Source organism: Bubalus bubalis, chromosome 8 (assembly GCF_019923935.1).
Source record: "Bubalus bubalis isolate 160015118507 breed Murrah chromosome 8, NDDB_SH_1, whole genome shotgun sequence".
NCBI classification, from domain to species: domain Eukaryota; kingdom Metazoa; phylum Chordata; class Mammalia; order Artiodactyla; family Bovidae; genus Bubalus; species Bubalus bubalis.
In genome coordinates this window covers 111,753,454-111,895,607 of record NC_059164.1, presented here as the reverse complement: position 1 = coordinate 111,895,607, position 142,154 = coordinate 111,753,454, and the positions used below count along the sequence as shown (strand labels likewise).

General features: G+C 47.7%; 5 protein-coding genes across 10 annotated transcripts in view; 2 read left to right on the top strand and 3 right to left on the bottom strand.

The window, feature by feature from the left end:
• The window catches only part of ZNF212 (zinc finger protein 212), a 17,508-nt gene extending 3,463 nt beyond the window's left edge, over window positions 1-14,045 (bottom strand). Inside the window, exons 1-3 of the mRNA XM_006072220.4 lie at window positions 13,582-14,045; window positions 524-913; window positions 295-421 (exon numbers count right to left, since the gene is read on the bottom strand). Of these exons, the coding sequence (XP_006072282.2) occupies window positions 295-421; window positions 524-913; window positions 13,582-13,605 (541 nt within the window). The 5' untranslated portion in view covers window positions 13,606-14,045. The remainder of the gene's footprint in view (window positions 1-294; window positions 422-523; window positions 914-13,581) is intronic.
• Window positions 14,046-21,735: 7,690 nt separating this feature from the next.
• On the bottom strand, window positions 21,736-47,624 carry ZNF282 (zinc finger protein 282). Of its 2 annotated transcripts, none has more exons than XM_025292072.3 (8): window positions 47,335-47,624; window positions 44,071-44,490; window positions 35,490-35,616; window positions 34,859-34,978; window positions 30,747-30,866; window positions 29,020-29,136; window positions 27,647-27,760; window positions 21,736-24,351 (listed from the first exon to the last, which is right to left on the bottom strand). In XM_025292072.3, exons 1-8 carry the CDS (start codon window positions 47,497-47,499, stop codon window positions 23,489-23,491), a joined length of 2,046 nt encoding a protein of 681 aa, XP_025147857.3. In that variant the 5' UTR covers window positions 47,500-47,624; the 3' UTR covers window positions 21,736-23,488. The 2 variants fall into 2 exon arrangements, with proteins under 2 accessions (XP_025147857.3, XP_025147858.3); XM_025292073.3 differs by having other exon boundaries at window positions 29,020-29,133; window positions 47,335-47,622.
• Window positions 47,625-54,522: 6,898 nt separating this feature from the next.
• ZNF398 (zinc finger protein 398) lies at window positions 54,523-81,434 on the bottom strand. Of its 3 annotated transcripts, none has more exons than XM_025292070.3 (6): window positions 80,976-81,434; window positions 77,429-77,824; window positions 70,752-70,878; window positions 69,640-69,753; window positions 61,808-61,900; window positions 54,523-60,566 (listed from the first exon to the last, which is right to left on the bottom strand). In XM_025292070.3, the coding sequence occupies exons 1-6, from the start codon at window positions 80,997-80,999 to the stop codon at window positions 59,419-59,421; spliced, it is 1,902 nt and encodes a 633-aa protein (XP_025147855.1). In that variant the 5' UTR covers window positions 81,000-81,434; the 3' UTR covers window positions 54,523-59,418. The 3 variants fall into 3 exon arrangements, with proteins under 3 accessions (XP_025147855.1, XP_025147856.1, XP_025147853.1); XM_025292071.3 differs by having other exon boundaries at window positions 56,236-60,566; window positions 61,808-61,921; window positions 77,429-77,785; window positions 80,976-81,432; XM_025292068.3 differs by having other exon boundaries at window positions 56,236-60,566; window positions 61,808-61,921; window positions 80,976-81,427.
• Window positions 81,435-97,386: 15,952 nt separating this feature from the next.
• Window positions 97,387-111,100, top strand: ZNF786 (zinc finger protein 786). 3 transcript variants are annotated; one of them, XM_025291754.3, is made up of 7 exons: window positions 97,412-97,549; window positions 98,954-99,044; window positions 101,894-102,020; window positions 102,103-102,167; window positions 106,206-106,257; window positions 106,543-106,695; window positions 108,820-111,100. In XM_025291754.3, the coding sequence occupies exons 3-7, from the start codon at window positions 101,987-101,989 to the stop codon at window positions 110,652-110,654; spliced, it is 2,139 nt and encodes a 712-aa protein (XP_025147539.2). In that variant the 5' UTR covers window positions 97,412-97,549; window positions 98,954-99,044; window positions 101,894-101,986; the 3' UTR covers window positions 110,655-111,100. The 3 variants fall into 3 exon arrangements, with proteins under 3 accessions (XP_025147538.2, XP_006072278.2, XP_025147539.2); XM_025291753.3 differs by lacking the exon at window positions 98,954-99,044 and having other exon boundaries at window positions 97,387-97,549; XM_006072216.4 differs by lacking the exons at window positions 98,954-99,044; window positions 102,103-102,167; window positions 106,206-106,257 and having other exon boundaries at window positions 97,387-97,549.
• A 14,844-nt stretch (window positions 111,101-125,944) lies between these two features.
• The window catches only part of PDIA4 (protein disulfide isomerase family A member 4), a 17,647-nt gene continuing 1,437 nt past the window's right edge, over window positions 125,945-142,154 (top strand). Inside the window, exons 1-9 of the mRNA XM_006072215.4 lie at window positions 125,945-126,308; window positions 131,563-131,740; window positions 132,677-132,882; window positions 134,888-135,026; window positions 135,459-135,664; window positions 135,772-135,930; window positions 138,552-138,703; window positions 141,039-141,192; window positions 141,392-141,625. Of these exons, the coding sequence (XP_006072277.2) occupies window positions 126,221-126,308; window positions 131,563-131,740; window positions 132,677-132,882; window positions 134,888-135,026; window positions 135,459-135,664; window positions 135,772-135,930; window positions 138,552-138,703; window positions 141,039-141,192; window positions 141,392-141,625 (1,516 nt within the window). The 5' untranslated portion in view covers window positions 125,945-126,220. The remainder of the gene's footprint in view (window positions 126,309-131,562; window positions 131,741-132,676; window positions 132,883-134,887; window positions 135,027-135,458; window positions 135,665-135,771; window positions 135,931-138,551; window positions 138,704-141,038; window positions 141,193-141,391; window positions 141,626-142,154) is intronic.

Genomic DNA, 142,154 nt, shown 5'->3' with positions numbered 1-142,154 from the left:
CCGTCCTAAGTATTAAAACCAGCTTGAGGTATCCTAGCTGTGTTACACTCTAACGCACATGATGACATCTTATCTATTAGTATAAACGCTATCAAGGACTGACTACATGAATACAAAACCTTTCCAAGAGTCTTCCTAAACTGAGGGCCTGGAGATTCCCATTACTCAACCCGGCGGAGGTCAAGAGAGGACCCACAGCCACGAGAATCCCAGGTGTGGCCTGGGTCACAAACGCCTCGGTCAGGAATTGCAGGATGTCTGAGGGCGAGGTCTGGGGAGGAAACCGCTACCTACTCAGAGAGACCAGAGTCTCATAGCTGCTCTTCATCACGTTGGCGTAGAGCTCCTTCTGCCAGTCCTCCAGGTTCTCCCACTCCTGCTCCGAAAAGCAGACGCCATCATTTTCAAGTGACCTGGACACCTGGAACCACAAATGTCACACAGTGAGGGCCTCCAATCAAGGATACAAAGGAAAAGCCGGCCACTGAGAAATCTTCAGACAGCCCCTGAGAATCGGGCTTACCTTGGGAACTTCCCCGTTGCTGCCCGGGGGCAGCCGCAGGACCCAGAAGTTCCTGTTCCTCAGCAGGTTCTCCACGTTCTCCAGCCGCCTCTGCAGCAGCCCGTACTCCTGCAGCAGGGTCCCCAGCACGGCCCACTTGCCCTCCAGCTGGTTCCCGAGCTCCACTGCCGTCTTCTCGCAGTCAGCCAGCTTCTTCTCGGCTATCCCCGTCCGCCCCTCCAGAGTCAGCAGGCGGGCGGCCTGGGACTCCACCTTCTTCTCCACGGCCTGGATGGCGGCCACCACGGTCCACAGCGAGATCTCTGTGGTCTCCAGGTAGGAGCTTTTCTCCGTTGCTTGTGGGGGTGGCGTGGAGGAAGTCAGAGGGCTGGAGCGGTGCTTCCTCCTGTGCTGAAGAACCAGGTGCAGTGTCAGGCGGTCAGCGTCTCTTCCAAACAACAGGTTAAAAACACACAAGGGGTCCAGGAACACTACGGCACCCAGTTTCTACTTTTTTTTTTAGTTTAAAAAGCATGTGCTTTTATATTCTGATACCTCAAATTACACGTATATGCCATAACAAGAAAAAACTGAAAAGGAGAAAGAAAGAAACATGTATGTAAAATATCACCATCCAGAAATAGGCTGTTGAAACTTTGGTATGTTTCCTACAAGGTTTTTTTCCCCCCATCTTCTAACTTATTTTATTTTTCAACAAAACTGCCATCATATTGTAAATGTTTTGTTACCTGCGTTTCAGTATGACTTTCCCGTGTCAGTATTCATGTTTTTAAGCCAATTTTTTTCTATTTTAGAATTTAGATTCTAAATTTAGGATCTAAATTCTAAAATTTTCTATTTTAGATATTTTAGAGTATGTGTGATACTCTGCTATGATAAATGATGTGATTTCCATCCACTCTCACCTCCACATTCCTGCCAGACTTCACAGTGGATCACATCAGCTCTGCAGGTGGCTCCCCACAATCAAGACAAAATTCCTTAGCAGGACCTACAAGACTCACCACATCTACCTTTGCACCTTACCAACCAGAAGAGTGAAAACTGAATCCTTCGGAAACATTTACTTAAATGACCTGAGTCCTCTGGCACTGTCCCTAGGCTTCACATTTTTAGGGTCTGTCCATGACAGCGGCTGAGGCTCAGAATTAATAAAACCAGCACCTGGGAAGTGTTCTGAGCTGTCGTCTTGCCCACACTGTGTTCATGGCAGTCTTAAACCCCCAAAGCTCCATATTCTCTTATATGGCACACACTTTATTCAAGGCTGCTTCTGTAACTATAATGAGGACATGGAGAACAAGACATTGGAAGGAAATACCTTTAGAAGAACTGCCAGGGCCTGAGCTTACGGTCTAGAGAAAGAGGGGATGAGATGAGGCCAACCAGTGGCACAGAACTGAACACTTAAGTTTGGCCGTGACCTACTCCAGGTAACCAACTCAGTTCGTTACTGAGCTATTTAAGTCAAAGGCTTAAATATCCCCCTTAAAAAACATGTAAAGTTTAGTGTAAACGAAAAATACAAATGAAACCAAAAAATTCGATTACTGGATAAATTCATTTCACCACACATTCTGTTTTCAAGTCTCTAGCTTTTTGGCATCTCCTTCCCTTCTGTGGCCCAGCACTGTGTTACTTGCTAGCACTGTTTTCCAAACAGGAAGGTGGGCTGGGATCTAAGCAGAGAAACAACATCCCTCCTCTTCCATGTCGTCAAAGGCTAAGAAGAGCAGGCAAGCCAAGCTTCCTCTTTTATTTAAATTACCTATCATGACAGAAACAATGTGAATGTCCATCAACTGGTAAACGGATAAACAAACCAATGTTGGTCCATCTGTTTGTTATGGGTTGAATTATGTCTCCCCAAGAGGACAGGAGGAAGTCCTAACCCCCGTACCTCACAATGTGATCTGACTTGGAGATAGTCTTCACTGCCTATCAAGTTAACATGAGGTCAGGAGGGTGGGCTCTAATCCAAAGTGACTGGCGTCCTAAGAATGTGGGAGAAACACAGACACGGAGACAAACACACACAGAGGGAAGACACGGTACGAAGGCACACGGGAGCAGGTGATCACGCGGCTCTGGAGGCAGAGGTCGGAGTTACGCTGCCACCAGGCAAGGAAGCACCTGGCGCCACCAGAAGCCAGGGGAGAGCAGGGGTCAGACGCCGCCCCACGGTCCTCGCAAAGAGCCAACCCTGTGGGCCCCTGGATTTCAGACTTCTAGCCTCCAGAGCTGAGAGACAATTTGTTGGTTAGGCCACCTAGCTGGTGGGCCTTTGTTACAGCAGACCTAGGAAAGATACACCTTATATCAGAATGGTTCTGATAGAGAATTCTCTGTCCATAGAATTCTCCAGGCAAGAATACTGGAGTAGGTTGCCATTTCCTTCTCTGCCTTATATCAGAATACTCCTCAGCAATAAAAAGGAACAAATTATTGATACCTGTAACAACATGGATGAATCTCAAAATCACAAATGTGAAAGAAACCAGACACGAAATGCTACATACTGCATTCATTTACATGACATTCAGGAGAAGGCAAAACTATAGACACAAAACAGACCAGTGGTTGCCGGGGCTGGGACTGGAGGAAATTAATTACTTAGGGGGTACTTTTGGGGATGATGATGACAATATTCTATGACTTGGTAATATGATGGCTACACATATTTCCTCCTGGGAAGGAGAGTCATGACCACCCTAGACGGCACATTCAAAAGCAGAGACGTTACTTTGCCAACAAAGGTCCATCTAGTCAAGGCTACGGTTTTTCCAGTGGTCATGTATGGATGTGAGAGTTGGGCTGTGAAGAAAGCTGAGTGCTGAAGAATTGGTGCTTTTGAACTGTGGTGTTAGAGAAGACTCTTGAGTCCCTTGGACTGCAAGGAGATCCAACCAGTCCATTCTAAAGGAGATCAGTCCTGGGTGTTCTTTGGAAGGACGGATGCTAAAGCTGAAACTCCAGTACTTTGGCCACCTCATGCGAAGAGCTGACTCACTGGAGAAGACTCTGATGCTGGGAGGGATTGGGGACAGGGGGAAAAGGGGACGACAGAGGAGGAGATGGCTGGATGGCATCACCGACTCGATGGACGTGGGTTTGGGCGAACTCTGGGAGTTGGTGATGGACAGGGAGGCCTGGCGTGCTGCAATTCATGGGGTCGCAAAGAGTTGGATACGACTGAGCGACTGAACTGAACACATTTTTCAAAACTCACTGAACTACAGTTATGCTTAAGGAATGAATTTTACTGTATGTAAATTACATCTCAGTAAATAGGACGCAGAGTATCAAGGAAGGAGAAAATGTTAGCTATTGTAAAAGATACCATAAACAAAGTCTAGAAACAAACAGGGAGAATATTTGTAAACAGGATATGAATCAGGAAGAAAAGATAAATAACCCAAACATAAAACTGCAGACTATAAAGTATTTGCACAAGTGGAAATGTAGGTGGTCAGTAAGCAAATGAAAAGACAACCACATTAGTGGTCAGGAACACAGATACAACCAAGTGAAATCACTTTGCATCGACCTGGTTGAGAAACATGAAAGAGAGGGAAAGGGAACAACAACCAGAGCCGATTACGAAGTGGTAAATCTGGTACCTTCATAACATTCCTGGAAGCAATGAAAAATACTACAAACTTTGAGGCAAGAAAATATCCAAAAGGTCATTAAAAACCCTTTCACCTAGTGATACCACTAAGGGACTCTTCAAAAATAAACAGACTATTATTCAGTGACATACATATGAAGATGACTGATTACTGGCAACATTCTTTGGAAGAGCCAAAACCTGGAAATAATCTTGATGTCTTTTTTTTTGTCTGCACCAAGTGGCTTACAAAATAGCTCCCTGATCAGGGACTGAACCTGGGCCACAGTAGTGACCAGCTCCCCACATGGCTCAGTGGGTAAAGAATCTACCTGTCAATGCAGGAGATGCAACAAATGCAGGTTCGATCCCTGGGTTGGAAAGATCTCCTGAAAGAGGAACTGGCAACTCATTCCAGTATTCTTTCCTGGAGAATTCCATGAACAGAGGAGCCTGGCGGGCTACAGTCCACAGAGTCGCAGAGTCCAGACATGACTGAAGTGATGAGGGACACGGTGACGGTGCCAAGTCCTAACCGCTGGACCGCAAGGGACTCCCTCTAGATGTCTATTAAGAAGAGGATGGTTAACTAAATTGTGGCACAAAGACGATGTCACACAACTGTTAAAGAGAATGAGTGAGACCCACATGTATGATCTGGAAGAATGTTCATCATACACTGATACAATAAAAGCCAACTCTGAGGGAAATACATTTATTATGACTTCATTTTCCTAAAGAAGAGACAAGATAAATGTTTATGTTTGTTTTAGCACACAGGAAGGTGTGGGAAGATATTCACCAAACTATACTAACACAAGTCAGCCTCAGGATGTGAGAAAGAGGGATTTTAATCTTTGATTATAAACTATTGCTTGTTTGACTTTTTCACTAAACACATGCTGCTGCTAAGTCACGTCAGTCGTGTCCGACTCTGTGCAACCCCATAGACGGCAGCCCACCAGGCTCCCCCGTCCCTGGGATTCTCCAGGCAAGAACACTGGAGTGGGTTGCCATTTCCTTCTCCAATGCATGAAAGTGAAAAGTGAAAGTGAAGTCGCTCAGTCGTGTCCGACTCTTAGCGACCTCATGGAATGCAGCCTACCAGGCTCCTCTGTCCATGAGATTTTCCAGGCAAGAGTACTGGGGTGGGGTGCCATTGCCTTCTCCGCACTAAACACATACTTCTCTATAATTTTTTCCTTAGCTTTCATACATAATACTCCTGAAGGCAATGAGAAATCTTTAAAAGTACACTTACACTCACCACATTTCTGGATTTTCTGGGACAGTCCTGCTTGCAAATTGTATCTTGTTGTCAGATCATGTATCATACACCAGGCCTGCAGCTATGGCCTGCTCTTAGGAAACCTACAAGCTGCTTGAGTAAAACACTAAACCACACTCTAAAGTGATACTTGACAAAGCTGGACTAGATGATATTTAAGGTTGCTTCTAACTCTGAGATAGATGACTTTTTGTATTGAACAGATTAAAAAAAGAATATCTACATAATACATAAAATATATAAAGTAGTGACAATAAATCTCTATGTAACCAGCATTCAGGCAAAAAAGCTATTTAATTTAACACACAGAGAATACCTTGGAGATACTGTGGGTTCAGTTCCAAATCACTACAATAAAGCAGGTATGACAATAAAGCAAATCAAATGAATTTTCTGATTTTCTAGTACATATGAAAAGTTATGTTTACACTATTCTGTAACCTAATGTAATAGCGTTATGTCTAAAAAACAGTATATACCTTAATTAAAAAATACATTATTGATAAAAAATGCTAACCATCATCTGAGCCTCCAGGGAGTTGGAATCTCTTTGCAGTATTAACATCAAAGATCATTGATCACCACAACAAATATAATAACAATGAAAAAGTTCAAAATATTTTGAGAATCACCAAAACGTGACACAGAGATACGAGGTGAGCACATATGCTGGAAAACCGGCAGATGATAGACTTGCTTGATGGTGAGCTGCCAGAAACTTCAACCGCCGAGAAACCCTGTCAAGTGCAGTGAGGCGAAGCACAATGCACCTGTGCGTGTGTGCGTGCGTGTGTGTATCTATACATCACTTTACAGTCCTTTGTGCAACTCTCTGAAGTAACTACTATCCCAAATTCGTTTTTTCACTATTAACTGCCCTTTTTCATTTTTTTTTACATTTGTTTCCAAAAAATACATTCTTTTAATTTTTCGTGTTTTAGGATTTTACATAAACAAGTCACTCTTCTACAACTCCAGGGAACAACTTGGTATTGCCGGTGGCTCTGATTAATTCATTTTCACTGTATAATATTCTGTATAATTATACAGAATAATTTTCACTGTATAATATTCTACCATGTGACTACACCGCAGTTTATTTTTCCATTCCACTACTGATGTTTCCTCATCTTCGTCATTACCAACAGTACTGTGATGAATAGAACTGTACCTGGCTTCTAGTGGACATGGGCAAGTTTCCCAAGGGCATAGTGCTAGGAAGGGAACTGTTGGCTCATAGGGTATATACACATCCTGAACTTAAATAAATAGATAATGTCAAATGGTTTCCAAAGTAGTTGTACCAATTTCACTCCCATCAGAAGTCTGTAAGTATTCTGGCTGTTCTACAATATCATCAACATTTGTTACTGTCAAACTAAAATTTGTGTCCCTCTAGCATTGGAGATGGAGAAGGCAATGGCACCCCACTCCAGTACTCTTGCCTGGAAAATCCCATGGATGGAGGAGCCTGGTAGGCTGCAGTCCATGGGGTCGCTGAGGGTCAGACACAACTGAGCGACTTCACTTTCACTTTTCACTTTCATGCATTGGAGAAGGAAATGGCAACCCACTCCAGTGTTCTTGCCTGGAGAATCCCAGGGACGGGGGAGCCTGGTGGGCTGCCGTCTATGGGGTCACACAGAGTTGGACACGACTGCAGCGACTTAGCGGCAGCAGCAGCAGCAGACTGAAAGTGATAGTTGCTCAGTTGTGTCTGACTCTTTGCAGCCCCATGGACTGTAGCCCCCCGGCTCCTCTGTCGATGGAATTCTCCAGGCAAAAATACTGGAGTGGGAAGCCGTTTCTTTCTCCAGGCTATCTTCAGGACCCAGGGATCGAACCTAGGTCTCTTGCACTGCAGGCAGTTTCTTTACCTTCTGACACACCAGGGAAACCCTTGTGCGTGTCCCTCTATAGATCTGAAATGATATCTCATTATGGTTTTCATCTTCATTTTTGTTATTACTAGCAAGGGACAAGCATCTTTCCTTAATGTTTACTGGCCATTCAAATTTCCCCTTCACTGCTGAAGTCTTTCGTCCATTTATCTTTTGGGTTATCCGACTTCTCTAAGTATTTATGAGGTTGTCTGATACAATTTGTCTGTAAATTCTGTATACTAATCTATCAGTTATATGTATTACAAATCACTTCCCTTATTCATGCCTCATTTTAAAATTCTCTTTACTACTGTTCAATATAAAGTTTTAATGTAGGTGAGTTTTTTATCAGTATTAATTCTCTTGTGGTTTGAACTTTCATGTCAGGCGTACAAAAAACATCTATATCACATAAACACTTGACAGTTTTGACTTTCATATTTAATTATTTATCTCAACTAGAATTGAGACAGTATTTGTGTACAGTGCAAGCCTCAATCTTCATATGGGAAGTCAACAGAGCTAATACTATATACTGAAAAACCCATCATTTACCTGTTATCTCTGTCATAAATCAAGTTTTCATACATGAAATTAGTCTGTTTCTGGCATCTCTCTTCTGTTCTATGGGTCAATTTTCTACTGCTTTACCAAAATTACCATCTTAATGACACAGCTTTTTGATAATTATTGATACCTGGTACAAGTCCCTCTTACTTATTTCACAGGAGTATCTTGATTATTTTTGGCCTGGTGATAGTCTACAAGTTTGAAAGGTTTCACAAAAGTATCTTTAGAGATTTTGTCTGGCACTGCATCAAATTCATAGATAAATCTGAGAAATGACATCTTTAGAATAAAAATGTTTCAATCCACTCACAGTACATACTCCTTTCCTAACGTGTTCTTCATATCTTTTGCTATGTAAACATATTCCATAGGTATCTGTTCCAATCATCAATTGCTATATCATAAATAATTCTAAAACGTAGTGGCTTAAGACAACAACATGTATTTTGCTCACAAATCTGCAACTAGAGGAGGCTCTGTCAGGGACAGTTAGGTCTACCGCACTCCAGGTCAAGTGGAGCACACTATGGGCATGTGCTGGAATCGCCTGAAGAATCCCAAGCCATGTGGAGAGGGATGATCCTGGTGGTAACGGTCATGTTCTGTTCAACAACTCTGCCTAGGGTCCCAGTCTGCAGTCAGCATCAACCTAGAACACACTTGCATTTCTAATAGGGCATTTTTGCCTTCTCTCTTTTTTCTTCATTAATCTCTCTAAACATTGAAATTATATATTGATGGCTATGTGGACGGAGAAGGCGATGGCACCCCACTCCAGTACTCTTGCCTGGAAAATCCCATGGACGGAGGAGCCTGGTGGGCTGCAGTTCATGGGGTCTCGAAGAGTCGGACATGACTGAGGGACTTCACTTTGACTTTTCACTTTCATGTATTGGAGAAGGAAATGGCAACCCACTCCAGTGTTCTTGCCTGGAGAATCCTAGGGACGGGGGAGCCTGGTGGGCTGCCGTCTATGGGGTCGCACAGAGTCAGACACAACTAAAGTGACTTAGCAGCAGCAGTAGCAGCTATGTGGATAAAAAATTATTATCCTCTGTATCCGTGCTGCACAATGTTACTGAAGGAAAGTCACCCAGCTCAAAATAGCCTGGAGTTAAAACTCCCCTCCAGGTATCCCCACCATTCTATGCAAAAAAAGAATTCTCTCACACAAAGAAAAAATGGACATTAAGTTGATTACACCCAGCTCCCAGCATGTCCAGCCTCTGGCCGATCTCCAAAATTCCTTGCCCCAGCCATTTAAGAGATAACTACTCCAAACAACCTTGGAGAAGAACAGGTCCCTTAAGACAGTAGCTTTCCACATACATGTCTATATATACTTACTCTTCTTGGGTAAGTGCAGCAGCTCACTGGTCTGACTGCTGCCCCTCTCGCCTCATTAAAGGTGATCTGTTCCTGTAAAGTGCCAGTCTCATTCTTTTTCCGAATCTTGCTTTCTCTAACTCCCTTACCCTACAATAACAGCCACCAGAAACATGCGGATGCTAAAATTTAATTAAATTAATTAAAAATTGAGTTCTTCAGTTCCTCAGCTATTGAGCTACATTGCAACTGCTTGACAGCCACATGTACTTTGTTCCTACTATACTGAACCGGGCAGAGAATATTTCCATCATCTCAGAAAGCTCTATCGAATGCACTACACCCTTACTAGTTTTTTATTCATAAAATACTAAGGTTGTGTTAAAATTTCTACTATGACAGTGAATTTTCCTTGTAGTTCTATCAATTTTTGTTTAATATATTTTGAGGCTATATAATTAGATGCACATAAGATTAGAAACATTCTATCAGGATGGTAATTAAGTCTTTTACCATAATAAAAGCAGTAGTAGCCCTTTATCTCTAGCGATATTAATACAGTTAAGTCAATTTTCCTTTTTAAACAAATACTGTTTATTTTTTTATTTTATTTCTGGCTGCGCTGGTCTTTGTTGCTGTGCATGGGATTTCTCCGGCTGCGGCAAGTGGAGGCGATTCCTCGTTGCTTCTCCCTGTGGGGGCTTCTCTTGTGGGGCACTGGCTCCAGGAGCTGCAGCACAAGGACTCAATAGCTGTGGCGCATGAGTTTCGCTGCTCCACGGCATGTGGAACCTTCCCGGACTGGGACTGAACCCGTGTCCCCTGCACCGGCAGGTGGATTTTTAACCACTGAACCACCAGGGAAGTCCCTGATTTCCCCATGGTTAGTTTAGCCTGGTACATGTTTTCATATCCTCTTATAGTCAAACGTTTCTATAGCTTTATCTTTTAGTCATTATCTCTTATAAATCATTTGCTAAACTTTAACCCAGATGGGCAGATCAATCTCTGCCTCTTAACTAAAACATTTAGTCCATTTACATTTATTGTAATTGTTGGTCTATTTTTATTTATTTTTACCTTATTTGTGCTATTTATCTCATCCTGTTTCTTGCCTTCTTTTAGATTGATTTGTTTTCTTATTCTATTATTCCCCCTTTTGAATTTAGGTTATATAGCCAATGTCTAGTCTTTTAGCAACCATCCTAGAAACTGCTTACAAAGACTTCAAACATCTGAACTTTGATCATCTCTTCCTAACGTTGGAGAAGGCAATGGCAACCCACTCTAGTACTCTTGCCTGGAAAATTCCATGGACGGAGGAGCCTGGCAGGCTGCAGTCCATGGGGTCGCAAAGAGTTGGACGTGACTGAGCGACTTCACTTTCACTTTTCACTTTCCTGCACTGGAGAAGGAAATGGAAACCCACTCCAGTGTTCTTGCCTGGAGAATCCCAGGGACGGGGGAGCCTGGTGGGCTGCCGTCTATGGGGTCACACAGAGTCGGACACGACTGAAGTGACGCAGCAGCAGCAGCTTCCTAACATTTATATCAATGCTGCCATGTATTTTAATTCTATCTTTGTTTTTAACCCACAAGAGAGTATTACTCTTTTATTCAGACAACAGTTGTTTAGATTTACCCATTTTAATGGATCATCATATTTTATTACATTATCACTTTCCACTTAGGATAATTTTCCTTGTACCTTAAGTACATTCTTTAGAATTTCTTTAATGAGTATACTAGTAACAAATTGTCAGTTGTCTGAAAATATTTTACCATTAAAAAAAAAATACTTCTGAGAAGTATAAATATGGGACTACATAGTTATTTTCTTTTAGCCCTTCCACAATGCCAATTTACTGCTGGTTGGCTTCCAGAGTTGTTGAGATGAACCTCATCAGTCTTAAGAATGGTTCATTTGAAGCCAATCTTTTTAAAGAATTATCTCTGCATTGTATTCTGTACCTTCACCATTATGTGTCTAGGTAGAGATTTCTTTATGTTTATCCTGATTGGGATCTACTGGGCTTCTAAGTGTTTGTATTTGCATCAGTCCTATGATATCCTCGCCCATTAACCACTCATCAAACATGGCCTCCAGTGCAGATTGTGTGTGTTTCCTATTGGAATTCCAATATGTTTTTCTTCTGAAATTGCAACCTCTGAAATCTCTGAATGACTGGTTTTTTGTCCATTCATTTTACTGGCTTTTTCTCAGTTTTTCATTACTTTTTGCATAACTTTTATTGGGAATTCATTTTTTCTTAGATTTTATCTATGAGAATAATTTGAAGTTTGAGTTAAGTGTTGAATACTTCAGAGAAGATTTGAGGTCATATGAATTCAGGCAATAAGCCCACTGGAGAGTCAACATGAATTCTCAAGGGGCACCTTGTACCCATCTCTCAGCACCAAGGTTTGTCATAATTTTCTCTGCAATCACTCCCTAGAGCTAAGAGCTTACTTCCAGTTCACCCTTAAGGTTGCCCTTTGAAGTTTCAATGTTAGGAGACTGGAGTTGAAGGCGTCTGAAACTTCCCATCTAGGCTCTGAGTTTTGTCTATTTTCCAGTGCCCCTTGAGGTTATAAACACTACCAATGAATGTTCAGTAAATGTCCTCAGAGTTGGCTTCAGAGATCCTTCTTATCTCTTAAGAGCTTGCTCTTTCATATGCTCTACTAACTACATTTCAAATATATTTGTTCCCTCTCCCACCTCAGAATTTTTGGTTGTTTTCATCAGGGCACCCTTTGGCCATACTGTCACATAAGAGTTACAGAATCCTTTATCTGAAGGCGAGAAACGAAATACGCTTGAGGACAATTTAAATATGTTCTGCATTGATAGATCCATAAATTAATTAAAGCATACTTGGGAATTTTGGAGGACAAGACTTCCTTTTAACAAGATCTGTTGAAGACATGTAGGAAACTGCACTGAACAGTTAGAAAGAAGTATTTTGGAAGTTAGTAATGTATCCTCCAGCCCAACTTTAGTATTACAACGTGGTCTTGAGGAAAAGGCAGGTCTTTGACTAGATCACCTTAGCTTAAAGGAATCAAATGAGGTAAATACAGTGATATCGTGAACATTTGTGTCTTGTTGTCATAATTCATTGAAAACACACACGTATTAAGTCTCCCAATCCTTCCCCTCTTAGTTCTTAACAACTTCCCACAAGAATCAAATACAAGGCACCCAGCTCATGGTCAAATTTTCACAACAGGATCTCCTTAGCCCTCTCACATGATTCTAAAAGTGTCTCTAGATAAAGAAATGCCACCCTAAATACCAACTGAACTCCACCTGCCCTTTCTACAGCAAATCCTCTTATATCATCAAAGTAACCAACACTTCGTAATAAGAGAATGTCAGAGCTGCCAAGAACCTTGTGTGATGCAAACTCAGTCGCTTCAGTCATGTCCTAGTCTTTGCGACCCTATAGACTACAGCCCGCCAGTATCCTCTGTCCATGGGATTCTCCAGGCAGGAACACTTACTGGGTTGCCAAGGCCTGCTCCAGGGGATCTTCCCGACCCAGAGATCAAACCTGGGTCTCCTGCATTGCAGGCGGATTCTTTATTGTCTGAGCCACCAGATCATCTAGTAACTAGCCAAACACTCAATTTACAGCTAAGGAAACAGAAGCTTAAAGTGAACTCCGTTACCTAAAATCACTAGACTGGATAGCTGAGAGCTGAGTTATGGGCTAAAACCCAGTTTCCCGACTCCGTGCCCAAGCTCCACATCTTGCCATTCTCTGAATGGGGACATGTGGGAGAGGAAACGGAAAGAGATCGACAGCTTCCCACACAAAAAGCCAGCAACTTACACCGTGAGGGTAACACCTGCCCCCCAGGGAGAGAAAGCCCAGCCTTAAATTCAACCAGCGCGGCTGCAACCCAGGGCAGAGTCTGCAGCAGGAGAGAGCACGGCAGAAGGAACCACGGCAACCCCATCAGGCCGAGAACGAGCTGGTCACAGAGAAGCAGAGTCCTGGGGTCCCGGAACACGGGGCAAGTTCGCTGGCAATGACGGGGACCCAGAGTTTCCCATCCGCGCCTCCTCACCAGCCAGGAAACGGGCTCTCTTAGGGCGCGACGGAAACAGGTCGGGACGGTAGCAAATCCAAGAACATGAAACAAGCCTCGGAGAAGTTTCTCGGGAAGACGCCGGGGCTACGGCCGACGCGGAGGGAACCGTCCGGGAGAGGGCAGGGCGCTGGGGTCGTCGGGGGAAGATCAGCGTGGATCCGCGCCAGCCGCTGACTACCGACGCCCAGCCCCGCCGGGGCCGTACCTCGAAGTCCAGCCCCCGGCCGGGGGTTCCGCCACCCTCAATGCGCACCCGGGCCCGCACGAGAAGAACTCTTACCCGAGCAGGTGCCAGCTCCGCCATGGCTGCCACCTGGGGCCCGTCTATACACCTCGGGCTGCGTGCGGGGTTTCCTGGGGGACCCGCCGGCACCTACTGGCAACCGCCCCCAGCGCCGTGTTGATTCAAGGTGCATTGTGGGAGTCCGGCCCTCCCGGGCCAAGACGGGCGCCACCCGCCGATCCTCGCCGCGCGGGGTTTCCCCTGGCGCCTCCGTGCGGCAGGAGGGTGAACAACACCTCGGCATTCAGCCCGTGAGGGACGGAGGACTAGGACTTTCCAAGTCAAGGGCAGGTTGCAAATTTAAGACAACCAGCTTCATTAATGAACTCCAAACAAGCAATTGTCTAAGTTTTTATCGTGATACGTTTACCACTCCTTATCAAACACTTAATTCCATTTAAATTCATCTCTCAGTGGTTTGGAGAGCTTCCCTGGTGGCTCAGACGGTCAAGAATCTGCCTGCAATGCAGGAGACCCAAGTTTGATCCCTAGGTAGGGAAGATCCCCTGGAAAAAGGAACGGCAACCCACTCCAGGATTTCTGCCTGGAGAATCCCATGGACAGAGGAGACTGTTGGGCTACAGTCCATGGGGTCGCAAAGAGTCGGACACGACTGAGTGACTAACACTAACACAACACATAGACCTCTGCTTCTCCAGCACTCTGGCAGGTGCTTTGACGGATTAAAAAACGTATAAAACACATGGGGGAGAATGAAAGAAGTGAAAGTGAAAGGCGCTCGGTCGTGTCCGACTCTTTGCGACCCCATGGACTATACAGTCCATGGAACTCTCCAGGCCAGAATATTGGAGTAGGTAGCGTTTCACCTTCTCCAGGGGATCTTCCCAACCCAGGGATCAAACCCAGGTCTCCCACATGGCAGATGGATTCTTTACAAGCTGAGCCACAAGGGAAACCCATGGCAGAAGAACAGATACATGTATACCCTTGGCTGAGTCCCTTTACCGTCCACCTGAAACTATCACAGTATTATTATTGGCTATGAAAGTGAAAGTGAAGTCTCTCAGTCGTGTCCGGCTCTTTGCGACCTCATAGGCTGTAGCCTACCAGATTCCTCTGTCCATGGAATTTTCCAGGCAAGAATACTGGAGTGGGTTGCCATTTCCTTCTCCAGGAGATCTTCTGACCCAGAGATTGAACCCGGGTCTCCCGCATTGCAGGCAGATGCTTTACCATCTGAGTCACCAGGGAAGTCCATATTGTAGTATATATATTGTTGGCGATACTCCAATATAAAATAAAAAGTTTTTTTAAAATGTAAAACTCAGACATTTCTCTGAGGGAAGAACTTGTAATCTGGTTGGGGAAAAGAGACACGCTTCCAAACGGCAAGCAGTTTTGTTAAAAAATACACCTGTTACTTTGCTTTTTAGAAACCAGAAACACATTTCTCATATCAACAGAGGGTTAGGTGCCCAGACCATCCCACTGAAGCCTATCAGTGATAGTAATCATGCTTTAGAAAATCCAAGAAAGCCCATCCAGCCTACATGCTTCATGTTAAACCACGCATTCTGAGTTTGGGGTTGAAAAGCATGGCTGCTTTACGATTTGAGTGCACGATACACAGCACTAATGCAATGATGATTGTGTGATTCATGCCGCATTGTCTCCATAGAGACAGGCGATGAGTTTCCACTTTGAATGATAGGCATGAAGCACTTTCCCTGAGAACTAAAATCTTAAGATCAACAGAAAAGTATGTTCATGTTACTGGCTCCTTAGCATGAGGGCTTAGTTCAGACTTTACCTCCTCTGAGACATATCCCCTGACCACACTGTCCACAGCCCAACACCCTCCTCTATCCCAACACTCAGTGTTGTTACCTAATAATTTTTCAGGGCATTTGTCACTATCTGAAATAACCTCATTTTCCCATTAGTTTGCATAGTAATTATGCAAACTAATTACTATGCATAATGTAATTATGGATAGTGGATAATCCATAACAGTGGATAAGCCCTCCACTGTTATCCTCCATTTCTTGCACACAGAAATGTTCATAAATATTTTTGGATGATTGGTGAATCAAAAAATAAGGCTAGGAAAAGTCAACTCCAAGAGAAGGCATGATGCCCAGGGCAACCAGATGCACAAGCAATTGAATCATTAATATACCTAAAGAAAAAATGGGATGGGCTGAGAAAATTGGCTGCGATATGTCTCAAACCAACAAAAACTTACTGTCAGACAGAAAAAAAAAGTATCAAGATTGTGAAGGCAGACATATCAGGACATAGAATACCAAGACCATTAAATGATTCAGTTACTGAATTCACGTGTGCACCAGTGAAACTTCTAATGATGTAGGTTCCCGTGTAGCTTCTGGGAAAAAACATGTAGGTCAGGCTGATGCAAATATCCAGACCACCCATGGACATTATTAAACCAACACTCTGGCTTATCCATCCGTTTCTGAGAGTCAGCTGGATTCAGCATCCCAGCCTGAAACTCTAGAAAAATATTCACATCAAATTTCCAGTGTCAAGGGAGGCAGCACCAGGCAGAGGTTTGCAGTCCAATCGGCTAGCAGAGATGGTGTGGCAGTTTAGAAAGTGGGCTGAGGGACTCGCCTGGTGGTCCAGCGGTTAAGAAGACTCCTAGGGACACCGGTTCAATCCCTGGTCTGGGAAGATCCCCCAGGCCACCTAGCAACTAAGCCCACATACCACAACTACTGAGCTTGTGCTCTCTAGAATCTGAGAGCCACAACTAATGAACCCATGTGCTGCAACTCCTGAAGCCCGTGCACCCTAGAGCCCATGAGCCACAAATACTGAGCCTATGCACCCTAGAGCCTGTGCTGTCCAACTAAGAATAGCCCTCGCTGGCCACAATTAAAGAAAGCCCATGTGCAGCAACAAAGGCCCACTGCAGCCAGAAACAATGAAATAAAATAAATAAATCGTAAAAAAAAAAGAAAAAGAAAAAGAAAGAAAAGAAAGTGGGCCAAGGAGTGAGAGCGCCTGGGTCTATAACCCAGCGCTGCCACTTACTAGATGCGGATCTTGGGCAAGTCTTGAACTTCTCATCACCTCCATGACCTCACTATTAGTGAGGAATAATAGTAGCACATACTTCATAGTTATTAAGTGAGTTTGCAGATTAAATGAGTTAGTTGAAATCAAGTGCTTAGAACAGTGCCTGTCCCAGGTTAAGAGCTCAAGAAGCATGCCTCATCCCACTACTCTGTGAAATAAGATACAAGTAAAGGTGCTTGTGTGACAGAATGCCTGCCATAGAGCAAGCACTCAGTGACGAGTAATTTCTCATTTTGGCTTGTTTTCACTTTGGCAAGGTCTCTATGCCTTACCTGCAATGAATTCACCAAGATAAATGTCATCTTGTTGCATCTCTTAGAAGCCACCCATCTTCCTTCCCCAATGACACTCAGCTCTTGACACAGGCCTTTAAATGAACCTCGGTGCCACTCACAATTATTCCCATCGGTGGCAGCAGTGTTAGAGGAATCAAGGAAATTTAGTACTTGGATCCTGTCATCTCTACGTCTGTGGAATATGAATGTAACGAGCAGAGCTGAACGTGACCTTAGATGTTATCTTACTCAAACCGTCATTTTTAGTGAGGGAAAAAAGTATTCTTCGAATCACAAATAATACAAAGTTTAAAGTAATGCTTTAGGGCTTCCTTGGTGACTCAGTGGTAAAGATTTCACCTACAAATGCAGGAGATACGGGTTCGAGCCCTGGTCTGGGAAGATCCCAAACTAAGCCCGTGCACCACAGCTACCGAGCCTGTGTCCTAGAGCCCAGAAGCCACAACTACTGAAGCCTGCGCACCCTAGAGCCCGTGCTCCGCAACAAGAGCTGCTGCTGAATTGCTTCAGTCGTGTCCGACTCTGTGACCCCATAGACGGAAGCCCACCAGGCTCCCCCATCCCTGGGATTCTCCAGGCAAGAACACTGGAGTGGGTTGCCATTTCCTTCTCCAATGCATGCAAGTGAAAAGTGAAAGTGAAGTTGCTCAGTCGTGTCCGACTCTTCGTGACCCCACGGGGTGCAGCCTACCAGGCTCCTCCATCCATGGGATTTTCCAGGCAAGAATACTGGAGTGGGGTGCCATTGCCTTCTCCCCGCAACAAGAGAAACCACTGCAATGAGCAGCCCTCGCACAGCAACGAAGCGCAGCCCCCGCCGGACGCAACTAGAGAAAAGCCCGCGCAGCAATGAAGCGCCAACACAACCAAAAATAAATCTATAAAATTATAAAAATAAAATAATGCTTTAAAATATTTATCTTGTCCCTTAAATTGTCTATCATATGATTTATAGCATACATATCATCATATATATGTACATATGCATATGCCCAAACGTTTTTTTCAACTCAAGAACGTTTATAGACCACAGCTTTGAGACCTGCCTTTGTAGTCTGTTCCCCTTACCACCTTGCAGGTCTCTAGCTGGCAGGGACCATGGCTTTTTTGCTCCTATCCCACCAATAACCCTTTAGGGAGCATGCTCCACGCAGCTTCTGGGTCAGTGAGAATCCCAGAATGAACACTCTTGGGCTCAAGCTGCCACACCCCAACCTCAAGTGTCTGTATTTGTGTAGTGGACGTCTGTCAATCTCGTCGGCCTAGCACGTCTGTTAACCTCGTGGGTCTAGCACATCTCCCTTCCTCTGAGCAGATAGGCACCCCCTCCCCTTTGGGGATGGCTTCTTCTAGGCTCTAGTCATGTAATTCAAAGGGCTGCCACCATCTTGTTTAGTGACAATTCCAGCCAGGTCACAGTGACTGTTTGAGATATATATATATAATAAAAATATTAAAATTTAAACATAAAAATAAATATACATAAATTTTAAATATAAAATTTTATTTTTATAAAAATTTATTTTAAAAATTTTAAATATGTATATAATATAAAGTTTTATTTATTTATTTTTATTTATGTTTGGCGGTGATGGGTCTTCCTCACAGCACGGGTTTCTCTCTAGCCACAGCCATTGGTGGGCTACTCTCTAGTTTCGGCGCCTGGCTTCTCATCTCAGTGGCTTCTCTTGTTGGGGAGCACCAGCTCTAGGGTGCAAAGGCTTCACTAGCTGAGGCACGTGGGCTCAGTGGTTGCGGCTCTGACTCTAAGAGCACAGGCTCAATAGTTGTGGCGCACAGGCTTAGTGGCTCCACAGCATGTGGGACCTTCCCAGACCAGGGATGGAACTCATGCCTCCTGCACTGGCAGGTGGATTCTTTACTAGTGAGCCCCCAAGGAAGCCCCACAGTGACTGTGTGAACGGCAGGCATCTGACTCAAAGCAGCCCAGTCACAGCACCCTCACCTCCCAGCCACAGTAACTGAGCCAGTGGTGGGCCTGTGACTTAAGTTCATCCCTGGAATCCTTTTAATCTGAGCTGAGGAAGCAGGTTAATTTCCTTCCTGGTGAAGTTATAAATGTGAGTCAGGAAGAGTCTTGTCCCCCATTTTTTTGGAGTAAGTTAGCTTGAAAGAACGCTCCCAACACAGAGAAAGGAACAGAGATGAGTCATTTGTGTCCCGGTGGGGGACTGATGCTTCAGTGGCTCCTCTGCGTCTGTGAATAATTCCGGATTCCTCCTGGAAACTTCCCCTTGCTGCTTGGTGGACTGGTCAGGCTCAGATAGGGGAACTGGGTATCTGAGTGACAAGATTTTGATTATTATTGCATATCCTTTTATCCCTTTTGAATTTTGAATGGATCAATGTAAAATCTATTCAAAACTTCATTGATTGATTAAAAACTGGTGCAGAACTCCTTTTAGAGGGAAAACAGTATTTTGTTCACCAAAAGAGTTTTACTGGGCATTTTAACTGTGAAAAAATGGGCTCCCGGGCAGGGCTTGGAAGGCAGAATGTGAACAAAGATAAAACTAAACTGCCCTCCAGAGTAAATTAGGATTTAGGGGTTTCTCTGGGTGTCCTAGGAGTGACGAACCGCAGAAGGGGGAAGGGAGCTAAGGCAGAGATATGTAAATTTGAGACTCTAGAAAACATGCATTAACTAAGGAAAATAAACCTTTCCTCACCCCCAAATCGTTGAGAGGTGGGGCAGGACTGCTGATTTTGACACTCTATGTTACCATTAGAGGATATTGATCCCATTGGGATGCACCCAGGTAACCAGCGCTAGCTTACACTTCTAAAACTGAATATAGATCTTCTAAGACTGGATATAGATCTTTTCTGACTTTTAAATGGGTGTCTTCTCTTGTAATAGGAGATAGTCAGCTGATAGCAATTATAATGCTGAGGGATGATACGGGTTTAAAATAAGTCTAAAGGGGTGTGAGCAGAGGTTCTCAGCCTTCGGCAAATGATGCATCTCACTAGGAGACTTATAGGAGACCTATGGGAATCTCAGTGGATGGTGTGGAGGGACATGAGATTGTCTCATACCCAGGACTCCTCGAGAATTACCATTCTAGAGATGTCCTTCCATGGCGGTTCCCTAAGGAGTCAGTGTTGGAGTAACAGCCATGGCCTTGCCCAAACTGTTAGGGTCCCAGGATGATAAAATGCTGCTACGTTTTCAAATTTTCTTTCCCCCCTCCTTTTTTTCGGGGGGCCATGCTGTGCAGCTTGTGGGATCATAGTTCCCAGACCAGGGACTGAACCCAGGCCCTTGGCAGTGAGAACAGAGTTCTAATTACTGGACCGCCAGAGAATTCCCTACATGTTTTTCTAACAGTAACAATCAGACAGACCAATACTGGAAAACCCAGACACAGGCTGGTTCATCTCGTGCCTGGTGGGAAGTTGATTCATCTCCCCCTCACCCTCTGCCATCACCCGATATTCCCAGACTAGATCTCAACCAGGAATGGTGCCCAGATCCCAGACCATAGGATAACTTTGTTCATCTGTGGCTCTTCATTTTCAGTAGCATCTAGCTTAACCTTGTCATTTCCAGACTTCCTCTCTCAGAAAGCCACTCGCTGCTTTTGAGCCGTGCTAAGGGGCTACAAGTGGGTCTGTGGCACCACGGGTTTCAGGTTGATTGGCAGCCTGCTATGGAAAGGTCTTGGCATTGAAGGCTGGCTGTGGCCTGGCCATGACTCACCTTGCATCTTCATCACCTACAACTTCACACAGCCCAGCTCTGGCCAGGCCAGCCTCTTTCAGCTCCTGTTCCTGCCTCCCCGGCGTGTCCCATCCACATCCCACATCACCTCTCCCTCCTCCCCTGCTCCATTCAGGCCATTCCTTTACACCCCGACTCCTCCAGGTCCAAGAGGACATATAAGCTCTTAGCAGCGGATGCTTCTCAGTGGGAATCTGGTAGGAAAGAGTTTTACTCTTCATAATTTTTTTAAAACCAATTTTTACTGCATGCATTCATTTTTTTTAATTAAAATACTTTTTAATTAACACATCAGCGGAAGGAAAATAAAAATCCACCCCAGAGCAGAACCACCCTGCTTCCGTAGGTGGACTGCTGGGTCCACACCGAGGATCCTCGCTGTCTGGGGGAGGTCCACACTGACTGTCACCCGCTTTGGTCGGCTCCCACGAGGGCTCCCACAGGGCCAGTGCTGGGGGTTGGGTTGACTTGTGGCGTAACCGATGGGGCACTTGGTGCAGTGGGGTCCGCCGGACTAGGACGCAAGAAACCAAACCCAGACTCGGCTCTCTCGCTTTATCATCCGTCACTAAACCTCTTTGGGAATCAGCTCCTTGAAGGTGAAATAAAGGGACAGACTCGAGCTGTGGGCGCAGATGTTTCAAACTCATGTCTCCCATCCAAGTACTAACCAGGCCCGACCCTGCTTAGCTTCCTATATCAGACGAGATCAGGCGCATTCAGGGTGGTATGGCCACAGAAAAACCCATGTCTCAATAGGGGTTTCTCCCCCTTCCTTCACACACTCAGCAGCCAAAAAGCAAAATACGACCCTGTTGGTCTCATTTCCCATGATTTAGGTTATGAAAATGGTGATTTTCTCCACATGCTTTTGAAAAGCAGAATACTGCTGCCTCCCAACCAGAACCACAGACTAGAGGGTTCCCCTCCTGCTCCAACAAAACTCCACTGAGCTTGTCTATATTTAATTTCTCATTTTCTTAAGATGTGCCTCCTTCCGAAAGCAGAATAGAAGAAGAAGAAGAAAAAAAATCCCAGTTAACTGGATTCCAGTTCATTGAGGGTTTACTATAGGAAGCCACGCTGGAGAACCCTCCAGCCTTGTGAACATGCAGTCTGCGATCTGGACACCTTTTATTTAATTTCAGGAACTCCCTTTGCATGGCAAAAAGGGGTCTGAGGAAAGCAGAGCGGCACAGATGAGGGGAGGGGCAGAGGCAGAGCACTCAGGAACTGTGGCCCCCTCCCCCCCGGCTGGGAGAGAAGTGGGATCCAGGGGAGGAGAAGTCATTCTTGACGCAAACAAGGGGCCTGGGGCACGCCACCCCACCCCAGTGCCTGGCCATGCAAGACGCAGAAATGGAGACTGTGGCCCATTAGGACCATGGAAGAGATGCACCGACTGGTGGGGAGTCCCCTGGGGACCACCCCCAACCCCCCCCCCCGACCCCCCGCAAGCGCCTGCAGGGTCTGGAGCCCAGGAGGGTCTGTGTCCGAGTCCACGGGGCATGGCCGGTTAACAGATAGCACCAGTTGGGAGGCTCAGGGCAGGAGAGAGACAGAGGCTCTCAGAGGCTAGCACCTACTGGCCTGGGCCCTCCTGGGGAGACTCATGTCCTGCCTGGCTGCTCTGGCAGCAGGAGCCTTGCCCTCACCCCATAGCCCCAGGAAAGGAGGAAATTGTCAGGACGAGGTCTGAGCCGGGGCACCAGCTGCCTCTGGAGGGCCAGGGGCACCACACTGAGGGGCTGGAGATGGGAGGGACAGGCTGGGGGTCCGAGAAGGGGGGACCTCCCTCCTGCCCAGCGGTGCCCTAACACCGAGAACCTTCCAGAAGCACATTCCTGGGGCATTTTGTAGTCAACCCGTTGCCCATTCCCCACCCCATGACCCCATGAGTGTGCCCCCTGTTGCTTCTGATTTATGTGCGGTGGGTCAGGGGCAGAGAGACCAGGCCACAGAGGTCTCTCCAGTTCCAGAGGTAGGCAGCGCATGTGTGGTGGGGTGGACACTCCGCTGGAGGCCTGGCCCTGGTCCCCCGCCCGCCCCTCTAAACCATCTCAGCTATGTCTCCCCTTCCTCAGCTATCCAGTCGGGAAGCTCCGACCCCACCTACCTCGGAGGGACAGGCTAAGGGTGAAAGTCGATAACGGATAGAAAAACGTGTTTTTTAAAAAAAGTATAAAGCGCTATTCAAACGCGAGGCAGTGTTGTCATCACGGAGATCCACCCCTTAGCACGTCCCTCCTCTTTCGCCTGGACACCTCGGCTTCCTTTTTTGGGGTCACTTTAACCCTTAGGACCCTATTTCTTGATCTTGGCAGGGGACCGAGACTCCCGGGTGGCTTTCCCTGACCACGATCTGAGACCCCAGAGCCCCAGAGGCCGAATGGGCAGGCTAGGTGCCCAAAGGGGTGGTGGGGGTGTGTGCTGGCCTCCTCGCTGCCCTTCCAGGACCGTCCCTGCGGGAGGAAGCCCCTCCGTCCACCCCGTGAGAAGAGCTGGGCTGCCCCTTCAGCCGGACAGGTCTAGGGGACCCCTGCCCCGGCCTCGCCACCCTCAGGGGGACCCCCGCCCGCCCCTCCCACCCTCAGGGGGATACCCCGACTGGAGTGCAATTCCTGTTCCCGATTTCCAGCAGGTGGCGGCTCGAGGGAGGGAAGGCGCCCGGAGAACCAAGGGCGGGATCGTGGTGGTGGGGAACGGGGTGGGGGGAGCCTCAGGACGCGCGCCCCAGGCTCGCCCCGCCATCCCCGCCCCCCCGCCCTGGCCCTGCTCCTGTCGCCGCCGCCGCCAGGCCCTAGTCTCGCTCAGGCGGCGGCTGCAGGGGCCGCGGGGCGCCCAGGCCCGGGCCGCCGCCGGGGCCGCCGCCGCCGCCGGCGCTGTGCACGCGCAGGTGGTCCTTGAGCGACTCCTTGTAGCGGAAGCTTTTGCCGCACTCGCCGCACGTGTAGGGTCGCTCGCCCGTGTGGATGCGCTGGTGCTTGAGCAGGTTCTGCTTGCGGATGAAGCTCTTGCCGCACAGCGCGCACTGGAAGGGCCGCTCGCCCGTGTGCAGCCGCTGGTGGTTCTGCAGGTGCTCCTTGCGGCTGTAGGTCTTCTCGCACTCGGAGCACTTGTAGGGCCGCTCGCCGCGGTGGGTCATCTGGTGGCGGATGAGGCCCGAGTGGCAGTTGAAGCTCTTCTCGCACTCGGCGCACTCGTACGGCCGCTCCTTGGTGTGGCTGCGGTGGTGGATGATCAGGCTCTTGCGCACGCCGAAGCTCTTGCCGCACTCCGGGCACGAGTAGGGCTTGCTGCGCGCCCCGCCGCCGCCGCCGCCGCCGCCGCCGCCGCCGTGCAGTAGGAGACTACGCCGGAGGCCGCCCGGGGAGCAGCAGCTGCCACAGCCCCCGCCCGGACCCCCGCCCGCCGTCCCCGCGCCCCCGCCGCCGCCGCCGCCGCCGCCGCCGCCACCCGAGCCCCCGCCGCCCTCGCCGCCCGCGCCGCGCTCCCCCGGCAGCGCAGGGAAGCCGTCGTCCAGCAGCGCGCCCCCGCCGCGGCTCGGGGGGCCGCCCGCGTCCTCCGGGGGCGCCGGCAGCGGGGGCAGGCTCGGCGGGGCGGGCTGCGGCGGCGGCGGCGGCGGGGCCGGGGCCGGGTTCTTCACCATCAGCAGGCTGTCACCTGCGGGGAGAGACACGAAGAAGCGACATGCTGATATGGCTCGTCCGGGGCGCGGGGGACCCACAACCGTCCCTGCGAGGGGGGCCCCCAGGTCCTTGATTAGGTCCTCTGAGGCCTCCTGAGAATCATGGGCTGGCGGGCCCCTAGCTTCCCCCGAGGACGAGGGGATTAAACACAGCTGCCTGACCCTCGGACCTGCACAGAGCCGGGAGCCGGAGGCACCCGAAGCGGGTAGGTGGGGGTCACGCAGCTAGGTCAGGAAACACCCCCAGATGCTGGGAAGAGCGGCGCTCTGAGAAAGCTCCCTTGAAAGGCAGAACTGCCCGGAAATAGACTTAACTGTATGTTCCATGCTAATTTATCTAAAGAGAATTTCTTGACAAGAGGGAAAGAATTTGCCAGAACCTATCCCAGGTGAACCCACCACACAGGTGGCTCAGGCAGTAAAGAACTTGCCTGCAATGCAGGAGACCCGGGGTTCGATCCCTTGATTGGGAAGATCCCCTGGAGGAGGGCATGGCAACCCACTCCCGTCTTCTTGCCTGGAGAATCCCATGGACAGAGGAGCCTGGCAGGCTACAGTCCATGGGGTGGTGGCAAAGAGTAGGACTCAACTGAGCCACTGAACCACCACCACCATCCCAGGTGAAAAGCCTGTCTAAAGGCCTAGGGGAGTGGAAGGCAGGGAGCTGGGGGCATGCCTCCCACCTCCCATGTGCGGTTGCATCTCCACCTAGCACGCAGCCTTTGGCCTCCTACAGCAGTGGGGTCAACTGGGTTGGTGCGAGTCCCATCTGGCCTCAGACCCCATCTGTGGGGAGCAGACATCATGGTGCTCTGCACTCCCTGCTGTGGAAGTGGCTGCTTGGCCAGCCTCTCCAGGAAGCACCAGTCTTGCTCCTACAATGATGCTCTTTGCTTGCATCCCTGCCTCTCCATAGTCCATGCTCCCACACTACTGTGGGGTCAGAGGGACACAAAGCCCAAAGCGTCAATCAGAGCAGCGACCTCAGGCCCAGGACTCCGACCCCCGAGGAACCACTGGGTTTGATGACCATGTTCAGGAGCCTTCTCCTTCCTTCACCCTCCATCATCACCTCCTGGATCCATCGTTCACAGTCCCTTCTTCCTACAGGAGCCCCAAACTGTGACACGTGTTCCTTACCAGCTGCTCCTAAACAGGCTGGGCTGAGCCCGCCCCCACCCCCCATCTCAGCCCACACTGACGGTAGGTCTGGCTGTGGCCTCTGTCACCGCCGCACTGTGGGCCTTGCTTCTCCCTCTCCGCAATCTGCTCCTCTCATTCCTTCATAGGTGTTATTCCCAAGAGGACCCCCAAGGAAACCTCCATCTTGGGGACTGTTTCCCAGGAAACCCAACCCCAAACAGTCCCAATCCTCCTCTGATCCTTCGTCACGCTCGGTGTGGGCACGTTTTTTGGTGCTCTACCTTCCTGACCCAGCTCAGCTCCTGGGTCCCTCTGCCCCTTCCTCTGTCGGGGTAGCCCAGGGGACCCCAGTGCGGTGACAGCGGTCAAGGAGCTGAAGACTGCTGGAGAAGACCACACGTTCAGACCTGGCCTCCCACCCGGCAGCTCAGTGTGTCCCATTTTCCATGGAGACGATGTCACACCTTCTCCTCCAGCATCTAACGTGACGACTTGATAACTCTGGAAATCCCTGGCCAGTAACTGATTCAGATACAAGCACGTGACCTTGTTCTGGCCGATGAGATGTGTTTGCTGGGAAGGCTTCCTCACTCCCTGGAGAGAGTGTAAGGAAAAAAAGATGATCTTTCCTTCCCCTCTGGGGCTGGAGGTGATGCTTGGAACAGCTGTGGCCATGTTGCTCCATCCACACCAAGGGTGGACGAGCAAGGACTGGAAAGAAACTGGGGCCTTGATAATACAGCTGAATCCTTGAACTAACCAAGACTGAAACCAGACCACCTCTTAATTACGTAAGAGAATAAATGTCTTTATTCTTTGAGTGTGGGTGAGTGGGTTTCTGTCCTCGACTACTGCAATTCTCTTTTTTAGTTTTATTTTTTTGTCTTTATTCTTTAAGGCAGTTTGAATGAGGATTCGAAAGCAGTGAGTATCCTTCCAGACACAATGGCACAGCTTCACCCAACTTAACCCTCCCTTGACTTCATGTGCTCCCCCTATCCAACTACCAGCTCATCTCATTTCTCTGTTCCTTTTTTTTTAGTTAGCTATACTTGCTTTCACTACTTCTTTACCTCCATTCTCTTTCAGACTTTCACAATCAGGCAGCATGTCCCAGCATGCCACTGAAACTTTTGTCAACATTCAGGTCTGCTCGCTCCCAGTCCACTCTCCTTTCCCTGGCTGTTAAGAAGACTCTTGAGAGCTCCTTGAACAGCAAGGAGATCAAACCAGTCCATCCTAATGGAAATCAACCCTGAATATTCATTGGAAGGACTGATGCTGAAGCTGAAGCTCCAATACTTTGGCCACCTGATGCAAAGGGCCGACTCATTGGAAAAGACCCTGATGCTGGGAAAGATTGAAGGTGGGAGGAGAAGGGGACGACAGAGGATGAGATGGTTGGATGGCATCACCGACTCAATGGACGTGAGTTTGAGCAAACTCTGGGAGATGGTGAAGGATGGGGAAGACTGGTGTGCTGCAGTCCATGAGGTAGCAAAGAGCCAGACATGACTTAGCAACTGAACAACAGCAACACAGAAGATGTTATCTCCAAGATAGACATATCTCCAAGAAGATATGTCAAAATCTGCATCCCCCCAGTGGTTCAGAGTGTGACCTTCTTTGGAAACAGGCTCTTTCCAGGGGTAATTAGTTAGGATGAGGTCATACTGGAGGAGGGCAAGCCCCTGATCCAACGTGACTCCTTGACCTTACAAAACACAGACACACAGATGGTGTGAAGACAGAAGATTAGGGTGATACATCCACAGATCAAAAGACAGCAAAGATCACCAACAAACACAGAAGCTAGGAAGAGGCAAGGTGGGGTCCCCCACAGCTTTCAGAGGGAGCAGGGCCATGCCACACCTCTGACTTCAGACTTCAGGCCTCCAGAACTATGAGAATAAATGTCTGCTGCTTCAAGCCACACTGTTCGGTATTTTGTTAAGACAATCCTAGGAAACTAACACCCCTGCATCCTCAAAAGGAAAGGGGTCAATGCTTTGATACAGGCCTTCGAAAGGCTACCACGACAGAGCATCACCCTGTAAGGGGCAGGATGGGTGAGCAGCCATCCCTCTGGACCAAATACCCAGGGGCCCAGCTGGGTGCCCCACTCACCGGGGCCAGAGTCTAACCCGAGCTCCCCGTCCATGGAGTCGCGTGGGCCCCACGGGTACGGCTGCTCCTCCTGCTTTATCCATGACAAGATGTCGTGGGCGGAGATCAGAGACTCTGTTTGGGGAGAGAAGGCAGACAGACTTAGAGCCTGTTCATTTCACTGAGCATCCCACCAAAGGCTCAAACACCACCACACGCAGAGGCCGCTGCTCTGCCCAGAGGGTGTGTGCAGTCTGGGTATCCTGTGCCCCCACCCTCCATGAGGCCTCCCTGAATGGACCTCACTGGTGCTGCTGCACCTGGGCTCAGCCAGGCAGGAGGCCCATCGCTCAGGAGGCCCGTGTGGCGACAGAGCCAGGATTGGGATCCTGGGAGCCCCAGGGCCATCTGTGGCACCAGGCCAGAGGGGAGCCCAGCCTCTGACAGCCCACAGGACAAAGGGAGGAGGGCAAGGCCTTCATGATCAGTGACAGCAGAGGCGGTGGACAAGGGTTATTAATGAGGACTGCAGCAGAACATCCGCCTCCCTTATCAGGCTTTCTCCTCTGTCCTGGAGCCCTTCAGCTCCCCACCCCAAACCGTGTGAAGCTGTAGAGCTGACAGACTATACGGAACCCCAGACTCTATATCGGCCTTTCTGCCTGGTATCCCCAGGGTTCACAACCACCAGAGGAGATGACGCTGGCCTCCTCCACTTTGCAAGTATACATGAACACATGCACATATGCGTGCACACACACGTGTGCACACATAAGCACATATACACACATGCACGTGCGTGCACACACACACACACACGCACGTGCAGCCTGGGTGGGCAGAGCTTCCCTACTGCTCTTTTATGCTTCCTTTTATACCTGGACTACCCTCAGAAATTTTCTGGGAGTCATCTAGCTAGTATTTGCTCAAGGAAAATTCCAGAAAATGTAAATTACTTTCTGTCAGAAATATGCACCTTTAAAAAGCTTTTTAGGGACTTCCCTGGCCGTCCAGTGGTTAAGACTCCGTGCTTCCACTGGGGTGCAGGTTCGATCCCGGGACAGGGAACTAAGATTTCACATGCTGCGTGGCATGGCCAAAAAAAGTACAAAATAAATAAATAAAAAGGCTTGTTGATTATACTTCAGAAATCAGCTATGTCATTTCAGTATCAGTTCACTAACAGGAGAAATTATTGATGTAAGGATTCCTTTAGAGAAATCCTCACTTTTCTAGTAGTTACACACCAAAATGTGTACAAAGTCGTCCTCTGGGGAACACACAGTGGTTCATTCCCTGAGTCTCTCAATGGCCTTTGACCAAAGTGACTCAGTCAGGTTGATTTCCTGGCAGATAGGCACGTCACCCTCCACGTGCGCCGGCGGACCGCTCACCTGAGTTGGGGTCCGTTGGGATGTCCCTCTCTGCCAAGTCCTGCTGGTCCCACACGCACGGGGGCTCCTCCTGTTTGATCCGGGATAGGAGATCCTGCGCGGAGGCCGGCGAGTCTGCTTGAGGGGACAGAGCAGCAAAGGGGTTAGGGGACACGGGCCCTCCCGCCAGGTGCTGCTTTACGTCTCTCGTCTCTCGACAGGTTCTTTTCCCTAAACGTCAGCGGTAATCATTCGGGGTCATTAAAGCCTTAGGTCGGCTTGGCCCCCACTGCTGGTGCTTTTGCTGAGAATAAGTAGAAACTACTTATGAGTGATGACATCACAGGGATGCCGCTGAGAGAGCTTGTCTGTCCTTCAGGAATGTAACCCCTTCCACAGTGAGGGAGGTCTTCCTCCTGCAAGGACCAGCCAGGGAAATGACACTTCCAGGAAGCCTTTGGGTGAAGGACAGGGAGGCCTGGCGTGCTGCAGTCCATGGGGTCGCAAAGAGTTGGACACAACTGAGCGACTGAACAACAAGAAAGCCTTTTATCTTCACCATCTTAGGGGGAATTTTCTAAGATGTAATCTATCTGTTCTTTCCTCTGCAGACTCCATTAAACCTCACTTACCTTTTATTGCCATCTTATCTCAAAGACCCCACTGGAGATAGTAATGTGGCTATATAGGCTTTCGAGGAACGAGCTGGATGAACTGGAAAGCTGTCTTCCTCTGCTGGGGGGCTGTTACCACTCGCCTATGAGTATGAGACTTTGACTAAGGGGATGAGGCTTGTGGAGCTCTAACCCATGGGTAAGTTAAGAGCTTATCTTAACTTATACTATCATCTTAACTTATAGTCACAGGACATTACTGTATCTTGTGATGGGTAATTTTATGTGTCCACTTGTCTAGGCAACAGTACCCAGATAGTGGGCCAAACATTACTCTAGATGCTATTATGTTGTTTTGTTTTGTTTTGAGGAGTTTAACACTTAACCCATAGACTTGGAATAAGGTGGATTGCCTTCCGTTATGTGGGTGGGCCTCTACCACCAGCTGATGGCCAAACAGGAAAGGACTGACTCCCTGAGGAAAGGTGAATCCTACCGGCAGGCTGCCCCTGGTCTCCAGCTGGCAAAAGCCAACTCCTTCAATTCAATCACTCTCTCTCTACACATGTGTGTGCACGCACACACCCTACTCTTCTTTGGAGAACTCTGACTAAGCCACATCTTCTCAAACAGAGCGCTCACGTACACATGTTGGATGGATGCTGTCAAAGAGGAAGTACCCAGACTGCCCATCAGGACGGCGCCTAGGACAGGGGGGCGGCTGGCACAGAGGCAACAGCTGTGTTTGTTTAAAACAAATCAGTTCTTCCCACTTGGGAGCAGGTCTTAGGGACCCACAGATTCCCCACCCACTAAACCTCTAAAATGCCTCACTCTCAGTACTTCAGCAGACACTGTTTTTCGAGGGGAGAAAGGAATAGTTAAAACCTGATGTTACAAAGAAGAGAAAACAGAACAGCTAAGGCTAGAGGTGCTGGCCCCTCATCCCCATCAGGCACCATGTCTGTGCCTCGTGGGAAACCCTGTCTGTCCTATCCATCAATCGTGGACCCACACTCCATCTTCAGCTCAGGCCTCTGGCCGGGCACACCCATCAGAGAATGATGGGCGCCTGTAGACCATGCAGACTCTTCCCTCCGCCACTCAGCCCAGGTGGCCAGGTGGCTCACTCACCGGTTATGGACTCCGTGGGGATGGCTCTCTCCTCCAGGCCCCGCTGAGCCCGGGCGCACAGGGCCTCCTCCCGCTTCACCTGAGAGGACGCATCCGGTGCTGGCCCCAGGGGCTCTGCTCCTGAGGACAGAGGGTCACACGGTCGGTACCGTTTTCAGGAATGATCGTCAGCTCGGGGTCAGGGGCACGGCTGACAGCGCTCACCAGGGAAGAGAGCACAGGGGCCTTGAGTTCCTATGGGCACCTAGGAACCCTGAGGAGCAGAAGCACCTGGGAGCAGGGGGTGATCAACCTCCAGGACAAGGGGGTGGGCCATGCCGCAGAGTAAGGTAAGAGAAGGAAGGCAGAGAGCATGGAGACAGCCCGTGCTGGGTGGGTACTATCAGGATAGGCCACAGGGCTCCCTCCGCATGGGAGACATCTGGCTTCATTCTGCACCCCAGTCAGAAAGATTGGGCCAGACACACACATACACACACCTACACCAGCAGACACAGACACACACCCACACCAACAGACACAGACACACAGATACATAAACACACACAGATAGACACACCAACAGATAGACACATGACACAGATACACAGATAAACACATAGACACACCAACAGACACACAGACATACACACATACACACACATAGACACACCAACAGACACACAGACATACACACATACACACCAACAAACAGACACAGACACAGACATACACATATACACACATAGACACACTCACAGACACATACAGACACACCAACAGACAAACACAGACATACACATATACACACATAGACACACTCACACAGACACACACACACACCAACAGACATGACAGACACACAGATACACAGACACACAGATAGACACACCAACAGACACACAGACACAGATACAAAGACACACAGATACACAGATAAACACACAGACACACCAACAGACAGACACACAGACAGACACACATAGACAATCACAGACACATACACAGACACACTCAGACACACGCACACAGATAGACACACACTGACACACTCACAAATACACACACACAGACACACCAACAGACACAAATAGACACAGACACACAGACATACACATAGACACACACACACCTGCACACAGACACACACTCACACCAACACAGACACACACTCAGACACACACAGACACAGACAGACACACAGACAGACACACAGACATACACACAGACATACACACACAGGTACACACCCACAAGAACACACACAGACACACACACAGAGACACGCACAGACACCCTCACACAGACACATACAGACACACACAGACACACTCACAGACACACACAGACATACTCACAGACACATACACATACACACACACACACAATTAGCAGGAAGTTAGACTGGGCAAAGGGAAGCAGCCCAGCCCCATTCCTGGATGGCTAACGCACAGCATCCTATGCACAAGGGACAATAACGCATCTTCCATGTAGACCCCAAGGTGTGACCACAGGGCATCTTCCTCTTACGAGGTTCTCTGGTGTGACTTACACCACCAGCCCCAGCAGGAGACAGCTCAGGCAGGAGGAAAGAGACGAGATGAGGAAACGGAAGACACGGATCTGGGTTTCAGGTCTGCGTTTCGCCCAGCGGATGAGTCACTTGGCCTCTCTGGCTCTCAGTCTGCTCTGTCCCCCCTTAAATGGACACCGTGGTCTCTGTTCTATGTGACACACGGATAGATGACAACTCAGTGAAACAGCTGAGGTTACACTGCTTTCATGGGAAAGGTCATCACAGCTGCTGACCTCAAACGTGTGGGGTGCTTAAGCCAGGGAAGGAGCCATTTAGACAAAATGCCCAGAATAGGCAGATCCACAGCGACCAGTGACTGGGGGGTATGGAGAACGGGAGTGACTACTTCCGGGTGTGGGGTTCCCTGTGAGGAAATGTTCTGGAATTAGATAGTGCTGATGGCTGCACCAGCCTGTGAACCACTAAATCCTACACTCCAAATGTGAATTTATGGCAATGTGAATTACATGTCAATAAGGATCATCAAAAAAGCAAGAGAGTTCCAAAAAAACATCTTTCTGCTTTATTGACTATGCCAAAGCCTTTGACTGTGTGGATCACAATAAACTGTGGAAAATTCTGAAAGAGATGGGAAGACCAGACCACCTGACCTGCCTCTTGAGAAACCTATATGCAGGTCAGGAAGCAACAGTTAGAACTGGACATGGAACAACAGACTGGTTCCAAATAGGAAAAGGAGTACGTCAAGGCTGTATATTGTCAGCCTGTTTATTTAACTTCTATGCAGAGTACATCATGAAAAACGCTGGGCTGGAGGAAGCACAAGCTGGAATCAAGATTGCTGGGAGAAATATCAATAACCTCAGATATGCAGATGACACCACCCTTATGGCAGAAAGTGAAAAGGAACTAAAGAGCCTCCTGATGAAAGTGAAAGAGGAGAGTGAAAAAGTTGGCTTAAAGCTCAACATTCAGAAAATGAAGATCATGGCATCTGGTCCCATCACTTCATGGCAAATAGATGGGGAAACAGTGGAAACAGTGTCAGACTTTATTTTTCTGGGCTCAAAAATCACTGCAGATGGTGATTACAGCCATGAAATTAAAAGACGCTTACTCCTTGGAAGGAAAGTTATGACCAACCTAGATAGCTTATTAAAAAGCAGAGACATTACTTTGCCAACAAAGGTCTGCCTAGTCAAGGCTATGGTTTTTCCAGTAGTCATGTATGGATGTGAGAGCTGGACTGTGAAGAAAGCTGAGCGCTGAAGAACTGATGCTATTGAACTGTGGTGCTGGAGAAGACTCTTGAGAGTCCCTTGGACTGCAAGGAGATCCAACCAGCCCATTCTAAAGATCGGTCCTGGGTGTTCATTGGAAGGAATGATGCTAAAGCTGAAACTCCAGTACTTTGGCCACCTCATGAAGAGCTGACTCATTGGAAAAGACCCTGATGCTGGGAGGGATTGGGAGCAGGAGGAGAAGGGGACGACAGAGAATGAGATGGCTGGATGGCATCACCGATTTGATGGACATGAGTTTGAGCGAACTCCAGGAGTTGGTGATGGACAGGGAGGCCTGGCGTGCTGCAATTCATGGGGTCGCAGAGTCGGACACGACTGAGCGACTGAACTGAACTGAACTGAAGGAGAGCAAACTGGGAGGGAAGGGGCTGCCTTTGAGCAACCTTCTGGGGAGGTTTCGGTGAATACGCCCTCCACGTGTACGATAGGAGGGGCAGAGGGCCCCGACAGGAAGGCTGCTGTGACGAGGCCGAGAATACGGTTGGAGGACCAGATTTCACCTGGTCCGACACCGTCAGGAGAGCCAAGTCCCCGAGAACCCGCATACCTCCTGTCACTAGGTGTGATGTTCTCAGGGAACTGGTTTCTTAGAATTTAAGATTCCCCTCGGGTGAGGGGACAGCCTTGGAGGGTAAATCTGCCTGTGAGAACAGGCTGAGAATGCTGGAGATGACAGCCGGGCACAAAGCAACCGGCCACGTGCACCACGCGCACCACGCGCACCACTCACACCACGCACAGAACGCACCCTACGTACAGCACGCATACTACGCACCCTATGCATATCACGCACACCACACACCCTACGCACCCATGCACACTACGCACACACGCACACTACGCACACACGCACATTACGCACACCACGCAGCCACACACACTATGCAGCTACGCACACCACACACCCCACATAGCCATGCACACTACATAGCCACGCACACTATGCACCCACGCACACCACACACCCACGCAGAGCCTTCTCCGCCCACTTGCCTGGGCAGGGCCGTTCCCACGTCTAGAGCCCCAGTCAGGCCTGGGAGGCCGCCCCTCCCCATCATCTCCAGTTTACCTGGGCATCTCAAGTGACATGCCTCTAACCCAAAAGACGGACCTCCATGGTGGCCTTTTTGGCCCTGAAACTTCCTGTACCTGACCGCCAAATCTGCAAGGCGGCAGAACCGGCCCCACGAACAACTAAGAGAAGCTGCGCCCCCGCCCCCCGGAACTCATGCTGGGATGGGGGCTTCTCTCCCGCCCCACCCCGACCTGGGGCTCTCTGCAGCTGCCATCACCTGTGTCTGGATCCATGAGGATCTCTCTCTCTTCTGGGTCACGCTGCTCCCACACGCAGGGCTCTTCCCGGGGCTCAGCCTGAGATGGGGCTTCCGGCTTGGACACGGGTCCCTCCGAGTCTGGAGTGAAGTGGAAGGCAAGGAAGGGCTGAGGGACGTTCACCAAAGGGTCTCCATCAACGGCGATGGGGAGCCCTCCCCTCCCCTCCCCTGGCACCCCTCTCGGCAGGTGGCCCGTTATGTCAGGTCATCTCTCAGGAAAGTCTAAGTCAATGGATGCTCCAATTCCTGGTGGAGAACTAGCTGGGTTCTGGAACCCAGAAATAGCAGCAGAGAGACCGGTGGCTTCTCCCGGGCTGCTGGGAGGTAGCGCCTAGGGGATGCTGTTGGGCTGTATTCCAGCATAGTAGCAGCAGAGTGTTCAGTTCTGTAGTAACAGGCCCTGTTCCTGGGTCTTTACTTTCCATACTCTTATCAATTGCTCTAACTTCCTAACAGAGAAGCACATTGTCTCTTGAATTTCCATGAAGTATGAACACGAAACACCTTGCCTAGGGGTGCATCCTGGGTTGAGAAGCATGTCACCCCTCACTCCGGAGATGCTCGCCTGGGGGACGGAAGGCACACTTACCCAGGGACATCAGGGTTTTGTAGTTCTCCTTAACCAGGTTGTTGTAAAGCTCCTTCTGCCATTCGTCCAGGTTCTTCCACTCGTCCTCGGAGAAGTAAACAGCGATGTCCACAAAGGTCACTGGAACCTGGGCCAACAACAGCCTTAGTCTGGTGCTTCCTGCCTGCTGCTCCTCCCCAGCTCCCAGGAGGGGCACTGACCACTCCACCCCAGACTCTGGCCCCAGTCCCCATGGCCCCAACCTGCCCATCCTGCTTGGCCTGTCTCAGTGGAGTCAGTCCACTCTGATTCTCCTGAGCTCCCAATAACAGGATGGTCACCACTGCCTTTTAAAAATGAGGCATTTCAAAGTTATGTGGCAGCCTGGATGGGAGGGGAGTTCGGGAGAGAATGGATGCATGCATATGTATGGCTGAGTCCCTTCCTGTTCACCTGAGACTATTACAACATTGTCAAGCGGCTATATGCCAATACAGAATGAAGTTTAAAAGTTTGAAAAAAAATAATAAAAAACTAAAAATGAGGTACTTAACCACATCCTTTGTAAATTCACTTTAAGGTCAACTGGGTACCCAAAGGTCAAGCTTTTGGTGTTCAGGGTGACAGACATAGGGTAGGTTCTTAGAGTCTCAGGGAATCAAGTACAATAAAATCCTGTTGAGAAGCTGTACTTCTGTCACCTCTAAGTACACAGCTACTTTTTTGTCACTAAAACTTGCTGGTGCTAAGGCTCTTGATCTGCTTTGGGCACCACTATGTCCCAAGCATCTAGAAGCTCATAGTTCAGAGTCAGTAAGCATTTGCTGGATGTGTTGAATGGTCTTTGCCCACAGTAGGAAGGTCCTGCTGGAGCCTGAGTCATCGGTTGTCTAATGTCAGTCACAAGATTCAGGGGCATCTCGTCTGCCCCATAAAGCTGTCATCTCAGGTGGGCGAGGCCTCCTGTGCCCATTGCGGTCACTAACCAGCGTGGCCTCATCTTCACAGAATCGTTCAGGATGGTTTCTGTTCCGTGACTTAAGGATCTGAGCTGCCCTGTGCTGACCACCAGCCTCACCTCCTACTACTTCCTGTTCCTGCTGGGCCAGCCTTTCCCCCTCACCCTGAAACCCAAGCCCTCGGTTCTCCCCAGGCCCTGACTCTTGGTACCATCTTTCTTGGTACCTGACATGTGGCACCTTGGTGTGAATTAGAAAAAGCTGCCCTCTTGGGGTCAGGCCCGCGGGCGCGCTGTCTGGTGAGTGGGCAGTGCCCGTACACAGAGAAGAAGTGCCAGTGCCAGGGTCAGGTGCCACATGGCACCTGCTGCCTATTGCCTGGCGGCACACTCCCATCTGTATAAACAGAACTAGAACTTCAAATCCCCCGGACCTTCCACAGACTTGGGCGAACCCCCAACCTAGGAAACTGAGGCAGACCGCCGTCTTCATTTAAATTCCCTGCCCAAGACAAAGGTCACGAAATTCTGCAGGTGACAACCGCGATACACTCTGACCTCTTGGCTGAGGCTCCAGGCTGCTTCGCAAGCCTCTTGGCCGGCTTGTTTCCACCTCACTGTGTTCCCCAGGAGGCTTCTTTCGAACTCTTCACTCTCCCCAGCCACCCCCAGTCTCCCTTTGATGGCAGCTTGCTGGTCGCAAGCTCCTGGCTCAGCCGTCTCCCAGGCGAGCCGAGTCCCCACACGTGCCCTTCATTTCTCCTCTTCCTCCAGCTTGTGACACAGTCCACACCAGCTTCTCCCTCGGGCATCTTCCATCTCTCCCCACCCTGCTCTCACTTCAGGGCCTCCAGCCCTCCACGCTGCCACCTTGAGTGAGGCTACAAGCCTTCTTCTCCTGAAACGTTCCAGAGACCTCCCTGTCCAGGGGTGAAGACTCCATGCTTCTATTGCAGGGAGAATGGATTCCATCCCTGGTCAGGTAACTATGAATAAGATCCCACATGCCACTTGGCATGGCTCAAAAAAAAAAAAGGAAAGAAACATCCCAGGACGCACGCTCTGTGTTTTCTTCACAATCCACACATTCCTCACTCCCTGAAATCTGCCCCTGAGCCCCATACTGTCTGAAACCACCTTCTGGGAGGTTGTCAGTTTCCCGCCGATAACCCTTGACCCCTCAGTCCTCACAGAGGCCAGAGCACCTTCCTGAAATCTCCTGCTTGGTTCCCACAGCCACAGAGCCCGGCTCTCATCTTCCTTACAGCTCCTCCTTCTTCCCTCCGAGATCAAGGTCCGGCCCTCACTCTTCCCTGTTTCCTTTCCCCTTGGCAATTTCCTTTTTTTTTTTTTTTTTTTTGCTTTTGTCTTTTACAAGTTCTGTGGGTACCTCTTTGTAGATGACACTCTTCAACATTCCCTTCAGAGTTCACATTTCAGCGGCCTTCTGACTGGCTTCATTTATTCATCTTTTAAGGACCTCACACAAAATGTATTCAAAACCAAGTTGGTGGAATTCTCTGGAGATACGGTGAATAAGCGTCCACCTACCAATGCGGGAGACGTGGGTTCGATCCCAGGTCCGGGAAGAGTCCACGTGCCGCGGAGGAACTAAGCTCGTGTGCCACATCTACTGGGCCCGCATGCCTACATACCAGGCTCCACAGCAACAGGAGCCACCACAGCGAGAAGCCTGCGCACCACAGCGAAGAGCAGCCCCTGCTCACCACAACTAGGGAAAGCTCGTGTGCAGCAGCAAAGACCCAGTGCAACCAAAAAAAAAAATCTGTTGCCTTTTCCAACACACCAACTCCTCTGCCTCCCTTCACCAGTCAAAATTCTAGGACCATAGTCTCCCAGGTGGAAAAAGATATCACTGCAAAAACTTCACTGTGCTAGGATGTGGCAGAAGTCTGAAACATGGTCCAAGACTACGGGCAGCATACAGTTTAGCCAGACAGAAAAGACTATCCATGAATTATCACAAATAATTACACAATTACTAGAACCCACAAGGCACAGAGGAGCTGAGAGACAACGGCCTTCCTTGGATCTGACAAAGAGAATGTATCTAACAAGGCCAAGAGTCTACAAGGAATGAAAACTATGGCCCACAATATTAACAGTCTCATGGTGCCTTATGGTTGTGGATATTTTAAAATACATCCACAAATTCTTTGTCCCTTCAAGAAATAGAGCCTAATTCTCCTTCCATTGAGTGTGAGCAAGACTGAGTGACTTGCTTCTAATAAAAAAAGAAGTGATGGTGTACAACTTCTGCTGTTTGGTTGTTCAATCCCTAAGTCATGTTCAACTCTTTGCAGCCCCATGGACTGCAGCACACCAGGCTCCTCTGTCCTTCACTATCTCCTGGAGTTTGCTTATATTCATGTTCATTGAGTTGGTGATGATATCTAGCCATCTCATCCTTTGCCGCCCTTTTCTCCTCCTGCCCTCAATCTTTTGAGGGCCCAGCATCTTTTCCAATGAGTCAGCTCTTCAGATCAGGTGGCCAAAGTATTAGAGCTTCAGCATCAGTTCTTCCAATGAACATTTAGAATTGATTTCCTTTAGGATTGATTGGTTTGATTTTCTTGCAGTCCAGGGGACTCTCAAGAGTCTTCTCCAACACCACAATTTGAAAGCATCAATTGTTCACTGTTCAGCCTTCTTTATGGTCCAATTCTCACTTCCGTACATGACTACTGGAAAAGCCATAGCTTTGACTCTACGGACCTTTGTTAGCAAAGTGATATCTCTGCTTTTTAACGCACTATCGAGGTTTGTCATAGCTTTCCTTCCAAGTAGCAAGCGTCTTAGTGGAGGTGATGGAATTCCAGTTCAGCTATTTAATATCCTAAAGGATGATGCTATTAGTGTGCTGCACTCAGTATGTCAACAAATTTGTAAAACAACTTCTGAGGTTGGGTCATAAAAGTTGCTACAGCTTCCATCCTGGTCTCTCTTTCTGGATCCTTCACTCTGGGGGAAGACAGCTGCCATGTTATAAGGATTCTTAAGCAGCCTTACGGAACAGGTTCAAGCAGTGAGGAACTAGCTGAGGCTTCCTGCCAGGAAGGAAGGAGCAACTGGAAGCCAATCCTCCAGCCTCAGTTGAGCCTTCAGATGACTGTAGCCCCGGTCAACAGCTTGACTATAACTTCATGAGACTCTGAGCCAGAACCACTCAGGCAAGCTGCTCCTGAGTTCTGTAAGATGGAAACTGTAAGATGATAAAAAATAATTTTTTTAGGCTGCTAAGTGTTGGGGTATTTGTTACACAGCAATGGATAACTAATACAATGAGCTACCCGGTGTTGTCACAGTGGTCCTCGCAGCTCCACAAATCAAGCGTATTATCATCTTCATGTTACAGACGAGAACACTGAAGCTCAGAGGGACCCGCTGAGAATTCACTTGCTGGATGACTTATTTAAAGGTCACTTCTTTCCTAAGAGGAATTGAGGAAGCCCGGAGACAACAAAAAACATACTTGACCTGTGGTAGGAAAACTGATATGTGGTAAAGCCAAGATTCAAACCCAAGCTTTCTGCTTCCGGACCCCACAAGTAAGCCATGTTCCGTGAGGTACAAATCAAGACCCCGACACGTGGTTCAACGCACAGAATGCACAGCGGGGCCAGGACTCGGCACTGAGTTAAAGTGCAGAACACAGACAAGAGCAAAGGGCAGCGTGTGGGGAGATGGACACAGCAACACGGTATATACGCCAAACTCTACGCAGAACAGCCCCGCGGGCTGCAGCGGCAGAGGGCGGCTTAGGGAGGAACCGCTGTTAGGACTCAGCTCTGCGAGGCCTCGATGGATCACCGTCCAGCACCTCCTCTGGCCAAGCCACTGGCTTGACTGCCAGAACCAAAGATAAAAAAGGGCCAGGCCCTCACGTGGAAGCCTGAGCCCTCCAGCTGCAGAGTCACTCGGCACACATGTTTTGCTACAAGCAGGTCCTGTCGCAGGCACTGGGATGCTGCAGTGAACCACACGGAGGAAAGCCAACCAAGAGACACAGAGAAAGTATTTCAGATACCTGAATGCTTAATTGCTTGGAGGAAATGAGAGCAGGGACCAAGGAAAGAGTGTGTTGGGCTGGGTGGCCAAGAAGGGGACACTGATCCAGTGACAGCTAGCAGACCCCTGATGGGAGAGACCTGGGGTGGAGGGCGGCTTCAGTGAAGGAAAGTCCCTGCCAGGGGGACCCTTGGTACGCTGGCATCAAGGAGTGGGCAAGAGGGGGTGAAGGGAGATAAGGTCAGAAGGGTGGGTTTGAGGGAGGGGACCACTGACAAAATGGGGGTTTTTAAACTGAATCCTGGGGAGCCATTTGAGGGCTTTAAACAGAGGTGATATGACTGATATATTTTTCAAAAGGATCAGTCTGGTTGCTCTGTTGAAAATAGATGGTCTGGGGTGGGGGCCAAGGATGGAGACAAGGGGACCAGCGAGGAGGCCACAGCAGAAATCAGACAGGAGGCAGCGGTGGTTACAATTAGACGAAGGTGGGAACAGTGGAGGCAGCGGGGGGTAGGAGGGGGGCTGTGTGTATATTCTGAAGAAAAATCAGATAGTATTTACTAATATAATGGAAATCAGGTGTGAGAACGAGAGGAGGCGAGGATGACCCCGAGGCTTGCGGCCTGAGCAGCTGAAGGATGAGGATGACTTTGAGGAGAACAGGGTTCAGGCAGAAATCAGTTCAGTTTAAGTAAGTAAGTAAAAGTCGCTCAGTTGTGTCTGACTCTTTGTGACCCCATGAACGGGGAATTCTTTAGGCCAGAATGCTGGAGTGGGTAGCCTTTCCCTTCTCCAGGGGATCTTCCCAACCCAGGGATTGAACCCAAGTCTCCTGAACCCAGGTCTCCTGCATTGCAGGCGGATTCTTTACCAGCTGAGCCACGAGGGAAGCCCAAGAATACTGGAGTGGGTAGCCAATCCCTTCTCAAGGGGATCTTCCCGACCTAGGAATCGAACCGGGGTCTCCTGCATTGCAGGCGGATTCTTTACCAAGTGAGCTATCAGGGAAGCCCCAGTTTGGTTTGAGTTAAATCTAAGATATTTACTGACAGCCTGATGGAGATGCTGAATTAGCAGGCAGGAATGCGAGTCTGGCATTCGAGAAGGAAGTCTAGGCAGGATACAGAGAGCAAGAGTGGGAGGGAAAGACTGCACTCGGGAGTTCACGGCACACAGACTGTATCTATAGCGCTGAGCCTGGGTGAAATCACGAGGGAGGCAGGAGAGACCGCAGGCAGGTCAGGAGGAGCCCGGGCCCACTCCAAACGTAAGAAAAGGAGAGGAAATGGCAAAGAAGACTGAGAAGCGGAGCTGGTGCTGTAGGGAAAGAACCAAGGTGGGGAGGGGTGTCCGGAAGCCAAAGGGTGTTTCTAGGAAGGGTGGTCTCCTGCATGAAACGCTGCTGAGAGGGCAGGAAGACGAAGACTGGGACTTTAACACTGTGGTTCTAATGATCCTTGGCTCTATGCTCATGAACACCATTAGAGCTCTGGCAAGGCCAACAGGATGACGAGGTGGTGGCAAGAACCTCAGCTACATGAGTTCAGGGAGAATCATCTAATCCCCAGTTTACTGGAAGACTGAGAAGAGAGGAACACAATAAATGAGAGCAGGGAGGATGCAGCAGCAGAGTCCAGACAGTGAGGAAGTCCACAGGTCAGATGGCCTAGTACTACAAGGGAATATGGGAGAGACAAAGGAGGCACTTACAGGGGGGAAAAACTTAGAGACATAGCAATCACAGTGTGTAGACTTATTTAAGTTCACATTTGGGCAGCTCAGTTGGTAAAAAACTAGCCTGCAATGCTGGACACCCAGGTTCCATCCCCGGATAAGGAAGATCCCCTGCAGAAGGAAATGGCAACCCACTCCAGTATTCTTGTCTGGGAAATCCCATGGACAGAGGAGTCTGGCGGGCTACAGTCCATGGGGGTTGCAAGAGTCGGACACGCCTTAGCTACTTAGACTAGACTATAGAACAAAATATTTTTGGAAGAAAATCGGAACACTGATTGGATATTTGAGTAGGCTGAAGTCTTTGTTGTGGTAGCCACAGTATTGAGATTTTTACTTTAAAAAGAGAGTCCTTACCTTTTAGAGCTACACTTTGAAATATTTACAATTAAAGCGACTGCTGGGGACTTCCTTGGCAGTCCAGGGGTTAGGACTCAGCCTTCCAATGCAGGGAGCTTGGGTTCAATCCCTGGTTGGGGAAATAAGATCCCACATGCCTCACGATGGGCTTCCCTTGGTAAAGAAACTGCCTGCAATGCAGGAGACCTGGGTTTGATCCCTGGTTGGGAAGATCCCCTGGAGAACAGATAGGCTACCCCCTCCAGTATTCTTGGGCTTCTCTTGTGGCTCCGCTGGTAAAGAATCTGCCTGCAATGAAGGAGACCTGGGTTCAATCCCTGGGTTAGGAAGATCCCCTGGAGAAGGGAACAGCTACCTGCTCCAGTATTCTGGCCTGGAGAATTCCATGGACTGTATAGTCCATGGGGTCACAAAGAGCTGACACTTTGACGTTGGACACTTTCATGCGTCACAATATGGCCATGCATCACAATATGGCCAACAAAACCGAAATTGCTGTCTGAGATGTTTTTCAAGATAAAATGGGAGGGAGACATGGGTAGGGAGTGAGATGAAAGAAGAGTGTCCAAGAGCTGGTAACCACTGAAGCTGGACGATGCGTTCATGAGGGTTCATTTCGCAATTCTATCTACTTTTATATAGGTTTGAATTCTCTATAATAAAAAGGGAAGGAGAGAAAATGGAGGGAAAGAACTGGTGACAGCAAATGCAGACTGCTCTAAAGCAGAGCAGAGAGATGAAGTCGCAGTGGCGGGAGATGCTGGTCTAGGGAGCTGTTTTACTCCAGAGATGGGCGGCAGTGCAGAATGTCTACAGGCTGGTGGGGACGACGAGCCAGTGGAGGGGGAGGAGGTGACAGTGCAGGGGGCGAAGGGGAGAGAGGCTGCGTGACTCCTGGCGCAGGTGAAGGGGTGGAGCCCACAGAAAGGCAGAGTACACATGGCTGGACGTGGAAGTCTCCGTAGGGGGACCCCGTCTTCTCAGTGGACTAGAGAGCAGCCCGTTGACCGAGAGTGCAGGGTTGATGGGCCAGGAGAAGGTGGGAGGGAAAATAGAACAGGAAACGGAGCGTGAATTCTGATCGTGAGATAGGCCCGCTGATGATGGTCATGACTCTATCGACTCTGCTCAGAGTGGTTTCGGGTCTTCTCCAGCTGCGTGCAGAGGAGCCAGCACAGACAACAGCCAACAACAAACAGTCTTTGAAGGTGTCAAGGCGAAAACCCAGGCGGGAAAAGCTTTAGGAATTTGCAGACACCCAGACCCCTCGGGAGGGACTGGGAGCAGAGAGGGCAAAAGGCTCACAGAGAGAACCCGCGGGCTCTGTGGGGAATGGGTGGAGGCCAGCCTCCCTGCAGAAGAACATTCCAGACGAGGTTGTTTAAGTGGAGGCCGGCTTTGAGAGGACACCGACATTGGGCAACCAGGCGTCAGAGACGTTTGTGAGAAGGCCTGACGAAATGAAATCAAGGTGCTGGTCCTCACCGTCCTCCCTGCCCCTTGGGGACCACCGCTTACCTTGGGGACCTCGCCCTTGCTGCCCGGGGGCAGCCGCAGGACCCAGAAGTTCCTGTTCCTCAGCAGGTTCTCCATGTTCTCCAGCCGCCTCTGCAGGAGCCCGTACTCCTGCAGCAGGGTCCCCAGCACGGCCCACTTGCCCTCCATGTGGTTCCCGAACTCCACGGCCGTCTTCTCGCAGTCGGCCAGCTTCTTCTCGGCCGTCCCCGTCCGGCCCTCCAGGTTGAGCAGCTGGCTGGCCTGGGCGTCCACCTTCCTCTCCACGGCCTGGATGGCGGCCACCACGGTCCAGAGCGAGATCTCCGCCGTGGGCAGCTGGGGCTCTCGCATCATGCGGTCGGGAAAGACGGGGGCCCGATCTGGGAAGGGCGGGAACTGGAAAGGCATCGGTCGCCGGGCATCCATGTCCCATTCCTGAGCCTGCGGGCAGAGGAGGGGAAGTGACGGCCGGCATGAGACCCCGTGTGAGGAGCGAGGGTGGCCTGAGAGCAGGGGACAACGCGTCAAATGCTGCAGATCCCCGTTCTCCTGCCAAGCCCCTGCCTCTCTGGCTACGGCGTGTTCACTAATGTCCGCAGCAGTTAGTGGGCACCCACCCACCGGACCTTCCCATTTCCGGCCTGCGGGAGTCAGGCTGACCCATGGCAGGTCAAGGTTGTGGACCCTGTCCTAAACTGTCACAGGCCACCTCTCTTTGATGAGACCAGCTGCTTTCTTCATGGGCTAGACTTAATGATGAACTCCGCAGAGCTTGCCCAGCGTTTGCTGCTTCAAAGCAAAAATGTTCACATCAGTCACGCGCCCCTAATCGTCCCAGCAATCTCTAAGCAGGTTAGGGCAAGAACGATTATCCTAGAGCTCTGCTTTAAAGATGATGAAGTAGAAGCCCAGAGAAGTGCCTTTCCAGAGCATGGCTCTGCACCGCCTACTGCAGCAGTTCTAGGTGCTGCAGGTTGACAAAAACACAGTTCAGATAATGGGGCTGGGGGCGCGGGAGACACTGGGAGCCCGAGCCAGAGAACAGGCGAGCAGCCTTGTCTCCTCACACAACTATGTATTCATATTTCCCAAAGTGGGTGTGCCTGAAAATGTCATTCCCTGAGGAGGGGGGAGGGGGGAGCATCTCTAAGAGGAAGAGAGGATCCCCCCACCCCTCCTGCTTCCCTGGGGGAGGGGTACCCAATGGCCCTGGTCCTCCAGTACCCCCAGCTTTGGGTCCTCACCCAGAAAGGCAAAGTCCCCAGGATGCAAGTTAAGAGTTGATCCCTATGACCAAGAGAGGGGTGGTCACCGTGTACTGTTGACCCGGGGACTGGCCCCATACCCCACCAGCACCCGGGGCTTGCTGGACAGCAGAGCTGAAATGGTCTCTCCTTGCCATGTGACAGGGGAAGGGTCACGTTCTGTTCTCTCTGTTGCTGCTGAAGGGGCCCTCAGGATGGGTGAAGTGGAGACCAGTTACTCAGAGGTGAGCTGGGCAGGTCAGGACAGACACGCTCACCGCCCTCTCAGACTCAGAGTGGCTGTGGCAGCCACAGAGGAAGATCACACAGGTTCCAGGGAGCGACTCCTGACATGGGAGAAAAGGCAGCAGGGCCTGGGTGAGAGGTCCTAGCATCTCCAGCAAAGCCATGCCCTCGGCACACAGAGGTGTCATTCCAGCTTGGCCCACCGAACGGGTCAAGGGCTGACGGGTGGAAGTTCAGAACGTCACCGGGCCCAGTTTACTTTTCACAGGTGTTGGGGGAGAAAAATTTTCCTTCTACCCTTCTAGGTTCTTCCCTGGTCTCACAGTCAAATTGCCATAAGACAGATCAACATGAGAAAAACAAATTTAGTAAGATGTATACCTCCTGCATTGGAGAAGGAAATGGCAACCCACTCCAGTATTCTTGCCTGGGAAATCCCATAGAGGAGCCTGGCAGGCTACAGTCCACGGGGGTCGAAAAGAGTCGGACACGACTGAGCGACTAAACAAACAAACATACCTCCTGTAAACATGGGCAAGACCCAGAAAACTGAGTGATCTGCCAAAATGACCCAAACCACTGTATGAAGTACCATCTACAGCTAAGGACAAAGGATGATGTTAGGGGCAGGGGAGTTAGTTATGGGGGTGACCAGGGAAAGGACAGGATGCAAGGGCACAGGTTAATGCAGATATAAGTCACTGCCTTCTCCTCTGATAAAGAGGTTTTAGCGATTGAGTCATGCCCTCTTCCTGGTACAGCGATGGAGGTTTCTCTTCTACAAAGGGAACTCCTACTTGGTTTTCAGAGCGTCTCCTGTGCCTGCAGCTCCTCTAAAATAACCATCTTAAAATAATCCTGGTGCCAAGGAGGCAGATTTTGGGGCAGCAGATTCTGCTCCCCTAAACAGGTTTGGAGATGTAAGGCTGAAACATGGTCAGACAGGACACAGCAACTCCTGGCCAACGTGTCAGAACCTGGCTGGCTGAGAACCAGGCCAGGGACAGAGGGGGGCTTGGCGGAGTCCAGCCGAGGTCAGCTCCCACCCTCTGCCCCTGGCAAAGCCATCGAGGCCTGTCTCCACCTCACACACAGCCCTGGAGCTCTGGCTTCCCAATTCGTCTGCACCCTGAGCTCCTTACGGACTGGTGCCCACTCTCAACCCCAGAGACTCCAATTTCACCGGTCTGGAGGAGGCTTGGGCGTCAGGAGTCTTGAAAGGTGCTCAGGTGCTTCTAACAGTGCGGCCAAGTTTGCCCACCGCTGGCAAGAGGGCAAAAGCACCTCTCACCCGCCCCTTCCTCGATCACAGCCGGTGCCAGGGGGAAACGGTGAATCGCTGTTACACTTGGGGAGAGATGATGGCCGTACAACATTTAAACACACCTTTCTGTCTGAGTTGGCCGCAGCGGTAAAATCTGACCAGGGACCCCGCGCGCCCACGTCCCCGGCCCGGCGCGAGGCGGCCGGTCAGCCCCTAGGCGAGCCCGGGCCGGGGTGGGGGACGCGGTCACGGCAGGGACCGCGCGTTCCGGGCCCTCCCCCCGCAAATCCCCGGCCCCGCGGGGGCCTCCCCGGGGCGCCAGCTCCCGGCCCGGCCGGCACGCGGCCTCGGGGGCCCGCCGCTCCGGGGTGCGGGCGGGGGCCTGCGAGGGCGCCGGGCCCGGCCTGCCTCGCGAGCCCCCGTCCCCCCGACCCCACCCCCGCCCGCGGCCGGGGGCCCCCCGCCGCCCCGGCCCCGCGCCCCGCCCCCACGGCAGGCGGGCGGCCATGGCGCCGGCGGGGGTGCACCCACCTGCATGGGCGGCATTCCCTCGGCCATTTCCCCGCGCAGCGCCGGCTCCTGATGGCAGACCTCCTCCGGGGGCAGGGCCTGCGCCCAGCTCCAGCTCCCGCTGTCCAGCCCCAGGCCCTGGATGCCCAGCTGCTGAGGCTGCGGCCGTGTTGACACAAACTGCATCCTGGGAGCGCTGTTCCCCCGCTCGGGCCGGCCAGGGAGAAGAAGAACGTTTTCCAGGCGCCTTCCCCCTCGCCGGGGCCGGACAGCTCCATCTACAGCCCGTAGGAGCAAACAGTCCCCTTCGGCGGCGCTCCCCGCCCCTCCGCCGCCCGCGCCGCCAGCCAATGGCCTCCGAGCTCCTGCCCGCCTGCGGGGACCGACGGGGGCCGCTCCGAGGCCCGGAGCCACCGCCGCTCCGAGGTGGCCCTACAGCCCCGTGGGCCCCTCGGTGCGGGTGGCCTGCCCCAAAGTCCCCAACCGCGCAGGGTCCTGAGCCCGGGACGGGATTTCTGTCCGTTCGGCTAATATCTATTGGGCATCCCAAAGGACCTGACCCTTCTGGAAAATGTTGCAGTTATCTTCAGCCACCTTTGTTCTGGCCTTGCCTGTTGCCTCACTCCTTTGCAGGCTTCACCTCCCCCACTGTCCCTCTTCTCGATCCAGATTTACCTGGATCAACTCCGGGCGTTTGCCTGGATGCCAGAGAAGTGACCTGGGTTGGGTTAGAAGAGGGCCAGACCCTTCCAGCCAGGAAAGGAGCCCTGGGTTTTAACAGCAGCCTCCTCGAGCACCTTTAAATGCAGGTCAACGGCAGTTTGGAACACCAGGCCAAGTCAGAGGAGGATGGGGGAAGAGGACAAGATAGGCTGATGGAGAAAGCGTGGGAAGGGGAAACTCATTCACTCATTCCACAACTATTTACTGAGCACCCACTAGTGTCAGGGCTTTCCTGGTGGCTCAGATGGTAAAGAATCCACCTGCAACACAGGAGACCTGGGTTCGATCCTTGGGTCGGGAAGATCCCTTGGAGAAGAGAACAGTTACCCACTCCAGTGTTATTGGCTGAAGGATTCCGTGGACAGAGGAGCCTGGTGGGCTACAGTCCATGAGGTCACAAAGAGTCAAATATGACTGAAGCAACTAGCATGCACATGTACCTGAGTTTAAATTCCAAAATCACCACTCACTAGCTGTAACTGAGCAATTTCACCTCTCTGAGCTTCACTTGGTCTCCTCGTATATAAATGAAGAAACTAATGAGGCATTCCACAGTTATAAAATCAAATGAGATGACAACAGTACTTATAGGCACTCAACAAAGGTATTTACTTCTAAAGGTAAGTCCTTGTAATTATCCTCAAAATAGTGTCTACACTGTTTTCCTAAATGACTGGTCCCCGTCTTGTTAAGACGGAGATCTCCAAAGCTTACTGTTGCCCTGTGTAGAGGCAGACCTGGCCAGAGAACCACCACAAACTAGTACTCTTTTCTTCCACTGCACTTAGTAAAGGGCATTATTGGCCCAAAGGAGGCATGTGCTTAGAGCACCATATTAAGAAGGACAGTTATCAAGTACTTTCTCTGTTGTGCATGCGTCCAGGATACAGACTGAGCATCTCACGGACTTACTATTATCTCAAGGAGCTTACAGGTTAGCAAAGGCTATGTTCCCAGAAGTCAGTGATTTCCTTCCCTCTGTTCCCTGGCCATGGGCTGCCCCTGATTGGAAATATCATGTCACTATTTTTAGGGGAACCAGACAAGTAGAGTCTAAAGAGCTCCAGGTGAATTCATTTCCGCCCATGAGACACATTTCAGAGCATATATTCTGATCTATATACATCATCAGCATCTTCCCTCATTCCTAGAGGTGGAAGAGAGGCTAGGTTAGTCCCAAGGGTTTAAGCTGTCTTTCCAGTATTAAGTAGGTAAAATTACTTCCCTTCTTAAGCATTAAACTAATTATAATAACTGCTTCTCTTTTTACACAATAAGGTACCGTATAGTACTTCCACTTTACATTTCTCCTTCACGGAGGATGAATTTTGCACATTGCAGCCAGCCATCACCCTTTCACCCCTGGCAGCCCGAGTTCAGTTCACTGTCATGAGATATGAGCAAAGCTACTCAACTCAAACAGAATTTAAATGCACGGGCTTTTTATAGCTCCCAACCCTAGCAACCACGGATCACAAAAGCCAGTAGTGGATACAGCATATGGGTGGTGAATGGTGGGGTGGGGGGAATGGAGGGAAAACAAGAAGGGCAGGAGGAGAGGGCTGCTATAGCAACACAGGTTCATGGACTCATGGACTCCAGTGACCAAAAGGCTGAAGGGGCTGAGAGATCCCACCCAGCGTGCGTGGGAGAGAGCCTCGCTGGGAGAGGTGGCCAGTCCTCAGACTTGTCTCTGTGACTCACTGAGTAACTACGAGGCAGTTATCTAACTTACCGAGGAGCAGAACGAGCAACTGGATGGAGTGGATTATAGATGTCAAGCGTCACTGTTAATAAACATTTGAAGGGGGAGGACCTGGGGCTAGGACTTCAGTCTCTCAACGGGCTGCTTTTCATCTCCTCACCCAGGAATTAGATAGCATATGCTCTGGACCGGGTATTGGAAGTGATAACGTGCTGAGCTAAAGGGTATCAGAGAGGACAAAGGAGAGGGAATTCAAAAATGCCAGAATATCTGTGTGTCGTGATAGCTAATTTTATGTGTCAGCTTGACTGAACCAAGGGATGACCACGTAGCTGGTAAAACATTATTTCTGGGTGGGTCTGTGGGTCTAATTTCTAGAAGAAATTAGCATTGAATCCGAGACTGATCAAAGACGTTGTCCTCACCAATGTGAGTGGACACCATCCAATCCGTTGAGGGCCTGAAGAGAACAAAAGGGCAAAAGGAGAGCAAATTTGCTCTTTCTTTGCACTAGGACAGCCACCTTCTTCTGCCCCTGAAAATTGGTGCTCCTGGTTCTTGGGACTTTGAACTCAGAATGAATGGACACCACTGGTTTCCTGGTTTTCCAGTTTGCAGATGGCAGGTGATGGGACTTCGTAGCCTCCATAATTGCATAAGTTAATTTCTATGATAAATCTCCCCTTAAATATCTCTCTGTATCCTGTGGGCTCTGTCTCTCTAGAGAACCCTAATACATGTGTCTACCACTCCAACTCTTGGTGCTTCCTGTATACTCCGTGTCCTTGCAACAACCACAAGCTTTGAGGAAGAAAACCTCTATCTTCCCTCTTAGCTAAGTGAAGAGGGTAACCAGATTTGCCCTTTTATCTCCATGTCGCTCCTTGCTTAATTTAACAAGCAGGCTTAAGGACTAAGCGTAATCCTCAAGTTCCCCTCTCCCACTGATGCTTCCATGGTTACAACTTCTTATCTTCACTTTTAGACACTCCAGGCCAACCTCCAAGGAAGGATAACACCTTAGATTTCAAAGCCATTGACATCCTAAGTATAACTAAAAATCAGAGACAAGACTTTATGAAGGGGAGGGTTGCTGGGGGTAAGATGATGAAGCTCTAGATGACTTAGAAGAGGCAGAAAATGTTAATGTGGATCCCAGTCAAATATTTTGCATTTTACAGTTTTAAGGTCCATTTGCTCTTGCTAATGAGTTTTCAGTGCCCTTGCCTTTTTCAGATCCACCTTTTGCCAACATTTTAATTCAAACTTTAGATGTCCAAACACACACACACACAATTTTTCTCTCTCTCCCTCTCTTTTTCAGTAACGTTCTGTTTTATACCTATGCCAAGTTTGGAGAAAATACGACTTTTTCCCTCTTGAGTTCATTTTCAGCCTATTGGAAATAGGCATTCCATCGCTTTCTTTGTGAGCCTTGACACAGGAGATGAGTTCACAGGAGTTCCCTGGCTTCTCTTCAGTTCATACTGACTCTGTGGTACTCTCCTCAATACGTGACTGCTTGGTGACTAAGCCAACTACTCAACAGTCCTAACACACAGGCACCAGGGCATAGAAACCCTTTATGCAGAAGATGTGCTTCAGGCTGGCGATGACTGCGCTATGTTTTCTTGAATCTTCCCAGCGGGCAGCCCTTCAACACATAAGTGTGGATTGATTATTTAAAATGTCCAGAATTCATTTAAAATGAAGTCTAGTGTTCATCCAGAATAATACCAATTTTTCTAAATGGGCTTCCCTGGTGGCTCAGATGGTAAAGAATCTGCCTGTAATGCGGGAGACCCAGCTTTGATCCTTGGGTTGGGAAGATCCCCTGGAGAAGGGAATGGCAATCCACTCCAGTATTCTTGCCTGGAGAATCCCATAGACAGAGGAGCCTGGCGGGCTACAGTCCATGGGCTCACAAAGAGTTGGACATGGCTGAGCGACTAATACTTTCTAAATGCAACAAGTAAGGTATTAAAATGTGTATTAAGTCTGAGCTGGTAATAACATTACCCCCAGTCCCTTTTGGTTCTTTAGCAAAGTTTTCTCACACAGAGGTGCTGGCCTCACCTTGATGAAGGTGAGAGAGAACCATGATGCAGATGCTGGCACCGTCCCCATCTGTGCCCATCCAGCCTCCTGTCTGTGTTTTTGATACTGGGTCTCTGGACAGAGCTTGCAGTGGGCACAGCTGAAGTGAATGCTGCCTCTGGAGGGCCTCACTTGACTATTGAGATCTGTCAGCACTTTTCTAACAACCTTTCCTATAGCCTTGTTTCCTTCTGAGTCCTGCCTGTAGAATCAAATCATGACTTTCTATTGTGGATTCAAAGATTCTTTATTCATCTTCAGTCCACAGCTCCCTGTTTTAGGAAAGCAGGTTAACTGGTCATTTCCAGTCCTGTAATTCACTTTTCCTTTCTATGATCTTCTAAACTTGCAGGCACAGTAGAATTACGTAACCTGTGGGCATGCTCAGTTGCTCAGTCATGTCTGACTCTGCGATCCTATGGACTGTAGTCCATGCACCAGGCTCCTCCATGAATGGGATTTCCCAGGCAACAATACTGAAGTGGATTGCCATTTCCTCCGCCAGGGGATCTTTCTGTCCTAGCGATCAAATCCGCACCTCCTGAGTCTCCTGCATTGACAGACAGATTCTTTGCCACTGAGCCATCTGGAAAGATGTAGAATCACTTGGGAGAACTTTAAAAACAAAGCATCCAGGCCCCCCTACCACAATCCCAGATTAATTCAATCATGCCAAGGTGAGCCCCATATTTTTTTTTTAGTTCCCCACATTATTCTAATATTCTTCCAAGAACAAAGCAGCATAAAAAGAAAGCTCCCTGCTGGTCCTCAGATCCTTGTCTCAGCCCCACAAGATCTCCCTGGGGACATAAGCATCCCAAATTATTACTTACTACTAATAAAATATTATTGACATAACTATTCTTTTGCTTTTGTCCTGCTGTTTACTCTTTGAGGTTGGCTTGCAGATATTATTTTTCTTACATAATTTTTAAAAACTATAATTGGAAAGCCAAGAACTGGTTTGATGTACACAGCTTCACATACATCCTTAATTTTGAATTCTGTTTAACCACTTCCAGGTGGCACAAATGGTAAAGAACCCGCTCACCAATGCAGGAGATGTAAGAGATGTGGGTTCGATCCCTGGGTCGGGAAGATCCCCTGGAGGAGGGCATGGCAACCCACTCCAGTATTCTTTGCCTGGAGAACCCCATGGATAGAGGAGCCTGGTGGGCTACAGTCCATAGGGTCGCAAAGAGTTGGACATGACTGAAGTGACTTAGCGTGCACGCACACACACACACACACTCTCCAGTAATATGCCTGCCTTTCCAGTTTTATCATTCCACATATACGTAAAACTGGTTATCTTGCCTGAGTTGCTGGTAGAAGTCAACACACTACATAGGTCACGTTATATATGTCAATCTGATATTTTTTGCACCCAAACTCTGTTTTCAGTCTCTGCCCGCAAGTACTTCTGCTCTCTCACTGCTTCCCAAATTGCAGTCTCAAGCTAGCTTCCCCCCAGCAAAGGCAAGCAAACTGGAAGTGAAGCAACAACCACTGCCCATTCTTGAATGAAGAGAAGCATCATTTAAGGAACACCCAGGAAACTGTTTGACTGATCAACAAGTAATTCTGTACTTCCTATATGGACACTTCCTTTTTAGGCCTGCAGTATGTTTCAAAGCACTTTTAAAGACCTTCCTTCATTTGAGCCTCACAACACCTTGGGTTAACTTGGTAAAGCATGTACTATCCTCATACTACAAATGAGAAAACCAAACCAAGATAAAAACTCTGGCCTCCCTGACTTGCTTCCAGTACCTCATTCATTAGCATAATCCTTATTCTTACAAAAACTTTAGAAATGCTATATACAAAATGTTTCTTATGACACAAAATTTACAGGAAAAAGTAACCACTGAATGACCCCAGCACCCTAGAACAATCATTATTTTGTTTTCCTATGCTTAAAAATGCAAACACATACTGTGTATTTAAAATGAATTCTTATAGTTTTGCTAGAATTTTGTCCATCTGTGTGGCTTTGGAATAATCATACTATGGTTAGAATGAGACACTTTAATCTGTAATAATGCATACCTCTCCAAGGTGTTCATTCTGCTGTGTGCATCACTCGATAGGGCAGAATTTGGGGAGAAACCAGGCAACGAAAACAGTCCTAGTTAGTAAAACCTTAAATTCTATGATTGTAGAGTTGGAATTCAATTATTGTAGTTATATTACCACCTTGTTCAATCTGCCCATTAGAATTAGGATAGTATAATCTACACAATTGAAGTGGCTTGCGTTGTACCAAGTAGGTAGAAAATGTTAATCTCAACCAGAATCCCTACTCTTCCGAGCTTCCTGGGTGGCTCAGTGGTAAAGAATCTGCCTGCCAATGCAGGAGGTGTGAAGTTCCCCTGGAAAAGGGAATGGCAGCCCACTCCAGTATCCTTGCCTGGAGAATTCCATGGACAGAGAAGCCTGGAGGGCTTCATGGGGTCACATAGAGTCAGACACAACTGAGCGACTAAATAACAACAGGTGGTCTTCCTACTGCACAGTCATATTAATCCATCAAGGATCCACGTTCCTGACAGCATGCGGCACCAGGAGGGGGACACAAGACGTGGCCCCAGTTCTTGGGTAGCTTCATTTTTAGATCAGCTGCAGGATTTCTCAGTAAATGCTGGCTTTGCTAATAGCAGACACAAAGCCACATAGCCCAATGAGGTTGTATCAGATATTTTATTTGAAATGTAACCTGGCAATTTTACGAACATTGCAGGATGGTGCTTTTGAGTCCTGATTTGACTGTATCTCTCTGCATTCTTCAGTGGGGGTTGGTCTTAAGGGGCAGAGTAATTTTTTGTTTTCAAGAGGCAATGTGACAAAAGTCATTGTGTATGTGTGTAGAGATGGAATTATGGCCTGAGTCACCTATTTGAAAAGGAAGTGGAGCCTGGCTGGGAAGGCAGAATAAGACCTCAGAAGGTAACAAATTACTTCTTTTGCAAGATACAGCAACAGCTTCCTCCAGGTCCTTTCTGTACTGGCCATGAGCTCTGGTCTGCACTGTACTGCCGAAGCAGAAGTCTTTCAAGGAAGCCCGACACAGGGGAAGCAGAGTCTTTCCTCTCCAGGCAGTACTAGAAACGCCCCACCATCTGCCCATTCCCAAGAGTCTACCAACCCCAGATCCCGTGGAGGGACCTAGGACCCTCCCTCTCGACATGGCTGACTAAGCCAAGATGAGCACCTGACCCAAGGGCAGGGAGTCCAAGGGCGGGCTGGAGACTTCTGTGGCTTGGTATAGAAAGAGGAAGGGAAGCCCCCGGGGCAGTGGTAAAGAATCCGCCTGCCCATGCAGGAGATGCAAGAGATGGGGGTTCGATCCTTGGGGTTGAGAAGATCACCTGGAGTAGGAAATGGCAATCCGCTCTAATATTCTTGCCTGGAGAACCCCACGGACAGAGGAGCTTGGTGGGCTACAGTCCGTGGGGTTGCAAAGAGTCAGATGCAGCTGAGCACACACACAGACATAGCAAGAGAAGGGCCCGATTCCACACCTTAGAATCTGAACCAGCTGGTGTCACGGCATACACAAACTTAAAGGAGTAATGAGATACAGAATAGGTAAAAGAACAGGCTAAATGGAAGCAATAGATGGGAGGCAGGAGCTAAGTCATCAAGTGGCCACGCGCTTCTGCAGCATGGCCTCAGTTCCCTCTCCAGCTGGCCTGCACCTTTCCTGACCACTGCCGATCTGACACCTCTGTGTGCCAGGCTCTGTGCCAAGTACTTTCACAGTTTTCCCCCAAACCCTGACACGTCCAAGACCTAGCATCATTCTATGTTACAGATAGGAAAACTAGACTCACGATGATTAAATTGTTATGTCACTTCTTATGATGTCAGGACTCGCTAGGTCTGGACCAAACCCATGCCCTACACCACTAAGCTGCACTAACCCACAAGACATGTCTTTTCGAGGCCCGAGCACTCCCTGCCCCCATCTCCCGCCCATGTGCCCCACCTGGAGGATCTTCCGCTTATAAGAGTCTGACACTTCCCAAGTCAAAGAATGTCCTCTGTGTAAAACCCTGTGAGAAGACTGCTTCCTTTGTAGGGTGAAGAAAGCAGGGTCAAAGGTTTCCGTCAAGAGCAGAGAACACGGCGCTGATGGTAAGAGTTCCTGGTCTGGGAGAGCATTCTGGGAGAATCTCACTTTTCCTCCCTGCTTCTCAGTGGTCCTCAGGCAGCTGAGGAGGATGCTTTTTATTGTCTAAGAAGCTACAGTGTGGGATGTAGGGCAGGGGTGGGGAGCCAGTGTGTTCTGCTCCTCCTCCAAAGGACATATGAATGGAAATGTGGGTTCTCCATCCCATTTGGAATGCACAAATATAAAGGGACTCGGATTCTCTCTTATCAACCAGACTTTCTAAGACTGAGACAGTAAACATTTATTACTCCCGGATAAGCTCTCGAGTCTGGTTCTGGCTGAGATAGCCATGGATACCCAAATACTTAAAAATGCTCCACAAAGAAGCCCAGCAGAGTCCCCCAATGGGAAGGCTGCAGGCTATTATTAATGGTGAGGGAAGTTCTGTAAAGCACTGCTAGGAAGCTATGTAAAGCAGCCAGAACCCGGCCAGGGCATTCTAGTAACAAACACCCAGCAAGAAAGATCAGAGTCATCTTCTTTCACTTTCCAGACGATCAACTCCATTTAGGTTCACATCGGGGGCGGAACCAGAGGTTCATCTTACGGTGATAAAGAAAATCTAGTAAGGAAGCAAAGCGTGAATCTGGTTACAGTCAACAGCTGGGTCCACCCCGCGGAGATGGTGCCTGTTGATGTATGACAGTACACGCTTCCCGGCCAGAGGGCAGACTGATGGAGCGCACGTTTCTCAGTCTTCCTTCCTACTGAGTCCAGTTGGGATGACCAATCCTCAGATTCTGTTAAGGGTATGGTTTGTCTCGGAAGCCCCTGCTGAGCCAAGTTTCTCCACACACTGGAACCTCTCTGTTGGACTTAACTTTTCCAATGGTCTTTTTTTTTTTTTTTTTTTTTTTTTCACGTATCCACTTTTGCATCTCAAGCAAACAAATTCTAATTTAGACCCGGACTGGATTTCTACGTGGTGAGAAGACTGTGGAGGGAAAGGAGACCAGAAGGTACAGTGGCTGCACCCTGGTCTGTTTGATGGTTGACAACTGGATAACCTCCACTTCTATCTTTCTGGCTTGACCCTGCCATTCCCTTTCACTCAGCTTCATGGCTCTTGCCTCGTGGGTATGTGAATTCTTCACTTCTTGCCAAACTGTGGCTAGAGTTCCTTGCAACAGGGACTGTGGGACCTCTCTGCAGTATTTCAATCCCCAGGTCTCTTTCATTAATAAGCTCTGTGTCCTCAGGAAACCTTAGAGTAAAAGGATTCTCCAGGTCATTTCATCCATCAACACATCTAGTGCAGGGAGGGGTGCCTTCTCCAGCAAACCCTGGAGAACGTGCAAGTCCGTTTCTTCAGAAGGGAGCTCACCACGGGGGGACAGCATCATGACTCTTCTTCTTTCTCGTTAGGGACACGCAAACCAGAACTGATCTCAGTCTTGGGTTCCTGGTGGGGAGGTGGTTACCTGTGAAGCTGGAACTCAGACTCTGAGATCCCCAGGACTCCCCCGTTTCCATGGTAGTGGATCCAGATTCTAGCTAGAAAACTCTTCAATTCAGCATGTCAAGGTTCTGTTCATCATCTCTCGTGGTGTGTTCCATACCCTTGCCTTCAGACTGTAAGTTATGACAGGGGACTAGGTCTCACACACATTTCTTAGGGCTCCTGTGATGCGTGGTGTTGTGAATGTCACACAGCAGATATTTTATACATGTGATTATCCAGAGAGCAGCATGTTCAGGAAGCACCCTCTCGGGAGCAAAGCTGGGCTGACACTTTTTTCTAGTGCAGTCACACATAACGAGGCAGGGTGAAGTGTGCGCTGGGTGACGACAGGGCAAACGGGTCCTTCCCTTATCATTTCGTCAAGAGAGTGTCTTGCCTAAATACTCACAGACCTCGTCCCAATCACCATAGGGAGGTTCCGGGGAAACAGGAGAGCACCAGAGGTACAAACAACTTTTCTGCCCAGGACTTGGGGCTTCTGCGCGCTTGTCTTCTATCCCAGTCTCCAACCGAGTCAACAAATCAAACTGATTTCAGGCAAGTTTCAGCAAGAACATCTCTGCCTTGATTTTGCTGTCTTGTTTTGCTTTCCTTGGATAACAACCAGAGATAGAGATAGGATTTTGGCAGAAGGAATGTACAATATATATATTTTTTAATCCTAAAGGTTCACTTTTTTCCTTTCACCAGCCTCGCATTGCAGATGAAAATGTGAGATTTGTAAAGGAAAGTGGCCAGACTGCAAAGTCGCTTAGGAACGGGACCAGGCTCAGATGCTTCCTGGTGACTGACCGACCCTTACAAAGGTACACATGGTGGCAAATCTCCCCAGAAACGAAGCCGGCGCAAGAGGCTGCCCTTGCCCCGTCTGATGCTTAGCTCTCGGGGGTCTATGAAACCCCTCAATCTGTCCATCACCGGGGGCGGGGGGGTTGAGCCGGCTCAAGGAAGCTGCATTGTAAACATCATCTCACTACTGAGGAAGCAAAAGCTGAGAGGCCTTGGGTACTTTCCAGGACTCTGTAATGCTTCTAGAAGGTGCTGTAGCCTTTTCCGTTGATGATTGTCAGAATATCAGACACCAGGAATGGAAAAGCCAGCCTACTGGCTTGGAAATGATAGGAAGAATATGGCATATAGTGGCTCTCGGGAACATGGTTCAGGCACAAACTCTAGGCTGTTCTGTCACTTCTCTGGGATCTCTAGCTTTTAAAGCTGGGGCTGCATATCCTGCCTCCAAGTTCTTAACTATGACCTTGGCAAAGCTTTCTAGTAGCTTAAATGGCAGTAAAAGCCTGGATGCTTCAAATTAAGCTAATGAAAGAATTGTTCTCCTTAAGAAGCTTTTAACATCAAGATTTTTGCTCACTCAATATTAAACAAAATATATTAGAAGGATTACTCTGGGAGACCTAGGAAGGCAGTCTTGAGTCATCATTTCGGGCGGGGCAGGACACTGGAGCTCTGCTAGGGCAGCAAGAGCAGGGGGAGGGCTTGGGTACTGGCTTCCAGCAGCCATCACACGACCAAGGAAGTGAGCAAGTGAGCAAACATTCTCTGCCTCACGGTGGGCTTCAGGGCTTGGAGGCTCTTCCATGCACCTGACTCTACATAGAGCTCAACCACTCTCAACTTATTAACCTGTGATGGATCATCAGAGGCTGAACCTTGCTTTCCAACATCTGCGACATTCTGCTAACTTCTGCTTCCGTCATATTTTTTTTGAAAAGATGGGGCAGCTGGGCTTTCTTCCAGGTCTTCCTGGGTTTCGCAACTCTGGTGCTCTTGTGAAGTTCCGAAACTCACACACGGCTCTAGTCAAGTGTTCAGGACCCCACATTCCTCGACGTGCCAAGCAGTCCTTACCGTGGGGTGGGGGGTGGCGGGGATTTCCTCTTTCCCCTACCCTGCCCACACAGAAAACCCTGAAAGGAGACAGCTTTACAAAACCGCGCCCCCACTGCCTTCCCCATACCACTGATTGGCCTCCAGACCTTCGGGGTTCACGCCCAGGCCCGAGGCTTCCAGCCCGGGTAGGAGGGGCCCAGGGGGGTCCGGCGGCGGTCCAGAGGGGTCCCGGTCCCCACCGCAGCCGCCCCCGTGGCCTGCGCGCAGGTGGTCTTTGAGCGTCTGCTTGTAGCGGAAGCTGCGGCCGCACTGGGCGCAAGGGTAGGGCCGCTCGCCCGTGTGGATGCGCTGGTGTTTCATCAGGTGGTGCTTGCGGATGAAGCTCTTGCCGCAGTGCGTGCAGCTGAAGGGCCGCTCGCCCGTGTGCAGCCGCCGGTGGTTGAGCAGGTGCTCCTTGCGCATGAAGCTCTTGCTGCAGTCGGTGCAGGGGTAGGGCCGCTCGCCCGTGTGGATCATCTGGTGGCGGATGAGGGCCGAGTGGCCGTTGAAGTCAATGCCACACTGCGGGCAGGAGAAGGGCCGCTCCTGAGCGTGGCCGCGCTGGTGCAGCAGCAGGCTAATCTTCAGGCTGAAGCTGCGGCCGCACTGCGCGCAGCGGAAAGGCCGCTCGCTGGCGTGTGCTCGCCGGTGGCTGGCCAGGCGCGCCTGGTCAGCGAAGCGCTTGGGGCAGTCGGGGCAGGGGAAGGGGCGCTCGGCGCTGTTGTGGACCCGAAGGTGGTAGGTGAGTCGGGACGGGTGCGTGAAGGTCCTGGCGCAGTGCGGGCAGGTGGGGGGCGTCTCGCGGGCGGGGGCTGGGGGGCCGCCGTCAGCCGGCGGGGGCAAGTGCTTGGGGCACTGGGCGCAGGGGGCGGCGTGCTCGCCCGGGGGGCCGCACTGGTGGGTCAAGAGGAGGTCCTGGCTGAGGCTCTTGCCGCAGTGGTGGCAGGAGAACACCGGCTCCCCGGCTGGGGGCGGCAGCGGGTAGGTGCCCAGCTGCGTGAAGGTCACTTGTCCCTCCGAGGCCTCAGCCAGGTCAGCGGCTGGACGACCAAACGGCGCCAGGGGTGCAGACTGCGGGCTCTTGAAGGCCATGTCTGGGAACGGCTCCTTAGCTGCGGCTGCTGGTGAAGAGAAGGCGACGGGCACCTCGGGGCACAGGGAGGCTCTGGTGAGGCCTTCGGCCTTGATGACCAGCTCTTCGTCTGCAAGAAAGGACTCAGGGTCACCCCCGGCCACCCCCCGGGCTCCCCGCAGCTCTCCTGGGTCCCTGCCTGGCACAAAGCAGGAAGTCAGCAGAGGGCTGAGACAACCACCAGGGTGTCTGCAGGGCTCGCAGTCCATCACTGGATAGTTTGCTACCTAGCCTCTGCGGTGCTTCCGTTTGGACAGGAAGGGCCCTGGCATCCGTCTTTCCAGCGACTTTCACTGTTTCATTCCTGGCATGCATACTCTGAGGTGTTCTCTGTTGCCTGTTGTCATCAGGCCTAAAATCATCTGTTTTATCTAATCCTGTTCCTCCTTACTCTGTCAGATGAACCCCTCAATATAGTTCTCTGTCCTTTTGTCTTTTGGAAAATACAGTACACATTTCTGCTCCTGTATCTTTGCTCACCCTGCCCTCCCTTTTGTAGAATGCACCCCTCTCTTCCCAGCTTCCTGGGTTACATCCAAGCACTTGATACCGGTTTTCTAAGGCCAGTTCCAGCTTCACGTCCTTCTCAGGCTTTATCTAAATACCTAAAGGATAACTGATGGAATGTCCTCCAGACTCCTTATTTCTTGTGTATAAAGTTAAGTCATCCATCCCACTCACCCTTGATGTTTAATAATAGGCATGCCTAGTACTGAAATGTGTCCCTCCAACAAAACTTCTGGAAGAGCAGAAACTCTTTTTCTCTTTTAATTTTTATTTTCCAGGGTCTAAGCACAGAGCACAAAAGATAAATAGGTTGCATTCAGTTGCATGAACCATTGTGTCTCCTCTGACCTTGAGATTCTCTTCTGTTCAGATGGCAAAATACAGATGGCGCTAAGTGTCTTAGAAGACAGGTGCTTTCTCCTGTCATGATTTTGTCCTTAGGGAGAGCTCCTCACTAACACCCTCATTGGTGCCTTGGCTTGTCTCCCCCACACCCATCCCACTTTGGGCCTTTCTACACGATCCTCCAATGTTCTTCTGCCCTTCTCTCCCCTCATACTTTTCATCCGTGTGCACTTCTTTTCCTTCCTCTGACAGTTCTAATTTGTCTTCACATTTAAGAGTGTGTTTTCTCACTTAAAATTTATCTTAGTTGGATTTTAGTTTCATTTCTTACTTGAACAAGCCTCCCCCCGCCCACTTTTCTCATTCCTCACCCACTTCCTTGCCTCCACAACCCCACTTCCTCTGCAGTTTCTACTCAGTGGTCTGACATACTCTGAGCCTGGGTGGCTCAGTACTCACCAGCATAGGTACTTTTGCACATGTCACTCTCCTTGGGCTCCTGCGGGGCACCAACCTGGGTCTCTTCCTCTTGTTTAATCCAAGACAGAATATCTGATGTCGAAATGCCAGGCTCTGTTTGCAGGGGCCGGGGGGGTGGGGGGGGGGGGGGGGGGGGAGGGAGCGGGGAGCGGTGTGGTGGGAAGAGAAATGTCCTCAGGGCTTGACTCAGAAAGTGGAAATAATCATGCTGGTGTGCTGAATAGTACATTTTGCCCCAATATTTATCTCTAATTAACTATAACAACAAAACAAAATCAGGCTTAAAAAAACAAAAACACATATAACATCCAGAGAACCAGTTCAAAATGAAACCAAATATATGAATCTTTCCATGATAGACTCACCTTGATTCACTATTTTTGGTGGTGAAAAGTGAAAGTGATAGTCGCTCAGTCGTGTCATACTCTTTGCGACCCCATGGACTGTAGCCCGCCAGGCTCCTCTGTCCATGGGATTCTCCAGGCAGGAATACTGGAGTGGGTTGCCATGCCCTTCTCCATGGGACCTTCCCGACCCTTCAAAACAAATCAAAATTTTTATTTTGGAGATCCTGCAATCACCTAGAAGCATGAGTACCTTTCATTTCATCAGCACACTTACTTTCAGAGTGTTTTCATATTTTTCTCTCACAGCATTTTTATGAGATAAGGAAGCAGGGGATCTCCTCTCCATTTAAGTTAGAGGGGGCCCACGGAGGTTAAGTAAATTTCCAGTAAGGAAACATTTACAGTAAAACACTATATTATCAAAGGTTTACTTTAAAATACAGAAACAACAACCACCACCACCAAACAAACAAGACTGACCAAAAACTTTTTAAGAATGTTAATTTAAAAACAAATATATTATCAGAATTACAAAATCAGGTTTAAGCACAGATCTGATTGCTCAGAAACATTTTTCAGGTTCCCAATGCCACATTCTTTTCAAGACAACATATTACTTTTGCTTATTAATGACACAGGTTTTTGTTTCCTAAACCCTGAGAGTAGGAAGAATAGTATTTGCAAGTTCCTCAGGCCTTGGGGATTCTTTTGGAAAATAAAAAAGAACAGCCTCTAAAGATTTTGCACATAACATGCCTCATTTGTTCAGCACAGAAACAGCTGTGCTTGCTATTCCAGCCAAGGTCTATATAGCCTTTTTTGGCCTAAAAGAACAAGCTGGCACATTGACAGGGTCCAGAGAGTAAATTCAAGCTCTCTATATTATTTATCAAAAAAGCCTTGTATACAGGTTATGGTTTTATTCCTAGTGAATGAACAGAACTCACTGTTATTGCTCAATGCCTTTTAAATTTTAGAGACTGCTGGGATCTAAAGGTATACACAAAGCAGAAATAAGAGTTGGACAAGGCCCAACAGACTGTCAGGTTATGTAGACAGACAGGAGAATACAGGGTTCTGTACACATTGTGGGCTGCCTTTCCAACTTCCTACTTTGAGCTACAAGGCTGAAGTGTACTAACTACAGTCCAACCTTATCTTCCTCCAAGTCTTTATAAATATTATACATATGTTTATATATATTATAAGCATATATATATAATATATATGTTAACTGCGTCATTCATCAGTCTTCTAAATAACGAGTTAGTGCTCTAGAACCTCCAAATGTGATTCAAGTTGTTTTGACTATTTTTTCTCTAGTTTATCATTATGAACTCATAGAACGTTACATATTTGGTGAGTTTCAATCAATTGCAGTCATTATTCTTTTCTGAAACCATTTTTAAAATTGAGTATGATTAATTTACAATGTTGTGTTAGTTTCAGGTATACAGCAAAGTGATTCAGTTATACACACATATATATATATGTATTTTTTGTCAGATTCTTTTCCATTATTGGTTAATATAAGATACTGAATATAGTTTCCTGCATTATACAGTGGGTCCTTGTTGTTTATCTATTTTATATATAGTAGTATGTATATGTTAATCCCAACTCCTGATTTATTTCCTTCTCCCCACCCCCCACTAATTCCTTTGGTAACCTTAAATTTGTTTTCTGTGTCTGTGAATCTGTTTCTGTTCCAGAAGTAAGTTCAAGTAATTATTCTTTTTGATGCTCAAATTGTCCCTTTTTGGCTAGGGAGAGCCCCTTCAGATCAGTTCTATGTCTTTTCACATCATCAAATATCTAGTTTTGTCCATTTCTGGTATAACAAACTAGACCAGATTCATCTGGTATGTTTTCTGCTCCAAGCACACAATCAATAATCTGAGAAATGGAATTTAGAGACCATAATCTAGATGATAAGGACACAAATTGTTAATAGGTTGTCACTGCTTCTAGGTCTTTTCAATAGACAGAGCTATAAAATACCATTTAGAAAAACAAAATATAATGAATGTACATTAATATTTATGCCCATATTTAAAACTACAGTGTTTAACTGCTTTAACACTTGTGTCTGTTCTCTCTTATCCTGAGAATCTTGGTTCCTAATAACAGTGCACAATGTTTGCTTTATCTGAATGTACATTTCAAAACTATACCAGTATTATTAACAAAAATATGGACTCAAGATGTTCTGTGGTATACAGTTTAGCTTTTTCAGCATGTGTTTGATTTTATATCTTATTTTTCTATGTAAAATATTTACAAGGCTCCAAAATCAAAAGTATAAAATACATTCAAAGAGATCCAGCTTCCATCTCTAGTCTCTTTCCTTGTGTAGGTAGCCATCCTCCTTGGCTTTTGTTTTAATCTTCCATACATCTTCATTTTTTCCCTCTTTAAGAGGCATACTACACCAACTGTCCTGGACCTTCATTTTTTACTTCACAATGTATTCTGGGATGCGTGTCTGCAGTATTATACAGAGACCCTCCTCATTCCTTTCTGTAGCTGCACCACTGTGCGTTCAGCATCTCCCCCGGATGGGCATGTGGATTCTTTCCAGTCGTTTGTTACAGTATTAGTCATCAGCCAACCATAAAAGCTGAGGAGGACTGAAACACCAAGGCAGTTCTCTAGAAATGGAGTGGCTATTGTTCCCGTCACTGGTTCAGCGTGCCTTCACTGAACCTGGGGAACCTCGGGAAAGTAACCCAGGGTCTTCTTGAATACTGATGCTAAAGTGAGTTCCTCCTGTCATTCAACTAACTAGATTAGTGCAACGAAGTAAATGTTTATTTTATTAAATAACTGGGTCTTAGCACTGCTGTCCCTGGGTGCAGGGAATATGGCTGTGTCTACTACACTCGATGGGAGTGGTGGGAGTGCAAGACTGAGCACCTTTAGAAGTGAGATGAAAGGAGCAGGAGAACTGGAGTGGTCAGGGGGCCTCGTGCAGTCACCTGCCTGGTGACAGAAGGGCGACTGCTGGCCCAGTCACAAGGGGACCTGGAGTACACCCTCACAGGCCTGGGGGACCCAAACAGTGGACACTTAAAGAGACACAGAAGAGTCAAATCACTGGTTCATGCAAGCAGCAGGCTTTGGGGAAGGCTAGAGAAGAGAGAAACTGAAAATACTGATCAGGTAAGAGGGAAATCAAGAAATGCTGAGGTTTTAGGTTCGAGAGGTGGTTAAAATAGAAAGGCAGATCACAAGAAAATATAAAATTAATGTCTACACTGGTTGAATGTTATCATGTGCGCTTTAAGCAGGTAGGGCCCAAGCTGTCTGAGAAGGAGCTGGAGCCTTGACGTTCTGGGACGTGTACAAAGGTGTTATGAACTGAGTGAGTTAGAACTGATGCTGAGCTATGAATTCTTAAGCAGACAATGAAAGTGCCTGGTACATGAAACTACCGTTGGTAAAGATACAAAACTCTTTTTGCGACTTTCGTGAAGCAGATCTGGAACTGTAACACAGCAGGTGACTATGTTGTGTATTTGTGTATTAAGCTAAGTTTTATTTCCAGGGTAATTCTTGTCTGCATGTAGGCTAAACAAAAATAAAGAGTTTACCATATCGGGATGTCTTAGTCACTGGTTTTCTTTAGGAAAAGATGGTCTTGCTGGACAAGAGTGACCAGTGACAAAGGAGATAAGGGCCATGGACCCTAATCAATAAGCAAAGAAGTCTCCTCAGGACCACAAGTTTGGGAATGAATTTACTTTACTTTTCTAGAATGTTGGCTCAGGTCCATGGCTTCCAAACTAGAAGGCGGGCTAGATAATGGGCTTTTGATTGTTATTCTGTTTGAACTTCTTAGTTAAGGCTTTTCTCCAAAGAATTCTAAAATACTGGAGTTCAATATTACAACTATCAGTGACCAAATAATGGCCACACACACACACAGAGCTGGTCTGCATTTTGGCCCTAGTAATGAAGAAGAATTTCAGAAAATCTCAGGTTTATATTTTTCTGCATTCTCTCATTCATTACTATTTTCTACTAATTGGAAGCAATTTTATCTAAGATATGAGGCACCAATGACTGCTCCCTGGAAGGAATAATAATTTCTTCATCAGATTCAGATAATGGTGACTAAGACAGAATATAAAATGAATTCCAAGATATTTGGACATAAAAAGGAGGGGGTGCCACACGGTATCCTTACTATCCCCAAATCTATTCTACCTGTATATATTTTTACTTAATTATAATGCACCGTTCTTTCTAAAGCTCTAAAACAGAGTAAGATAATAAATTATGGGCTTATAAGAAATAAAGATAAAATCCAAACATATTTTAGAAAATTGTTTCTAAAAATACATCAATATTTTAATATAAACATACTACTAACAAATTACAAAGTATGTTACAGTTAATTTTGAAGGGCCTCCCTGGTGGATCAGTGGTAAAGAATCCAGCTACCAATGAAGGAGAAAAGAAATAGGTTCGATCCTTGATCTGGGAGAATCCCACATGCTGAAGAGCAACTAATCCTCTGTGCCACAACTACTGATCCTGTGCTCTAGAGCCCGGGAGCTGCCATTACTGAAGCCCGAGTGCCCTAGAGCCTGTGCTCTGCAACCAGAGAAGCCACGGCAATAAGAAACCCTCAAACCACAGCTAGAGAGCAACCCTCGTTGGCTGCAACTAGAGAAGAGCTGGCACAGCAACAAAGACCCAGCACAGCCAAAAATCTATAGATAAATAAAATTAAAAAAAATTTTTTTAACTTTAAAAAGATGATCATGTTAAAGAAGAGGACAGCTGCTTGCTCAATAATGAGAAATTTTTCTTCTTTTCTTTTCCTATTAGAACAAGATGGGGAAAATGATATAAACAGAGTGAAGAATAATCAATGAAAAAAATATTTGATTAGTCCTGTTTCTGAAGTGGCCCAGCATTAGTATCCACCTGGCATCCACGCGGACAGTCTGTTAGGCACCTTGACGACCAGACACTTAACACTATTCTCCACTGAAAGGAATCAGGACGTTTTTAATGTGTTAGGAGAAGGAAAATCTAAAGTAGCCCCATGTCAACACAGCAGGCCTGAGACTGCCTGTCCTTGGAAGGCCTGCTCCCAAGGTTGGCCCTTGGCTGACCAGTAGTTCCATGTACTGATCTCAAGCTCTCCTCAATGTTAAGAGTGCCTCGCTGGGTCTCAGCTGTTTCTACATTGTGGTTTATGCTGAAGATCCACTCCCCTTTTGGGAGTCTGGAATCTTGGTACATGCCAGACAGAGGGGACCTACGGGACCAGCCTTGGGTGCTTAGTCTCTGGAGAGCCTCTCTGGGAGACGACACTCCATGTGTGTTGCCACAACTTGTTGTTGGAGAAATTAAGTGTGGTCTATGAGGCTCTACTGAAAGGAGACCCTGAAGCTGGCCCCCAGTTCCCTCCAGACTGCATCCTGAGCACCTTTGATCTTTGCTGATTTTGCTTTGCGTCCTTTTGCTGTAATAAACCTCAGCCGTAAGCATGGCTATATGCTGGGGCCTGTGTTCTCCCAGCGAATTACTTGAGTGTAGAAGTCTTGGAAACTCTAACACAGTCTGGAACTTTTTTTTTTTTTTATGAAAACAAGTACTGAGGCAGTACTGAAAGGACACAGGAGATGGTTTAAAAGTCAGTTGTTGACAATTTGAGCAACCAAAAGAAAACAATTGAATTAAATGAATAAAAAGTCATGAAAATATAATTAAACCTAAAAGGGGGAAAATATTAAGGGTTCTAAAGGTTAGACATGCATGATTTTTTTTAATGCTATATATTAATCAGTCTAAATTCTATGACTCCTATCTTTAAGTTCAGGTAAAAAACTAGGCTGGTAATTACCAATGCAAACTAAAATTCTAAAGACTAAAACCAGAGTATTAAATAAATTCAATGCTTACACTGTTAATTTTAAATAAAAGTATATTAAAGCATAAAAGGTGACGACCCACAAATGGAGTCTTGAAAACCAAGGTAAAAACAAATTGACAAAAAGGCAGCTAAATGAAACTTTCAGGTATCATCACAAAACCAAATTACTTACACCATTTCCATTCATCCCCAAACAATAAAATGACATACTCATTTTCTCTCACTGAGGCCTATGTCAGGTATTTTTCTGCAATCAAATAACCCATCTTTACTTGTGATATGATTTTAGACTCATTATTTATATCCAAGGTATAGAGATTAATAAAATTCAACCTGTTACACTGCCTAAATATAATCACCTACACATTCTTAAAAACAATGTGTGGCAGACATACATTCCTCAAAATTCAGAGAAAGTTCACTTGAGATTTGAGAATTTCATTGTATATAAAATGTGTATCACAAAATATATAAACAAATATTGAACTCTGCTGTTACTGCTAAGTCGCTTCGGTCGTGTCCGACTCTGTGCGACCCCATAGACGGCAGCCCACCAGGCTCTCCCGTCTCTGGGATTCTCCAGGCATGAACACTGGAGTGGGTTGCCATTTCCTTCTCTAACGCATGAAAGTGAAAAAATAAAGTGAAGTCGCTCAGTCGTGTCCGACTCCTAGCGACCCCACGGACTGCAGCCCACTAGGCCCCTCCATCCATGGGATTTTCCAGGCAAGAGTACTGGAGTGGGGTGCCATTGCCTTCTCCATTGAACTCTAGGTTAATGATATCCATGCTGAACTAGTTTGGAGGAAATGTCTTGCTATCTGCACTGATTTTGAAATACACAGAAAATAGGATGTGTTGATGGATGGCAGAGGGATGCAGAGATGGACACACATGTAATAAGGAAGCAGAATAAAATGTCAGTGATAGAATCTAAGTGCTTGGTCTCTCGGTGTTCGTTGCAAAGTCATTTCAACTTTTCTGACTGAAAATTTTCATAGTAAAATGCTAGAAAAAAATACCAGTGCATGGAATAGGGGTGGGTTGTCAGAGATATTCATCTCACAGAGATGTCTGGAGGATGAAATTTCTATCTAGCAAACAAAATCTATGTGAAATTTTTCTGGTAACAGGTGGGACTTGAGAGAAATAACAACTGGGCTTGGGCTAGCAGTCTTCCCCCCATAATATCAAATAGCTGCCAACCAAAAAAAAAAAAAAGAACACTAGGGAGAGTTAATTAGTGATAACTGGCTCCCAAACTGGGCAAAATCCACTTCACCCAGGTGGACATCATCAGGTCTGCCCTTTTTGTGCATTCCTGAGGGACCATGCAGACTCCCAGCCCCTCAACACTTCTGAACAGCTGGACACATGCTCCCTCAATACTCTCAGGCATGTGCTACTGACGGGTGAAGGTTTTGGACAAGGTGATTTCCAGGGCCTGCTGACCCATTCACAGTCTCCTTGCTTTAGGACCAAGAGCCTCCAGAAGCCCCTGCTTACCTTTGCTCCGAGCTATCACCTCTGACCAGGAAAGGGAGACAAAGGGTGGATATCTCTCCTCCACTCACCTTCGCTGGGATCCGTGGGAATCCCACTCTCCTCTGGCCCAGTCTGGTCCTCTGTATTGCGGTCTCCTTCTGGCTGAATCTGAGATAATACATCGGGTTGATTCATGGCATAATCTACGAGAGGAAAATGGGAAAGAGGGTATGACAAGTGATCAGTGAGGATGACAACTAATGGCCATCGAAGCTGAACGGAAGGCTGTGAGGCCCACAGTCCCAGGGAATTTCTTTGAGTCTAGCACATGGGTCCCCAAGGCCTGGTCTGGTACATCTGTGGCCTGTTAGGAACCGGGCCGCACAGCAGGAGGTGAGCAGCCGGTGAGCCAGTGAGGTTTCATCTGCTGCTCCCCATCACTCATATTATCACCTGAAACATGAGCCCCAACCCCATCCGTGTAAAAATTGTCTCCTTCCACGAAACCGGTTCCTGTTGTCAAAAAGATTGGGGACAGCTGGTCTAGACTGCTCTCCCCATCCATTCACCTCCAACCATGGATGGTGTCTATTGGGAAACCAGTGGGAGGAGAGGTGATGTGTGGGAAAGGCTTGTGTGCTCCTTGAGCACCGACTGCTGCCTCCACGAAGTGAGAGTACATGCGCCTCAGCGAGCAGAGGCGAGGCCCGTGGACTGCCACCTCCACGGACTAAGAGTGCATGTGCCTCAGCGAGGAGAGGAGAGGCCCACCAACTGCCGCCTCCATGAAGTAAGAGCAAGGGCGCTTCAGCGAGGAGAGGCGAGGCCCACCGACTGCCGCCTCCATGGACTAAGAGTGCATGTGCCTCAGTGAGGAGAGGCGAGGCCCATGGACTGCCGCCTCCATGGAGTAAGAGCGAGGGCGCCTCAGCGAGGAGAGGTGAGGCCATAAATAGGAAGGACACCATGGAGATCACTGCAGCTGGCACACCCACAACCTTGAACTTCACCCTCTGTCCCCTGACTTGGCAGAAGGAAAAACTGTGACTTCCTATTTAGCAAGGGTGAATTGGACATCTTTGGCTTGGAACCAGAAATGTATGAGGACAGAGGGAAATGAGGACACTGGAGGAAAAGGGATTGCTCTGAGACTGCTCGGAGATGCTGTCCCCTCATTCAAACCGTGCCAACTTAGCCTCACCCATGGAGATGAGAGACTCATAGTTTCCCTTCATGATATTCTTGTAAAGTTCCTTTTGCCATTCTTCTAATTTTTCCCATTCTGGAGTGGAAAAGTAGATGGAGATATCATCGAATGTCACAGGCACCTGCAATTATGACACACTGGGGTTAGTTCCTCTCACTGCATTCAATCACTCGACTACAAACACATCTCTACTATATGCCTGCGTGCATGCTGAATGGTTTCAGTCGTGCCCGACTCTGTGCAACCCTAGGGCTGTAGCCAGGCAGCCAGGCTCCTCTGTCCGTGGGATTCTCCAGGCAAGAATACTGGAGTGGGTTGCCATTTCCTTCTCCAACTATATATATATGTCTACTAGTTACAAAAAACCTATGTGAGATGCCAAAAGGATACAGGCAAGACTTAAGACACAGATCTAACTTCCAAGCGTTGATGATGTTTTCACTGTGACAAACTTTAAGGCTGTGAGTTTTAGTCATCAATAGAGAGAGGTACAAATGCAAAGCAGTATTTAATTCACAGAACAGAGCCTATAGTGAATATCCATGAAGTACGAGGCTTATCTTAAGCAGCAAGATTATAAATATACAGTTTCAGTCTAAAAGAAGTATACGACTATATTTAGCTTAATGACCTGGACAACAGATTTTGGAAACAGCTATAAAGAGGCTGGACTAAGTCTAGAAAAGGTGGGACTTTGGTCAGTCCTAATAGGTAGGTTATAAACAGGCCTAATGGGAATGGGAAAAACACTTAAGCATGGAAAATTAGACAATGCATTCAGAGAACAATTATGGATTCTGCCTAGCTGGAGTCAAGTTGCATGAAGGGAATGGTCATAAGGAACCCCACCTTCCAGCATAATGCTGTCTAAAGCTAGGAGCTTATCCGTAGGCAAATGCACATGTCTTTCTGTAGAGAAATCCGAGAGGGGCTGGGGTATTAAGGTGCCAGGTGTGGGCACTGTCACCTAGTGTAAAGTTTCTCTACTTCTGCCGTCATCGTAACAGCTCATTCTTCCTTCGCCCACTTGAGAGCTTTCCAGTTTTCTTCTTAAATATGAGTTAACTTTTAAGTACCAGTGGCCACTGAGAAATCCTACAGCATGACCAAGAAAGACTAAAATGAAAAGAGGGGGAGGATGAGTGCGGAAAAAATAGAAATACCTAGGCAACAGAATCTTTATAAAAACCTTACTAGTAATACCATAAGGATTTGAGAGAGATTAAATCCATAAAATAAAAACAGGATGCTATGGAAAAAGGAAAGAGAATGAGAAAGACTCCTGGTAATTTCATACATATATGTGTGTGTGTGTGTGTGTATTTTTTTTCTCCCCAAATTAAAAAATTCAATAAAAAGATACTCATCTTCATAAACTTCACATATCCTTTAAAATACAAAGGTCTATACAATTCTGTGAGGCAATTACATTTCCTAATTGCTCCATCTGTGTCCTCAACCATAAATTTTGTTCCTTAGGAGCTACTAGCATCATAAACTACTCATTCACACCCTTCTCAGCATCTAGAATCAAGCTGAGGGCAAATGTAGATGAACTCAATAGTCAGGTTTTATCTAACCTCACTACATAAAAGATTTGTGAAGATTTACAACAGAAACACATATGATAAAACAATGACCAAAATGAAGGATCAGGATGGGTTTCTGGTTCAAGATGGTGAACTTAACACACAGGTACTTCCTTTCCCACCCAAGTTCCATTGAAATGACAGTTAAATCAGACCAGGAGGGACTAAATATTAGAAACAGTACCAAGAATGAGAAGGAGAGGGTGTGCCCCAATCAGAATTTCTGACGAGCTTCTCACTGAGACCTAGAGGACGCGCCAGTGCTGGGGCCTGGGTACAAGGAAACGGCGTCTCTGACAACACACAGGGAAGGACTGCAGCGAGGAATGCAGAGAACTGCAAGCTCAAAGCTGGCAGAGACACTGAGTAGGAGTAACAGTGGTTAGAAACTGCAGTCTGAAGATCTATCTTTGGAACAGCAGGGCCCCCTCTCTTGTCCTCATCAGCTCTGGTAAAGAAGCATTTACCCCAAAGCTGAAACCCAGACTTCATCTCTAAAGAAATCTAAAAACCTGTCTGGAGACAGTACCCATACTGTCCCATCCACTCCCGGTGTGGGGCTGACATCTCAGAGTCCTGCCTCACTCCTGGCCTCTTGGTGACCCCCGCACTGCCTGTTTGCTCCTTGCATGGCACCCTAAAGCAAAGCCCACCTATATGGGGCATCTAAGGAGAGAGCCTCTCGTGAAAAGGAAAGATCCTTTGCTTAAAAAGACTGACACGGTGGTAGAGAAAAATGCAAGCTTCCACTAATTATCCTATTAATCAAATCCTTCGCTTATAAATATGAACAAACAACCAAGGATTACGCAATATTAAAAAAGTAAAACTGGGACTTCCCTGGTGGTCCAGGGGCCGAGACTCCACGCTCCCAAATGCAGGGGGCCTGGGTTCGATCCCTGGTCTGGGAACTAGATCCCACATGCCACAACTAAGAGTGTGAGCCGCCAACTAGGACTCAGTGTAGCTAAATTAAAAAAAAAAAAAAGTAAAACTGGACTTCCCTGGTGGTACAGTGTTAAGAATCCACCTGCCAAAGCAAGGGCCGTGGGTTCAATCCCTGGTCTGGGAAGATTCCACATGTTGTGCAGCGATGAGCCCGTGTGCCGCAGCTGCTGTAGCCTGCACACACTGGGGCCCACAAGGCACAACTACTGAGCGCCTGTGTCACAACTACTGAAGCCCACATGCCCTCGAGCCAGCAAGTCACAACTACCAAGCCCACATGCAGCAACTGCTGAAGTCCATGTGCCTAGAGCCTGTGCTCTAGAGTGCAGCCAAGAAATAAATGAATGAATGAATGAAGAAAATTAACAGCATCGAGATGAACATACACTACAAAAAAATCCCAGATTAAAAAAATATATTTTAAAAAGCTCTAACACATATTCCCAGAGACATTCAAGTAGATATTGCATCCGTTAGAAAAATTCAGGCTGCTTTTAAAAAGGAGAAAATAAATATTCTTTACAATTAAATATGTAATGGTTAAAAGTCAGAAAGGCTGGAAAGAAAACTAACAGAACTCCAGTTTAAAAGGTGAAAAATATGAAGGAAAAGTTAAAGAGACGAAGACAAGAATCCATCATCTGTCAAACAGTAATTCCACAAAGAGAACAGAAAAACAAATGTGGACGGGGGAAACAAAAGATTGTAAAAATAGAATCACAGAAGAAAATTTCGCAGAGTGAAAAATCAGTCTTCTGATTGTGAAAGGTGACACCAAGTGCCCAACATAAATTTTAAAAGACCTACACCCAAGACATAACAAGTACAAACAGAAGATAAAAGCTTCCAGAGAGAGAAAAAAAAATATTTCTTACAAACGAGAATTGATTTGTTATTAAACTTTTCACCAATGGCATTTGATGTAATGAAAAAACGGACTGGTGCCTTTAAAACTGTGAGAGAAGTAGAATATTACTCAGCCTTAAAAAGATAATTCTGACACCTGCCCGGAAATGGATTACTCTTGAAGGTGTCATGCCCAGGAAAATACTCCCTCACAAGCAAACAGATACAGTATGAGCCCACCTAGATGAGGACCTGGAGCAGACAGATTCACAGAGACAGAAAGCAGGACGGGGGTCACCAGGGGCTAGGGGAGGGGGTCCTGGAAGGATCTATAGGTACATCACTAAAGCTTTGCAAAATGAAGACGTTCTGAAGACGGATGCTGGTGATAGCTGCGTAACAAGGGAAATGTACTTAATGCCACTGAACTGTCTGCTTAAAATGGTTAAAATGGTAAATGTTTTTTATTTTACCCCCCTCCCCTAAAATGGTCAATTTTATGTCACACATATTTTACCACAATTCAAAAAATGAAAATTAAGAAATGATTTTTGAGGGAGAATTATTTTGAACTTGACATTCAAAAATAAGGGCAGAGTACGAGGATTTTCAGCAAATCAAGGACATGCAAGTGTCCCTATGGCCCATATTTCAATCTAGTAAATCTTCTATATATTTTAATTTCATGAAGTAATCTTTGAGAGGAATCACATTATTTTATATACAAATTGGAAGTTTAAGAAGGACAGTTTAAATGTTATCCATTTACCCATGTAAGACAGTAAGTAACTTTAACTTACCTTCTCTGCTATTCTTATGGCCCAACACCAAGTTTAAATTACTCCAAAGAACTTCAGGAAGCACTCAGGTACACACACAACATACAGAGGGGAAGGTTCTCTCTCAGATGCTGACTCTGACCTTCCCGGCCACCTGCTCACCTGTTCCTTGACAGAGTCTCCATCTCCTCTGTTTGCCCCCCACCCCACGCTCAGTCTTCTATCCCCGACTCTGCCCTGCAGCAGCTCCTGCAAGGTCCCCGGTGAAGTTGTGTCGTCAAACTACATTCACCACCCTCATCTTTCTAGACCTCTCAGCAACATATCAGCCCACACGACCACTGTCCCTTGACCCTGTGACCCACACACTCACTGGCCGCCACTCCCGCCCCTGGTGCTTGGTCCTTGGACTCGTTTCTCCTGCCTCTCCACCTTCTCTCCCGAGGTCATCGCTTCTGCCTTCATGACTTGCAATACAATCTGCACGTCAATGATTTCCAAATATTTCTCACCTTTGAGCTTCAGAGACTGCTTAGCATCATTCCTGAACATATCCCAGGCATATCAAACCTAACGCCGCCAAAGGGGCACTAATTCCTTCCCCACCTCTGTAAACGCCAACACCATCCCCCCAGACCTCCACGTCAAAACCCGGTGAGTCTGTGGTTCAGAGCGCCTGCTCTGACGCCAACTGTGTCACAAACGAACGCCACCGTTTATATTCACTGACTGCATGAGCTCGGGCAAGTTAGGCTTCTTATGAAAGCAACCAAAGCACTTACAACGGTAAGTGCTCAGAGATTATCATGCAGTAAATTTACAATTAGTATTGTTCTTAATTCGGCACTCCCTAATTCCCATCAGTAAATCTTACTGTCAATTTTACCATCAAAACGTCCCGAATCTGCCGCTTGTCTCCCCCTGCACTGCCGTTACCCTCAGTCAAGCCGCTCTTGGCCCTCCTGCCCTGACGGCTGCCTTAGGGTTTTTCTCCCTGCTTCTGTTCTTACCCCCGTGAGCCATTTCCCAGGTAGCGGCCAAAGAGATTCTTTCAGAATATAAACCAGATACAACTCCTCCGCTTAAAACCTTCCAACCTTCTCATTCTAATTCAGATAAAGACCACATTCCTCACCTTGGTCTCCAGGGCCCTACATTGGTGGTTTACAACCAGAGTCGCATGCTAGAATCGTTTATGGAGTTTTAAGATCAATGGTTAGGCCCCATCCTGAACCTGCTAAGTTAGAACATCTAGCCATGATGCCCATCAGAATTTTCAAAGTCTCCCAGATGACTCCTGTAGAACCAGGGCTGAAAAGCCCTGCCCTAACGAGTCACCCCCCATCTCTGGACATGCTCTACTTGTTCACGGCACACCAGCCAGCTGGCCTTTTTCCTTCCTCTTGGCGATCCAAGTTTGTTTGTGCCTTTGGGACTTTGCACTAGGTATTCTTTCTGCCTGGAAGGTTCCTGCTCAGACCTTCTCCCAGTAGGGTCCTTCCTGTCACTTACTCTTAGCCTAAATACTTTACCAGACCTTCTCTGACATCCAATCTAAAAAAGAAATCACCAGATAACACTTTTATTTTTACTGAGGCACTTAAATGGATTTATTTTGTTTGTTTGTACCGTCTTTCCCCCTAAAATTTAAGCTCCAGGGGAGCTTGTGTGAATTGTTCACTGCTGTGCCTTCAGGAACTAGATACCAAGCAAACAGTACGTGTTCAAGACATACTTGTTGAATGAATGAATAAATTAACAGGCATGTTTGGAAACTGGCTGCCTCTGTCTTCCAGAGCTCAAGAATGGCGTTTATTTCCTGTTGTTTTATGGGCTATTCCCTCCGGAGAGGCTGGGGCCAAGCACTAGAGCGCACCTTGTAAAGAGTGAAGGACAGGCCCCCCGTGGATCCCAGCCCCACAGACAACCCCCCATCCTCACACCAACCATTTGACTCTACATCTCATTCCTCTGTCCTCTTTTTTTTTTTTTAACCAGGATTCCCAACAAATTCAAATTGACTGATTTCAATGATATTTAATTTTGTTTCCAATCAAGATTGCAGCAGACAGGTTAATACAGAAAAAAACTGACTTGGGGATAATGGGTAGGAGAAAGAAAAAAAAAACCATCTGCCGGATAGCCAGCTTTGGGCTAAGAAGAGTCTTCCAGTCTGAAGTCTGACATTTCCCATGACCAGAACATGTAAATTGAACATGGAATGCTTCCCAGATGGACAGACACAGAGCCACTTCTGGTTCCTCCAGCCTCACTGATTGACCAAGACCACCCGTTACTAACAGTCTAAGGACGAGGGGATGACAGAGGACGAGACAGGTGGATGGCATCACGGACTCAATGGACGTGAGTTTGAGCAAGCTCCGGGAGATGGTGAAGGAAGCCTGGCGTGCTGCAGTCCATGGGGTCACAAAGAGTCGGACATGACCGAGCGACTGAACAACAGCAAGGACAAGGGGTTGCACTCCCCACGTCCAAGTGCAAGGCCTACCTTTGGAATGTCTCCTTTGATACCCGGGGGCAGCCGCAGGATCCAGAAGTTCCTGTTCCTCAGCAGGTTCTCCAAGTTCTCCAGCCGCCTCTGCAGCAGCCCGTACTCCTGCAGCAGGGTCCCCAGCACAGCCCACTTGCCCTCCAGCTGGTTTCCGAGATCCGCCACTGTCTTCTCACAGCTGGCCAGCTTCTTCTCTGCCGTCCCCGTCCGGCCCTCCAGGTGCAGCAGTCGCCGGCTGTGGACTTCCACCTTTCTCTCAATGGCCTGCACGGCCGCCACCACCGTCCACAGGGAGATGGCCGCGGTCTGCAAGTGAGCTTCGTTTGCCGCTGGGGCTGTGGGGAGAGGGAGCGCCTGCAGGGAGGTAAGGCATTCGGAATCCCATTCGGAAGTCTGTGCGCAGTGGGGAGATGGGAGGAGACACTGAGTGTTAGAAGGGGCCCTAATCCAAAGCAAAATCAGATAAGCGCTGCTTCCGTGGCCAGTTGCGATTACTCTAAGTACAGTTTTAGTACTGCCTGCTTAAGCCTCATCTTTGTGGAGCTCAGTGGCACCAAAAGGCAAGAGAACTCAGGGGTGGATGAGCTAAGACAGTGACCAGGTGAAACTGGATCAAGCAGTGGCCTGGGGCATTCCCTGGGGTGGAAGGCCCTGAGCCAGCCCCGTAGGGGCCAGGCTGCGGTGGCATCCTCTGCCTCTGCAAAAGCTCGAAGCGCACCAGGATCTCTCCAGGTTTCACCGAGCTCCATGCCCTCTGATAAACCCCTTCTTTACTGACTTAATTAAGCTCCTGCCCGTCCACCACCTAGCTGACAACCACAGCCACACCATGAAATAGTAGTTGAATAAGCTACGAATGTTGCGTGTGGAGAAAACACAGTGGCTCTTTTCTAATACTTGCAGGTTATAAAACCGAAGGCAGAACAGACTTGTTTAATCTGATCCACTCTGTGTTACTCCAGAGGGCAGACAGAACTAGAACCAACATAGAATTTTAGGGAAGGGAAACTGGTCTGTATAAATGAGTATGGAACTAGGTCTTTCCAAGAAAATAACAGGCTCCCCCCTCCCCTGTTCACTGAGCATACTTTGAAACATCAGTGTTTTTTTTAAAAAAAATGAAATTCCTACAACAGAGGAGGTTGGACGAGGATATCTCTGCAAAGCCTTCTGGCTATGAATTTGATAACCTGCTCTCTGGCCACAACCTCTGATCTCTCTGGCTCCCATGACCTTACTCTTCTTTCACCTGCTCTGCGATCCCATTGAACCCTTGACCCTTCCATTTGCTTCTGGTTTACCAGCCTGCTCCAAGCTTTGCTTTCTTCCTTGGCTAATCATTTCAGCTGACTTCAACCCTTCACTTCTCTGTCTTTCTGCCTCAGTGGCTCGGCTAACTTCCGGCTTTGAATCAATTGTTCTTATTCTCTGTTCCTGGAAGGAGGCTGGGAAGCCCAAGGAAATGAAGTCGCATAACAGGGTAAACTGGTGTCGCCACACACCCCTGGTCTCTAAGCTCAGCAGGGACACCACCCTGCCTGGTTCTTCCCCCCTCCACCATACTGGCCACTACAAGCCCCTGGCCCTCTTCAACTTGGTGTAAAGTGCTTCTCAAACTAATGAGCACATCTGGAGATCCCCTTAAAATGCAGACTCTGACTCAGTAGGTCTGGGAGGAAAACTGACAGTCTGCATTTAAACAAGCTCCCAGGTGATGCCAAAACTGCTGGTTCAGGGATCCTGTTTGCTGCAGGCCCCTGCCTCTCAGGAGATGACATGACCTCCTACTTTGAGAATTAAGAGTAATTAGATCCTGGAGAGTGGGAATGGGGGGAGTCTCTCTCAACTTTCTCTTCTTTTTCTTCACACTCCTCACTTCAAATTCATCAGTAGCTTAGTATATATGCTTTCTTCTTTCCTTCCCTCAGGAAAAAGATTCATCCTTCTCAAACCCTTGTGCTCTGAATGCCACCTCCTTCCACATTTTAAAATACACTGATCTTATCTCTTTTTTACAGTCAATATTTCAATCCCTCCTGAGTCTTCTCCATGGGACAGACCTGCACTGTTCAATATGGTAGCCACGTGTGGCTACTGAAAACCCGAAATGCCCTCATTTCAATTGAGATGTGCGCTGAGTATAAAATACACACCAGGTTTCGAAGACGTAGTATGAGGAGGCAAATGTAAAACTTCATCGATAATTTCTTAATACTTATTACACACTAAAATATTTTGTATGCACGGGGCTAAATAAAACATATCATGAAAGTTCATTTCATCTGTTTCTCTTTACTTCTAAAAAATGTGACCACTGGGAATTCCCAGCCGGCCTAGTGGTTTGAACTCTGCAGCTTTCACTGCAGAGGGTCTGGCAATAAATAAATAAATAAATTTAAATAATAAAGTGTGACTACTAGAAAACTTAAGGTTATCTATATGGCTTCCATTATATTTCTATTGGACAGGGCTGGCATAGACACACGATCGTCTCTACCATATTGGAAAAACAAGATCCGAAAGGGAAAAAATAGGTCCCCTCTGCTCCGTCCCCAGCCCCATTGCTGCTGCTCCCCTTTTCCTCCTCTCATTTTGCAACTCAGTAGGCCAGTCTGGCTCCTGAGCCATTACAATGGCTGAACTTGGGGTGCGCAGAGGCTTCTTAGCTGGCAAATCCTGGGCCTCCCTATCCGGTCCTGGTATTGACGCGTCCCTGGCTGGTTCTCACGAGGCTCTTGTGTGCAGGGACGGTCTTGGCCAGCTCGGTTGGCTTAGCCACGGATAGAGCCGGCTTGGCCCCGCGGCCGGCCTGCGGTAAACATCCGCTGGATGAATAAACACGCAGAAGGTAATCCCGCGCTCGGAAACCAGCACTCGGCAATCCCGACAGAGGGCCTCCTGTGTGTCTGGCATCCCCCGACACGCGCTGGGCACTGGGGATCACTGCGCTCCCGCGGTCCTTCAACACACCTAACTGTTGCCGTCACCCCGCATTTGTGGCTGCACGAGGCTCGGGGTGGGGGTGTGGGGGTCGGGGGCTGCAGCGAGGGTGACTCTTGTGGGGTCCGCTCCCAGGGCTGGAGAACAGCTGATGAAAACATCAAATCAAGCCACCATCCTCCCCTGCCCCCGTGTCCTGCAGCGGGGCTACTAGCGGGGCTGGCACCAGGAGGGGGGACTGTCTCTGAACTCATTCCTCCCATTGGGGTAAGAGGCTGTCTCTGCTGCAAACCTCCAAACGGGATGGGGAGCCGGGGACTCGCACGGAGGTGCGGAGACCGCAGGAAGCGGAGAGCTAGCGGTCCCAGACCCGTGCCCGGCGTTGGGGTCTCCCCCGCTCCCGGGCCCTCCCCTGCCGGCGGGACCCCGAGAGAGGCGTCTTCTGCTCAGTCGTCGGGGCTGCGCCCAACTCCGGGGCCCTGCGCCTGACAGGAGGCCGGCTCCCCGCCCTCCCCCCGCCTTCCCTCGGGTCCGGGTCTCAGAGCCCGAGGCGCCCCGACCCTCCCGGGCTCGCTGCGCTCAGCGCGGGGCGGGCCGCCCTTACCGGAGCAGGGGCCGCCTCGGCCATGGCTCCTACGCTGTCCGGCCCGGAGCCGGAGTCGCCGCCGCCGCCCCACGCAGGCCGGCCCCCCGGCCTCTCCGCAGGCGGCGCGCGCCCGGCCCTGCCTTCCCCGGCCCGGGCTCTCGCTAGCCCGTCGGGCCCGGCCTGCTCGGGACGCGGGGACGCGGTGGAGACGCGGGCGGCCGTGCGGCGGAGCTCGGGTGGCGGGCGGGTTCGGCCCCACTCGCTCGGCCCGCGGCGACCCCTCAGCTGGCGCTTTGTGGGCACCGAGCGCACCCCGGGGACCGCTCGGGCCTAGACGCGCCGCCCACCAGCCGCGGCAGCGCGCCCCCTGCCGGCCCCGGCGGCCACTTGTGCCCCACCGGGCTTCTGCTCGGCGTCGCTCGGCTCCGCTATGGAGCCCAGGTGGTCCCGATTTCTCACGAGTCCTCGGGAGTGCGCCACAGATGGGTACTCGGGGCCCAGCCACAAACCCGGGCTCGTTCTGGGAAGTGATTTTCTTCCTAGACCCCAATCAGCGGGTCTCGCCTGAGGGGAGGCGCCAGGGGGAGGGCCGCCGGTTGCAGGAAGGTGGAAATGGGCGGAGTGCCAGGGCTAAGTGCTGGACCGGGGCGACCGGAGCCAGTGGGTTAGAATGAGGGACAAGATACAAAGATCTGTGATGAAAACCAAGTTCATCATTGGCAGAAACTGCAGATGTGGCTCCCAAGTGGAAGCGGTTCCCATCCCACGTGGACGGTGTCAAGAGCAAAACGTACTCGGCAGTGGTCTTTACATCTCGGATGACGGGAGTTGCGGTTTGCTGGGTCTGTGCTAACCGACAGCGAAGAACTAAGTGTTATCTACGAAGGTTGTGGATTTCAGGCTGACAGAGCGTGTGTTACAGTTAAAACAAAAACAAAAACAAAAAACACACCATAAAACACATAACTCTGTTTCCAGCCCAGTCCTCCTTCAAACAGGCTGAACCTGACTGGAGTCCTCCTGAATCTGTATTTCAGTAAACGATTCAAGTCAATGCCCCTAACAGGCAAAGTAGATGCAAATCACCTCTAAAAGTATGAGAAGGGTCCTGTTGGGGCACCTACTGTTGAGCCTACAAAGCTATTTTTAGACTAGCTATACCTGCAGTGTGTCCTTTGAGGTCTACCGCAAAGGAAAACATATTTTGGTCAGATGACTAATGACAGTTAAAAGTTGCTATTCTCTGAATCAGAATATCACCATGACAGAATGAACTTGAGAGAGAAAAAAAAAAGGGGGGGAGGGAAATCTGAATTTTCTTGATAAGGAAATTCATTTATTATTTAAAATGTAGTACTTAAAATTTTCGGAGAAGGCAATGGCAACCCACTCCAGTACTGTTGCCTGGAAAATCCCATGGATGGAGGAGCCTGGTGGGCTGCAGTCCATGGGGTCTAAGAGTCGGGCACGACGGAGCGACTTTGCTTTCACTTTTCACTTTCATGCCTTGGAGAAGGAAATGGCAACCCACTCCAGTGTTCTTGCCTGGAGAATCCCAGGGACGGGGGAGCCTAGTGGGCTGCCGTCTATGAGGTTGCGCAGAGTCAGACACGACTGAAGCGATTTAGCAGCAGCAGCACTTAAAATTTTGATGCTGGGAAAGATTGAAGGCAAAAGGAGATGGGGGCAGCAGAGGATGGGATGGTTAGATAGCATCACTGACTCGATGGACATGAATTTGAGCAAACTCTGGGAGATAGTGGAGGACAGAGGACCCTGGCCTGCTGCAGTCCTTGGAGTTGCAAAGAGTCAGACACGACTCAATAACTGAACAACAACAGAAAAGCTAAAATTTAAAGTTTAATTTACAAGGCAAGAATGGCAATTACCAGCCTGTCAACTGCTGGGCACAGAAACAATTGTATTACTAAATACAACATTTTCAGCTGAACTTCTCTGGGCATAAGGCTAGTTCTGACAGCATAATATGGTAACATTACCATTAAATGTTCTTTCCTCTTGTGTTGTTATTGCTCAGTTGCAGCTCTTTGTGACCCCATGGACTACAGCATGCCAGGCTTCTCTGTCTTTCATTATTGCCCTGAGTTTGTTCAAATTCATGTGCATTGAGTCGGTGATGCTATTTAACCATTTCATCCTCTGTCTCCCCCTCTTCCTCTTGCCCTCAATCTTTCCCAGGATCAGGATCTTTTTCAATGAGTCAGCTCTTCTCATCAGGTGGCCAAAGTATTGGAGCTTCAGCTTCAGCCTCAGTCCTTCCAATGAATATTCAGGGTTGACTTCCTTTAGGATTCACTGGCTTGATCTCCTTGTTGTCCAAGGGGCTCTCAAGAGTCTTCTCCACCACCCAGTTTGAAAGCATTAATTTATAGGTTATGGTGTAACTCTTTTTCTTTATGGTCCACTTCTCACATATGGATAACTATGTATGTAGCCATCCATACATAACTACTGGAAAAACAATAGCTTTGACTAGATGGATGTTTGTCAGCAAAGCAATATCTCTGCTTTTTAATACACTATCTAAGTTTGTCATACCTGTTCTTCCAAGGAGCAAGTGTCTTTTAATTTCATGGCTGTAGTCACCATCTGCATTGGTTTTGGAGCCCAAGAAAATGAAATCTAACACTGTTTCCACATTTTCCCCATCTATTTGCCATAAACTGATAGGACCAGATGCCATGTTCTTAGTTTTTTGACTGTTGAGTTTTAAGCCAGCTTTTTCACTCTCCTCTTTCACCTTCATCAAGAGGCTCTTTAGTTCTTCTTCACTTTCTGCCTTAGAGTAGTATCACCTGCATATCTGAGGTTATTGATATTTCTCCTGGAAATCTTGATTCCAGCTTGTGCTTCTTCCAGCCCAGTGTTTCTCATGATGTACTCTGCATATAAGTTAAAGAAGCAAGGTGACAATATACAGCCTTGATGTACCCCTTTCCCAATTTGGAACCAGTCTGTTGTTCCATGTAAGGTTCTAACTGTTGCTTCTTGACCTGCATACAGGTTTCTCAGTAAGCATTTAATGTAATCTGGTATTCCCATCTCATTAAGAATGTTCCACAGTTTGTTGTGATCCATACAGTCAAAGGTTTTAGCATAGTCAGTGAAGCAGAAGTAGACGTTTTTTGGAATTCCTTTGCTTTTTCTATGATCCAGAATATGTTGGCAATTTGACCTCTGGTTCCTCTATCTTTTCTAAATCCAGATTGTACATCTGGAAATTATCAGTTCACACACTGCTGAAGCCTAGCTTGAAGGATTTTGAGCATAATCTTGCTGGCATGTGAAATGAGTCGACTGTACGGTAATTTGAACATTTTTTGGCATTACCTTTCTTTGGGATTGGAATGAAAACTGGCCTTTTCCAGTCCTATGGCCACTGCTGAGTTTTCCAAATTTGCTAGCATAATGAGTGCAGCACTTTAACAGAATCATCTTTTAAGATTTGAAATAGCTCACCTGGAATTTCATCACCTGCACTAGCTTTGATGCTTCCTAGGGCCCACTTGACTTCACACTCCAGGATGTCTGGCTCTAGGTGAGTGACCACAAATAAGAGCTTATTAAGGTAACGACTTTTCTTTTTTTAATTCTTGGCCTTCAAAATTTGGGGGGATGATGATGACATTTCACTGAAGTAATTTTAATGACTGAGGTTTTACAAACTGTTTCAAGAAAATGCATATTTTCAGAAGCAAATTCAAGATGGTCATACTCATATTTTTTATTTCTAAACCCTAATGACAGAGGATGAGATGGTTGGATGGCATCACGGACTCAATGGACATGGGTTTGGGTGGACTCCAGGAGTTGGTGATGGACAGGGAGGCCTGGTGTGCTGCAGTTCATGGGGTCGCAAAGAGTCAGACACGACTGAGTGACTGAACTGAACTGAATGTTTTGGGGCTTCCCTTGTGCCTCAGCTGGTAAAGAATCCACCTGCAATGCAGGAGACCTGGGTTCAATCCCTGGGTTGGCAAGATCCCCTGGAGAAGGGAAAGGCTACCCACTTTAGTATTCTGGCCTGGAGAATTCCCAGTCCATGTGTTCACAACGAGGCGAACACAACTGACTGACTTTCACTTCACTAATAGTTTCATCTGTTCTTGCTGCTACACATAATCACTGGAGAAAAATTGTTCTTAAAGCTGGGATCTAGAAATGGGACAGTGGAACAATTTAACTGGTTTTCAAGTTAAGAAAATAATTGAAGTGTCCATATGTATCTTGGCTTTCTTTGTATGCACATCAATTTTAGCATCTTCCCTGGAATAGAATCAAAGGGAAATTTTTTCAGCAGTGGCGCTGTAGGGCATGCTTGCACTCTCAGGGCAGGCTTGCACTCTCAAGTTTATTCAGCAAGAATCAACAAACAAAGTGCTTTCCATGCAAACCACCACTGGTTATTAGTAAGTGTTGCTGCATTAGTTATGTTCTCTGGAAAATACAAAATTAAGGCCTTCTGTATTCCATGAGCCTTTGAAGGATGTAATAGCTGTTGTTGTATCTTGTTTAAGTATCTTGCATATGGACATGACAATTTCAAAAATTGTTGTGTGACATATCATTTGTCATTGGCTGAATGGAAATTTTGAAGTGGTCTATGATCTTTCTACAATATGTCTACAAAATCACTTAAGCCAGTTATTTTCTATTACATCTTCTTAAGGCATAACCATTTTCAGATATAGAACTGAAAAGCGTAAACAAATTATGGTACGCTTGTCCTCATTGGCTTTCACTGTATTTGTTTCTTAGTCGATACTTTTACGCATTTCTCTTTACAAGTTTTACATTCCATGAACAGTTCTCAAAGTCCAGTTCACTATGTGTGTGAGACCTGGGAATCTTTCATCAAATAAGGAAAGAGGTGACACAGTTGAAGTAATCCTTAATCCTCTATGTTGTCAAACCTTAAAAAAAAATTAAGGTTGATTCTTCATGTCCAGAAATACATACTGTGGTAGCATAGTTCGTAATTTCAATAACCTTTTGGGGCACAACAAAGTATAAATCAGGAAAAAGATTTTTGGAATGCTTCTAAGATGAATCAATATTTAGAATGTATAGCTTGGGCTAATCTCAAAAATCCTTTCTCTTCAATTGCTGAAAACTGGTTATCAGTCTACAGTAATTATTTCTACAAGCTTTAAAAAATATTACCCTTCACAGATCCCAGGTTATGAGCCACTGTCTTATTAAAAGGATTCTTGTAAAGTCCATTGTTTAGAGAGAAGAATGTATACTGAGTGTCTCATTTTATCTAAACTCTCCCCTTTTTCCCCTGCTGTCTCTATATTTTTAATCACATCTCAATCAAAGATGATTCATCATGTCTTGTACATGACTCTTTTGTCCTTGTGAAATTTTGATGTAGCCATGTTCACATTCTGCATTTAATTTTACCCTCCTAATATATGAAATTTCTGGTTTTAGAAAAGGCAGAGGAACCAGAGATCAAATTGCCAACATCTGCTGGATCATGGAAAAAGCAAGAGAGTTCCAGAAAAACATCTATTTCTGCTTTATTGACTATGCCAAAGCCTTTGACTATGTGGATCACAATAAACTGTGGGAAATTCTGAAAGAGATGGGAATACCAGACCACCTGACCTACCTCTTGAGAAATCTGTATGCAGGTCAGGAAGCAACAGTTAGAACTGGACATGGAACAACAGACTGGTTCCAAATAGGAAAAGGAGTATGTCAAGGCTGTATATTGTCACCTTGCTTATTTAACTTATATGCAGAGTACATCATGAGAAGCGCTGGACTGGAAGAAACACAAGCTGGAATCAAGATTGCCGGGAGACATATCAATATCCTCAGATATGCAGGTGACACCACCCTTATGGCAGAAAGTGAAGAGGAACTCAAAAGCCTCTTGATGAAAGTGAAAGAGGAGAGTGAAAAAGTTGGCTTAAAGCTCAACATTCAGAAAACGAAGATCATGGCATCCAGTCCCATCACTTCATGGGAAATAGATGGAGAAACAGTGGAAACAGTGTCAGACTTTATTTTTTTGGGCTCCAAAATCACTGCAGATGGTGACTGCAGCCATGAAATTAAAAGATGCTTACTCCTTGGAAGGAAAGTTATGACCAACCTAGATAGCATATTCAAAAGCAGAGACATTACTTTGCCAACAAAGGTCCGTCTAGTCAAGGCTATGGTTTTTCCTGTGGTCATGTATGGATGTGAGAGTTGGACTGTGAAGAAGGCTGAGCGCTGAAGAATTGATGCTTTTGAACTGTGGTGTTGGAGAAGACTCTTGAGAGTCCCTTGGACTGCAAGGAGATCCAACCAGTCCATTCTGAAGGAGATCAGCCCTGGGATTTCCTTGGAAGGAGTGATGCTAAAGCTTAAACTCCAGTACTTTGGCCACCTCATGAGAAGAGTTGACTCATTGGAAAAGACTCTGATGCTGGGAGGGATTGGGGGCAGGAGGAGAAGGGGACGACAGAGGATGAGATGGCTGGATGGCATCACTGACTCGATGGACCTGAGTTTGAATGAACTCCAGGAGTTGGTGATGGACAAGGAGGCCTGGCGTGCTGCGATTCATGGGGTTGCAAAGAGTCAGACGTGACTGAGTGACTGAATTGAACTGAACTGAATATATGAAAAATTACCAAATAGGGCTTTTTCTTTTTAAAGAGCCACAGACTAAATGGAATTAAATTAATTAAAATTTTTAATTAAATAATTAAACATTAGTTTCTAAAGATTACTTTGTGTTATGAATGCAATTTCACCAAATAATTCTACAGTAATTAGAACTGTGATATTATCTAATCTTTACTATTTTGCCCTGTGGTCATATTTATATTTTTCTGAACACCTGTAGGCTCATAAAGGATATAATAATTTATCCGGCTAACATTCTTTCAGTATTCATATTAACTGGTAATATGTTTATATTAAAGTTTTCATTTATTACATACACTCAACACATACCTATCATAACTGTCAGTAATTATTATAGCATTTTACTTTGGCAATATTAAACATACATTCATTGTATACTTCAACTGACTGTTAGAATTTCAACATCTAAAGCAGATCAACAGAGTTGCCACCTCAAGTTAAAACTAGAATTTAGAATACTTAAGTTTGAAAGTAGATATTCATTTACTAACAATGAATGACATACCCTGTTGATGTTGCTGAAGATTGGTGCACTGATGGGATGCGATGGAAGTCTATCCACAGTACAGTCTTTCTCATTTACAGGTTTAAGGATGCCAGAAATGGTATTGCGCAAGCATTCACCTATTTCACTTTGCAGCAGCCAAGGCTGAAGCCACAGCTAAACAGCAAAATGTGGCCAAACACTGACCTTGAAGCCAAAGAGAAAATAGTGCCCTCCCAGTACACGTGCATGTAGTTCTCATCTGGGAATATGCAAAAAGCCTGGGACTTGTACAGTGATCAAATTACTATGATTGTAGATGGAAATCTCCAAGCGGCTATTATTCATCTCAGTTGAAAGAATAGATGTTATTTTTAAAGTATTTAAATATTTTATATTTATATGATGTAAATAGGTTGAAATCATTTTCTGTTTTTGCCACCAGTGACCACCAGAATTCTGAAATTGACACCTCTACATTTTCTTTTTTTTAAATTGGCCATGCCATGCACAACATGTGGAGTCTTACTTCCCCCATCAGGGATTGAACGTGCACCCCCTGCACTGGGAACATGGAGTCTTAACCACTGGACTGCCAGGGAAGTCCCTACTTTTGCCTTTTGTCTTTCTCTAGTAACATTTATTATACTTTTTCGTGCTTTGCAGAATGTTTGAAATACACAGCAATGTAGAAAGAAGACAGGGGCTTCGCTGGTGGCTCAGATGGTAGAGTCTTCCTGCAGTGGCAGAGACCTAGCTTCAATCCCTGGGTCAGGAAGATCTCCTGGAGAAGGGAATGGCTACCCACTCCAGTATTCTTGCCTGGAGAACCCCATGGTCAGAGGAGCCTGGTTGGCTACAGTCCATGGGGTTGCAGAGTCAAACACGACAGAGTGACCAACACTTTCACTTTTTCATAAAGACAAAAGTCACCTATAACTGCACTTATTCAGAGATAATCACTCAGCCTTTTGGTGTCTATCCATCCAGGCCTCTTTTTTCCCTCTGTATTTTTGTTTGTCTCTTTGTTTAACATAGTTGGAACCAGAAGTACTATTTTGCAAGCTGCCTTTGTTACTAAGTATACTTGAATATCTTCCCTGGTATCAAATATTCTTTTAAGATATAAATGAATTGCTTGCACATTATTTCATTGTACAGGTTTTAATAATTTATTTATACATTTAGGTTCTAATTTTTACCAGTACATACATTTAAGATGAGTCTCCTTTTCCTGATCTGGGGTGGCCTCGGTCTGCAGCAGCTTGAAGCAGGGTTTCGGTTCTGGCCAGGGATTAAAGTCAGGTCGCTGCAGTGAGAGCACCCTATCCCAGCCACTAGGCCAATGGTCAGTGACAAGACCCTGGCCCTTTGGCTTTACAGAAAAGGATTCCCACAAAGATGGAAAGTACTAAAACAAGTAAAGCGTTTATTAGGAGGAGAAAGAGTTGAATACATGTGTATAGACACACAGGAGGACTCAGAGAGAGAGTCATGCCCTGCTGCTGCTGCTGCTGCTGAGTCGTTTCAGTGTGTCCGACTCTGTTCGACCCCATAGATGGCCATGCCCTAGGGGTAGTTTAAATCACTTGCAGGGCACATTCTTCTGGGTTTTCTTCGGCCAGTCATCTTACTTTATCTGGTTCTGAGTCCATATTTGGTTTATCTCAGGATCCTCCAATGTGTGCACACGCGTCCCTCAAACAAGATGGATTCCAGTGAAGAGGCCTATGGGTAGACTTGACATCACTCCCCTTTTGACCTCCAAGGAGTTTTCTAGTCAGGAAGGTCTCCTTGACTTCAAGAATAAGAAATACGTGGCCTCTTATCTTTATCCGGGCAGGGCTCAGCTTGCTCTCTCGATTGCCCTGCTATTTTCACTTTGGATGTTGGTCCACAGGGGACGAACTCCAACTGCTCTTCCTGGGGGGTGTGGGGTGACCATCTATCTCCTGTCTCAGTTCATAATTTTTATAAGCTTTTTTGATCATTTCCTTAGATGCAGTTGTCAGGAATGAGAGATTACTGGGCAAAGGTATGACTATTTTAGACTCTTGAGATATATGACTAGATTTCTATCCAGAGAAGTTAGGCCAGTTTACATTCCCACCAGCAATATATAAATCTCACTTTTGCTTTATTTTTGTTGTTGTTGTGTCTTTTAATGTTCCAAAGTTTCATTTTGGTTTTGGCCACACCATGTGGCATGGAGGATCTTAGTTCCCCAACCTGGGATCAAACTCCTGCCCCTTGCAGTGGGAGTGGGAGTCCTAACCACTGGACCACAAGGGAAGTTCCCCAAAGTTTATTTCTATGTATTCAAATCTTTTGGTGTTTCCCTTTATGCCATCTAAATTTGTGTTTTGTCGTGTTAATCTAAAAGTATAAAGAAAATTCTTAAATTTTCTTCTGGTTATGGGAAAAAAAAACTTCAAGTCTTTCCCTTGAATGATTTGTTATAGCAATAACCACTAACATTTATTGAGTACCAAATGTCAGAGACCGTTCTTTGCTCTTTAAATATATTATATAATCCAATCTTCTCAGTTCAGTTCAGTCACTCTGTCGTGTCCAACTCTTTGCAACCCCATGGACTGCAGCACTCCAGGCTTCCCTGTCCATCACCAACTCCTGGAGCTTGCTCATACTCATGGCCATCGAATCAGTGATGCCATCCAACCATCTCATCCTCTGTCGTCCCCTTCTCCTCCTGCCTTCTCAACTAGATTATAATAGAGATAACATGCCTTAAAGGTGAAATAATTCGCCCAAGGTCACAGGACTAAGAAGTGCACAGGTCAGAATTCAAATACAAGTTCCTTTAACCTCCCAGCCCCAAATTTTCTTTTTCTTTTAGTTTTATTGTAATAGAATTGATTTACAATGTAGTGTTTAATTTCTGCTGTACAGCAAAGTGACTCAGCTATACGTTTATATACATATTCTTTTTTTTCTTATGGTTTATCACAGGATATTGAATTCAGTTCCCTGTGCTATACAGTAGGACCTTGTTCTTTATCCACAGCCCAAGCCCTTTAAAAAAAAAAAAAACATTTACTTATTTACTTGGTTGTGCCAGGTCTTAGTTGCAGCACTCAGCATCTTCAGTCTTCAGAGGCATGAGGAAACTTTACTTGTGGCATGTGGGATCTAGTTCCCTGACCCAGGATTGAACCCAGGTCCCCTGAATTGAGAGCATGGAATCTTAAATACTGGACCACCAGGGAAGCCCCCACAGCCCAAGTTCTTGACCACACTGCTGCATTACTTCCTTTATGGCCTTTAAACCAACATTAATGTGAAATTGTTAACCGAACGAGGTAAGAAGAGAGAGCCTACCAGAGATGGCTGAAGATGGCTACAGATTTTTCATTGCAAAGACATTATTATTTAAAACATTCAGTAGTATGCAGCATTATCTTTTTCCTACCAGGTATAAACGGATGAGGGCTTCCCAGGCAGCTCAGTGGGTAAAGAATCTGCCTGTGATACGGGAGATGCAGGAGATGCGAGTTCTATTCTTGGGTCAGGAAGATCCTCTGGAGGAGGGCATGGCAACCGACTCCAGTATGCTTGCCTGGAGAATCCCATGGAAGAGGAGCCTGGCGGGCTGCAGTCCATGGGGTAGCAAAGAGTTGGACACAACTGAAGCAACTGATCATGCACGCATAAACAGATGAACAACTTTTGGGTTTTGGAAGAGTCAGCAATGACCATTGACATCATAACATTTCTTTTAACTTTTATGATCATTCATGAGTACCTCCAAGTGCCAGCTATTGTACAGGGGATAAAGAGTAGAGTAAGACAAACTTTCTCTTCTCAGGGGCCATGGCTTTACTTAGGAGTGGGAAGTGGCAAGAAAGCAAATAATTTCAACTCAATGTATAATGTGTAATTATATGATGTACTCATTTTTGGGCTCCAAAATCACTGCAGATGGTGATTGCAGCCATGAAATTAAAAGACGCTTACTCCTTGGAAGGAAAGTTATGACCAACCTAGATAGCATATTCAAAAGCAGAGACATTACTTTGCCAACAAAGGTTCGTCTAGTCAAGGCTATGGTTTTTCCTGTGGTCATGTATGGATGTGAGAGTTGGACTGTGAAGAAGGCTGAGAACCGAAGAATTGATGCTTTTGAACTGTGGTGTTGGAGAAGACTCTTGAGAGTCCCTTGGACTGCAAGGAGATCCAACCAGTCCATTCTGAAGGAGATCAGCCCTAGGATTCCTTTGGAAGGAATGATGCTAAAGCTGAAACTCCAGTACTTTGGCTACCTCATGCAAAGAGTTGACTCATTGGAAAAGACTCTGATGCTGGGAGGGATTAGGGGCAGGAGGAGAAGGGGACGACAGAGGATGAGATGGCTGGATGGCATCACTGACTCAATGGACGTGAGTCTGGGTGAACTCCGGGAGTTGGTAATGGACAGGGAGGCCTGGCGTGCTGCAATTCATGGGGTCGCAAAGAGTCGGACACGACTGAGCGACTGAACTGAACTGAACTCATTTCCTAGGATGGCCACAACAAAGTACCACAACTGGGTGGCTTAAAAAAACAGAAATTTAGTTTCTCACAGTTCTGGAGGTTGTAATTCTGAAATGAAGGTGTCCATGGGGCCATGCTCCCTCTGAAGCTCCAGGAAGGGCTTCCTTGATCCTACCTAGCTTCTGTGGTTTTCTGACAATTCTTGGTGTTTCTTGACTTGTAGACACATCGCCATCACTGCGGTCTCTGCCAGTGTCATCCCATAGTGCCCTTCCTGTGCCTCTGTGTCCCTGCTTCTCTTTTCCTCCTCTTTTTTTCTTTTTTAATATTTATTTGGCTCAATTGCAGTATGCTGGGTCTTTTAGTTGTGGCACCAGGGATCGAACCCAGGCCCATGTATTGGGAGTATGGAGTCTTAGCCACTGGACCAACAGGGAAGCCCCTCTTCCCCCATCTTATAAGGACACCAGTCACACTGGATCAGGGGCCCACCCTACTCCCATATGACCTCATCTCAACTTGCATCTTAGTCATATCTGCAAAGCCCCCGTTTGCAAATAAAATCACGTTCACAAACACCAGGGATTAAGACTTCAACATATCTTTGAGGGCATGTAATTCAACCCGACAGATAAAAACATGACATAAAAGGAGCTGTAGTAGGTAGCATATATTACAGAAATTTTTTGCACGTCCTGGGAGTTTCAGGGAGAAGGTGACGTGATAGCTGGAGCCTCATGCAGAAACCCGGGGCCTCGCCTGTGGTCCGCTCCGCTTCCGTGCTATTCTGGCCCTGTGCCGGGGCCCTGTGAATGTCCTGACTTCTCTTGAGCTCAAGTTCTGAGTGCTGCTGAAGAATGTAGCCTCCGAGAAGACCATCTTCATCAGTAAATGAGGAAAAGCTAGGAGGAAGACTGGAGACGGCTTCCTCTAGGAAAGGATGGAAAACTTAACCAGTTTGAGTGGTTTTTCTAGTTCAGAGTTACCATGAATACAATAATGTTTTAATGAAAAATTTGAATACTAGTTTTAGAGTTTAAAAGACATATCCCAAACCTAACCCAGGAAACTCTACAATCAATTAAATATAACTTGCCAAGTATGGACTCAAGTATCTAGAATATGTAAAAAACTCTCAAAACACAACATTAACAAAACAAACAAAAAATGAAATTAGAAAATGGGTAAAAAACATAAAGAGACAGTTCACCAAAGAGGATATGTGGATGAGAAATAAGCACATGAAAAGGTGTTTATCATTATTATTCATTAGAGAAGCACAAACTCAAACCACAATGAGATCATTGCAGAACTATTAGAATAGTGAAAATAAAAAAGAGTAATCTTACCAAATGCTGGTGAGGATGCTGAGAAATGATCTTTCACATGTTGCTGGTAGGAATGTAGAAAAGGGTTCAACCACTTTGGAAAATAGTTTCTTAAAAACTAAGCAATTCCAATACCAAAAAAAAAAAACAACAAAAAACCAAACCCTAAACAAATAACATTCCATATGACCCAGCAATTATAGTCCTGGGCATTTGTCCCAGAAAAATGAAAACATACCCCCACTCAAAAACTTGTATAGGATTGTTTATAACAGCTTTTTTGGTAATAGTAAAAAACTAGAAACAGCTACATCATCCTTCAAAAGGTAAATGGTTAACCAAACTATGGTACATCCATACCATTGAATACTACTCAGCAATAGAAAGAAATGAAATATTGATAATGAATAAAAACAACTTGGATGGATGTCAAGAGCATTATAATGACTGAAAAAAGTCAATTTCAAAAGGTTGTATGCTATGACTTCATTTTTTATAATGACAAAGTTACAGATAGTTATAGATGGTTATGGTGAGTGTGATTATGAAGGAGTAGCCCAAAGGAGACTTCTGGTGATGGCATGGTTTTTTTTCCTCCATTGCAGGATGGTCACATGAGCTAACCCATGTGATGAAACCACTAGAATTTTGCACACAGTGCCAATGTCAGTTTCATGGTTTTGACAGTGTACTATAATAATGCACTTTTCTCTACTACCATTGCAACTTTCTGTGAATTGAATCATTTCAAAGTAAAATGTTTCCTTAAAAATTAACACATCTGAAGCAACCTAGATGTCTATCAACAGATGAATTTATGGATAAAGAAGTTGTGATACATATATACAACGGAATATGACTTGGTCATAAACAGGAATGAATCTGAGTCATTTCTAGTGAGGTGGATGAACCTAGAGCCTGAAATAAGCCAGAAAGAGGAAAACATCATGTATTAACACATGTATATGAAATCTAGAAAAATTATACTTATGAACCTATTTGCAGGGTAGCAAATAGTGATGCAGGCATAGAGACTTGTGGCAGGAGAGGGTGGGACGAAGTGAGAAAGTAACACTGAAACATATACATTACCATATGTAAATAGATGTATGCTCAGTTGCTCAGTCATGTCTGACTCTGCAACCCCATGGACTGCAGCCCACCAGGTTGCTCTGTCCATGGGATTTCCCAGGCAAGAATACTGGAGTGGGTTGCCATTTCCTTCTCCAGGAGACCTTTCCCAAACCAGGAGTTGAACCCGAGTCTCCTGCATTAGCAGGCGGATTCTTTACCACTGCACCACCTGGGAAACCCCAATAACTTGATCAGTTTATGTAAATGCACCTTGAAACATTCAAGCTATTTAAAGCGTGTAAAGGATGTTTGCCTCTGTGCCCTTGGCTCAACTTAAGATGTAAGGCATTAATCAAACTGACGGAGCACCTGTGTGACCAGCTCTGGTTTCTGCCATCACCTCTTCAGCATGCCTCCTCTGCCCGAGTCCCTATCAGTCACCACTATCCCAAACTGGGTGCTTATTCCTGAATAGATCTTCATCATTTTCCTATATAAATATCACTGATAAATAATATATGGTGTTTTATATGTCCTAAAGTCTTCGTAAATGGTACCATACTGAGTGTAATCTCTAACATGTTTTTTCACTCAGCATTATGTTAATACTATTCATTTGTGCTGCCTTTAGCTACAGTTTATTAATTTCTACTGCTAGTTTTCAGAGTATAGGGGAAAAAAAAAACAACACATAAGATATCTATCCTCTGGGTGATTGGACATCTAAATTATTTTCCTGTTTTTACTTTTAAAATAATGGTCCTTTAGAGATCCTAGGATATGGCTCTTGTGTATATGTGCAAAAATAGCCCTGAGATAAGAATTGCCAGACGACAGGATATGCACAGCTTCATAAACATATTGCATTTGCCTGACTAACGATGAGATGGAACATTGTGGTGCATTTATTGCCTACTCATTTTTTTTTCTTTTCCGTGAATTTTGCACATTTTCCTCTAGGGTAGTTTATGATTTTTAGCAGTTATTTATATGTATTTATATGCTATTCCGTGTTGCAAGTATTTTTTTCTCAATCTGTGACATAGTTTTCTCTATGATGTCTTTCGATGGAAAAAGTTTTAAATCTTTTTTTTCAATTAACTACAATTGATTTATGGTGAGAGTTGGACCATAAAGAAGAACTGATGCTTTTGAACTGTGGTGTTGGAGAAGACTCTTGAGAGTCCCTTGGGCTGCAAGGAGATCAAACCAGTCAATCCTAAAGGAAATCAATCCTGAATATTCATTGGAAGGACTGATGCTGAAGCTGAAGCTCCAATACTTTGGCCACCTGATGGGAAGGGCTGACATTAAAAGACCCTGATGCTGGGAAAGATTGAAGGCAGGAAGAGAAGGGAAGGACATTCTCATTTCATCTTATTGAAGACGAGATGGTTGATGGCATTACTGATTTGATGGACATGAATTTCAGCAAGCTCTGGGAACTGGTGATAGACAGGGAAGCCTGGCTTGCTGCAGTCCATGGGGTCACAGAGTCGGGCACAACTGAAGGACTGAACTGAACTGATAGGAACAGTTGATTTGGGCTTCCCAGGTGGTTCAGTAGTAAAGAATCCACCTGCCAACGCAGGATGCAGATGTGGGTCCAATCCCTGGGTTAGGAAGATCCCCTGGAGAAGGAAATAGCAACCCACTCCAGTATTCTTGTCTGGAAAGTTCAATGGACAGAGGAGCCTGGCAGACTCGAGTCCATGGGGTCGCAAAGAGTCGGACACATCTTAGTGACTGAGCACACACACACACAGACGCGTGCACATTGATTTAGAATATTGTATTAGCTTCAGGTGCACAGCACTGTGATTCAATATTTTTATAGATTATACTCCATTTAAAAGTGAAAGGCAGAGTAAATTTAAGATCCATTTCATATTTAGGTTATAGACCTTTTCCTGGATTTTACAGACTATGAGTCGTGTTCCTACTTTAAGTTCATGGGGTCAGTCAGGGGTGGCCTGCACCCTGAGTCCCCAGCAAGATGGACTCCCAGTTGCCCGCAGGGGAGACCTGCTCGTTAATCCCCCTTGATTTCTCACCTCCTTCACTTGATTCCTGGGACCACTTCACAGATGACCCCTTGAAACTAATCCTTGACTAAGGAAGGCTTTGGCGAGGAATCAAACCCCTGCACTAACTCTCATTGTCTCCGTCTCATTAAAGAGCAAGTCTCCTTTCCTTCCATTTGCAGTTGACGTTGCATTTCCCCCACCGCACACCCTTTCCGTCTCGGTCTCCCTCCCCTGACTCTCCCAACACACTGCCAGGACTGGTCTTCCAGCTTGCACCAGATGCCGGGTCCGCACAGAATGGGCGGCGCCCGCTCCTCCCGGCCGCAGGGGGCGCTGTGGGGCGGAGGTGCCCGCGAGTTCCAGCGTGCCCCGCGCCCGGGCCGGGCCTGCGGGTCGGAGCGGAGCGCGAGGCCGCCGCGGGGGAGGTGCCGCGGGGCCGCCGGGAGCTTGGCTTGGCGGTAGCCCGGTCCCACCGGGCACCTGGTGGGACCGCGAGAGCCCATGGCCGAGCCGGCTCCGGTAAGACTGGCTCCCCCCGCGCGGACGCCCTGACCCAGGCTCGGGGAGGGTCCGCGGGTTCCGGCTCGGTGGGTCAGCGTCCTGGGGTCCTCGCGCGGCGGACGCGGACTGGTGGGCGGGCTGAGGGTCGCGCTAGGCGCATGGTGTGGGGACTGGACCCTGGACCGAGCCGGTGACCTCCGCTCCTCCGTGGCCAACCCTGAACAAAGCCGAGCGTGAAACTGCAGAGTCTGGGCCATGGGCGCCCGTGAGTGATGGGGCCAGACGAGGGAAGGCATCAAAATTCGTGTGGGGCCAGCGCTGGGTGTTAAAGTTCAGTCGGTTTTTACATTATAAGTTACCGAATTTAGAATAAATATTTTTTAAAGTTTAGATTCTGAATGGTTGAAATGATAGCTGGCAAGGTCAAAATTAAAGCCTAATGTGTTGAAGTGTGTTGCGTTAAGAAGGAAGGAGGACACGTTGGAAAGAATAGAAGTCGAATATAAAGACCTAAGTAGGATATACATTATTTTATTTAGTGTTTTGTTGAAATTGAGGTTTTATGTCTTTCTGTATTTTATAAGCTTACGTATTGAGCGTTTTTACACCGAGTTCCACAAGCAAGTTTCAGATGGAGGAGTAATTTCGTCTTTCAAGTCTTACTGCTTAAGAAATGCATTTCATAAGGCTATAGCTGATTACTAAATGAACTCATGAGATGATTACTTTTAAGGTATTGCTAAAGACCTTAGCAAAACAAAACAGCAACAACAACAAAAAAGACCGAAAAATATAATAAATAATCTCAGCAAAACCTGTAATTCCTAAATATGCAAAAGATATGCAACACATTTATAGGGAAAATTACAGATGCAGGCATACCTCAGGGATATTTTGGGTTTGGTTTTAGAACTACTGCAGTAAAGCAAATATCACAATAAAAGAAGTCTTTTTCTTTTTTTGGTTTCCCACGGTGTATAAAAATTATGTTTACACTATAGTCATTGAGTATGCAGCAGCATTATGTCTTAAAAAGCAACGTACAACCCTTAATTAAAAATACTCTATGGCTAAAAGTCCTCACCATCATCTGAGCCTCTAGGAAGTTGTAATCTTACTGCTGTTGGAGGGTCTTGCTCCATGTTGATGGCTGCTGACTGATGAGGGTGGTAGTTACTGAAGGTTGGCATGACTGGCAATTTCTTAAAATAAGATAGCAGTGCAGTTTGGGGGATGGATTGACTCTTCCTTCCAGGTATGAGTTCTCTGTAGCATGTAATGCTGTTTAATAGCATTTCACCTGAAGTAGCACTTTCAAAATTAGAGTCAGTCCTCTTGAACCTTGCCACTGCTTTATCAGCTAATTATGATATTCTAAATGCTTTCTTGTCATTTTAACAATCTAAATGGCATCTTCTGCAGGAGTAGATTCCATCTGGAGAAACCACTGTCTTTGCTCATCCATAAGAAGCCTCTCCTCATTTGTTAAACTTTTATCACGAGTTTGCAGCAGGTCAGTCGCACCTTCGGCCTCCACTCTGAATTCTAGTTCTCTTGCTGCGTCCATCACATCTGCAGTTACTGCCTCTGCTGAAATCGTGAATCCCTCAATGTTATCCATGATGGTTGGAATCAACTTCTTCCAAACTCCTGTTAATGCCGATATTTTGACTTCTTTTCATGAATGTTCTTTGTGGCACCTCGAAGGATAAATTTTTTCTAGATTTTCTATTTACTTTGCCCAGACCCATCAGAGGAAGTACTTTAGCCTGATGAAATATATTTCTTAAATAATAAGACTTGCAAGTCGAAATTACTCCTTGATCTGAAGTTTGCCTGTAAAAGTGGGTATAAGAAGGGGTGTAGCTTTAGAATTACTGTAGCAAAGGAGCATTATCTGAACTCAGAGGGAAGGTTGTCACACCAAGTGGGAATAGGTAGGGCTCACCACAGGGTAATCTAAGGCAGCTAGATGGTGTTAAGGGGATGCATGTGTGCACTTTGTATATTCCTACTCGGTTCAGTTCTCACAGTAGCAACCAGAACTCTCAAATTCCTAGGAATGAATCTGGCAAGACTTATATAAGATCTGTACAAAGAAAACATTAAATTTTACTAACACAAAAAATCTAGGTAAATGAAAGATATGTTTCTGGATGGGAAGATCTCGTAATTTAGAGATCCAGTTCAATAAAAATTCACATATTTAGTATATTCCCATCAGAATCCCAATAGTATTTGTATAACTTTGACAAAATATTTTCCCTGTTTATTTAGAAGAGAAAATAGACAAGAAAAGTCATGACAATTTCCTTTTAAAAAAGGGGCGTGATGAGAGTGAGGCTCAATGGGATGGGAGTGTGTACATACATACACATATATATATATATACACACACACACACACACACACACACATATATATATATATATGACTGACTTGTAATGTTGTACAGCAGAAATCAACACAACACTGTAAAGCAAATATCCTCCAATTAAAAGATCAGGATCTAGGTGGTGGTAGATGGCCATATCCCTTTAAATGGCAAATAATTTGATAAAAATGTAAGAATTAAACAGTGCAGTATTGGAGCAAGAATACACAGAATCACCAGTGGAACAAAAATATAACCAAGTATAAACGGAAAACTAGTTTATGAAAAAATGATCCCAAATCCGTGGTAAACAGACTAGTCAGTATGTTTTGTGACAGCTGAATATCTCTTTGGAAAAAGAATTCTGTCCCTTCTTGTTATGATACATATAAAAATAAGTCCCAGATGGAAAAAGATTTCATTCTAATAAAGTCATAAAAAACATTGTGAAGATTTCAGAATATCTTTTATATAAATTTTAGAATAGGGAAAGTCTTCTAAGTCATCTCTTAACCCTAATGTAAGAAAGTTCATTCAGATTATAAAAGCCCAGTAAAATGTTGAGCCAAGGATGAGAGCAAGCATGTGCAAAGATATGTGGGGAACCCCCCCAAATATGAAATAAGGTTGCAAAGTCTCACGAATGCAAATTAAAACAATGAAATAAAATTTTTTACCTGTCACATACACCAATAAATAAAGAAGCAAAGTTTAAGAACATCTGTGCTGGCAAAGGTGTGAAGAACCTTTACACCTTTGGACTTGCCTGGTGGCTCAGTGGTAGAGAATCCACCTGACAGTGCAGGAGACACAGGTTCAATCCCTGGTTCTGGAAGATCCCACATGCCACAGAGCAGCTAAGCCAGTGCACCACAACTGTTGAGCCTGCACTGTAGATCTCAGGAACCACAACTACTGAAGTCTGCACCCTAGAGCCTGTGCGCCACAGCGAGAGAAGCCACCACGATGAGAGGTCCAAGCACCACAACTAGAGAAGAGCTCCTGTTCACCGCAGCTAGAGAAAAAGCCCACGCAGCAACCAAGACCCAGCACAGCCACAAACAAATAACTAAATTTTATTTTTAAAGTGGGCCCTACAAGGCATTCTAAAGGGGCTCTTTAAAAAAAAGTCTCTATTGGCAAGGGTTAAGTGCTGCATTCTTTTTGGAAGGCAATCGAGTGATATCTCGTAAATAGAAGGCGTTTCTATCCTTTGATTTAGTAGTTCTCATTTTTAGCCTTTTCCTGCGGAAGTAAAACCACTCATATATAAAGAAGCATATCAGAGCATTGTTGGTAATTTATAAAGGAAATGGAAAATACGTATCATCAGTGGGGTATGTGTACCCATGAATACTGCAATTTAGAAAAACCTGATTTTGCCTATATAAATTGACCTAGTACTTCCCTGGTGGCTCAGACGGTAAAGCATCTCTCTACAATGCGGGAGACCGGGTTCGATCCCTGGGTCGGGAAGATCCCCTGAAAAGGAAATGACAATCCACTCCAGTACTATTGCCTGGAAAATCCCATGGACAGAGGAGCTTGGTAGGCTACAGTCCATGGGGTCACAAAGAGTCGGACACGGCTGAGCGACTTCACTTTCACTTTTCAGGAAGATGACATTGAAAGAAGTCACACAGTGATTTGTTACCATTTTTGTTTAAAGGAAAAATGAAAGAATTCCATTCTATACATATGCATTCGTAGCTGGGCGAAGCATAGAGAAACAAGTGAAAGGGGTGGTTGTGGTCACCCAACAGAACCACACGACGGGAGTAGGGGAAGAGCTGTTCCCAAGGGAGAAGCTGCCTAACAGACAAAAACACTACACTATGAAATTCTTAAATTGATGACAAGGCAGTGGGGTTTTGAAGCAATAATGACTGTATAAGCCTGGTGTGCTGTAGTCCATGGGGTCGCAAAGAGTCGGACACGACTGAGTGACTGAACTGATGACTGTATATGTATCATGTCTATAATTTCAGTTACCTCTGACTTTTGAGGATGTGGCCATTTATTTCTCAGAGCAAGAATGGCAGAATCTAGAGGCATGGCAGAAGGAGCTTTACAAGCAAGTAATGAGAGCCAATTATGAGATTCTCCTTTCTCTAGGTAAGAAGTTTTTAACTCTGCCTAATGCATGGAACTGGCTCCTGTTAGGGGTCTCAGTCACTCAATAACTCCTGTTTCTCAGTTCACCAGGTTTCTCAGAAATTAACTCAGAAAGGCACTTTTACCCAGAGACTTTCATTAATATCTGTAAGTATTGCTAACCCTTATTCAAGGGTAGATGTTGCTGCATGAGAATACTTATGACAGTGTGTAATATAACGTGGTCAGAGATGACTAAATATACGTCAGGACTTTTAATCACTGTGTGCTCAGAGGTTGCCATGATTTTCCACATGGACACATGCCTTACGCATATCCATAAACTACCCTGTGTATCTTTAACCTATGATGTTCCTCTGTGTGTGTGTGTGCTGTGGTCAGTTGTGTCCAACTCTGCGACCCCATGGACTGTAGCTAGACTCCTCTGTTCATGGGATTTTCCAGGCAAGAATACTGGAGTGGGTTGCCAGTTCCTCCTCCAGGACGATGTTCCTGTCAGCTTTTACAGTGGTGTTCATATGCCTCAGTTCAGTTCAGTCGCTCAGTCGTGTCCGACTCTTTGCGACCCCATGAATTGCAGCACGCCAGGCCTCCCTGTCCATCACCAACTCCCGGAGTTCACTCAGACTTATGTTCATCAAATTGGTGATGCCATCCAGCCATGTCATCCTCTGTCGTCCCCTTCTCCTCCTGTCCCCAATCCCTCCCAGCATCAGAGTCTTTTCCAATGAGTCAACTCTTCGCATGAGGTGGCCAAAGTACTGGAGTTTCAGCTTTAGCATCACTCCTTCCAGAGGACACCCAGGACTGATCTCCTTTAGAATGGACTGGTTGGATCTCCTTGCAGTCCGTGGGACTCTCAAGAGTCTTCTCCAACACCACAGTTCAAAAGCATCAATTCTTCAGCGCTCAGCTTTCTTCACAGTCCAACTCTCACATCCATACATGACCACAGGAAAAACCATAGCCTTGACTAGACGGACCTTTGTTGGCAAAGTAATGTCTCTGCTTTTGAATATGCTATCTAGGTTGGTCATAACTTTTCTTCCAAGGAGTAAGCGTCTTTTAATTTCATATGCCTCAGGAAAGCTAATGTTATCTTTTTTGCAATGTGATTTCAGAAGGTAATACACACTAGTGTGTTTAACTGCAGTTGTTTCTGGTAGTTATTCTAATGGTGTTCCTTTTAGTCTTTTTGCTTAGTCTTTATAATTTTATTATTAAATATGATTTTTTAAAAAATCAGTCTGTTTGGAGGAGCTTCAGAATGAGTGATAAAAGTCTCTTGCTTCACTCTCATCCCATCCCTGCCCTCACTCAGTTCATTCCTCAAAGGCAATAACTTTTAACCATTTCTGTATTAGTTCTTACTTTGTTTTCCTTTAGTCTATCATGCTTACATCTGTATTTCTTAGTTTATCTAGTTTCAGTTCAGTTCAGTTGATCAGTCGATCAGTCGTGTCTGACTCTTTGCGACCCCATGAATTGCAGCACGCCACACCTCCCTGTCCATCACCAACTCCCGGAGTTCACTCTGACTCATGTCCATCGAGTCAATGATGCCATCCAGCCATCTCATCCTCTGTCGTCCCCTTCTCCTCTTGCCCCCAAACCCTCCCAGCATCAGGGTCTTTTCCAGTGAGTCAACTCTTCGCATGAGGTGGCCAAAGTACTGGAGTTTCAGCTTTAGCATCATTCCTTCCAAAGAACACCCAGGGCTGATCTCATCTAGAATGGACTGGTTGCATCTCCTTGCAGTCCAAGGGACTCTCAAGAGTCTTCTCCAACACCACAGTTCAAAAGCATCAATTCTTTGGCGCTCAGCTTTCTTCACAGTCCAACTCTCACATCCATACATGACCACTGGAAAAACCATAGCCTTGACTAGATGGACTTTTGTTGGCAAAGTAATGTCTCTGCTTTTCAATATGCTATCTAGGTTGGTCATAACTTTTCTTCCAAGGAGTCAGTGTCTTTTAATTTCATGGCTGCAGTCACCATCTGCAGTGATTTTGGAGCCCCCCAAAATAAAGTCTGACACTGTTTCCACTGTTTCCCCATCTATTTTCCATGAAGTGATGGGACCAGATGCCATGATCTTCCTTTTCTGAATGTTGAGCTTTAAGCCAACTTTTTCACTCTCCTCTTTCACTTTCATCCAGAGGCTTTTTAGTTCCTCTTCACTTTCTGCTATAAGGGTGGTGTCATCTAGACAGCCTTAACTCCTTACTGTGTACTATCCTTCTTCTATCATCTCCTCAAATTTTGATAGTTTTTTAGTGCCTCTATTTGCTACCTTTATAATTTAAATGATAACCTTCTAGATCATGTTTCATCAACTTGTTATCTCTTGATCCCTTCAGTCTATAAAGATAAGGTAATTAGTTCTCCTATATTCCCTCTGCTTCTCCTGCCAACACCTGCCAGCCAGACCACTTCTTTTATATTGCAGCATTTCTGATACTTACATTCTATCTCATTACCATAATTAAGCTTTCTAGTTTCTATGGAGTGTTTCTAAAACATTAATCCAAGATATTACATTATTTTCATTGTTACCAGTTAATTGAATCTATAGAGAAAGAAAAATAATCCAGTCATGATTACTGTGCCACCCAAAAAGAAATGTCCAAGCATCAAGATCAAATGATGTGAAGTGGTGTATCATTGTGTGTTTGGTTTGCATTTCCTAAATGGTTAATCATGTTGAGCATCTTTTCATTGTATATCTTCTTTGGAGAAATGTTTATTAAAATATTAATAGTTGGCCCATTTTTAAGGTTTGGTGTTTTTTTTTTTTTTTTTTTTTTACTGTTGAGATATGAGAGCTCTCTATTTCTTCTGAATACTAGACCCACATCACATATGTGATTTGCGCCTATTTCCTCTGGTTCTTGGGTTGTCTGTTTTTGATTGTGTCCTTGAAGCACAGAAGTTTTAAGTTTTGATGAAGTCCAGTTTATTTTTTTCTTTTGTTTCTTGAGCTTTTGGTGTCATATCTAAGAAACCATTGCCAAATCCTAAGTCATAAAGATTCACTCCTATGTTTTCTTCTAAGAATTTTATAGTTTTAGTGCTCATATTTAGGTCTTTGATCCTTTTTATTCCCCTTCTTTGATCCATTTTGAGTTAATTTTTTTTACACGGTGTGAGGTAGGAATCCAACTTCTTCTGCATATAAATATCCAGTTGTCCCAACACCGTTTTTTGGAAAGCCTTCTTTCCCCCCATTGAATTACCTTGACAGCCTTTTGGAAAACTAGTTGACCATAAAAATGGCAGTTTATTTCTGGATTCTGAATTCTGCTTCTTCGATCTCTGTGTCTAGCCTTATGCCAGTACCACACTGTTTTAATTACCATTGCTTTACCATCAGTTTGTCAGTTTCTACCAAAAAAGAAAAAGCAGATGGGGTTTGGAGAATATTGTCATCTTAACAATACTAAGTCTTCCAATTCATACCGTTTCATTTATTTAGGACTTTTTAGAATTACTTTCAACATTTTATGATTTTTATTGTATCTTATTTTTTTATTAAATTTATTCGTAGTATTTTATTCTTTTTGACATGGTTATACATGGACTTGTTTTCTTATTTTTTTTTTAGGAAGATGGTTTTATTTTAAAAGATGCAGAGAGTTCAACCCAGATGAAGATTGAGAATAGGTATTTGGATTTGAATAAAAGATAGTGATTCCTTTTATCATGAGAGGAGCCTTGGAATTAATTTGGGGTTGAAGTCAGATTTCAGAGGGCTAGTGAGGAATCTGGCACAGTGTGATCAGTTTCCACGTGTACATGATTACTCTCTGACATTTTATCCCTAAGGCATTACCCAGCTTATCCTCTTTCTCTGATCTGGACCTTCTGTTAATCTCTCTTTAGCAATCCATGAAGCATACTTTTGGTTCTTTTAAATATAATTGAAAGAAAGTTTTACTTGAAAATAGAGTAAACTTTTCTTCCAGGGGACCAGGGTCATATATTAGAGAATTTTGTAACTATTTTCATTTATTCATTCATTGCAGCCCCTTCTATTCTAGCAGAAGTCTACTGTGTTTTAGGTTGTGATTGTAATGTTACCGAAAGTACTTCTCAGAGAATGTTTTAGCTGAAGCTAGGTACATTGAAATTTCCTAGAACAGTCATTCTTGCTCTTATTTTTGTTTACCCTGTATTCCCAAGATATTGCCAGTTGTCTCAGGTGTTGTTCCAGCATTCTCAAAGCACACTACTGGTGAGTTTTAATAAACCCATGACAGAATGCAGCATTGCTAGCTCTACAAGGACCAAAACAAAATTAAACATACAACTCATCTAAAGGTCCCAGTTAGTTAGGAAGCAGTGTTACAAAATGTGGGCAGTTTTGCTTCTCTTTGTGTAAACCTATACTCTATTTTTCAAACATCTCTTCTCATATATTTTACCAGGAGTAGATTTAGGAAATTTAAAAACAACTTACTGTGCTTCTAAATTCAGTGCTCAAGGAAACCAAACTACGTTGTCTGACTTTTCTGTACAGATAATGGACTTCCTAAACCAGAACTAATATCCTGGATTGAGCAGGGGAGAGAACTCTTTAAGAAATGGGGAGAATCACAGGAATCAAGAAACATAATTTGCTCTGCTGCTGATTTGCATTTTGATCCATTTATTGAGGGACAGCCATTTTCAGGTGAGTTTTAAGATGATTTCTTAAGGCTCTGTCCTTAAGACATCACATTCATGTTTCTTAGTTCCATTTCTTTGGTGTTGCCTTCCTGTTTGACTGAACTGAGGCTTAACATCTGGTATATTCCAGAGAAAGGCAGTAAAGCACAGTAGCTAGGATTATGGGTTCTGCATCCTGAGTCTGGGTCCTGCCTTTTCCAGGTAACCTGGGCCAGTTATTCATCCTCTCCTGGTGGCTCAGATGGTAAAGAATCACCTGCAATGTGGGAGACCAGGGTTTGATCCCTGGGTTGGGAAGATCCCCTGGAGAAGGGAATGGCTACCCACTCCAGTATTCTGGCCTGGAGAGTTCCATGGACTGTATAGTCCATGGGGGTCACAAAGAGTCGGATTAAATGAGTTTATATATGTAGATGGAGAAGGCAATGGCACCCCACTCCAGTACTATTGCCTGGAAAATCCCATGGACGGAGGAGCCTGGAAGTCTGCAGTCCATGGGGTCGCTGAGGGTCGGGCCCAACTGAGCGACTTCACTTTCACTTTTCACTTTCATGCATTGGAGAAGGAAATGGCAACCCACTCCAGTGTTTTTGCCTGGAGAATCCCAGGGACAGGGGAGCCTGGTGGGCTGCCGTCTATGGGGTCGCACAGAGTCGGACACAACTAAAGTGACTTAGCAGTAGCAGCATATATGTAGATTGTTAAAATGATACCTGGCAACACAGTAAGAGTTCAGCAAATATGCGCTATTCTTCAGGCAGGGGGAATCAGCAACTCCTTTGTTTCTTGTCATGATAAGAAAGTCTAAGATTTTTGGCTTCTTAACAGTCAGTATTAAAGCAAGGAAAAAGTGAGTCACTTAGTCATGTCCGACTCTTTGCGACCCCATGGACTATATAGTTCATGGAATTCTCCAGGCCAGAATATTGGAGTGGGTAGCCTTTCCCTTCTGCAGGGGATGTTTCCAACCTAGGGACTGAACCCAGGTCTCTTGCATTGCAAGCAGATTCTTTACCAGCTGAGCCATGCGGGAAGCCCAAGAATACTGGAGTGAGTAGCCTATCCCTTCGCCAGTGGGTCTTCCTGACCAAGGAATTGAACTGGGGTCTTCTGCATTGCAGGCAGATTCTTTAACCGAGTAAGGAAAGAGAAAGTCAAATGGGAATATCATTCCAAGAAATCTTGTCAACAGTTTACTTTTTAGCTGCCTCTTTCAGGAGAGTAAAGAGTTTTACTCACAAATTATTTCACTTTTTACCATCTGTTATCAGTTCTTCTAAGAAACCTTTTTACAAGATTGATAGGAATAGAGGTGAGGAGGGAGAAACAGCTGGTCTTAGGATAGCTCATGGATTACACATAACCATAGTGGTGGTGTTTAGTCTCTAAGCTGTGTCTGACTTTTTTGTGACCCTGAGGACTGTAGCGCACCTCTGTCCATGAGATTTTCCAAGCAAGAACCATGGAATGGGTTGTCATTTCCTTCTCCAGGAAGGAGATTCCTACCCAGGGATCAAACCTACATCTCCCGTGTTGGTAAGCGGGTTCTTGACCACTGAGCCACTCGGGAATCCCAACCATAGTGTTAGTCAGGGCTTAATGCTGCCAGGAACAGTACCGTCATTATTTTTTGAACCAGGAATGTCTGCACATCCAAATGGGACAAGACTGGTGGTCCCCAGGTCATAATAATGGTGAACATTTACAGAGTACCTGCAGCATCCCAAGCCCACACTAAGCACTTTACACACATTAACTCATACAGTCCTCATAACAGTTATGTATTGCTGTTTCCGTTTCTAACAGGAAAAGGAACTGAAGCTGGAGATTAGCTTGACAAAGGCAGCACAGTGAAAAGACTGGATTTGAACCCAGTCTGATGCCAGAGACTAGGCCCTACGCTTGTGACCTAAGTGTCCTTTTTTTAGTATTCTAAGATAGGTGTGTTCAGTTTAGTCCTAAACTAGGGCTCATGATTCTCCTGGTCATGAAACTGACTGCCACTGAAAGGAGCTGCTGGTTTAGTTCAGTGCAAGTTGGGCTCCTGGGCCACCTCAGATTACCGCTTCTGGCCACAAAAGCCTTAGCCATGACATAGGCTGGGACACTGACTGAATCTTGTTTTCAGTTTTAGGAAACCAACAAGCTGTGAGTTCAGAAGAAGCTCATTACTATTTCCAAGTAGCTCCTCTTCAGAGCCACCGTTCCTGTGAACCCTTATCAGAAAAAAGTGAAGATGTTTCTTTCAGGCCTGACCAAGCCGTCGCCCTCGTGAACCCACAGAGACATAACACCTGGGCTCTACTCCCAGCGGTCCACAGCTCCAGGGAACCCACCCAAAGAGATAAAATCGCCAGCCCCAGGGCCCTGGGTATCCCAGGCTTCCAGAAAACCGCCTCAGGGGAGGGCCTCCAGCAGTTCTGTGCCTTCTGTGGGGAAAGCTTTTGGAATGAGGACCTCTTAGAGTGGCACCAGGGGAGCCACTCGAAGGCCTGGAAGCAACTCAGCAAACAACCCAAGGCACAGCAGCCTCGGAGCCAGACTCACTTCCGCTGCCCGGGATGTGGGCGGAGCTTCCGCCGGAAACCGCGCTTGCTTAACCCCCTGGCAGTCCGGGCTGAGGAGAGCTGCCCACTGGGCCTCGAAAGTGAAGAAACGTGTGGCCACCGCGTGACGCCGCCAGGGCCGCCTCCGTACCCCGGTTGCGACGAGAGTGCCTCCCGGGACCCCCCGGGCATGGAGAGGCCAGTCTCCCCGAGAGAAGGTGCCGGGGCGGCCTCTGAGCAGGACGAGCTCCCTCCGAGCTCGAACCTAGCTGGTCAAAAGTGTGGCCACTGGGCTGGGGGGCCGGAGGCTCTCAAGCCTGGCCCCGGAGGGGAGAGACCGTCCTCCTATGGTGCGTGCAGCCGGCGACCCTCCCAGCGATGCAGGCTCTCCGACCACACTCACGTGCACCGCGCGGAGCGGCCCTGCCGGTGCCCTGAGTGTGGTCGGGCCTTCCGCCAACGCGGGCGGCTGCGGCTCCACCGGCAGCCGCCCTCTCATGAGCCGCCCTGCACAGGCCCGGAGTGCGGCCTAGGCTTTCGCCTAAGGAGCGCGCTGCGGGCCCACGGGCTGCGGCACGGAGGTGAGAGGCCGCTGGCGTGTGACGAGTGCGGCCGCGGCTTTGCCCATCCGTGCAAGCTGCGCGAGCACCTGCGGGTGCACAGCGGCGAGCGGCCCTTCGGCTGTGCCGAATGCGGCAAGAGCTTCCGCCTCAAGGGCATCCTGAAGGCACACGAGCGCACGCACAGCCGCGAGCGGCCCTTCCAGTGCGCCGAGTGCGGCCGGGGCTTCACGCGGCCGTCCAAGCTGGCTGAGCACTTCCGCGTGCACAGCGGCGAGCGGCCCTTCAGCTGTGCGGACTGTGGCCGCCGCTTCCGCCTCCAGGGGCAGCTGCGGAGCCACCGGCGCCTGCACACGGGTGAGAGGCCCTTCCCATGCCCCGACTGCGGTAAGAGCTACCGCGTGAAGGCCGACCTGAAGGCGCACCAGCTGCTGCACGGAGGCCCGATGCCCTTCTCCTGTGAATGCGGCAAGGGCTTCGCCAAGCAGTCCAAGCTCGTGGAGCACGTCCGGACGCACACAGGCGAGAAGCCCTTCCAGTGTCCACAGTGTGACAAGCGCTTCCGCTTGAAGGCGCAGCTGCTCAGCCACCAAGGCCTGCACACCGGGGAGAGGCCTTTCCGCTGCCCTGAGTGCGACAAAAACTTCCGGGAAAGGGGCCACATGCTCCGGCACCAGCGCATCCACCGGCCTGACCGTCCGTTCGCCTGTGCGGACTGCGGCAAGGGCTTCATTTACAAGTCGAAACTGGCCGAACACGTGCGAGTGCACACGAAATCCTGCCGTGTCCGCAGAGAGCCTGATGTTAAGAAAAGGCTCAGCCAGCTGTTTGCGATGATCGAGGCCGACTGGAGTTGAGGGCACCCAAAGCGGTCAGCAGAATCGGTGTTGCCTGGGAAGCCACAGCCGAACCCCACATCTGGTAAGAGAGCAAGAATGGAATGCGAGTTAGGAATAGGAGAAACCACGAAGATTCTCTCATTTAAAACATCACCAGCTATTAATATTTTTTTTATCTATTGGTAAAAAGAGGTATTTGTTCTTCCCACCATCTTATGGGATAATTTTCCCACCGCATGCTAATAAGCTAACTCTGAAATCCTGACTTGAATTAGGCAGCGGGAAAGCCCTCCAGTACTGTTCTCAAAAGCATGGGGTGACTGTTAAATGTCAGCTCTTCTCTTCATAGTATGAACATAAGCAGGGGCTTCAATCCAGTGAATTCTGTTGCAGGTCTGAAATGATATTGAGTTTGGTTTGATTCATTTATTTGAAGCTAATAGCAATAAAATGAGTTCTCTGAATTGGGGTGTGTCGATGTGAATGCTGAAGTGTCATAGCAGGTTCCACAGTGATTATGCATAGTTACCCTTAAGGAAAAGATGATTTAAGAAAATTTTGGTTAAGCTGGGTTGAAGAAAAAACTGAAGGTGATAAGTTATATGGGACTAGAGTTTGTTTTTTGTTTTCAGTTGGAGTGTAGTTGATTTACAATGTGTTAGTTTCAGGTGTACAGCAAAGTGATTCAGTTATACATAGATATATATATATGTGTGTGTCTATTTTTTTTTTAGATTCTTTTCCCTTATTAGTTACTACAAAATATTGAGTATAGTTCCCTGTGCTATTAGGTTCTTTTTGCTGTATATATTAATCTCAAACTCCTCATTTACCTCCCCCCCCAGACTAGAACTTACATAAGAGATAGAGACGGGGGGTAGGTTTGGGAGTTCCAGAACACAGATGCTGTTTGCAACTGAGAGTGAACAAGATTTCCAGGAGTGACTTTCTAGGCAGATGACTAAAGTCTTGAGTTAAGACGAAGTAATAAAGCTAAGCAGGAAGCATGACAGGCAACAACAGTTCTGTATAGAGAGTTTTCAAGTGAACGTTCAAAGTAACATAATACAAATAGAAATACAGGAAAACACCCCATTTGTCACATTCGGTGCAGGTTGCATGAGAACAGAATGTTTATACCTCAGGGAGAGAGTTGTACTCCATCCCAAGAATTCCTGACTTTAGAGGGTTCATGTTTCACGTAAGAGAATGGCTGACCTGCAGTTCTTCAGGATGACATAAAATGAAACATCTTTAGACTGTAATAGACATTACTATAAAGCAACGATTGAGAGGTTGGGAATCTCTTGGTGGTTCAGTAGGATTCCATGCGCTCTCGCTGCCGTGGCTCCAAATCAATCCCTGGTGGGGGAACTAGAATCCCACAAGCTTTGAGGCGCTGCCAAGAAAAAGAAGGAAAAAAAAAAAAAGCAATGGTTCATAGATGATTTTTTCTCTGAAACACTGCATCCAAAGATATTCTGGGAAAAAAGAATTACATGGCTGATTACTTTAAATAAGTTAAACAGTTCCCTCCTACACACACGTAATCTATGACTCTCAAGAGGAAGACATTATGTATTACAATATTCTGAATTTGTTTGATCATGGGATTCCTTTCTCCCCCATCTCCCCCCTACCCCAACACTGTGATCTGTGGACATAAGAGTTCTGCAGGACTCAACTTTGGAAAACGTTACTGAAGGATAGCCCTGGCTCCAGCCAAGTAGCCCTTAGTCTGTTAATAATGAGAGTATCAGAGGATGAAGGCCTTCAGTTTTAAGTGACAAAATAGAACTTCAAATCAGAATAAATCTTTGATTTTAGCGCACTCTCCTGTGTGACAGACACTAACAAATTTGTTAGATATTACGTAATAATATTAGATAATATTAAGAAGTGATATGATTTACCCAGATTTATGGGATTCTCAGATGGATCAGTGGTAAAGAATCTGCCTGCCAGTGCAGGAGACGCCGGTTCGGTACCTGGGTCGGAAAATCCCATGGACAGGAGCCTGTCCATGGGATTGGAAAAGAGTTAGATTTAGTCTCAACTGAGCACACACATAATCACTAGAGATAATCACTAGAGATACATGGTTATCTCAGTGGTGATCACGGGGCAGCCAGCCTCACAAGCATGAGGAAAGAAGGGTCAGGGGCCCTGATACAGATGAGGGCCCATGATGAGGGAGCAGGAGGAACAGGAGGAGGAGGGTCCCAGTGGGGAAAGGGAAGGAGGAGGACGTGATAAGGTAGAGGCTTTGAGGGAGACTGAAGGCCAGGGCCTCCAATTTGGTGTTCTCACATATTGCCTGTTACAACTGGTTTGACCTGGGACCTGCCTGGTGGTCCAGTGGCTGAGACTCCACAATCCCAATGCAGGGGGCCTCAGTTCGACCCCTGGTCAGGGAACTAGATCCCACATGCTGCAGCTAAGAAGTTGCATGCCACAACTAAAGCTCCTGCATGCCACAGTGAGCATCAAAGATCTGTGTGCCACAACTAAGACCTGGCACGACTAAGTAGATCTTAAATATGTACAGAATTGGAGGATCTCAGAGGCAGTAAAAGATCCAGTGTTTGAATCTTATTAGAAACTGGAAGTGTTGTGGAGGAAGTTGAGAAAAAGGGCACCACCCAGCTAAACCCAAGTACTCCAGGTTGCCCACATTACAAATGAAAAAGATACCAGAGTGGTGTCTAAAGAATTGAGGGATTTCTGGGAATGAAGGTATTATTTTAAGCACAAGTTTCTAAAACTTCTCTTCCTTTCTTACCCAAAATTTCTTAAAAAACCAATGCTACCACAATCTGGTGGAATCTGTGACTTCCAAAAAAAGAAAAGTTCTGTCTTCTACAAAGGAATGGGCTTCCTGGGTAGCTCAGCTGATAAAGACTCTGCCTGCAATGCAGGAGACCCTGGTTCGATCCCTGGGTGGGGAAGTTCCCTTGGAGAAGGGATAGGCTGCCCACTCTAGTATTCTTGAGCTTCTCTGGTAACTCAGACAGTTAAGAATCCACCTGCAATGTGGGAGACCTGGGTTTGATCCCTGGGTTGGTAAGATCACCTGGAGGAGGGCATGACAACCCACTCCAGTACTCTTGCCTGGAGAATCCCCATGGACAGAGGAGCCTGGCGGGCTACAGAACATAGGGTCCCAAAGAGTTGGACATGACAGCGACTAAGCACACACAGCACACAAAGGAATAATAAATATGACTGCCCAACAATGATCATATTAAAGTGACAGAATGGTTTAAACATTTTTTCCCATTAAAATCAAGATCACTGCTGAGCTATTACTTAACATTATGGAATGCATTGTATGATTGTATACCTGAAACATCTGAGAGAATCAGCTAGATAACCAGTTGGTGGTGGTGGTGGTGGTTAGTCACTAAGTCGTGTCTGACTCTTTAAGGCCCCATGGACTGTAGCCCACCAGGCTCCTCCGTCCATGGAATTTTCCAGGCAAGAGTACTGGGGATGGTTGCCATTTCCTACTCCAGGGGGATTGATCCTGCATCTCCTGTATTGACAGGCAAACTCTTTACCCACCTGGGAAGCCCTGAAGAGGGTGATGAAATAGTTATTTTTAAGACAGAGCAAGAAAGTTTTTAAACATAAAATTGTCTCTCTGCCCTGGGGACTTCCTAGCCATCCATTGGTTAGATCTCTGAGCTTCCACTGCTCAGGATGATCTGGTCAGGGAACTAAGGTCCCACATGCCATGCAGCATAGCCGAAAGAGAAAAGTCTCCCTCTGCCATTTCTCCCCCCTCTAGTGTGCGTTGTGCACCTGCGTTACACACTAACTAGATCCTCTTAGAGGACACAGGAGTGCCTACTGGCCAGTTTCCTCCTGGCACCGACAGTGTAACGCCTCAGGAGTTAATATTCTTTTTTCTGTCCTCAAAGGGGTCACAGTAACCCACTAGTTGCCTTGTTGGACTATATATAAACTCTCATTACAGTACTTTGATGTATAACCCTTTGTTTCAAAAACCTGTATAGCTGTGTTTTGCCTTCTGACAGGTGAAACAGTCTTCAGAGCTCTCTGAAGGACTGTCTCCATTGTACTAATCCTCAGGTTGGTTCAAATAAAAATGTCTGTGTCTTCTATGAGGTCAACTACTGATTAGTTTTTTTCACAGACAAGAAGGAGTAGTTTGGAGTACCAAAAATTGAGGCAGAAAAAGGACAACCTTACACATGATGCACCTCCCTGATTGATATGCCTATCCATTTTAGGTCCAACCTTGTGTGATTATCAAAGGAGAAAGAGGCCAGAGTTTAATTAAATTTTAGTACTCCCAGTCAAGACATCCTGGGAGTCATGGACACCTACTGGATGAACATCAGGATGAAAAAAACTAAGATCATGACATCTGTTCACATCACTTTGTGGCAAACAGAAGGGGGAAAAGTGGAATCAGGGATAAATCTTATTTTCTTGGGCTCCAGAATCACTGCATATGGTGACTGCAGGCCATGAAATTAGAAGATGCTTGCTCCTTAGAAAACTATGACAAACCTAGACGGTGTTTTTAAAAAGCAGACATCACTTGACCAACAAAGGTCCAAAGCTATGGTTTTTCCAGTAGTCACGTAGAGACGTGAGAGTTGGACCATAAAGAGGGCTGAACGCTGCCAAAGAATTGATGCTTTGGAATCGTGGTGCTGGAGAAGACTCTTGAGAGTCCCTTGGACTACAAGGAGGTCAAGCCAGTTAATCCTAAAGGAAATCAACCCTGGATATTTACTGGAAGGACTGTTGCTAAAGCTGAAACTCCAGTACTTTGGCCACCTGATTCAAAGAGCCACTCAATGGAAAAGACTCAGATACTGGGAAAGACTGAAGGCCAAAGGGAAAGGGGCAGCAGAGGATGGGATGGTTAGATAGCATCACCGACTCAATGGACATGAATTTGAGCAAACTCGGAAGATAATGAAGGACAGGGAAGCTTGGCGTGCCGCAATCTCTGGGGTCGCAAAGAGCTGGACAGCATTTAGCGACTGAACAGCTAGCTGAAGGCGCCTCGCTACCAGGATGTCTCTGGAGATTCTTGGCTTCTCCTGCCTGCAGGCGGCGCTGTGGGATCCCAGTCCCTAAGCCAGACCTGAAAGGCGAAGTTCCCAGGATGGCCTGCGTGTCGTCAGGGCAACGGGCGAGGAGGGGCGCAGGCCCTGCCCTCCCCTCCGCCCAGCGGCCGCTAGAGCCTGGTTCTCAGCGGCAGTAGCGGCGGTGCCTTGGGAAGGGGGACTTTGCGTCCGGCAGAGATCTGGAAGACCGCCCGGCACCACGCCGGTGGTTGGCTCAGCGGCCATGTCCCGATTTCGGGCTAAAGGTGTCAGTTGGGAGCAGTAACCGCTCGGCCTGGCAGAGGGGTCAGTGCGCCGTCGCAGGAGTAAAAGCCTGCTCCGGCGGGAGCCGGCCAGGAGGAGGCGCGGTCCTGGATGCTCGAACTCACTGAAATCTGCATCTTTAGCCGAGATCGAGTGTTGCCCAGAGGGGGCTGTGTAGGGAAATCTATGCTCTCAGCCGTGTACACTTAAGTTCCTTGCAGCAGAGAAGTAATTTTTAAAAATCTCGGTTACCCATGTGGTGTGTGACCCCAGCTGGAAATACTTGTTGAATCAATGAATGGAAGAGGCCTGTGCATAGTCACTGACTTTACAGTCAGTCCAGGGCTTTCTGAATGTTCCTGTTTCTCTGAAGCTCAGTTTGTGTGCTGGGAGTACTGTTGGTAAAGATACAGCGTGGGAGAGAGAGCTGAAGGAATTAACGGCTGAAAAAGGGAAAGAGATCCCATGGGGGGCATGTAGTATAATACTATTAATAAATTGCAATTGTAGGGAGTGTAGTTCTTTAGAAAACGATAATGATGGTTGCAACTCTTATTTTAGTTTCAAATCTTTCAAAGATCCCCAGGGGTGACAGTAACTCAGGTTCCAGACACTTAGTTTAAATTGAAACTAATATTTCTCAAGGAACAGGACAATTTCTTACTGTCTTTTACACTAACACACACACACACACAAATGATATTTAGAATACAACCTTTAGAGATCATAACCCAACTCCCTCATTTTAGAGATGAGTAAAGGGAGTTACAGAGAAGTTGAAGTAACTTGCCCCAGGTCACATAGCTCATGATTAAGAATATAGCCTGTTTGTAGAGTTCCAGTTCTGTGCACTCCTCCCTTCCCTTCAATACATATTTAATATTTATTGGGGCTTCTTTCCTTTAGTAAATATTAATACCGACAGTATTGTTTCTCTTGGGCTGGGGCTGCTTAATTAAGCTTCTGTTTCACATATTTCAAGTTGTCAGGAAGCTAGAGGGCATTTTCCTTATTCTCCTTTGTCACCTTCTGGGGAAAGTGGGGTTTTGATTTTATTGTGCAAATAGTCTTGAAAAGATCGTGGATGATTTATCATTTCTTTCTGACATTCCTAACGTGCTCTCCGGGCAAATGGCCAGTTTTCAAAATTTCATTTTAGTGGAGTCAGACTACCAATTGTAGAAGTTTCTGTAAATGTAACTTTCTTAGAAACATAAATGTGTTTCAGATTTCTCACAGGAAATGTTGAAGACAGTTCTATGTGTCCTTTATCACACTTTTTTTTTTTTTTAACACATTTACACAACTATGCCATACTATAGGTACTTACGTGACTGTGTCTTAGGCGACGCACTCAAATGTCCTTTTTGTTGAATCAAACTCTTTGTTTCAAGTTGTGTTTCTCCAGTTAGAAATGAGTGTCTCTGGCAGTTCCAGTGACTGACTTCTTTATGAATCCCCTGCCCCCCGTAACTGTTCCTGTAAAACAAGGGCCTATATGTTGAATGTTCCACCTCTGTCAGGGTATAAATCTGCTTTGTTTGGAACAAACATTAAATTTTGGAAAGATGACCAGAAAAACCATCACAAGCTCTTTCTGGTCATGCAAGCCTTGCCCATTTTGCATGTTGGAAAGTCTGTCTTGTCAAGATGTATGTCATAACTTCCTGCCTGATAAAAAAACAAAGGTAGAAGGCTTTTAAACATTACTGAGACAGAAAGAAATGTGTTTGGGGGTCCAGGTGGCAGTGCCCTTTGATGACATGGTAATCTGTTTCTGAGCACAGGAGTAAGAGAATCTGGATAAGCAGCAAAATGAATTTTACATGTGTGTGATGAGAGGTATGGAGGAGACTGATCTCTGTAGACATGAGGTGTTTTGTTAAAAATTTGAGAGTAATTCATGAAATCAAAGGATAAGCAAGTCTCAGCAAGTCATCCATACTTTCTGTTTGCTACTTGGTCAGCCTTTAAAAAGACAACAAACTTGACCTACCCATCCAGTGTCTTTTAAAGTCACATATATTTTTAGTCAAGTCACTTTTGCAGTTGAAGATTCAGCAGTGATTGAGTCATCCACATAGTGGTGAAAGAGTGTAACTGGACTGAAAATCATCCACTTAGAGTTTTCATGCTGATGGTGCTGATGTTAAAGGTAGAATATGCCATCTTTGAGAGGAGAAAACTACCCATACTTTTGCTGTTTGAAAATTGTGTTATAACTACCTCATCCTTTGAAAATAGTTTACATGGGGGAAAAAACACTCTCCTTCCTGATGGATATGAATGAGGAAGGAGGCAGCCCTAAGAAATGCTGAACCAACACACAGAAGCAGAACTGAGAGATCAGGAAACTTCATCCTGGTAACATTGTTTGAGCTCTGTATTAGGCAGTTCCTAAGCTTATTCTGTCCCTGATTCTTCACAGGTGTGAACCAGTAACATCTCCTTATCGTTTAAAACGTCTTGGAATTGCATTTTCTCTTACAAAATGGGGAGTCCTAAAAGACATAGAAATTGTTAACAGGATGGGGGTTTGTGTGTAACTGATCCTAAGATTTGGATTTGGCTGCATAGAAAAAGTAGAGTAAAAGGAGTAATGACTGCCCTGGTCTGAGAAGGTGACAGTCTTTTTTAGGTAGTGGCTGTCATCTCTAGTGCCTTGGCACTTAGACCATGTGCATACTAATATGGAGCATTAGGGAGCTGGCAGGGAGAAAAAAAATTCAGATGTTGCAACTTGCTTGTTTTCAGCCCTCAGTAATTTTCTAGAAAAAAAGAGACAACTTAGGCTGTCAAGGCCTTGATACTTCTCAAGGTTACAGGGCAGTTATTTTGTAGACTGTCCCTCAATCTGGGTGCACCTGATGTATCTTCATGATTATGTTCAGTTTATTTGCCTTCTGAGAGTTAGCCAAGATGTGATGCTATGTTTATCTCATTGCATCTTATCTGGTGGCGTGTGTACATGTGTGCTAAATTGCTTCAGTCGTGTCCAACTCTTTGCGATCCTATGGACTGTAGCCCACCAGGCTCCTCTGTCTATGGGATTCTCCAGGCAAGAATACCGGAGTGGGTTGCCATCCCCTTCTCTAGGAGATCTTCCCTACCCAGGGACTGAACCTGCAACTCTCATGTCTTGTTTGTTGGCAGGCAGGTTCTTTACCACTAGAAGAAGAAGAAGAAGAAAAGTCGCTCAGTCGTGTCCGACTCTTTGCGACCCCATGGACTGTAGCCCACCAGGCTCCTTGGTCCATGGGATTTTCCAGGCATGGATACTGGAGTGGGTTGCCATTTCCTTCTCCAGGGGATCTTCCCGACCCAGGGATCAAACCTGGGTCTCCTGCATTGTAGGCAGACGCTTTACCGTCTAAGCTACCAGGGAAGCCTAGGTACCACTAAAGGCACCTGGAAAGTCCCCAGTAAGTATTACACTTATGCATCCAGTTACAGGGTGCAAATCCAGCTTTGCCACACTCCAAAGCCTTCCCCTCACTAAAAATGATCATCTCATTTGGGTTTTCTGGGACTTCTCTGGTGGTCCAGTGGCTAAGACTCTGTGCTTCCAACACAGGGAGCCCAGGTCAGGAAACTATATCCCACATGCCTCAACAAGTTCACTTGCCTTGACTGCAGATCCCAAGTGCCACAGCTAAAAGGTCCCGCCTGCTGCAACTAAGACCCAGTGCAGCCAAATTTTTTAAAAAATAAGAAAAAACTACTCATCTGGGTTTTCTGTTCTGTTAGTGACACATTAGCTCAGATGGATATTCAGCATAGTATCAAGGACAAGGTGGTATACCTTAAGTCAGAATAGGCTTTACCTTTAAAAGGAAGATTTTTTCCTCCTATTTTTCTCTAAAATGGTTTTCCTTTTCAAAAAAAAAAATCACACCTATTTTTCTTTCTATCCAATTATTTAAAGTACCAGTGAAAGTGGGGAAATGCTTCAAATATAACGTTAATGGAAAAAGAAAACAAACAGCATCCAAGACTGGATTCATTGTATCTCAGTTTGTAAGAGAAAACGTGGCTGTGTTTATTGTATATGCACACTGACAGAAAAAGATTGGTGATAAACCACAAAATTCACAGAAGTAATCTTTGGAATTTTTTTCCTTCTGATATTTCTTTATCCCTTCCTGTACTTTCCAAATATTCCACAAATAACATGTATTACTATTTTTAAATACTTCATGAAAAGTGAGGTACTTTTCTCTGTTGAAAAAGGTATTTTTCTCTGTTGAAAAACTAATATACATTGTTGTTGTCCCTTGTCTTTTTGTTCTCGCATGAAATTTTTCCTTCATAGCAAAATGATCACTCTTACCTCGTGTCCTCGGACAATCCCTGGAATGTTGCTTCCCAGACTTGCATGTTCCACTTTCTTCTCCCTCAACACCCTCTCCATGGCTGATTTCGTCCATTCACACTTCACTTGCCCATCATATACTCGTATTTCTCCTAAGCTCCAAACCCACATATACACTCACTCACTGTGTATCTCTTCTTGGATGCCTCACAGGCATCATAAACTCAACACACCCCAGACTGAAGTCATTGCTGGTTTCACCCCTCCACTTGTCCCTGCCTGCCAGTCACACGTTCCTCCTGTCTGTTCCTCACTTCATTGAAAGGCACCACCAGCTGCGCTAATGTCTCTTCATTCCCCTCCCCTTTACATCTTGGTCAGTCACCAATTTTTACACATCTTCATTATCACTTTAATATTACTATTTTTCTTCATCCCAGCTACCACCACCGTCTCTCACCTGGGTTAGCAGGAGACCGTCTCCTACCTGGTGTTCCTGACTCCAGTCAGTTTCCACCGCCACATGCCCACCAGAGTGATCTTCATAAAATGAATACAACTCCATGGCATTCTCCCTCTTAAAATTCTTCTGACTTATTTGGCTGCACAGGGTCTTCCTTGCAGCACTGTGAGATCTTCTTTAGTGGCAGCATGTCAGCTCTCAGTTGCGGCAAACCTGGGCCCCCTGCATTGGGAGTGGGGAGTCTTGGCCACTGGACCACCAGGAAAGTCCCAAATTCTTCATTGAATTTTTGTCTGTTTTGTATTTTTGTAATTTCACAGGCTCTAGGGTGCACAGGCTTCAGCAGTTGTGGTGTGAGGGCTTAGTAGTTGCAGTTGCTGCTGCTGCTGCTGCTGCTGCTGCTAAATCACTTCAGTCATGTCCGACTGTGCGACCCCATAGATGGCAGCCCACCAGGCTCCCCCGTCCCTGGGATTCTCCAGGCAAGAACACTGGAGTGGGTTGCCATTTCCTTCTCCAATGCATGAAAGTGAAAAGTGAAAGTGAAGTCACTCAGTTGTGGCCAACTCTTAGCGACCCCATGGACTGCAGCCTACCAGGCTCCTCCGTCCATGGGATTTTCCAGGCAAGAGTACTGGAGTGGGGTGCCATTGCCTTCTCCGAGTAGTTGCAGTTACTGGACTCTATACCACAGGCTTAGTAATTGTGGGCACATGGGCTTAGTTGCTCCCCGGCATGTGGGATCTCAAAGGCATGCCAAAGAATGTTCAAACTGCTGCACAATCGCACTCATCTCACACGCTAGTAAAGCAGTGCTCAAAATTCTCCAACTGCTAGGCTTCAACAGTACATGAATCGAGAACTTCCAGATGTTCAAGCTGGATTTCGAAAAGGCAGAGGAATAAGAGATCAAATTGCCAACATCCGTTGGATCATTGAAAAAGCAAGAGAATTCCAGAAAAACATCTACTTCTGTTTCATTGACTACACCAAAGCCTTTGACTGTGTGGATCACAACAAACTGTGGAAAATTCTTCAAGAGATGGGAATATCAGACCACCTTAACTGCCTCCTGAGAAATCTGTATGCAGGTTAAGAAGTAACAGTACCGGACATGGAACAACGGACTGGTTCCAAATTGGGAAAGGAGTATGTCAAGTCTGTATATTGTCACCCTTCTTATTTAACATCTATGCAGAGTACATCATGCGAAATGCAGGGCTGGATGAAGCACAAGCTGGAATCAAGATTTCCGGGAGAAATATCAATAACCTCAGACATGCAGATGACACCACCCTTATGGCAGAAAGCAAACTAAAGAGCCTCTTGATGAAAGTGAAAGAGGAGAGTGAAAAAGTTGGCTTAAAACTCAACATTCAGAAAACTAAGATCATGGCATCCAGTCCCATCACTTCATGGCAAATAGATGGGGAAACAATGTAAACAGTAAGAGACTTTATTTTGGGGGTTCCAAAAGCACTGCAGTGGTGACTGCAGCCATGAAATTAAAAGACACTAGCTCCTTGGAAGAAAAGCTATGGCCAACCTAGACAGCATATTAAAAAGCAGAGACAATACTTTACCAACAAAGGTCCGTCTGACTAGAGCTGTGTTTTTTCCAGTGGTCATGTATGAATATGAGAGTTGGACCGTGAAGAAAGCTGAGCGCCAAAGAATTGATGTTTTTGAACTGTGGTGTTGGAGAAGACTCTTGAGAGTCCCTTGGACTGCAAGGAGATCCAGCCAGTCAATCCTAAAGGAAATCAGTCCTGAATATTTATTGGAAGGGCTGATGCTGAAGCTGAAGCTCCAATACTTTGGCCACCTGGATGTGAAGAACCAATTCACTGGAAAAGACCCTGATGCTGGGAAAGATTGAAGGCAGGGGGAGAAGGGGATGACAGAAGATGAGACGGTTGGCTGGCATCACCAACGTGATAGACATGAGTTTGAGTAGGCTCCGGGAGTTGGTGATGGACAGGGAAGCCTGGTGTGTTGCGCTCAATGGGGTCACAAAGAGTCAGACACGACTGAGCGACTGAACTGAACTGATGACAATATATGTGTAAGTCTGCACACTGAAAATCACTTGTCACTCAATACATATGGAATGAGTAAATAAATAAAGTTGGTAGGGTCTAAACTCAAGACCATGTAGTCTGACCCCAGAACCTCTACTCCTAACCTTTCACAGCAAACACAGTGAATATTTTTTGCTTCTAATATAAAAAAAAGTATTCTGTGTTTAAGTTTTACTATTTAATTTCCACAAGGGCATTGGTCTTTTTGGTTATAGCTCCCAAATGTCTGGAACTTGTAACATTTAGTGACAATAAAACTTGAATACTAAAATAATCTCAGTTTGGGACTTCCCTGGTGGTCCAGTAGTTAAGACTTCAGCCTCCAATGCAGGGGGTGAGGGTTCGAACTCTGATTGGGGAATTAAAATTCCACATGCCTTGAGGCCAAAAAGCCAAAACATTAAAACAGAAGCAATACTGTAACAAATTCAATAAATACTTTAAAATTGGTCCTCAAAATATTCTGAGTTTGGGTCTTAAAACATCATCTTAAGAATTCTTACAGTGCAGAGCAATGAGAAATGGTGGCCAAGACTACTGGCTTAACAAAAAAATGGCCGTGCAAGTTAGCTGTATCTGCAAACTTGGAAAGAATGTCTTGTCACAATCTCCTCCAAAAATGTCAACTTAGTCTTATTCTCAATGGTTGGCCACACGTGTATGTGTGAACATTTTGCTGTTTTGAATCACATCAAGGGCAATAAATACTCAAATCATTGGAAGATGCAATAAAAGTTGGCAGCAGCTGAATAACATTATACCCTAAAAGAGAATGACAGAGTCTGGTACCAGGTCTCAGCTATGCAAGAAATGGAGTTAAGGAATATGGTAGGCATGCTCAGGTAACTGCCTGAGCAGCTAAAGGAGGTCTGAGTGTGGGCATGACCTCATTTCAGTCTCTCATCTTCATGAGTCAGGGTGGACCCTTCTAGAAAGAGCTCAGTTCCTTAAAAAAAAAAAAAAGGTAACGTGAGGGAAATGAGTATGATGTGATATTAAGTTAAAAATGTAGAAAAGTCCATGCTAATTGTATCTCTGGCTACAGTAGTGTTTGCCTGAAGAGGCAGAGTTTTCTGCAAATGAATCCCTTTATTTTCAAAAACTTCAGCTTTTCCCCTCTCTCCTGAAAGAGAACTGTATCAGAACCACGGGAGGGTCGTCAGGACCGTTCCTGATTTCTCCAGCACAGAGAAGAAACAGATTCATCCCACAGGGGTTAAGTCCCCAAGAGATGGATCATTGGCCTCATGCTTTCAGGGCATGCAGATGTGCAGCTGCCCAGGTTCAGTTTACAGGTTTCTGACTCTATATTCTTGGCCTGTGAAAACTGACACAAGTGCCAAGCTGGTAATGACACTGTCACAGATCCACCTGGAGACTATCTAGATGGCGAAGATTATTTCCCCAGAGGCCACTTCTCTAGAGAGTGCATTTGAAGCACATGTTCAAATTGAACTGTAAACATAATCTAACTGTTAAATGGCAGCCCTGGGGACAAGCCAGGAGCCAGCTCTTTGCAGAAGCCTTCCTTTATTCACAACTAGCTATGAGGATCTTGGAGATAATCAGGAAAATCTCTCTCCCTGAACACAGATTCTCCCAGCTTACTTGTTCCCATAACCAAATTGGGTGAGATTTGGGGATAAAGAAAAAACCAAGGAGCTTTTCAACTTGATAAACTAATGTTTTGCTGTTGAGTAAGCTTCTGTCATACACTAAATGTTTTTTAAAAAAAGTAAATATTACTTTAATCTCACAAGTAATATGATATTGATTTCATGTATGTGTGTGTATACATAAATACATATATATATATGGCATTTTAAGAGGTTTCGTCTCATACCTTGCATCAACAAAGGGTCTTAGTGAAATTGGTAGTATTTGTGCCACATCTGGACAGACGGGTTTCAAAATCCTCAGTTTCATAAGGATTCAGAGGAAACTACCAAGAAAGATAAAAATTCTGGCTTGGGACACTATCTTTTTGAAGAGTTTCTTAAAATGATACTGAACTGTTTGATATTCTACATGCATAGCATTCTGACAAATCACTTAGTGCATACTCACCCTGTCCTTGAAGTTAATTAAGTAATGTCTTCCTGCCTTACAAAAAATGAGAGGGGCACTATCAGATTCAGTAGTTGGACAGAAATTCGTTAAATTTAATAAAACTTTCTAACTGCTAAAGCCTGTTGAGTAGTTAGCTTTCTTTCTTCCTGACAATCTATATACACAGAAAAATACTTCTAGACTCTCCAGTTTTGTTTTTTGACCTGTCTTCTGTAACTCTAGGTATATGAATTTCCAGGTGTTAAAGAAACCTCAAACCCCGAGACACATCACGGCTCTATATACAAAAGTGATTATCTTAACCTAGTTTTTTTCCTCTTAAATTGTCAGGCGGGAAAACCTGAAGTCTATAGTTAGAATTCTATAAACCACTATACTGCCTATCCGATATGTCAGTCTTGCAGAAAATCAGAAGAGAAATTGATAACATGAAGCAAAGTTTAGACACGCACCTGATGGCCTTTTCCTAGATAAAACCCTAGAAAGAAGGTTTCTCCCAAACCCTAGTTCTGGATTCACTTTTACTGCAAGCTACCCCGCCCTGAAAGCCAATCTGTGTTTCAATCCAGGAAAGAAACGCAAACTTTCAGTCGCTCAAGCAGAAATCAAAAAGATCACAAACAAGGAGCCGACTGGGGAGTCCCGTTCTCTCTCCCACCAACCGACTAGTTCAGGCCCCTCCTCCGATTAGCCCTTGAGCCTCGCGGGGTCCCCTAGGTAAGCTCAGATGTCCCCTCTGCCCCTAGCTCCGCTAAGGACACGTGTTCTTCCAGCCCAGATCAGCCGCCTGGAGCCCCGCCCACCTCGCGCTTCCCAGGTCCCGCCCGCCGCGTCGCCTGCCAATCGCTGCCCGAGGCGTAGCCCGGCCCTGCCCCTCGGGTCCCGGCCCGCCGCCTTTGTTCTCCCCAGCTCCCTCTCTCAGCCTGTGCGCTCCGGGTAAACCGAGTGGCAGTCGCTGATTGGAGGCCGCGGAGCAGCCAATCAGAAGGGGGCACCTCACGTTAGCGCTCTGAGCTTTAAACGCTCGAGCCGCGGGGTGCGCGGAGGAGGCCGGGGAGGAGGTTCCACGCGGAGGGTGGTGCCGCGGGGCTTGGACGCGCACCGCGGCGCTCGCGGCCCGCGCCCCAGTTCGGACTGGGATTGGCCGGCCCGCGTCTTTCCCCGCCCCTCAGTTAATTGCCAGGGAGGTCTTCGGCGGGGGCGGGGCGGTTTTTCCCCCTCTCGCTTGGCTCCGCGAGACCCGAGCCCGAGGTTCGGGAGCGCCCGGTGGCCGCTGGTGCAAGGAGGCCACGCTCAGCACCACCGCGATGAGGCCCCGGAAAGCCTGGATGCTCGTCCTGCTCCTGGCCCTGGCGCAGCTGCTGGTCGTGGCGAGCGCCGGGGCCCCGGACGAAGGTGAGCGGCGGCGGCGTCTGGCCCGGCCTGCGGGCCGCGCGCTCCGGGGTGGGGGCGCCGCGCGGACCAGCGACTTGCTGGAGTTGGAAGGTTGTAGCGGGGCGACAGGATCGCTTGGGAGTTCCGGGAGAGGAGGGCGGCGAGGAGGCCGGGGCTGCCACCGAGGCTTGGACCGCGAGAGGGTGTAAAGTGCCTTCTTTGCACGCTGGCTCCTTCGCCCTGATTCTGCTCCGATTTTCCTCGGGTCCAGGCTGACTGCCCACTCCTGGGAAGGGGAGCTTGGGAACTGGTTAAGCATTTGAGGTTCACATGCCCAAGGAGTGGGAAGGGAGAGGGGCCGCTGGTTTCAAAACAGGGCGAGGGCGTGACGTCTCGAATGGGAGCCCTGGGGACAGCCGCGGGCAGCAAGCGTTTTACGCCTGAAAAATGTGGTCTGTAGTTTTGGATAGAAGTTAACTCGAGGGTTCTGGTTTGACGGGGAAAGGGATGGCTTTTGGAAACCGGAGGTAGGTAGCACTTCGGCAAGCATGTATTCGGCACCGTCTGTATGCGCTAGTCACTGCGCCAGTTCCGGCAGTTAGGGCTCAGTGTGGCCTCTGCCCATAAAGCGCCGGCTCTGGGAGGAACATTCGCCACTACCAGCCATCGGTCCTGCATTTTTCTTTGGAATCGGCTAGCTAAAAATAAGCGGTGTGTGAGAACTTTGAGAATTAGAAAGCGTAAGAAAAGACTGCTGTTGCTAGAGAACAGGACGGTACATTACTGGCCTTAACTCCTTCCTCTGGTGTTTCTCTGGATAACTAGAGTGTTTTTTCCTCTTGAGTTTGTTCCAATATAAATAACCCCCCTTTTCAGGTAGTGTGTAAGGGAAGTGCGAACTTTATACTCTTTCAGATTGAGTAACTTTTATACAAGTTTTATTCAAGAGTCTTTACCCACACAGAAAAGGAAGTTGAAAACCAGCGCTTGGTGAAAAGAACACCTGCCCACAAGAACCAGAGAGCAGTGTCACTTATAAGTGTGTCTTGGGACCTTTATCCAAATCGCCCAGTGCTTATTTAAATACAGAGTCCTAGAATATACCCTACCGGAAGAACGCAAGGGTGGGCCCTCAGGTCAGCATTTTAAACACATTTCATTGACTCATTAATGTTTGAGGACCAGTGGAGGTGGATGGTAGTTTTGGAACATAGCAGAGTAGCTTTGTCTTGCTTCCGATCAGATGATTCTGTCTTGCGGGGAGCCTCAAGGGGCCTGGAAGAGTGGCAGACGTGGATGGACACCGCGGGTATTAGGAAGACTGAGTCTGTCATTTGTCACAGGCCACTGATGCACTGGAGACCCTGGGAGGCAGTTGCCTCTAGGGTGAGCCTGGGGATCGTTGTGGTCAATTGGTTGGAGTGGGGCTTCTAGTGGTTACCTTGACTCTTTCCCATCCCTCGCCCTTCACATTTAGCTTCTGTCACAGGTAACTCCTCCTGTGGATTTTATTTCGGGACCACACTTCCCTCTACCCCAGATGGTCCCAGTCTTAAGGGGTTCCCCCCTCTTTTTTGCTTCCTGTGCATTTTATTTATTTTTGCTGCACTGCACCCCTTGCTGGATCTTAGTTCTTCAGCCAGGGATGCAGCCAGTGCCCCCTGCAATGAGTGGAGTCCTACCCACTGGACCACCTGGGAATTCCCCGCCTCTTGTGCATGTCAGACTCAAACAGCACAGTGGTGTCTGGGCCCGTCAGTGCCCCCAAGAACGGTTACTAAATAGAACTTAAGCCCTGATGGGTGAGCCTGCGGTTGTCAGGCCTCTCACTTGTTCTCACATCTTGCCAACCAGAAAAGTATAAAGGAGATATTTTGTTGTGGGTCGTTGCCAGCTTTTCACTTCTGGGAAGTAATTATCAAACAAGGTTAAAAAAACTTAGGGCATCCTGGGAAGAAAGTCTGATGGGCCAGCAAGGCGTAGCAGTTGAGTGGTCAAGACCTTCCCCTCAGTAGCCTTGTGCTCCTGGGCAGGTGACTGAAGTTCTGTTTCTTCATTGGTGAAGGGCATGTAGTATGTTTCCCCGGGGGGGCTCAGAGCGTTGTGTAAGAGCTCAGCACAGTGTGTGGCCCATGAAACATGATCAGTTAGATGATGTTATTCCTGAGTCTATTGTTACGCCAGCTGAGAATGCAGGTGAGGAGATGCTGGAAGAAGTGGCATGCGTCCAGGCTGGGTGGGATCCGGTGTTGTCAGGTGCCCTGCTGGGAGTGAACTGGGGTTGCAGTGACCTGGTTAGGAGGGGCCCGCATTTCAGGAGTGGCCTTGGCGGATGGGCCCAGCAGCGTGCAGAGATGATGCTGGAGGCCTGTTGAGGAGGGGCACTCGGAGGAGGATGGCACCCTTCCAGAAGGGGCTGGAAGGCTTTGGGTATATATCTCTGTCCTAGAGTGTCTAGCTTTAAAAGTGGAGCCCTGTAAGAGGTGGTTTCCCCATTAAACTGTGAGATAGCTTCCTTGTTGGGATGCAGGGGGTGGGGGCGTTTAGTCCAGGGGAATACGGAGCCAGCACCCTCTCCAGATGCAGAGGAGTCGACCCTGGGAGTTGTTGGCAATTTGGGGAGCAGCGGAAGGTGGGGGCTGTGCCTTAATGTGCTTGAGGATCCTTCATTACGTAGGGAACGTTCTGTCATTTTTTTTGTCCTTAAAAATGCAGAATGAAAATCCATTCTTAAAAAAGTTTCTATAAAGGAGTTCCCTATTAGGAGCTCTGTCACAGCATAACTCATGGTCCCCATTTAATCGTGAGCACCCCATCGCTGTAGTGCTGCAGACCACTGCGGGCTGGGGCTGGGTCGGAAACCTCTTTGCTTTTCCTTTTTATAAAATTCGCCTTATCTCTGTGCACTGAACTGGTAGCTGAGTCCCTCTTCCTCCCCAAGCTGTTTCCTCGCTTGAAGAGAGGATTAAGTTCTGAGCTTTCTTTCCAGCCTTCCTCCAGTCTTTCCATCTGCCTGCAGATAAGCTTGATTGTCAGGCTGAGCTGAGCACCCTGGCAGCTGCGCTGCCCTGGGGCCTTCCTCACTGCCTGCAGCAGTTCCCAGATCTGGGGCAAGGCGTATATTGCCTCCTGGGCCCCCGGCCGGAGCAGAGAACCTTGCACAGCACCCCCGCATCAAGCCCCTGGGTTTGCGGTCCCCATGCAGGTCATTTCAGGTGGGACTTTCAGGTGAGGGGCCGTCAGCCCAGCCTTTTGGAAAGCCGAAATTAGAGTTCCACAGGCCAACAGAGGTCAGCTGGTACTTGCCCTGCCCAGTTGCTGTGGGTAGTGTTCCTAGAAGTACCAGGAGCCTGGAGCCAGCTGGTGTAAACCCAGAGGTTCTCAAGAGCATCAGGTCCTTAGATCTCCCTGAGACTTCACTGGCAGTCCAGTCGTTAAGACTCTGAGCTTCTGATGCAGAGGCTGCAGGTTCTATCCCTGGCAGGGGAACTAAGATCCCAAATGCTCACTGCGTGGCCAAAAAATATATATAAATAAATTTAAAGGAAAAAAGAAATGAGCTTAGGCCACCAGCCTGGGAGGTGGAGATGGGGTTGAGCCCGGTTGTCTTCCTCTGGGTCCTGCCCCTTCCGCATCCAGGGAACCTGGTTCTCATCGCTCTCCCCAAGCCTCCCGCTGACAGCACTGGGACTCTGGGGCTTCTGCAGGCCCTGTCCAGCCCTCAGGGCCCCCGCTGTGGAGGAGGGAGGAGGCGAGGTGGCTGGAGAAGTGGGCGTGCTGACAGGCTCGGGGAGGGCGGGAAGAAAATGGGGGGCCGGGGAAGCAGCCTGGCCCAGGGTACACAGGCACTTTCTCAAGTTGGTGGCATTTCTGTTTGGATTTTAGAGCTGTTTACTCCAGCCCCCACAGTGGAGGACAGGGACTTGTGAAAGGAAAAAGCTGTGGGTGTTCGAAGGGACAAGTGTGGAGGGAAGTGGGGCTCAGGGGGGCGGGGTGGGTTTTCAGCTTGTTTTTGGTAATAAGTGTACAGGTCGGTAGATCTTGATGATAACAAGCAAAGCTGCCACCCTGCCCAGAGCAGCCTTTGGCGTGTCTGAGCAGCTGCAGAGGCAGCAGTGGGTCTGGTGGGTGCTGAGATAGGGCAAGTCCCAGGGGGCTCCCGGGTCCCCGGGCAGGTTCTCAAGCCCTAACGTCAGCCCCGCTGTCAGTGTTGGTTTCTCTCCCGGGAACATCTCCAAAGAAAAATAATGGGCCCCTTGAAACGGTCTGCCTTTGGAGTTGATGAAATCGTGCTACCTGCATTTCTGTTTGCTGATGTGGAAGCAGCTGGGAACCTGGGTAACGAGAGCTGCTGTTCAGGGTTTCCGTACCTGTAGTTCAGCAGCAAATCCAGTCGAGCCTTGTTGGTGATAAGATGTGCTTATATTCTTGTGTTCTGGGAAAGAGAACTTTGCCTCCAGGTGTCCCACAAAAGTATGAACAGGAAACAAGTGCGGTTCTCAGTTTTTCGTTATGAACGATGGACTGCTAATCCATCTCGGATTAGGAGATATGCATAAAAAATACCCCATGGGTGTTCTGATCCTTCAGGGAAAGGTTAGTGTGTGGAGGAGGGAGGTGGGGAATCATGTTTTACTTACAAAGTCAGCCCGAGTAACCTCCAGGGGGAAAGAGTTGAGAACCAAGATTTGTTTCCTGTTTGTACTGATTTGGGGGGCCAGGCAGTCATCCGCAGGGGCGAGGATGGGAACTTGGAGGCAAGTCCTTCTTTCCTGTGGAAAGCAGAGAGGGTGAGGAAGGGGAACATATCTGTAGAAGTTACCCTGGACCTTGAGCACGGACGTGGGGGGGACCTACAAAGGGAGGAGCCCGAACACACAGCTTGGATGTGGGTGAGGGGCCTTGCTGCAGGGCGGATCAGACCTGTGTGCCGGGAAGGAGGGTTCTCTGTGCTGGGCCGGGGGGGCTCCATCTGAGAGGGGGCCAGTCCCACCTCACCCCCAAGTCCTGCTGCAGTGTTTAGACTAAATTCTAGACCTGTAGTTAGTTTTCACCATCTTTTAGCCATCACCTTCCTTTAAGTGACATCTGAGGTGCCCACCCCACATGCAGATGTATGGGCTCCGGGAGGCCCGCGGTCACCGCCTCTTCTCGTGGTGGTGACCCTCAGGGACCACTCAGGACTCATGACCATTTTGTGAGGGTGTGGGGTCCTGGGAAGACTTAAGGAGGAAGGTCATCAGTTTCCTAACCTGCCTGGGTGTTTTCTGCACAGATTCTTCTGACAAAGAGGATACCATCGAGGAGGACGAGGAGGAGGACGAGGATGACGATGACGACGACGATGACTTGGAAGTTAAGGAGGAAAACGGCGTCTTGATCCTAAACGATGCGAACTTCGATAACTTTGTGGCCGACAAAGACACGGTGCTGCTGGAGTTCTACGCTCCGTGGTGAGGACCCGCGCCCTGCCTCGTTTCAGGTCCAGTTGGTTAAAAACGTGAACACGTCCTCTGCTAGTTGCAGCTGCGGGTGGCTCACGAGCTGTGACGACACAGCCCTGCGGGGGTGACAGATGCGTCCCCTGGTGCAGGTTCAGCCCCCCCTCCGCCCAGCTGCACGCAGACCGGACCCTGTGGGGACCGGCCCCCCTTTCCCATCTTTCACCCTCATCGGGCAGCTCGTGGTGACTCTTGGGCTCCTTCTCCCACCTTTCTCCTGCTGTTTTTCCATCTCATAATCCTGTCTTCGCTTTCTCCTGCCCTCCTCAGTCCACTTGGGAGAAAAAAAATAGTCAAGATATACATAATCTTGTCTGATCAGCATAGTATGAGATGCTTCGTATAAAGTCTCTAAACAGTCCTCAGGGCAAACCTGTGAGGTTACCTCATTCCTGGTTTATAGATCATGTGTTCTCAAGCATTTTGGTCTCAGGACACCTTAACCCCTTAAATATTGAGGACCTCAGCTAGCTTGTTATGTGGGTCATGTTTATCAGTAGTTACCACATTGGAACTTAAAACTGAAAATGGAAAAAATTCATTTCTAAGTGGCAGTAACACCTTTACTCGTCAGCATCAGAATGCTGACATCACTGTTGGTCCTGTAGCGCCATCCACATCTGAGACGAGCGGAAAAGACAGCATCATTTAGGGAGAGTTTTCTCTTCACATGGGGGTGTGGAGATCTTGAAAGTACCTGCCCTCGGTGGAGCTGGGATTCACCCTGGGATTGTTCGACTTCGGGCCATCTCAGCCTCCCCCGTTTTGCGTTTCTCGCTAACCGCAAACGTTTCTGGTTCCAGTGCCCCAGTTTTTGTGCATACAGCTGGATTTAAGCCTCCTTGGGTATAGTTAACCTGCTTCTCCGCCCTGAAATCTCATTCTCAGGTGTGGGCACTGCAAACAGTTTGCTCCAGAATACGAAAAAATCGCCGCCACCTTGAAGGAGAACGACCCTCCCATCCCTGTCGCCAAGATCGACGCGACCTCAGAGTCGGCGCTGGCCAGCAGGTTTGACGTGAGTGGCTACCCCACCATCAAGATCCTGAAGAAGGGCCAGGAGGTTGACTACGAGGGCTCCAGGACCCAGGAAGGTGAGGGCCCGGAGCCGCCAGAGGAAGTGGGGGCCGGGGCTCCCTTCCCCATGAAGGGAGAGGGGAGGGGTTGAGGGGAGGGCAACTTGGATAACAGAGAGGAAGCCCAGCCCAGTGGACTGGCAGCAATACCTACTGGAACGTCCGTGGTGACTCCGATCAAAATAAGCTTGTCCTGGACAAGAAGGGGGTACACTTGACAGCCGTGAAATTCAAGATCCGGAGCCACTGTGTTAAAGGCCACGGGCCTCGCTAGTGTCGTGGACCAGTGTCTAGCTGGGCCTGACACCCAGGGCGCAGGGTGGGGGACTCTCTGAGACAGACTGCCGAGCCCTTGCCCAGAGCTTCTGATTCAGTGAGCGTCGGGTCCATCTCAATAGTCTCTTTCTTATGAGCACCCAGGGCTGGCCAAGCCCGTGGGTCCAGAGCTCACAGAACCACTGGTGTTTCTGAAACCAGGTGCATGGGACCAGGTGGCATTTCTAAAACCAGGCCTGTTGGAGCTCTACCTGACTCGCATCAGGCACTACATCAGTTTCATTAAATGAATGGACAGATAACACTGTGGTAGCCTTCAGCATTTTGAAGGCTTAAAAAAATAGATTGCTTTCTGCTGTATTTTCCACTCCCAGTGTGGCACAGTGGGCATGGCACCGAGTAGGTTTGGGGTCTTTCTTGCCATCGCACAGCCCTGTGTCCCCCACAAGGGCCCCCCTGGCTGGGCCTTGGGCTCCTCATCCGAGCGTGAGTCACGTGGACTTGATCTCAAGGTTCCCTTCGAGCCATTCAAGAGTCTGACCTGTGCAGGCATGTGTGTGTGTTTGGGGATGGGTCTGCCCTTGACACCTCACAGCTAGAAACGTGGTCCATTTTGGCATCTTGAGGGCAGCGTTTGCCGCAGCGGGCTCCCTGGGCGCCAGACCTCCCATGTGTCTTCAGAAGGGGGCTCCCCCGAGTTGAGGCCCCCCTCTCCCGGACCTCGGTCTGCCTCCACCAGGAGGCACTGCTGTTCGCGCTCCAGTCTGAAAGCTGGTGCTTTGCCGCAGTGCTTCTCGGACCTGGCTCCTTGGCAGATTTTAGGGCCACAAAGGGAGAGAAACAGTGGGCAGCCGCTGCTCCTGAGAACCACTTGGGAAGTGCTTTGTGAGCATATATTTAGTCTCCGGGCACCTAGGCCACAAGTGGGCCTTTTTACAACTGCTTCGCAGGCGATGCTGGTGCAGCCTGGGTGGCGTTGGAGCTACTGCTCCTCCCATTTTTTTCAACTTCAGTTAAATTTTATGCTGTGTGTAACGTGCCAGTGCTCCGTGTGCGTGTCTAAACACAGATGTATTTGTATGCCTTGAGAGGAATGCTCCCCAAACTATTACTAGGCATATGCGGTTGAACACTGTGAGGTGACCTTTCGGGGTGCACTTAACAGTCTCATTCATCAGGCTGGGCTAGACTGCCTTGAGCAGTGTGTGTGGACATGTGATGGGTGGTGGTTGGAAACCTTGGACCTTCGGGCTCTTCACTGTGGTCCCCAAACTGCGGAGGGGCCCTGGCTATAGATGGGCTTTGTTGTTCAGTAGCTCAGTCATGTCCGACTCTTTGCATCCCCATTGACTGCAGCACGCCAGGCTTCCCTGTCCTTCACCATCTCCCGGAGCTTACTCAAACTTAGGTCCATTCAGTCGGTGATGCCATCCAACCATCTCATCCTCTGTGGCCCCCTTCTCCTCCCGCCTTCAATCTTTCCAAGCATCAGGGTCTTTCCCAGTGAGTCAGCTCTTCACATCAGATGGCCAAAGTCTTGGAGCTCAGTATCAATCCTTCCAGTGACTTTTCAGGGTTGATTTCCTTTAGGATTGACTGGTTTGATCTCCTTGCAGTAGATGGGCTTGGGTTTCAGGAAATCAAGCGTGTCCTGTTCTGTGGCCCTGTGTTCTCTCTTCCCTACCCTCCCCACCTGCCCCTGGAGCCAGGGGCCTTCACGTGCTCAGTCTTGTGGGGTTTCTTCCAGAAATTGTGGCCAAGGTCAAAGAGGTCTCCCAGCCGAACTGGACGCCTCCACCAGAAGTCACACTCGTGCTGACCAAGGACAACTTCGATGAAGTGGTGAATGATGCCGACATCATCCTGGTAGAGTTTTATGCTCCCTGGTAAGATGGTGTCGGTCTCCCGTGACCAGATACTGGTTAGGCCCATCCTGTACCGCTGCAGCTCGGGGCAGGGGTGGCAGGAGACAGACCCCTGCACGTGAGGCAGAGCCAGCCGAGGAGCTGGCAGGTGCCAAGTGCCCACCGTGCACCGAGTGAAGTGGGCGCGGCTGGGAGGGGTGGTTTTAGAGTCTTTGCTGGGGGATAGGATAGGTTGAAACTCCCCCCTCCAGCTGTCCAACCAACAGAACTGTCATGGCCTCTCCCATCTCTTAGCCCACGTCAGGCTTCCACACTATCTGCCTGGGGGCTTCTCTGGCTTGGCAGATCTCTGCAAGTCACCCGGGAACTCAGGCTGGGTGTCTGCGCATCCTGTAGCTGGGAGGCTGTGTCCACTCTGGAACAGGCTCCTGACAGAGCTGCTCACTCTCACAGGTGTGGACACTGCAAGAAACTGGCCCCCGAGTATGAAAAGGCCGCCAAAGAGCTGAGTAAGAGCTCTCCCCCGATCCCCCTGGCGAAGGTTGACGCCATAGCGGAGACAGATCTCGCCAAGAGGTTTGACGTCTCCAGCTACCCCACTCTGAAGATCTTCCGCAAGGGGAAGGCTTTCAATTACAACGGCCCACGGGAAAAATACGGTAGGGCTGCTGCCGCCTCTGGGCCCAATGAGGGGAGCTCCCAGTACCTCCGGGCGCCCCGGAGCCCCGAGCCCCCAGCCCCTCTCAGGCGTGCGCTCTGCTTCCAGGGATCGTCGACTACATGATGGAGCAGTCCGGGCCGCCCTCCAAGCAGATCCTGGCCCTCAAGCAGGTCCAGGAGTTCCTGAAGGACGGGGACGACGTCGTCATCATCGGGGTCTTTAAGTCGGAGAGTGACCCTGCCTACCAGCTGTACCAGGATGCGGGTGAGGACGGGTCTCAGGCCAGTGTGCCCGCACCCAGGCCTTCTGGGGCCACTGATGTTGTATAAGACTCCTGGGCGTCGATCTAGGCTTGAGGAAGGATCGAGATTGCATGTGTGGGAACGGGCTTTCCTTTCTGGGGTTGGGGATTGGTTCTCGGTTGCCTTAACTGCACGTGAGTGATGCGATCTCTCAGGAAGCGGACGAGAGGGCTGTGTTCTTTCCTTCCTGGGTCTGAAAGGAGGGCAGGGGCCCAGTCAAGTTCATCCAAAGTCATTACCTCCCTCCTTCCTCTGCTGGGGCCCCTTCCCAGAGCCAGCTCAGCTGCCGGGGGAGGGTCTTGACCAGAAAGGAGGGTTTCTGCGTCAGACCTGGGTTGGAGTCCCTGTTCTGTGGGTGGTTAGCCGCCCCGAGTGGGCAGTCAGTGACTCGGTCAACCCGGAGATCTCACAGCCAACAGGGAGACCTGTCTTGCATGGAAGGTTGTTACATTAGTGGAGATAAAGTGGCGGAAGTGCTCAGCCAAGTGCCCGGTGATGCCAAGTGCCCAGTGAGGCTGGTCTGGGAGGTGAAGTTAACCACCAACACGTCTCAGCAGTGTCCCATGGGGGCCAGGTCCTCACCGCCCTGGATGGCCCCTGGGTGATGAACCAAAGACGGTCTTCGGGGGACAGTCAGGCTCCTCCTGGTCTTCCCCAGCAGCTCCTGAGTCCCCTGGACCCCTCACCCCATCGTACACGCCACAACGGCTTGGTTTTCTACTTGGAAGTTGTAATCGTGATCTGTTAAATGCCCTGCTTGCCACTTAGTGTTAATGTCTGTGCCGCACGGTCCCAGCTGTGCGTGTGTCAGTTGCAGAGTGACGTTGTAAAAGTTACAGTGGAGCTGAAGTCCATTCGTGCTTACTCAGTCTTCACTGATTCAGGAACCGTGTCATCCAGCTGTGCTAAAAACTTGCAGAGGGGATCCCCTCGTCCACCCAGGACCACAGGCAGCCACAGAGCCCCAGACCTCACATCTGGGTGCCTGTAGATCCCCAGGGATCGTGTCAATACGTGGGTGCTGGTGCTCAGGGCTGGGGGGGCCCCAGTGCTGCCCGTCCAGCCGCTGCACATCCAGTCTGATGCCTGTGGCCCCTTGTGGCCGGGCGGGTTAGGCTCAGGCAGGGGTGACAGTCACGGGGCCTGGTGCGTGGACTTCGGGTAAGGAACTAGAGACAGCCCCAGGGACACAGGGCTGACGGGGCAGGAGCAGAGGGGGTCCTGGCAGGAGGATGGAGTCTGTGAGCGAGGGGGCTGGGCAGGAAGCTCTGGAGGTGATGCTGTCTCCTCCACGGCCACTTGATCACAGATACCCACGTGTCTGGCAGCTTAGAACAGATGGGAGACTGACCTGCAACACTCCTCTGGGTGGCTGTTTTGTTCTTAACGGTGGTCTGAGAGCTCCCTGACCTGTTTCTACAGGAGGGACTGGGGCTCAGGGTGGTGAGCAGCTGGCAGGCCTCAAGTCACAGCTAGTGGCTCGAAAATTGTGATTTGAGTCCAGGTCTGTCCGTGAGCTTGTCCAGACTGCGCCCTGCTTCCCCTGAGACGTGCCGTGCCCTCAGCTGCCTGTTCGGTAACCCAATCACAGGCCTGCCCTCCTGGGACCACAGACTCTGCTCAGGGTGGATTGGAGGCCTTGGTGAGGACAGAGCAGGAGGCCCAAGGTGGTGCCCCTGCGGGGTCCAGGGCAGGGGTTGATAGGCTGGCCCACGGGCCAAACCCGGCCCTCACCTGGTTCTGTAAGTTCCCTGGGGACACAGCATGCTAGTCAGCACAGAGTTGAGTTGTCAAGACCATGGAGTCCACAAAGCTGAGACAGTTCCTTTCCGGTCCTTAAGAAAGTTTGCCAGCCTCCATTCTAGAGTATCTCCGCGGGGTTGCATTGGGAGTTTCCCAAAATTTAAATTAAAATACATAGGGCTTCCCGGGTGGCACAGTGGTAAAGAATGTGCCTGCTAATACAGGAGACTCAAGAGACGCAGGTTCAATCCTTGAGTCGAGAAGATCCCCTGGAGGAGGAAGTGGCCACCCACTCCAGTATTCTTGCCGCAAAAGTTCCACGGACCAAGGAGGCTGACAGGCTATAGTCTGTGGGGTCACAGATAGCCAGACACAACTGAGTACAGCACAACATATCCATAGAGCAGAAAAACTGCAGCCCAAATGGGCCACTTGAGAAGTGAGCTCCTGAGCAGACAGAGGGTTCTCATGCCAGACTCAAGAGGGTCAGGCTGGCGGTCTGGGTTAATGTGCTTCTCAGCGTCAGAGACCACAGTCAATCCAAGAGATGAAGTTTTTCTGTGAAGGTTCTGATCGTTTATTTTTATTCCTTTTTTTTTTCAGATTTATTTTAAAAATAAATTCAGACATACATAGATTTTAAGGTATTACATCTATACCAGGTTTTTTAATCCAAACTCCTTTCAAGTGTCTAAGCTCTGGATATTATCCACACAGCGTTCATGGTTAATTACACCATTTTCTGGGCATTTGGTTTGGCTGATGTGGGTAGAGTTGAATCTAAATCATTTAAGCAATTTAATAAATTGTGTGTTATTTATCGTTCTGTCAATTTCTCAGCTAACAGCCTGAGAGAGGATTACAAATTCCACCACACTTTCAGCACTGAAATAGCAAAGTTCTTGAAAGTCTCTCTGGGGAAGTTGGTTGTCATGCAGCCTGAGAAATTCCAGTCCAAATATGAGCCCAAGAGCTACGTGATGGACATCAAGGTGGGTGAGGGGTGCCAGCCCTGGGGCGTCCGATCATCCTGAAGTTTTCTCGGTCAGGTCAGGGTCACGGAGGGGCGGGGATGGGGGGGTCCTCACATGCCCGGTGGGTCGTGGGGCTGAGGCCCTGGCGCAGCTCCATCTGCTTCTGCAGGAGGGTGGCCCCCTCTCCATACCTGGTGATGGGCCAGCTCCTGGCCAGGCCGTGCTGCTCCATCGGAGAGAAGCATCACTCGCCGGCAGGCGGTTTGGGTGCTGAGGTCTACGAAGCACTGACATGCCGCTCTGTTCACTGGGTAGAGCTGTGGGTGTGGCCTGTGGACCTGGCCTTTCCTTCCTCCTCGGGGCCCCCCGCTCTCAGTCTTCCTAAAGAGGTGACACACTCATCTCAAGAAGGGTGGGTGAGCTTGGGTCCCACTTCATGTTCCAAGTGCTTCCCAGGGGCCCTGAGCTCCATGGAACAGATACTCTCATTTGGAGGAAACCTTACCCTGATAGCTCAGTTGGTAAAGAATCCGCCTGCAGTGCAGGAGACCCCAGTTTAATTCCAGGGTTGGGAAGATCCGCTGGAGGCCAGATAGGCTGCTCACTCCAGTATTCTTGGGCTCCCCTTGTGGCTCCACTGGTAAAGAATCTGCCAGCAGTGCAGGAGACCTGGGTTCGGTCCCTGTGTTGGGAAGATCCCCTGGAGAAGGGAAAGGCTACCCACTCCAGTATTCTGGCCTGGAGAATTCCCAAAGTCCGTGGGGTCGCAAAGAGTCGGACACGACCAGGCAACTTTGACTTTACATCTTGAATCCAGATGTTTTACTTGACAGAGACTGGGATGCAGAGAAGTGAACTAACGCCTAGAGGGTCCCACAGCCGGTTAGGAGGAGACTAAGGTGACGGGCAGGTGTGCTCTGTCCCCAACCAAGACATACGGGAGAGGTCTCATCACCCCTGCCCCTCCGGCTTCTTTTCTGTTATCCAGAGATACTGACTCTGGGTCCACAGAGGAGCCCTGATGAACTTGAGATCTGGGGGCCATGGGAACCAGACACAGTTCTGTGTGGTGTGCCTGCTCCCAGGGAAGGGGTCTGTCTGTAATTTTCAGTAGATTCTTGAAGGGGCCCCTGACCCTGAAAGGTTGAGATCCACAGTCTGTTAAACACATCACTGCTACTTTGCTGTTTTTGCTTCTGCCTGATCTTATATTCACCATTTTTTATTAATGTACTGGTATCATTTATATACCAGTTTTGTCCCCAGAATTATTTAAGGGCTGCTTTGTAAAAAATTTACGTAACATAACATGCAATTTTAAAAAATGGATCTAGGCGTTAGGACAAAGGGAAGACAAGGGCAGGACGGATAAGATGAAGCCAGATGTAAAGTCAGCACACACAGCCTGGAGGTGAGGAGACAGTCTGCTGCAGACGTGAGTGAGGAGGGCTCAGGCATTGAGTTCCCATTTGGCCCTGTGGGTGCCGAGTGCTCCGCTGTGGAGCACATACATCCTGGGAGCCCCCGGAGTTCGTCTTTTCCGCAACGGGCGGTCCAGGGCCATCCTGATGAAAGAGGCCCCCACTGCCTGCTGTGTCTTGTCCCTGCTACCTCCCTGACCATCCATCCAGATGGGACTCAGACTCTAGGGGAAAGAGGTGGTCATCCACCACTTCTCCTGCTGGGCAGATGGCCTCACCCTGCTAGGCCTCAGGTTCCACATCTGTGGTGCAGGTGTCTGGCCCCATGCTCTTCCCCAGGCCCCCCGGGCTTTCTGTCACCAGTAGTCAGGGATGGGCTTTCTGCAGGCAGAGCCCAGAGCCCCAATGGCCACTTTGATCATCTCATCCTGTAGTGTCCCCGACAGGCTGCTATGGGGTTCAGCCAGAGGAACGTGAGACCTTGTGCCCAGTTCAGCTCACCTTTGCACCTTTGTCATCTGGGAGCCAGGCCTCCCCCCAGCAGATCCCAACTGACCTGGTCAGCCAGCCCTGACCCAGAGGGAAGGGCGCCCTGGCTACCCGAGAGGCTCACTTGGGGTTCACTGGGGGAGTAGGGCCCCTGTGATGTCCCTAGTGAAGTTGCTCAGTTGTGTCCGCCTCTTGTGATCCCATAGTCTGTAGCCTGCCAGGCTCCTCCATTCATGAGATTTTCCAGGCAAGAGTACTGGAGTGGGTTGCCATGCCCTCCTCCAGGGGATCTTCCCGGCCCAGGGATTGAACCCGGGTCTCCAGCAGTGCAGGCAGACGCTGTACCCTCTGAGCCACCAGGGAAGCCCCGTGACGTCCCTAGGGGCAGACTTTACCCCAGGCCGGTGGCAGACAGCTGCGCCTCACCTGCCCCTCTCTCGCAGGACTCCACGGAGGCCGCGGCCATCGCGGAGCACGTGGTGAAGCACACGCTGCCCCTGGTTGGCCACCGCAAGGCCGCGGACGCCAAGCGGTACACGCGGCGTCCCCTGGTGGTCATCTACTACAGCGTGGACTTCAGCTTTGACTACCGTGCAGGTGAGCCCTGGGCTGGGGGGTGCGGGTTAGGACGGCCTCGGGGGTCCTCCTCCTCCTCCTGGGGGAGTCGCCACCGCCTACCCTCCCCGCTTGATCAGGGGGGCGGCTGGGAGTCCCGTCGGCCCTCCTCAAGCCGCGGGGACGATCGGGCGGGACCAGCCCCCGGAGCCCTGAGCCCAAGCCCTCGGTCCCCTCTCAGCCACTCAGTTCTGGCGCAACAAGGTCCTGGAGGTGGCCAAGGACTTCCCCGAGTACACCTTCGCCGTGGCCGATGAGGAGGACTTCGCCACGGAGTTGAAGGACCTGGGGCTAAGCGAGAGCGGGGAGGAGGTGAACGCGGCCATCCTGGACGAGGGCGGCCGCAGGTTTGCCATGGAGCCCGACGACTTCGACGCCGACGCCCTGCGTGACTTCGTCACCGCCTTCAAGAAAGGTGGGCCCGCACCCCGCCACCCTCACACCCACCTACACCCACCGACACCCACACCCGCACCCTGCTTCTGCAGCCCCTGCCAGCTTGTCTTTGGGACCCAGGCCTGTGCTTCCTCCTGGACCCAAGGGTGCGCAGCATGGGAATGGGAGAATCCGTTCTTTGCTCCCTTTTCTTTTTGTAATAGAAACAGGTGTCTTAGAAATCTCAAAAAAACTTATTTTAAAAATTAAAGTGCAACAGATAAGTTTCTTGTATGTGGGAAACTTGCTTTGGCCTCGAATGCAGTGTCTTTCTGATCTGATTGAGCACATGGCTCAGGGTCGCTGTTGCCCCCGCTAGGTGGGCAGACCTCTCTGCCCAACCTGTCTGCTCAGTCTGCTGCCCCCTGAGGCTTCCAGCCTGCACACTGCCCTCTTAGTGACCCCTCTGTACTGGCAGCCTCTCTTGTGACTGCCCCTCTGAAAGAGGATCGTGTCTGCTAGGTCTCTGGTGCGACTGGTCATCTGCACCCCCTCTGGCCTTTGCAGGG

Coding starts and splice junctions, on each gene's coding strand:
- ZNF282 (XM_025292072.3), bottom strand. CDS start 47,499: ATGCAGTTTGTGTCAACACGGCCGCAGCCTCAGCAGCTGGGCATCCAG. Junction 35,617..44,070: donor GCAAGGGCGAGGTCCCCAAG/GTAAGCGGTGGT, acceptor TTGTTGGCCCAG/GTTCCAGTGACCTTTGTGGA. Junction 29,137..30,746: donor CCCCACGGAGTCCATAACCG/GTGAGTGAGCCA, acceptor TGTCCCCTCAAG/CAGACTCGCCGGCCTCCGCG.
- ZNF786 (XM_025291753.3), top strand. Junction 102,021..102,102: donor TGAGATTCTCCTTTCTCTAG/GTAAGAAGTTTT, acceptor CCTGTTTCTCAG/TTCACCAGGTTTCTCAGAAA. Junction 106,696..108,819: donor TGAGGGACAGCCATTTTCAG/GTGAGTTTTAAG, acceptor TCTTGTTTTCAG/TTTTAGGAAACCAACAAGCT.
- ZNF398 (XM_025292068.3), bottom strand. CDS start 80,999: ATGGCCGAGGCGGCCCCTGCTCCG. Junction 69,754..70,751: donor TGAGTCTCTCATCTCCATGG/GTGAGGCTAAGT, acceptor TTCCTCTCGTAG/ATTATGCCATGAATCAACCC. Junction 60,567..61,807: donor GTGCAAAAGTACCTATGCTG/GTGAGTACTGAG, acceptor CCTTTCTTGCAG/ACGAAGAGCTGGTCATCAAG.